At 43.9% G+C, this 123,137-nt stretch overlaps 2 protein-coding genes across 2 annotated transcripts; one reads left to right on the top strand and one right to left on the bottom strand.

The window, feature by feature from the left end:
* Window positions 1-2,832: 2,832 nt before the first annotated feature.
* Window positions 2,833-35,759, bottom strand: RSAD2 (radical S-adenosyl methionine domain containing 2). The gene is made up of 6 exons (XM_033937551.1): window positions 35,426-35,759; window positions 24,750-24,911; window positions 20,087-20,316; window positions 16,964-17,113; window positions 12,169-12,201; window positions 2,833-6,788 (listed from the first exon to the last, which is right to left on the bottom strand). Exons 1-6 carry the CDS (start codon window positions 35,757-35,759, stop codon window positions 6,624-6,626), a joined length of 1,074 nt encoding a protein of 357 aa, XP_033793442.1. The 3' UTR covers window positions 2,833-6,623.
* Window positions 35,760-46,432: 10,673 nt separating this feature from the next.
* On the top strand, window positions 46,433-61,685 carry CMPK2 (cytidine/uridine monophosphate kinase 2). The gene is made up of 5 exons (XM_033939312.1): window positions 46,433-47,118; window positions 51,567-51,681; window positions 54,194-54,395; window positions 56,781-57,014; window positions 60,859-61,685. Exons 1-5 carry the CDS (start codon window positions 46,525-46,527, stop codon window positions 60,977-60,979), a joined length of 1,266 nt encoding a protein of 421 aa, XP_033795203.1. The 5' UTR covers window positions 46,433-46,524; the 3' UTR covers window positions 60,980-61,685.
* The last annotated feature ends 61,452 nt before the right edge of the window (window positions 61,686-123,137 follow it).

Here is a 123,137-nt window from a genome sequence, read left to right as displayed (position 1 = left end):
ACAGGTGGTTTACTATCTGAGTGTGTGTGGTGCAATGGCTAGAGCTACAGCCTTAGCCCCCTGATGTTGTTGGTTCAAATCCCCCACAGCTCCTTGTGACACTGGGCAATTGGAACAGAAGAGGAATATGATAAAGGAGCCAAATGAAAATACCACATAGAATATAAGTGGTATATAAATAATTAAAAGATAAATAAATATAATAGTGGTGCCAGTCTTTTACTGCATACAGTTTTAATGTAAAAAAACCAGCATAAAATTGCCATTCTAATGATGTCATAATGCTAACACACAATAATGTTATAGACGTTATGAGGATGTCTATGTAACGCCTAAAAGGCAATTCTGTAAAGGACAACTAACAATCTATATGCGCTTAGATTCGCTCAGTGCTGCTGAGCGCGATTCTCTATAGTGTGTCTATGCATTATAGAATCACGCTCAGCATTCTACTGCTGGACATCTAAATACCGTATTTTCACGCATATAACGCGCACTTGCACCCCGAAGGACCGCTCACACCCCCACAGCCTCCCCCCCCCCAATCATGGAGAAGCTCCTACCGTTGTGCTGCTGCTTCCTCTGCTGGCGGTCCCGGCCCTTCTGTAAGCCCTGCATCTGCTGCTTCCTCTTCCGGCGGTCCCGCCCTTTCTCTGACGTCAGAAGGGCCGGGACCGCCGGAAGAGGAAGCAGCAGATGCAGTGCTCACAGAAGGGCCGGGACTGCCGGAAGAGGAAGCAGCAGACGCAGGGCTCACAGAAGGGCTGGGACCGCCGGCAGAGGAAGCAGCAGGACAATAGTAGGAGCTTCTCCATGATGAGGGGGGGTGGGGAGGCTGTGGGGGTGCGAGCGGTCCTTCGGGGTGCGAGTGCGAGCGGTCCTTCGGGGTGGGGGTGCGAGCGGTCCTGCGGAGGGGGGTGAATCGGACGTCGGGGGGGCATCAGGCTTTCAGGGTGGGGACAGGACTTCAAGGGGGAGAGGAGAGTCGGAGCGGGCGAAAGGAGAGTCGGGGTGGCCAGAGGAGAGTCAGGGTGGGCAAAAGGAGAGTCAGGGTGGGCGAAAGGAGAGTCGGGGCGGCATGCGCGGTATATAAAAATTTCTTTACATAAATTTGTGTTCCCCGCGCGCTATACCCGTGTGCGCGTTTTACACGGGTGCGCAGTATATGAGTGAAAATACGGTAATGCCTAAATATACAGAATCTGGCCCATACAGTATATCCTCATTAGTTTTATTTTGCATAATAGAAGAGTTTTCATATATTAATATTGTTAGGTTCTATTTTCTTGACTTTGTGGCACTATTTTTGAATAACATCCATCTTGCAGCTTCTCTTCTAGTTTTGATTGTGCCATTATTCTCTTCTTATCATAGTCTCTTTTTTTTAAAGTTAAATGTTGTTTTACTTACTCCAGAGATTATGTAAAATCTAATCTGAGGAAAGGGATATTACCTGTGGTGTGTCTCAAGGTTTAGTTCTTGGGCCTGTTCTTTTTAACATTTTTACAAGTGATAAGGATGAAGGGCTGACTGGTAATATTTCCCTCTTTGCAGATGATACCAAAATTTACAAGAGTAGACACCACTGATAGTGTGTGAAACATGACGAAGGACCTAACAAAGCTTGAAGAATGCTCTGAAATTTGACAGGCAAGATTTAATGCTAAAAAATGCAAGGTCATGTATTTGGATTGCAGAAACCTGAGGGAATGGTACAGTTTAAGGGGTGAAGAACTTTTGTGCATGAAAGAGGAGCGAGATCGTATGTGATGATCTTAAGGTGATCAAACAGGTTGAAAAGGCTACAGTGAAAGCTAGAAGGATGCTTTGGTACGTGTGGAGAGGAATGGCAAGTGGGAAAAGGAGGTATTGATGCCCCTGTATAAAACTCTGGTGAAACCTCATTTAGAATAATGTGTACAATTCTGGAGACCGTATTTTCAAAAAGATATAAACAGGATGGGGTCGGTTCAAGGGAAGGCAACTAAAATGGTTGATGGTCTATGTCATAAAGCATACGGGGACAGACTTAAAGATCTCAATATGTATACTTTGGAGTAAAGGAGGAGAGGGGAGATACGATAAAGATGTTTAAATACCTATGTGGCATAAATACACATGAGGTGAGTATCTTTCAGTTAAAAGGAAAATCCAGAGTGAGAGGGCATGGAATGGGGTTAAGAGATGATAGGCTCAGGAATTATCTAAGGAAATACTTTTGTACTGAAAGGGTGATAGAGGCGTGGAATAGTCTCCCAGTAGAGGTGGTGGAGATAAAGAATGTCTGAATTCAAGAAAACGTGGAGCAGGCACGATGGATCTCTTAGGGAGAGGAGGGGATAGTGGATGCTTATGGATGGGCAGACTGGATGGGTCATTTGGCTTTCATCTGCAGTCATGTAAATATATACACCCCCCCCCGTCCATATTCACGGGTTTAGGATTTGTGAATTTGGTTATTTATGAGTCTCTACTACCCCACCTCCCAGACCTATTCACACCTTACTTTTAAAGCCTGGTGGTCTAGCGGGGATAAAGTGATCTTTCTACACTCCTGTCCTGTGTAGATCCACTATCAAAAATAGTTGCTGCGTCAGTCTTGTGAGTTCCCAAAGTCTTGTGGGACCCTGCATCTACAATAGTTAATTACCATGGAATTGTGGATAATATATATCAGCAGTATAAAGACAATACATACAACACACCCAGAGCTTGATTTTAAGTAATATACAAAAATATTTATTGAAAATCTATACAAAAGATAAACTTACAACAAAAGCATTTTAGCAAGTAACATCATCTGAACAATACAACACAGAATATAGAATTTTTGAATCGGCATGATGCAGACATATACAACTCTTCTCATTGGTTGCAGCAAAATGCGGTATTTTATAAGAAAACTGTACACAACATAAATACTACCTCTGGTACATTCCTCAGGAATTTTAACTCAGCCACAAATCACTGTTGTGCTGTCAACAAAAATTAGCTCCTTTTAATTTGCATGCAGTCATGTTTTTATACAACTAGTACCAACTACGTAATATGGTGATACCGTTTCATTAAAAAACAGCAAAATCTGTGAGATTTAAATTTAATATAAATACGAAGGTGAATCAAAAATTGAAAGGCAATTGTTAAATTACGTGATAACCAGAATAGAGCTAGGGCAATACAACATATGTATTGTATATTGCCTGTTGAATATTTCATCCACGTACAATGCAGCTCTCGGCCTTTAGTCGTGTGGCAGCCATGAAGTCAGACACATGGACCCTTCATTGCAAAATTGCATCATTGAAGAACAATGTGCAGTAGTGTGCTTTCTTTGGGTAGAAGGAGTGAAACCTGTGGAAATTCACCATCTGATATTGACAGTATGGATATAAACCTTTCATTGATTCATTGTGCTATGAGTGGGTAAAAAGGTTTAAAGCATAAAGAACAGGTGTAACCGACGAAGGTCGTTCTGGTCACCCATCAACATCGTGCACAAGAGCACATTGGCAGCAGCACTGACAAAAGCTTAGGTCTGAACGTCTTTCCCATTCTCCTTACAGCCCAGATCTGGTGCCTAGCGATTATCACATCCATGGTCCACTGAAAAAGATGCTGTGAGGTCGCAGATTCACCTCTGATGAAAAGGAAGTAGTGCTTACCTGGCTTCAAGAGCAGCTGAAAAACTTTTTTTCTGCAGGAATGCAGAAGCTGGTTGAACAATACAACAAATGTGTCATCTTGCATGGGGACTATGTGGAAAAGTGACATGTTCAATTTGCTCACAATTCTATTAAAGTCGTTAAATGTATTTTGTCTTTACTTTTTGATTTACCCTCGTATAAATCATAATTTTAGTCCAAAAGCTCAAAACATTCATTCAACTGACAAATACTTTTGGGAAGGCAAATTTTAACATACATATGCATATTTGTTTCGGGTGAATACTATCTATTAATTCACATTCAAATGGCTGTTCATGCCAGATTATATATACTGCTCTCTAGAAAGTAGATTTCCTTTTGTTTTTGATGAATCATTTCATTGAAACATTTAAAATATGGGGTATGATCAACTTCATGAAACCTGGCACTGTATTACTTTGAGCTAAACAACATTTATGCAAAACAAGATAAAGACTGGCTTTTACCTCTCTTCCTGTATATATTATTGCACAACTCACATGTTCCTATTGATTTATTCAGTGCAATTCTTTTATCAAACTTCTAAGACTGTAGCTGTATAATCCCTTTATTCTCTACAAGAGACCCATGTGTCTAAAAGAGGTTTGAATAGTGCACCATTTGACTGGTAGTATTCCAGGAAGGCTGGTGGTTATTCAGTAGGCGATCCATTGAGCACGTTTTTGCAAGTACTGTATATGAATGCAAATGTTTGTAAAATTGGACGTGGCTTTGCGATAAAATTTTTGCTGATTTCCTGAAGAAATCAGTGACAAGGAGTTTTCTTTCCATCTGTCATTCATAAGCTAAGTTCCTTGTTTTGATAATTGTGAATATATTTATTGAAATGTTTGAATATTATATCTATTTAAGGTGGAGGTAGTTGACCAATGATTATGATAAACCCCGTGGAATGGATTGACTCTATAATGAGTTGGAGATATGAATACTGAGGGCTTTCCACTCTCCACATATATAAAAAAATATAAAGAAACAATTAAAAAAAAATGTTTTTAGGATATTGAATTAGTCAACATATTCTTATCACAAACATTTGTGAATGCAAAATTTTGATTATTGTCTTGGTTGACCGTTTTGTGGAGTATTTTGTCTATATTTTTTGTCATTCTGATTGAATAGTGCACAGCCAGATGCAAGTGCAAATCTTAATTGATGCCAATTAATGTCAGTAATTGATTGTTAGCATCCAATTATTGCTCAATAATGGCTCATTATCCAATTAAACTGCATGCACATCTTGGATCGGCACGCACATTTGGGCACCATATATAGAATCTAAGGGTTAGTGTGTGCAAATGGCAAAACTAACACGGAATGCTTTAGCACATCCCTCATAAGGCCATTTTTGCTGATTTAGGTGCAAGTTACCACCTAACGCGGTTTAGCAAAAGGGCTTCAAAAGGATGTGCAGCCGGAAGGCATCCGGAAGAGCGCGGATGTCGACGCAATGACATCGCGTGCATGCATGACGTCATCACATCGACGTCCGAGCATGTGCGGGGGTCTTCCAGCCGTGACCCTATAGCTGTCACTTCGCCGGCGGGGGTCCTGGAGGAGGGGAGGTGCGGAAAGAGGAGAGATGCCGGTGAGGAGGAAAGTCGTCGGTGCCAGCTGACTGCTTACAGGACGTACCTCTTGCCAAGAGGGGCATGTCTCGTAAGCAATCAGCCGGCACCTCTCCTCCATGCTGGCATCTCGCAGCACACCTGGAATTGCCGCAGCACACAGTTTGCGATACACTGCTTTAAGTTATTTTCATTGAAGAAAATCATCTAGCCCTAGTTTCATTGCATAAGTGGGCCCTAATCTGGTAGTAAACCATTCAACACATTCCCTATTTGGGTTTTCTTAATATTACTGGTCTTTTATAATCTCCTCTACTTTTGTTTATTTGATCCTACTAGACTTTAGCAGCTTAGCAATACGTTATGACCTACACTGTAAACACAAAAGAGGATCAAAGAGCTCAAATCCCTCTTAATCTCCTTAGCAAACTGAAATTGAGAAGTGGAATGAGTCTTTATTCTGAGCCTTACCTGACATACCATTGATTCATGTTATCATATTGTTCTTTACTGTCTTAAATCTTTTCAGTATTTATTTTTTTAAATGTACGATTCTGCTTAAAACCTAAGCGGACTAAGAACATACACATATTTGCTTCTTTATTTCTCTCGTGTTATATCCCACCAAATCCAAAAACATATTTGTCCAAAGAATTTTACAAGCATTCACAAGAGAAAAACTGAATGCATATTCTATAAACAGCGGTTTAATTTGGCGCCAGTATGTGCCCTACCAGTACCTAAGTTAAATCCAAAACACCATTTAAAAGCGGACTTAAATGAAAATTCAAGGTGCCTACCAGTGTCTAAAAACCCGGCACCGGAATTGCACCCCTGGAGGCGCTTTAGGGTGCCTATCACCACTCTAAGCCTCTAGGTTGTATATGTTATATGCTTAACAGGACCTGGTTATGTTTTCGTTCTTCCTTCATTTTGGGCTCCTTTTACAAAGGTGTGTTAGCGGTTTTAGTGCGCGCTAGCCGCTATCACCTCCTTTTCGGCAGGCGGTAGTTTTCCAGATAGCGCGCGCTAATCGTGTGTGTGCGCTAAAAATGCTAGCGCACCTTCGTAAAAGGAGCCCTTTGACTGACACAAATCCATTTCTCTTAGAGTGGAACAGCAAGCGAGCTACACCCATGCAGGATGTTATTGCCTGAATGGCATGATTACGAAAGCTTGCTTTGAAGCATTCCATGTGGTTTCTGAGAAAACGTCACATTAATGGGATAAACAGAATGTGATATAAGTAGAATACTGAACCTCTTTTATAACGAATACTAATACTGTGAATATTTCTCTGCCTTCTGGAAACTGCTCCCATCATCAGACTTTGCAACAAATGCAGGGGACCTGGTCACCAGTCAAGTTTCAGGTCTGCTTTGCTCCACACATACTTCCCTCCTCGCTGGAGAAACATTTTTTCATCAAATCCACTGAACGTGATGGCATTTTCAACGCCAACATCCAGAATAGACTTAGAAGGATCTTTCCGTCCATTCCTACAGTTTAGAAAGCGCATCTGCAAATTTAATAGACAAGAGCAACAGATACTGTAATAATGTGTCTGTTTTTAAGATGTATAGGACTTTATTAAATTAAACACTGAGCTGATGTCTAAAAGATAACAGTGCCAATTCACTAACTCAAAGGATTTTACACGGGTTGCTGGCTTCTTTCCCCTGCAAGTTTGCAACAGATACAAATAAGCTTCAGGTAAAACTTGAACATGAAGGTTTGCTATAGGGTAACAGAAACCAATAGTTCCAGGAACCCCCGCGAATCTTGAAAAACCGCGAATATGGTTTTTCTTGGGGGAGACTGGAGAGGGCAGCAGGAGAGGCAGGAGAGAGCAGCCGGAGTGCCAGCAAGTGCAGGAAATCACTCGCTGTATGCTCTGACCGCCTCTTCCTGCACTAAGTCAGGCCTTAACCAATCAGGAGCTGCGTGTCAAAGCAGCTCCTGATTGGATAAGGTCCGACTTAATGCATGAAGAGGCGGTCGGAGCATACAGCGAGTGATTTCCTGCACTCGCCGGCGCTCTGGCTGCTCTCTCATAGAAACATAGAAATAGACAGCAGATAAGGGCCCACGGCTCATCTAGTCTGCCCACCTTAATGTCCCTCCCCTACCTTTGCCCTGTGAATAGATCCCATGTGCCAATCCCATTTGGCCTTAAAATCAGGCACGCTGCTGGCCTCAATCACCTGTAGTGGAAGACTATTCCAGCGATCAACCACTCTTTCAGTGAAAAAGAATTTCCTGGTGTCACCTCGTAGTTTCCCGCCCCTGATTTTCAATGGATGCCCTCTTGTTTTCGTGGGACCCTTGAAAAAGAAGATATCTTCCTCCGCCTCGATGCGGCCTGTAAGATACTTGAACGTCTCGATCATGTCCCCCCTCTCTCTGCGCTCCTCGAGCGAGTATAGCTGTAATTTGTCAAGCCGTTTTTCGTATGGTAGATCCTTGAGTCCCGAGACCATCCGGGTGGCCATTCTTTGCACCGACTCCAGTCTCAGCACATCCTTGCGATAATGCGGCCTCCAGAATTGCACACAGTATTCCAGGTGGGGCCTCACCATGGATCTATACAATGGCATAATGACTTCCGCCTTACGACTGACGAAACCCCTTCGTATGCAGCCCATGATTTGTCTTGCCTTGGACGAAGCCTGCTCCACTTGATTGGCAGACTTCATGTCCTCACTGATGATTACCCCCAAGTCTCGTTCTGCTACCGTTTTTGCTAGGATCTCGCCATTAAGGGTATAAGACTTGCATGGATTCTGGCTGCCCAGGTGCATAACTTTGCATTTTTTGGCATTGAAGTTGAGTTGCCATGTCCTAGACCATCGCTCCAGTAGGAGTAGGTCGTGCATCATGTTGTCGGGCACTGAATCTTCGTCTGTTGTGCATTTGTCCACTACATTACTAAGTTTGGCGTCATCGGCGAATAATGTTATTTTACCTCGAAGCCCTTCTGCCAAGTCTCTTATAAAGATGTTGAATAGGATTGGGCCCAAGACTGAGCCCTGTGGTACTCCACTAATCACCTCCGTCATTTCGGAGGGGGTGCCGTTCACTACCACCCTTTGGAGCCTACCTCCAAGCCAGCTCCCAACCCATTTTGTCAATGTGTTACCTAATCCTATAGAACTCATCTTGCTCAGTAACCTGCGGTGTGGTACGCTATCGAATGCTTTGCTAAAGTCCAGGTACACGATGTCCAGGGACTCCCCAATATCCAGCTTCCCCGTTACCCAGTCAAAGAATCTGATCAGGTTGGATTGGCAGGATCTCCCCTTAGTAAATCCATGTTGTCGGGGATCCCGTAGATTCTCCTCATCCAGGATCTTATCTAATTGGTGTTTGATTAGAGTTTCCATTAGTTTCCACTATCGATGTTAGACTCACTGGTCTGTAGTTTGCTGTCTCCATCTTTGAGCCTTTCTTGTGGAGTGGAATGACGTTAGCCGTCCTCCAGTCCAACGGGACGCTGCCTGTACTAAGGGAGAGGTTGAAGAGCGCGGACAGTGGCTCCGCCAAGACATCACTCAGCTCCCTAAGCACCCTGGGGTGCAGGTTGTCCGGCCCCATTGCTTTGTTAACCTTGAGCTTTGACAGCTCACCGTAGACACTGCTGGGCGTAAACTCAAAGTTACTAAACGGGTCAACTGAGCCAACACTTGTCTGTAGCTGAGGGCCGAGCCCTGGCGCTTCTCGGGTGAAGACTGAGCAGAAGTATTCATTTAATAGTTGGGCTTTTTCCGAATCCTTTTCCACATAGTCTCCATCTGGTTTCCTAAGACGTACAATCCCGCCTGAGTTTTTTCTTCTATCACTGATATACCTGAAGAAGGATTTATCTCCCTTCTGGATGTTCTTTGCTAGAGACTCCTCCATGAGGAATTTAGCCTCCCTGACTGCTGTTTTGACGGCTTTTGATTTGGCCAGGTAGTCTGCTCTAGAGTCCTGCTTCCCTGATTGTTTGTAAGAGATGAATGCTTTTTTCTTCTCCTTGATCAGGTCTGAGATCTCCGCAGTAAACCACTGTGGCTTATTGTTCCTTCGCCGTTTACTTACTGATTTTACATAGCGGTTTGTTGCTTCTTGTATGGTTGCTTTCAAAGTCGACCACATGTCTTCCACGTTATCGGTTTCTTCTTGGCTTTGTAGCGCCTGGTGAACGAAGTCTCCCATTTCTTTGAAATTTGTGTCCTTGAATTTGAGGACTTTGGTTAGTGTAGTAGATTTAGTGAAACCTTTCCTGATATTGAACCATACCATGTTGTGGTCACTGGAGGCCAATGTGTTGCCCACCGAGACCTCTGTGACACTTTCTCCATTGGTAAGTATCAGGTCCAGTATTGCCTGATCCCTTGTCGGTTCCAACACCAGTTGCCTGAGGCTTGCTCCTTTCATAGAGTTTAATAGCCTCCTGCTGCTGCCGGAAGCAGAGGTAAGTGTAACCCAATCCACATCAGGCATGTTGAAGTCACCTAGCAATACTGTGTCCCCACGCAAGGTGATATTTTCTATATCTTCGATTATTTCCATATCCAGGTCATCCTGTTGTCTTGGGGGTCTGTAAATTACGCCAAGATACAAGCATTTGTCCTTCCCTCTGGCCAAATTAACCCAAAGGGATTCCCCAGTATACTGGACATCTGAGATTCTCGTGACCTTAATGTCATTTTTAGTATATAATGCTACACCCCCTCCCTTCCTACCCTCTTTGTCCCGGCGAAGCAAGTTGTAACCCGGTATGACCATGTCCCACCCGTGGGAGTCTGTGAGCCAGGTTTCGGATATCGCCACCACATCCAGGTCGGCATTCCTTATTTCTGTTTCCAATTCCAATGCCTCTACAGCTATCCTCTCCTTGTCAGCAGTTCGCAGTCGGAAAATAACGCGAATGACCTGGACTGCGAACCGCCAACCGTGAATGACCGGGGGAACACTGTATTTGTCTTTTTTTTTCTTTCTGAAAAACTGGTATACCAGTTTATGCTCGGTTCTGATTTACCGAGCTACTTTTCATGACAGATATCACAACAGTACAGTTACTCAAAAGAATAGTAAGTTTCTTTTTTGCTTGGTAGTTTGTTTACCATCAACTCGGAAAAAAAAACATTTTCATGGTTGCTCCACAAATATGGAGCTCTCTTCCATCAGAAATTAGAGAGCTCTTTTACTAAACTGCAGTAAGCAGTAACTCTTGCTTAATGCAGGTTAAAATCTACAACCCATGCTCAGGAGTCCTACAATAGTTTTGCTAAAAAATAGAAAATATGCTCTAGTACAGGGGGCTTGTTTGAGACACAAGCCACAAATGCCACTGAGGGGTGCACAGTACTAGCAGTGAGCCCAAAGTCAGAGGCAAAGGACCGAGGTTCCACAACACAACAGGAGTGTCCAAAAAAACCCCCCACAAAGCAGAACCAGGACTTGGAGCCAGGAGATAAAATATACAATACTTTATTGAAAAATATAACAAAGCGCAGACTGGAACCTTGACCCTAAATGGGCCGTGCTTCGGCAAAGATTGCCTTCCTCAGGGGGGTCCTGTGTCTGTGTCAACACGGCAGTAAGTTCCTTGGGAAATTGAAATGATGGTCCAAATGCGAAGCTGAGGCTAATCCTTGTGGAAAAACCCGCTAGATTGTTTGGGGCAGACGGTAGGCGGCATGTCTTGCGCTAACTGGTTAGAATAGCTGCATCACTTCATGCCACCCAATTAGCACATGGGAGCCCTTAGGGCCAGATTTTATAAACAGTGCCTACATTGTAGGCTTTTGGCGCAGTTGTCAACCACTAAATACTATCTATAGAATCACGCCTAGTGGTGCCTAAGCAGACTTAGTTCATATATTGGAGCTCGTGCATTGTACCATCATTACTGAAGTTAATATTCATATTTCCATCAAAGCTGCTCATGTAAACTGCTCTGAATTGACTCCATAGTCATTAGTTAGTGGTACAGAAGCTTTAAATAAACAATAGGTGCTGCTCTATTAGGCCAGCTTTCCACTCACCCAATTTGGTGGTACCTATGTTAGACACCTAACAATGCCTAAGTCAGCCATGCCTATTCTCCACCCACAACCATGCTTACTGTTTAAGATAGGCATCATTAGGCTCCCTTAGGTGTGGGAGGGTGCCTCCACTTAGGCATCCTAAGAGTTTGGTGCCAAATTCTTAAATTGTCTGTTTAATTTTTTTTTTTTAATTAACTGAAAACCATCATGGTCAATTACCATACTGATTAAGCCAACTAAAAAATAAAAGTTAGGCTCGGATCCTGAAGTTAGATGTCATTTATAAAATCTGGCCCTCATTGCCTAGCAAATATGTGCTGGTAAGGGCTCCCACTCTAAGGGTCATATGCTAATTGGGAAATTAGCACATTGCCATTAATACAAATATATTCACCGGGACTTATCAATACATAAAATAACTTCAATAAATATCAATACCACCATAAATAGAACAAGCTATTACCACAAAGTTAAACTATTTAATTATAAATATAATTATATAAAAATATTAATATAATATAATATAATATATAATTATATTATATTTTCATTATTATCAAACAATACAGTGCATCATCTTAATAACCCCAAATGAACCCCTAAACGAACGAGGCAGGAGGGTTGCCCAATCCCTCCTGCCTAAAGGCCTCCTACCTGCCCCCGATGATTGCTGGCAGGAGGGTGCCCAATCCCTCCTGCTGGTAGGCCCCCACCCCGACGATCGCAGCAGGAGTGTGCTCAACCCCTCCTGCCCGATGACCACCCACCCTTTCCTGAAGATCGCCGGCAGGAGGGTGCCCAAACCCTCCTGCCGGACCCCCCCTCAACGAACCCCTTCATATTCTTTATTCAGTAATGACTTACATATTCATCCAGTATGAGGTAAGAATCCCGCATCTGTAGAAGATCAGAAAGAATAATGCATAAGTATTAAAGAACCTAAGTACAAGCTATTCAGTTTTATTTGATGTTTAAGTTTCTCTGTCAACTCAAGATATGGGTCTATTTGTTAAGCACACAACAAATATTAAACCACTCCAGTAAACATTTGTGACCCGAAAAAGGAATAGAATCCAAAACACTTCAGAGCCCTGATGAAATGAGTTTCTCATGAAACGCTGGCCAACATCGGAAGACTTCCCGCTTTCATTTTGACCTGCATAAAGACCGAGTGAAGGAAGTAGAGAGACCTAAAACAAGCGGCATCCGATCAAAGATAAAGATAAGAAACTTTTAGCTTGCTTTATATATATATATATATATATATATATATATACTGTTGAATGTGCCAGTGCTTTAAAATTTAAAAGAAAAGATACCTACGAGTAAATTCAAAAAGAGAGAAGATTAAAAGTGAAAAGATAAATAGAAGAAAAAAAAGAAGAGAGCGGTAGTATGGCCAATGATAGAAGTTTGAGGGGGAGGGGAGCTACTGAGGCTCCTTGGCCCCCACCCATAGCTTCGGTGCAATGTTCAGCCCGTGGCTTCTGAGGCTTTTCCTCTATTCTAAAGATTAGCCTGGAAGAAGTGGGTAGATACTTAAAGGCAGAAAAACTGTGAAACATAAGAATTTGAATGCATTAGTCTCTTTAGTCTCTGAGAACTGCTTGTCTAAATATTTAATCCCCTTACTCCTGTTCTATCTTTTTATTGCAATGCTTGATCAATATGTAATAAGCAACAGATTATCCACGATCTAATTATCGATAATGATATGGGTCTGCCATTCATTATGGAAACATGGATACCTGAAGTAGATACTCTTACCCAGCAAGAACTGCTTCCCTCGGGATTTAAAGGGCTCTTTACTTCAAGCGGGGAAGCGGGGAGGTAGCTTAGCTATTATTTTTTGTTCTTTTTTTAGATGTTAATCTAATAGAGAAAGAGAATAGTTCTACTTTAGAATATATGATTTTATCTATAAAGGATGAATTGCAATCTCATACTTTAGGGGCTCCTTTTACAAAGGTGTGCTAGTGTTTTTAGCGTACGCACCAGATTAACGTGCGCTAGCTGAAAAACTACCACCTTCTCAAGAGGAGGCAGTAACTGCTAGCGTGCGCGGAATTTTAGCGAGCGCTATTCCATGCGTTAAGGCCCTAACGCACCTTTGTAAAAGGAGCCCTAGGTGTAGTATTATTTTATCGGCCTCCTGGAGCTTGTAATAAGTCTGCAGTTCTTCTTTTAGATACTATATTAAAAGCTTCACTGAAATTTCCTAGATTATTATTAGTAGGCGATCTTAATCTTCAACTCGAGGTAGATAATAATAATGATGTGATTAATTTTAAATCTTTTTAAAATTCTTTAAATTTTTCACCAGTTACCACTCATATTCATATGCTTTAGATATTATTTGTTATACAGACTCTGACTATTTAGGATCATCAATTTTGGAAATTGAATGGTTTAAGCAGCCATGAACAGATCACTTCTTGGGATGTTTTAGAACTCCTATCTTTATGTCTAAGATTCGTAATGAGCCATTAAAAGAAACAATTACAATAAGAAGTAAGATTAACCCTGATAGCTTTTGGCTACTAGTGCTGCCCGATTCAGGACAAAAAAATTTGATTTGATTCGATTTGATTTAGCCTATTTGATTGATTTTTCGATTTGATTCGATTTTCCTGCCCAATTGGGTGGTTTTTTTCCAAACATCCTGGTGGGTTTATTTTATAGCCTCTTCACCCCTTTTGCCCTCTCCTACCCACACTGGTCCTGTGGTGTAAACAAAATAAACAAACAAAAAATAATTTTCCTCTCTCTGTTAAATCCTAGCTCACGTTCGCGGTCCAACACCAGCTCTGGAAGAATACACATTTCAAATCTAACATATTGTAATCACAAAACAGAAAATAAAATTATTTTTCCTACCTTTTCTTGTCTGGTTATTTTTCAAATCATGTTGGTCCCATGTTGGTCTGGTTGTCTTTTGATCAGGCTCTCCTTTCTTCTTTCTCTGTGCTAACCATCCATCTTCCATCTCTGTGCTCCCCTTCTGTTTCCCTTTCCTCCCCCAGAGGTCTGGCATCTTTCTTTTTTTTTATCTCCATCCCCCCGCAGCTGCAGCGATGGACCCCACCATCCCCAGATCCACCATCTCTCCTTTTCTCAACTACCCTTTCATCAAGCATCTCTCTTCTGTGTCCCGGTCCCTATTCTCCTCTCCAATACTGTCCCCGTTCCTATGCTCCCTCCATGTCCAGCATCTTATCTTTTCCCCATATCCAGCTTCTTCTTTCTCTCTTCCTTACCTCTTGTATCCCCTTCCCCAGGTACAGGCTTTCTCCTACTATCTCTCCTGCCATCCTGCACCCCACCTACTTTAGAGCAGTATTTGTCCCTCTTGTACCCTTCCCCTTGTGGTCTTGCATTTCTTCTCCCTCTCTCCTTCAGTCCAGCACCTCTCCTTTGCTTTCCTCCCCCTCTTTTTTGTTTGGTCTCTCTCTTCCCCTCACCCTGGCATCTCTCTTCCCCTCTCTTACTCCTTCCTACTCCTTCCTCTGCACAGGCCTGCCTCCCCACCACGAAGGAACTCTTCCTCCTCTTCCCTCTGCACAAGCCTGCCCCCTGCCGTGAAGGCACTCTTCGGCCTGCTCCCTGCCATGAAGATCTGCCACCCCCCCACAAAGGTCTGCCCCCCTGCCATGAGGCACTCTTTTCTCCTGCTCCCCGCCGCGAAGACTTGCCCCTCCCCCCCCCGCAATGGCCTGCCTTCCTGCCGTGAAGGCATTCTTCGGCCTGCTCCCCGCTGCAAACGCCTGCTTCTCCCGCAAGCCTGTATCCTCCCCCAGCTTCCCCGCTCTTACTTTTAGGTTAACACGGCAGCTTGCAGGCTCGTTGGTGTTATAGCCATCCCTGCAGCTGCCCGTCGTCCTCAGCGGCACATTCTCTCTGCCGCATACCTGTCCCTGACGTCAGAGCAGAGGCAGGACATAGCAGAGAGAACGTGCCGCTGAGGACGACGGGCAGCTGCAGGGATCTCTATAACACCAATGAGCCTGCAAGCTGCCTTAAGGAGGTAAGAGCGGGGAAGCTGGGGGAGGCCTTTCTGACTGACTCTTCCCCCTCAAGCAGGAGCGGCAGTGGATGGCCAGTGATCTCTCCCTTCTAATGGTGTGACCAAAATAAGACAGTCATAACGTCATCATTTGGGCTTCGAGTGACATAGCCGGTTGGATCTCTTCCAGAATCGATTTGTTAGTTCTTCTGGCAGTCCACGGCATGCCTCAAATCCTTCTCCAGCACCAAAACTCAAATGAGTCAATCTTCTTTCTGTCTTGTTTCTGTAGTGTCCAGTTTTCACATCTGTAACTGACCACTGAGAAAATGAGTGTGTGGAAAAGTCTGTTCTTCATTTGGAGTGTAACCTCCTTGCCTTTGAATACTTTAATGAGAGCCTTCATTGAAGAGCAACCAAGTGTTATTCTTTGGAGTATTTCCTCCCTGCTAGTCACTTCTTTGTTTACAAAAGAGCCCAGGAGATTGAAATCCTTTACAATTTCTCTTCTATTGCCTTCAAGCTCAAAATCTTCATCATTTTCTGTATTCATGATCTTTGTCTTGTTTAGGTCTTCTAATCCCATGTTATGACTTTCAGCTTTGACTTTCTCACTAGACACAGCAGCCCCGATTCTATAAAGGGCGCCTAAGTCATGCCTAAAGTTAGACGTGCTTTAGGCGTCCAATATAAGTAGTTAATGAGCCAATTAAGGGTCTTAGCAAGTGATAATTGGTACTTAGGTGTCCAAAGGATGTAGCCACCACTTTGTAGATATAGCCACAATTTCATGGATGCCCATGTTTAAAACTCATCTTATTTATCTACCCTTATGTTCCTCCCCCCCACCGTGAGCTCTGATCAGCTGGTAAATCCCTCCTATCTGTGCCATTCTCCTCCTCTGCCAACTCCAGACTCCGGTCCTTCTATCTTGCTGTGCCGTATGCTTGGAAAAAAACTGCCCAAATTCCTATGGTGGGCTCTGTCCCTGGCAGTCTTCAAGTCCAAGTTAAAAACCCACCTCTTTGAGATTGATTTCAACTCTTAACTCCTCTCACCTTGGGTACTACATCCCCAACCCTATATGTCATGTCTGTCTGTCCATATTAGATTGTAAGCTCTTCTGAACAGGGACTGTCTATTAAATGTCATAAGTACAGCTCTGCGTATGCCTTTCAGCGCTATAGAAGTGATAAATAGGAGTAGTAAATTCAATTAAAATTAAGGATGTTTAAATGAATGACATAGGAAGAAAAAGATGAACAATAATGAAGGTTGCAGCCCAAGATAGTACTATCAGAATACTTTCAGCACTACTGTCCAAAGGGGACTAATTTATAGATGACAATAGGTAACCTGAGAGAGTTACATTTTCATATTTTCTTAAACATTTGACTGCATGATAAGAAAAAGAAAGACAGAGTAATGCAGTTATATTTGAAGAAATGGCAGAAATACAAATATGCAGACAGTTTATATAAGTATTAGGGCTCCTTTTACGAAGGTGCGCTAGGGCTTTAACGCTCGTGCTGCATTGCATTGAGCTGGCATTTGTTCTAGAAGCATAGCATGCAGTAATTTCCTGCGTGCACTAAAAACGCTAGCGCACCTTCGTAAAAGGAGCCCTTGGTGTTGATGTTCTTATTTATACAGTACCTTCTGATTAGACTCAGGTACCAAACATGAAATCCTTTTGTGGCGTTCAAGGAACAGGTTGAACTCTTCATCACTAATAATAAACCTTTCGGCTTGTCTCAGAGCTTCTTCTCCTGAATTCTCACCTTTGATGATTAGGCACTGGAATACCTAAAAAAATATGAGTGAACAATTTCAAGTGGGATAGCAAAATAGATTCTAACTTGCACCCCTCGCACATGCAGCAATGAAACTATTTAATTTGTTCTTCTGCTTAAAGCACATAATATATTTAAGAACATAACAATTGCCGCTTCTGGGTCAGACCAGTGGTCCATCGTGCCTAGCAGTCCACTCCTGCGGCGGCCCTTAGGTCAAAGACCAGTGCCCTAACTGAGACTAGCCTTACCTGTGTACATTCTGGTTCAGCAGTAACTTATCCAACTTTGTCTTGAATCCGTGGAGGGTGTTTTCCCCTATAACAACCTACAGAAGAGTGTTCCAACTTTCTACCACTCTCTGGGTGAAGAAGAACTTCCTTACGTTTGTTCGGAATCTAGCCCCTTTTAACTTTAGAGAGAGCCCTCTCGTTCTCTCTAGAGAGAGTGAACAACCTGTTTTTATTTACTAAGTCTATTCCTTTCATTATCTTGAATGTTTCGATCATGTCCCCTTTCAGTCTCCTCTTTTCAAGAGAGAAGAGGCCCAGTTTCTCTAATCTCTCACTGTACGTCAACTCCTCCAGCTCCTTAACCATTTTAGTCACTCTTCTCTGGACCCTTTCGGGTAGTACTGTGTCCTTCTTCATGTATGGCGACCAGTGCTGGATGTAGTATTCCAGGTGGGGGCGTACCATGACCTGGTACAGCGGCATGGTAACCTTCTCCGATCTGTTTCTACCATTCAAACTTGAATGCTTAACTTGAACTGAAAATACTTATAAAAGCCTGCTGAATATTTATTCCACTGTATCCTTCAAGACAATGCATGGAAAGTCATTATACAGTGGTGCCTCGCATAACGGACACCTCGCACAGCGAACGCTGCGCACAACGAACTTTATGTCTTGATTCGTACAACGAACTTCGTTTCACACAACGAAGTCGCCCGAGCTGCATCCTTAACTGCCCTCTCTCCGCCTGGCTCCCTCTTGCCCCCCCCGACTCCCCGACACGATCGGGGCAAGAGGGAGCTCAAGCCCTCTTGCCCCCCCGACTCCCCGACACGATCGGGGCAAGAGGGAGCCCAAGCCCTCTTGCCCCCCCGACTCCCCGACACGATCGGGGCAAGAGGGAGCCCAAGCCCTCTTGCCCCCCCGACTCCCCGACACGATCGGGGCAAGAGGGAGCTCAAGCCCTCTTGCCCCCCCGACTCCCCGACACGATCGGGGCAAGAGGGAGCCCAAGCCCTCTTGCCCCGCCGATTCCCCAACTCCCCGACAATATCGGGCTAGGAGGGAGCCCAAGTCCTCCTGGCCACGGCGACCCCCTAACCCCACCCTGCACTACATTACGGGCAGGAGGGATCCCAGGCCCTCCTGCCCTCGACGCAAACCCCCCCTCCCCCCAACGACCGCCCCCCCCAAGAACCTCCGACCGCCCCCCAGCCGACCCGCGACCCCCCTGGCCGACCCCCACGACACCCCCAACCCCCTTCCCCGTACCTTTCTGTAGTTGGCCGGACAGACGGGAGCCAAACCCGCCTGTCCGGCAGGCAGCCAACGACGGAATGAGGCCGGATTGGCCCATCCGTCCCAAAGCTCCGCCTACTGGTGGGGCCTAAGGCGCCTGGGCCAATCAGAATAGGCCCGGGAGCCTTAGGTCCCTCCTGGGGGCGGGGCCTGAGGCACATGGGCCCAACCCGACCATGTGCCTCAGGCCCTGCCCCCAGGAGGGACCTAAGGCTCCCGGGCCTATTCTGATTGGCCCAGGCGCCTTAGGCCCCACCAGTAGGCGGAGCTTTGGGACGGATGGGCCAATCCGGCCTCATTCCGTCGTTGGCTGCCTGCCGGACAGGCGGGTTTGGCTCCCGTCTGTCCGGCCAACTACAGAAAGGTACGGGGAAGGGGGTTGGGGGTGTCGTGGGGGTCGGCCAGGGGGGTCGCGGGTCGGCTGGGGGGGCGGTCGGAGGTTCTTGGGGGGGACGGTCGTTGGGGGGAGGGGGGGTTTGCGTCGAGGGCAGGAGGGCCTGGGATCCCTCCTGCCCGTAATGTAGTGCAGGGTGGGGTTAGGGGGTCGCCGTGGCCAGGAGGACTTGGGCTCCCTCCTGGCCCGATATTGTCGGGGAGTTGGGGAATCGGCGGGGCAAGAGGGCTTGGGCTCCCTCTTGCCCCGATCGTGTCGGGGAGTCGGGGGGGCAAGAGGGCTTGGGCTCCCTCTTGCCCCGATCGTGTCGGGGAGTCGGGGGGCAAGAGGGCTTGGGCTCCCTCTTGCCCCGATCGTGTCGGGGAGTCGGGGGGGCAAGAGGGCTTGGGCTCCCTCTTGCCCCGATCGTGTCGGGGAGTCGGGGGGCAAGAGGGCTTGGGCTCCCTCTTGCCCCGATCGTGTCGGGGAGTCGGGGGGGCAAGAGGGCTTGAGCTCCCTCTTGCCCCGATCGTGTCGGGGTGCCAGGGACCACACGGAGTCACCCACCGTACCACCCGATTCGGGTAAGCGCAGGTATCGGTGGGTGGCTTATTTGCGGGGGGGGTGCCTTATTTTACATTTTTTTCTAAAAAGGGGGGGCTGTCTTATTTGATGGCCCTGCCTTATCATCGGGGAAACACGGTAGAAAAAAAAAAAAATGAACAGTTAAGTCCCAGTTTTTGCCGCTGAGACTCTGCCCTCTCTCACTGTAAAATTAGACTCTACTTAGTCTGTCTTTAAATTTAAAAAATGTGTGTTGTTTTAAAAAACAATTATGTTTTTAGATGTATCTAAATAAAAATAATAACCAAAAATTTATCTTTTTTTATGTCATCTTAGCATATTTTATGCTGCAGAACGAATTATTTTTTTTTACATGTATTCTTATGGGAAAACGCGTTTCACATAACGAACGTTTCGCATAACAAACTTGCTCCTGGAACCAATTAAGTTCGTTGTGTGAGGCACCACTGTATAATTTTCAGAAAACAAAAGTGAATCAAACTGATTTTTTACCTACCTTCCAACGGACAGGATTGATTGCCTTTATCTGCTCATTCATATTTTCACCAACATTAAACCTGTTAATTACAGAATTTAATTTGAATGCTACACCATAATCTCTGCACCACTTCCTCAGTCTTTGTAGACTTTCAATGTGACTCTTCTTTCCTTGCCCTCGACCAATTAGAACATTGACATTCTCGTCGAAGCTGTCACAGGAAACAGCAAGAATATCCAGATGCTTCCCTATAAGAGAAAAGCACATAAAATTCTGTTTACCTTAGCTTCCATATTCACACATTTAAATAACCATTACCATCTCGGAATAGATAGGTGGTAATTCCATTAATTTCATGAATTTTTTCTTAACACATCTATTTTCATGAACTTTAAAATTTGATCTTTTTCAGTTTTGCTTGGAGTGCAGCTGAACCAGCTTTTTAACACTGGTTCTTTAATGAAATTTGATCCGAGTGAGCAGGTCACAAGTTGGTGATGACGTGGCTGGATCTCAGTGCATTATTTTAAAAGACGCTGGGGCGCCATTTTATGCCTTACCCCGCAGACTCTAAGCGTTGCTAACACTTAAGGCATGGCAAGTTTGTGAATGTTAGCAAAAAAGATAGTTAACAAATAAAGATTTTTGTTTTCTCAAGTCTGTGTGCTTTCCTCAACAGAGCCCTGAAGAAATGATCAGCAGATCATGAAACGTTGGCCATCGTCAGCTTTTATTGATTCAGTGAGGAAGCTGTAGCCACGTTAAGGCAAAGATAAGTGCTGCTTGTTTTTGTTTTTGAACTATCTTACATAGTATAACTAAGGGGTTGTTTCGCCAATGCTGGAGGGGAGTTAAAGAGCAATTTAAGCTCCCCTTCATAGCTCCAGAGCAACGTTTGCCCTGCAGCTTCTGAGGCGTTTTTCCCCTGTTTAGCTATACAGTACTCCCCCAATATTCACGGGGGTTCCATTCCAGGAACCCCCGTGAATCTTGAAAAACCACGAATACAGTTCTTAGCAGGGGAGACAGGAGAGGGCAGCCAGAGAGGCAGGAGAGAGCAGCCGGAGCACCGGTGAGTGAAGGAAATCACTCGCGGTATGCTTCGACTGCCTCTTCCTGCACTAAAGTCAGGCCTCACCAATCAGGAGCTGCATGTCCGGCTGCCCTCTCCTGCCTCTCCGGCTGCCCTCTCCTGCCCGGTCATTCACGGTAGGAAAATACCGCGAATGACTGGGACCGCGAATTGCTGACTGCGAATGACCGGGGGAGCACTGTACTTCTTTGGAATTGAAGTCCAGTATTGATAAGGAGTTAAGCCATTGAGCATTTCTGCTACCAGCATAGGTTTTAACTGGAGACACATAATTTGATTTATTTGATATTAACTTCACCATTTGGAACATTTGTGAAGGATTTCATAATAAACTTTGACATCAAGAACCTTGTATCCAGTTTTGCTTTCTTTTGATCTAACTTTGGGTGCCATTTACTGAATCCAGCCCTTACTGCATAATTGGCATATAGGGCTTGATATTCAAAAGGGTTCAACCCCGTTTTCCTAAAGTTAGGTGCAAATTATATGTAGAAATTATAGTAGTACTTATTTATTTATTTATTAAAAAATTTATATACCACATACAGTATTCTATAACATACTGTATATGCATATAAACAAGGGCGTGTTCACAGGGGGAGGAGCATGGGTGGGGCCAACATCTGTATGTTCAACTTTCAGAATATAGATATTCTTTGAAGCTTGTTGGGAACTCTTCATGCATACTATCAGCCATAGTAAAATGTACTGGACATGAGACACTAGGGGGCTCATAATTGAAAGAGAAAAACATCCCAAAACCGGCCTAAGTCGGCACTTGAATGATCATAAATGAAAGACGTCCAAGTGCCGATAATTAAAAGGGGTTTTGGACATGTTTACAAACGACTTAGGCCTTCCCAGTGCCGCTGAACGACCAGAGCTAAACAGGGAGTTTCAGAAGGAGTGTCAAGGGCGGGATTTGGGCGGGACATGGGCCGTGCTAGACTTAGTCGTACTGAATGTATAACCAAAAGTTTTACAACACAGCCTAGATGGAATTTGGACGTTGTGACTTAGGCCATTTAAAACATGGTCTGTCACAAAAACCTATATAAAGTGACCAGCTAAGCACTGCAAACACATAGTACAGACCCCCACACACTACCCCAGTGATCACTGACCCCCCCCATAAAAATCGTAATCACAACTTTAAATATCTGCCTCCAGAACATCAGCATCTGGCAGCCTGTCATAGGAAAGCCTAGTAGAGCTGCACAGAGGCGGCTTAAGTCATCTTGGGGGTGGGTTAGGGACCCATGGAGAGGAGGACCCAGGCCCATAAGCCACTGTAATCACTGCATTCATGGTGAAATATGTGCACTCCCCAAAATAACCAAACACCCTTTTGTACTGCCATATAAGTGGTTCCTGCAGCCATAAGGGCTATTGGGGTTGTAGACAGGTGGGTATAGTACAGGGGTGACCACACTTTTTGGGTTTGTGAGCTACTTTTAAAATGACCAAGTCAAAATGATCTACCAACAATAAAATTTTTTTAAAAAACACTGAAAAGCAGAGAAAATGTTAATTATCATTCATATTCCGGGGTTTTTTTCAAAGAGGTCAAGGCAGATGACTCTATGCAATGTCACCTCAGTAACAACCATACAAAAATAGACAAATATGCCCCCTCCCTTTTTACTAAACCGTGATAGCAGTTTTTAGCTCAGGGAGCTGCGCTGAATGCCCTGCCCTGCTCTCGCCACTCACAGGCTCCCTGCACTAAAAACTGCAATTGCGGTTTAGTAAAAGGGAGCCATAGTGCAAAATATAGACAGCAGATATAAATTCTCAAAACGGACACATTTTGATCACTAAATTGACAATAAAATAATTTTTCCTACCTTTTTTTGTCTGGTGATTTCATGAGTCTCTGGTTGCACTTTCTTCTTCTGACTGTGCTTCCAATATTTCTTCCCTTCTTTCAGCCTCCTGTATACTTCCTCTCCTCCAGACTTCATTCTCTCCCCAAACTTTTTCTTTCTTTCTCTCTCCCCCTTCTTTCTTTCTGTCTCCCTTTCTTTATTTCTCTCTCTCCATGCCCCCTTTCTTTCTGTTTCCCTTCTTTCTTTGTCTCCCTGCCCCCCTTCTTTCTGTCTCCCTGCCTGCCCCCTTTCTTTCTTTCTCCCTACCCTTCATCAAGCCACTAGGTTTGCCGCCGCCATCGGGGAACAGGCCAAGCCTCCGCTGCCCCAAGCTCTCCCTGCAGAAGCATCATGCTGACCAGCATTCCACTCCCTGACGTCAATTCTGACTGGCTGGCCTAGAACTTCCTCTCCGACATCAGAATTGACGCTGAGGAGAGGAATGCTGGTCGGTTCGATGCTTATGCAGGGAGAGCTTGGGGCGGCGGAGGGGGACGTCAAGGAGAGGAAGGCTGATCGGCCCGGTAGATTGGGACGGCAACACGAGTCTATCACGGATCCTGGGATGGGCCCCGTGATCGACTCGCGTTGCCTTCCTAATCTACCGGTCGATTGCAATCGACGTATTGGGCACCCCTGGTATAGTACGTTTTGGGGGGCTCACCATGACCTATAAGAGCTGTAGAGAGATGTTTATGGGGCACCCTTTTTGTGAAGTTCACAGCAGTGCCCTGTAAGGTACCCCACTATTCAGGTGCCATATCTGGGTATCCAGTCCATCACTTTGCTGACCCCTTCCACATCCAACAGGGCTTATTCTTGGCGTTTTTGACTTGGACAAATATTTGGATGAAAATGTGGTATAAAGATGGACAATTTAGCAGCTTGGATGATCAGACAGCTGGTCGTATAGTTAGACAATTTTTGAAAAAAAATATATTCTGGGCGTATTTTTCAAAAATGTGTCCTAAGCTGTGTCTGACTTTGGATGACTTGCGACTTAGGTAAAAACAGACTTAGACGTTTCTTTCGATTATGCCCCTCTAGTTGTATGGCCTTATAGTCAACATCATTTTATGTATATCATTTGTGATATAAGCAACTAGTTGATTTCATGTTATAGTTAACTGCTGTATATTTGTATATTTTTATTGATTATTTGTATATTTTGATTATTTATCATAAATTAATAAAATATTTTGGGGAAAAAAAGAATATAGTCATTTAGGCATGCATCTGTTGAATTTGGCATGCAAATTTATACCAGACAGAGACTTAGAATAAGTGGGTGTGCCTAACTGTAGATGTGCATTATATAAGAACACTTTGCAAACAGTTGCAAGGCAGCACACTCATGTCTTAAGGGGGTGGATGATGACATGATTGAACCCGTACTTGCCACAAGGTGGCACCAAATACAACTCTCTGAGATGTGCCACCTAGGCGAAGTTAAACAATGTGAGAAAACCAAGGAGTAAAATGTAAAAACATTACAATAAATGGTGTCTTATGCTCATCATGACTCTCTCTAGCTGGGGCCCCCTTTTATCAAGTCTCAATAGGATTTTTTTTTTTTTTTTAAATCACCAGCTGCTGCGGCGAAAGCTCCGACGCTCATAGGAATTCTATAAGCATCGGCGCTTTTACCGCGGTGGCTGGTGATAAAAAAAATCCTAACGCGGCTTGATAAAAGGGGACCTATATTAGATGCCAGTCTCACCATATAGTTGGAACCACTTTTCAGTGATTCTGCTCCCATTGCTCACAATGCTGACGCTTGGCAGCGCTAGCTCCTCTTTGCAGAACTGAACTAATTTTCCAACAAATTCTCCCCTCATATGCAGAAAGGGTTCTCCTCCAGAAAAATTGATTTTTTCCATGCCTGCAGGAAAGTAAAGCACTGTTAAGCTTATGAAGTGATAAACCTCGAAGACTATAGTTGAAACCCCCCCCCCCCCATTTCCTTTGCCCACCATACCTTTGCCCACCATACCTATGCCCACCATACCTTTGCCCACCTTTATGGACAAATGTGCTGTTAAACTCAGGAGGGTCACTGTTCAAGGGATCTAACTAGCTAGCAAACAAACTGGCACTTAAGGGCAAATTCTATAAGAAGCGCCCCAAAAGTTAGGCACCGATATAGGCACTGTTCAGCGCAATTCAAGTAAAATGGGGTGCTGTTTAGTGAATCACGCTGAGCGGCACCTATTTTGGAGGCGCCCATTAAATAGGCCAGATCTAGGCACAACTAAAAGTTAGGCGCCCATGCGAGCCCTTAAGCACGCTTAAGAGCAGTGATTCTGTAAGAAGGTGCCTAACACGTATCCACGCCCACACCTAACATAGCGCCTATTTTTTTGAAAGCCACCTAAATTTATAGAGGCGCCTTGTTACAGAATCGCACTTTCTTGCTAGGTGCCTATGTTTCAATCAGTGCCGATTAAAAAGCCTAATTGAGCTTGTTATTCAATTTAAATAGGCACCTATCTAGTTGGGCACCTGTGAAACAGGCGTCTAACTTTAGGCGCTGGTTACAGAACTTGGGCCTTAACCTTTTTTGTACATTCAGGGCTCCTTTTACTAAGGTGTGTTAGGGCCTTAACGCGCGGAATTGCGCGCACTAGACCTTAACGCCAACATTGAGCTGGCATTATTCTAGAAGCGTACTGCGCGGTTTAACGCATGGTAATTTTGTGCATGTATTAAAACCCTAGCGCACCTTAGTAAAAGGAGCCCTCAGTGTCACTGTGGCCTGGATTCTATAAAGGTGTCTAAATCGGCGCCTAGAAAAATGGCACAAGCCACATGTCAATTATGCTTAGGCCGCCCAACACAATATGGGGTAATTTACAACAAAAGGTATCACCAAGGAAAATGTGATACTATGGGATCCTTTTATCAAGGCGCGCTACGGGGGTTAGTGCGTCGGACATTTCATCACGCGCTAACCCCCGCAGCAGCCTAAAACCTAACGCCTCGTCAATGGAGGCGTTAGGTACTAGCGCGGCAGGTGGTTTAATGCGCGGTATTCCGCGCGTTAAACCGCTACCACGCCTTTGTAAAAGGACCCCTATGTATGTTCAACAATTGCATTCCCTGGTGTTCAACATATTGCATTTAAGGTAATGATTTTTAGTGATGCTCAGAAAAAAAGTTATGAGCACCATTGAAAATCGTTACTTTGTATGTGATATGTTGAAGAACAAACAAAAACGAGGAAACCCGAATTTCCATAGGAGAAGAAAAACAAGTCCAAACACACAAAACTGTGGAAACACAATGTTCTCGGACCTTTGGATATAATTTATTCAAAAAATTTTGTTAAAAGCAGTAATGATGATGCAGACTAAATCCACATATATCTTAAAAGGACCCGACACGGGCCGTGTTTCGGCTAAACACGCCTTCCTCGGAGATCCAAGATATACTAAAACTGACTTTGGCAATTGTGGAAAAAAGCCTTGGACTCCAAAGACAATTTGTATTTGCAAAAGGTAAAACCAAATAGAATGCTGGCCACAAGTCTGCAGTAGAGAGTTGCGCGGGGACAGAAATCCCACCCGTCCCCGCCAAAATCCCACCCGTCCCCATCCGTCCCCGTGAGGAATCCCTCCGTCCCCACCCGTCCCCGTGAGGAATCACCTCCGTCCCCACCCGTCCCCGCGAGGAATCCCCTCCGTCCCCACCCGTCCCCGCGAGGAATCCCCTCCGTCCCCACCCATCCCCGCGAGGAATCCCCTCCGTCACCATCCTTCCCTATAAACTTCAGAAATAGTTATTTTATTTAATTATGCTACTGAATTAAAGGCTCTGGTAGAGACCCATTTACAAATAAGCAAAGAGACTTTATTAATTTGGAAATATTAATTGGGAAGAATACATACTTTGTAAATGGGTTTTTACCAGAACCTCTAATGTAAATATAAAATATAAATACTCAGCTGATGAGAACCCACAAACTGTCAGCTGAGGACTTCCTTTGCAGTTGGCCTGGGGTCCCTTTTGCCAAGCTTGGCAGGCAGCAGTAGCGTCCCTGAGTCACAGATGCTGGCACCTCAGTGGCTCATGGATGCTGCCAGCGACTGCTGCGCTTGGTGGAGGGGAGTTCTGACCATCTCTAGAGGAGGTCCACTGCTGGCGGTGCTTGGGGATCCCCACCAGTCACAGCAAGGGCCAACAAGTACTTCAACACTGTAGAAATAAAACCAGAAATGCATTTCCTTTTCTTTTGAACACAAAACAAAGATATCTGCCATATACATTTCCCAAGGCAGATGACTCTATGCAATGTCACCTCAGTAACAAAATACAAAAATAGACAAATACACCCCCTCCCTTTTTACTAAACCACAATAGTAGGTTTTAGCACAGGGAGTTACGCTGAATGCCTCGCGCTGCTCTCAATGCTCATAGGCTCCCTGCACTAAAAAACGATATTGCGGTTTAGTAAAAGGGAGCCATAGTGCAAAATATAGACAGCAGATATAAATTCTCAAAACAGACACATTTGATCACTAAATTGAAAATAAAATCATTTTTCCTATCTTTGCTGTTTGGTGATTTCATGAGTCTCTGGTTGCACTTTCTTCTTCTGACTGTGCATCCAATCTTTCTTCCTTTCTTTCAGCCTCCTGTATGTTTCATTCTCTCCCCCAACTTTTCTTTCTGTCTCCCTGTTCCCCCTTCTTTCTGTCTCTCTGTCTGCCCCCTTTCTTTTTTTCTCCGTGCCCTCCCCCAAGCCACTCGGTTTGCTGCCACCGCCATCGGGGAATAGTCCCCAAGCCACCGCTGTCCCAAGCTTTCCCTGCAGAAGCGTCGCGCTGACCAGCATTCCGCTCCCTGACGTCAATTCTGACGTAGGAGAGGAAGTTCCGGGCCAACAAGGCATTTCTCCTCATTTCATCCAGCCTGAGCCCCATCTCTCCTTGATCCAGCATTTCCCTTCTGTGTCTGTCAGAATTACCATTCCACCTATTTTCCAGCATCACCCTTCTTTGTGTCCATCTTACCTATATCCCTATCTCACCACTTTTTCAGAATCTTCATTTGTCTCTGTCCTTGTCTTTACCCCATATTCACCATTTGCCCTTTCAATGTCTTTATCTCCCCCCCACACACACACACACTTTTTCAGCATTACTTCTATGTCTCTATTTCACCTCCTCTTCATGTCCCCTCTGTATCTCTATCCTTATTCAGTAGGTCCTGCTTACCCTTTCTCTTCTTTGTGTCACTATCTCCATTTTCAGCTTTCCCCCCCTTTTCCTTTGTTACTGCACCCTGTAGCCAGAATCTTTCCACCCTCCCTCCACTCCGGCCCAGCATGAAATATTTCCTTTTGTTTCCCTCCCCTCTCTCTTTCTCTCTCTCTTCTCCTCCCTCACCCACGAGTCCTGCATCTGGCCCTCTCCCTTCTACCTGCACCTGGCAACACCCCCCTGCTCCGCGGCTCTCTTCAGCAACTCATCAGCAGCGGTGATCAAGACAAGCTGCCGACATCGAGGCCTTCCCTCTACGAGTCTCGCCTTTGTGGAAAAAGGAAGTTGAAACAAGCGGGACTCGCAGAGAGTAGGCCCTGACGTCAGAAGCTTGTGTCGATCACTGCTGCTGAGTTGCCGAAGAGAGCCGCGGAGCAGGGGATGTGGCCGGAAGCAGGTAGAAGGGAGAGGGAGATAGGAAGGCTGTAGAAGCTCCGGAGCATGACACCGACCCCGGCCAGGATGATTTCTTTTTCAGGCTGCCGCTGCCGCTGCCACCCCCCACCCGAAATGACAAAAACAGCCTAATGCCCGCGTCGGGAAATAGCCATGCTGAGCAGTGAGCTCAGCATGTACACAGATGAAAGCCGGACCAATCAGCAAGCAAGACTTTCATCTGTGTACGTGCTGAGCTCCCTGCTCAGCATGGCTATTTCCCGCCGCGACGCCAGACTTGTAAGCTGCATGCCTGCATCGCCAGAATTTAGGTAGGCTGTTTTCATCCCCGTGGGAGTCCCATGGGCCAGGGGGCGTCCCCGTGGGAGTCCCGTGGGTCAGGGGGGCATCCCCGTGGGAGTCCCGTGGGCCAAGGGGGGAACCCGCGGGACCCGCGGGATCCCCGTTCCCGTGCAGACCTCTAGTCTGCAGTGCTGTGAACAGCAGTGATTGCAATTGTTGAAAATACATAATCATGCTTAGGCGCCATTTACAGAATTGTGCTGGAAATGTAGGCCGGTATTTTAAAGGCCTATATTTCAGGTAGCTTAGGGCTCCTTTTACAAAGGTGTGCTAGCGTTTTTAGTGCACGCACTGGATTAGCGCGTGCTAGCCGAAAAACTACCGCCTGCCCAAGAGGAGGCGGTAGCGGCTAGCACGCGTGACATTTTAGCGTGCGCTATTCCGCGCGTTAAGGCCCTAACGCACCTTAGTGTTTGGAGAATCGTGCTTAACAGCACTTAAGCCACACACCATCCATAAAAACACCCAATTAGGCGTTAGGCACTTGCGATCGGCACTTACCTTTTATAAAATTGGGTGGGTGCCTATCGCACAATTAATTTTTTTTTTTTTCAATTATTGAAGCTATTAAGGGGATTTTGTCAATTGAACCCCCCTTTTACTAAACCGCAATAGAGGTTTCTACTACAGCCTGGAGTGCTAAATGCTCTGATGCTGCTCCAACACTCATAGAATACCATACCTACATATAGAAAGAATGTGCATAAATTATAGCATTTTATAATTCATGCATATGCTTGCTTGCACCACCCCACTATCCCACATGCACATCCATAGTGAAAGTAAGCGCCATATATATGACACATGCAAGTTTAATTTGACGGCAGCTACAGCAGTTGGGCAGTGTAGCCCATGCTGGACAGACTTCTATGGCCTATGTCCTCGTATGAAGCAAGACATATCATAAGAATTGCCGCTGCTGGGTCAGACCAGTGGTCCATCATGCCTAGCAGTCCGCTCACGCGGCAGCCCTCTGGTCAAAGACCAGCGCCCTGAGACTAGCATTGAGCTGGCGTTAGTTCTAGCCACAAAGCGTGCAGTGTGGTGCGCGGTAATTTCCTGCATGCGCTAAAAACGCTAGCGCACCTTAGTGAAAGGAGCCCTAAGGCGCGCTAAATCTAAGGTGGCCATAGAATATAATGGGTGCCTTGGCATTTAGCGCGCATTAACCTTAGTAAAAGGAGCCCTTAGTGTGCCGAAGCTAAAAAAAAGTTTGAGAGATACTGGTGTTAAGCCAACAAATATTTATCTCTAACTCGGTTTCATTTTCAGTGGGAAGAAAAGACTCCAGGGCTGAGTCCCTTATAAAACATCAAATACGGTTAGTGGTGAAAGTAGTGAAGGACAGCTCCTTTGAGCATCTTGCCATTTCAGCTAAGTGCTGTAGTTTTTCCCTTATGATTGCTGCCATACTTATATATTTTGATGGGTTTTTTTTCATTGGAATGTTAATGAGAAAAAGTGTGGAGGTTTTTCTGACTGGTGACAGCTAACAGCTTGGCAGCGGTCCACGTATTTGATGTTTACTAAGGGGCTCGGCCCTGAAGTCTTTTCTTCTCACTAAAAATTAAACTGAGCGAGGGATAAATATCTTTTTGGATCACACTCATTTTTGTTGTTGCGCATGCACATGATGTCGCACAGTTTTATAAAAGGATTTTTTTTTTTTTTTTGCATATAAAACAGGCTGTTAGTGGCAAAATTTGTGTATTAATTTCCTGTCCCTAACATACGTACTCAGAACCATCAGGAGCACTGGACTGGCCCCAATACAGTCTTTTTCAATATTATTTTAATGTTCTCTTCTTGCCACAAATATACATAAAGGAGATTACAATTATATATATGAGAGAACGGCTCTCTTTTACTGAGGTGCGCTAAGCATTTAGCACGCGCTAAATCAATGCATGCGCTAACCGCTAACGCGTCCTTAGGATAACATGCAGGCGTTAGCATTTACCGCGCGCTGAAAAGCATAACGCACCTTAGTAAAAGAGGGGATAAATCAATATGTTAGAACACGCTGTTAAAATAGCTGTCTTAAAAGACTGGAAACAGGAAAATACAATAGCACGCTATTTTGAAAACTATAGAGCTGTCATTATGAAGTATGAAAATCACTAGAAGCCAATTGACTGTGCACCTGAAGAAGGATAAGCAACTTGAAACATCTGATGAGGAATGATCTCAGCAAGTCAGTACAGGAAAAAGAAATTATTCCATTAGACCTGGAGAACTTATTTATTTATTTAATTTGTTTTCTATCCCATTTATTTTATTTTATTTATTTATTTTATTATTTAGATTCAGCATGTCCTACAGTTCTATGCAGATTACAAATTATTCAGGAACTCAAGTATTTTTTCCTATCTGTCCTGGCGGGCTCACAATCTGTCTAATGTACTTGGAGCACTGAGGGATTAAGTGACTTGCCCAGGGTTACAAGGAGCAGTGTGGGATTTAGACCTACAAAGAGCTCAGAATGGGTTACAGGTTAACATGCATAGTATACACTTCTCCCTCCCTATTCGCAGTGGATATGTTCCATCAATAGGCACGAATATGAAAAAGACACAAATAACTTTTGTATATGTTATTTGCAGTTTTTGCAAAGTAACATAGTTTTTTTCTATTGTTGTGTTGGGGGACAATCAATATGGAACTCACGTGTGTCTGGGTGGCAAGGGGCATTGTCCAATACCAACAGAACATTAAATTCAATTCCTTTATTGGCCAGGTATTTTCTTACTTCTGGCACAAAACAATGATTAAACCATTCTAGGAGCAGTGCTCTGGTTGTCCAAGCCTTCTTGTTGCTCATCCAGTAAACAGGCAGCTGGAACTTATCTATTCCCTTCAAGGCTCGGGGGTTTGCGGCTTTATAAATCAGGGTTGGCTTTATCATATGGCCTACTGCATTTGCACAAAGGAGCATGGTTAATCTATCCCTTGCAGCCTTGAAACCCGGTGCTCGCTTATCCTCTTTGCTAATGAAAGTCCTCTGAGGCATTTTCTTCCAAAAGAGAGCAGTTTCATCGGCATTGAATGCCTGCTCAGGTTCATATCCCTTCTCTTCAATAATTGCCTTAAAGGTAGAAGGGAACTTTCTAGCTGCCTCTTGGTTGGCGGATGCTGCTTATCCTGTCACTCTCACATTTCGCAGGCCTTACCTGTGACGGAATTTATCAAACCACCCTTTACTGGCCAGAAAGTCGGTGGATTGCGAACTTTCACCTTCTCCCTTCTTCAAGTTTTCATATAAAGACTTAGGGCTCCTTTTACAAAGCCGCGCTAGCGGTTTTATTGCACGCACCGGATTACGCGCGCTAGCCAGAAATCTACCACCTGCTCAAAAGGAGGTGTTAGCGGCTAGCGCATGCAGCAATTTATCACGCACTATTTCATGCGTTAAAGCCTAGCGCGGCTTTGTAAAAGGAGCTCTTAGCCTTTGCTCTTATCATCACAGAATCTACCGGGATTCTCTTTTTGTAGCAATCCTGCACCCACAGAAATGTTGCAGCTTCTGTATGAGAGATTGGCATCTCGCACAACATGTAATGCCTTCGCAGCTGTTGGTGCCGCTGCCGCAACAGCTTCACGGATTTGGGTTTTTTAAAAAAAAATTATTTAATGGTTGACTCATTTATGCCATAATGTCAAGCAACAGTAAAGGATGGCTTTAGTCTCTGAAGCATATCCAGTAATTCTACCTTTTCTTGTAAGGTTTTCACTTTTTTTTTTCACTTTTGGGAGCACTATTGGTACCACTTGAACTCTTGCGCTTTGTAGCCATGGTCGGAGACCTGATCTGATCTTGAAGGAGAAGCAAGCAGCAATTTCAGGGCAGGCAAGCAATTAGCGATTTCTGGGCAGCCAACCAGCAATTTCAGGGCAGCCAACCAGCGATTTCAGGGCAGCCAACTAGTGATTTTATGCATGCTGGGAAGAAGCCTTTCTCTCTAGGGATGCTGGGAAGCAGCGTTTTTCTCAGCGCACATTGGGAAACATAGAAGCAGTGAATTTGTGTGAGAAAGCATGGCAGCAGCGATATTCAAAGTTACAGTAATGGTAAGTGATAAATTTTTTTATCTGTACTGTCAAGAGAAGTAAAAGGAAAAAAAAAATGTAGTGATGACATTTTGGGGGGGAGGGGCCGAGTCAGTGGCCAAAAAAATCGTGAATAAGCGAAACCGCAGGTATGGAAACCGTGAATACGGAGGGAGAAGTGTACAGTTAACAGGTTACAATTTGCCATAGTTTTTTTTAATCCTAATTCGACACATACTAGCTCTGCATTTTCAATTTACCTCCAATTCGGAAGTTCCCCTTGGAATCTATCCAGCTATATCTCCTCTGTTATTAAAAAAAAAAAAAAAAGTGTATCTTTACTGGAAAATGTCCAGTCAAATCTTTTGTAAATCCGCCTTGAACTGCAAGGTATAGGCGGAATAATGTAATGTAATGTAATACTTGGTGCCCCTATAAATCTGATGAGCTTTGCAGGTGGCATAGAATGTGACTGCTAGGATCATTTGGGAGATTTTTCGTTTTGACCATATAACACCAACTCTGAAGCGATTACACTGGCTACCTATCTAGCAGAGGATCATTTTTAAAACATTATTGGTGTTTAAATATCTCTCTGACTGTTATAATTGCTGCTGATTTAAAGTTATATCAACCACCCTGGTCAGCTAACCAGGCCAAGCTTGATGTTCCTTCAACTCACGGGATTGGAGCAGTACTGATCATCCACCTTTTTTTATTGCTGGCCCTAACCTTTGGAATATCTTGTTCTAATTAAGGACATTGCAAGATCTAGAACAATTTAAGAAGGGTTTAAAGACCCTATTGTTCCAGCAGGCATACAGAACTACATAATTACTGTCTTTGCAGAAGCTGGGTTTTTTATTATTATTTATTATTGCTGTCATTAGAATGTTAGTTTTAATTATTAACATAGAAGATGACGGCAGATAAGGGCCATAGCCCATCATGTCTACCCACTCTACTGACCCACCCTCAAGTCTATTATCTTAGGGATCCTACTCCTGGTGACAGGTTCCCTTGGCTTAACCCTCTAAGGGATCCCACATGGGCATTTGATAGGTAGACTATAAGGACCCATTTTACAAAGCCACAGTATAGTCTCAGTGTATTTACCATGGCAGCATTGCTACCATGGCTTTGTAAAAGGGGCCCTAAATGTTTTAAATAAAATAAATTAAGTCTTGCATTAGCAGGGTCATTAATACAAAAGTCATCATTTATTACTGATTAGTGTGTACTATCCATTAGAAAACAATCCTCATGATGTAGTAACAGTAGTAAGGCTTAATGCCCTCAGTTTCTTGCAAACTTTGCGAGCTGCGGCACACTAAACTGGCAGCCGCGGCTTATCACGTCAACATCTGCGCCCAATTCGCCCACCAAAATGAAAAATTAAGCCGATCCCAGCTTTCCCAATTCTGAGTAACCATTTGCATGGCAATCCCGGTCATAATAATGAAAAGTCGGCTTTTATATCGGTACAGTGGGGGTTTAGTATGCAATAATATTCCACAGATTACTACATCATAGGTTATAGAATCGATCATTCCAGTACGTTATTAATGTCTCCATATTGATTATACCGTATATACTCGAATATAAACCAGGATTTTTGGGCCAAAAAATTGGCCCAAAAATGGGGGTCCTGGTTTATATTTGGGTCTGCCCCCTCCCAGAATTTTTTAAGGCTGCCGCCACTGTCAGGCTCTGCCCCTCTCCTCCTCCATGCCCTATCTTCATACCTCTGCCGATCTGGTGGAGGTACAGTGGGTCCTCTGCTGATCGCTGGTGGAGGTGCAGCGGGCAAGAACAAGCTTTCCAAACTCCTGCCCCACTGTTAACCAGCTACGCGATCCAATTTCGCCATCTGAGCTGCATGAGCAGCAAGAATTTGCGAAAGCCAGTAAGGAAGCCACTCAGTGCCGAGCAGGTATACTGAGAACATAAGAGCATAAGATTTGCCCCTGCTGGGTCAGACCCAGCAGTCTGCTCATGTGGCAGCCCTCTGGTCAAAGATCAGCACCCTGAGACTAGCCCTACCAGCAAACGCTCTTGTTCACCAGGAACTTGTCTAACTTTGTCTTCAATCCCTGGAGGGTGTTTTCCCCTATGACAGACTCCTGAAGATGCAAACAAACAAACAAAAAAATCAAAGAACCCCCCCCAAAAAAAAAAAAAAGTGAAAGGTTGATACAGTATAAACATAGAATAAATTCAACTCCTTGAATAACAGTCACATAACGACCAATTCTCAGTATCTAGAAAGGCATGGAATGTGTGTCTAAGTACTTTGAAAATGAACCCCCAAACCACATTTTTTTTTTGGGATGGATGTGAAATAGCTCACCCGCTTCCTTCAGCAATGAAAGCCCTCTTTTGGCTTCTTCAAGAGGTAAGACAAAGGACGTTTTAGCAGTGTGGAAACAGAAGCCACACTTGTAGTTGCACTGTCTTGTAAAGTGATAGTTCACGCTAGTGGGGATGACAGCTGCCTCTCGTTCTGGGTTTGCATTGGCTGTCCTCCTCCGAGCCCAGGTGCTTCTCGCTCCCACCACTGTATTCTTTTTACCCCAGATGTTGTGCCAGCACCAAAAGGGCAGCAGCTTCAGGATGAACAAGAAGAAGTTTAGCTTCTTGCTCAGAAGCTTAAGTGGCTCCCAGAAAAATGCTGCACGCTGCATTTTTTTTTTTTTTATATTCAAGCGATGCCAGCCAAGGCTCTTCTGCTGCTCCAGAGTGCTCTCCGTGGAGATTCTGTTGAGGAAAGTTTTATCTCCTTCCTTAAATAGAGAGGTGGAGGGTGTGTGTGTGTGTGTGTGTGCGCAAAGATTCCACCTATGCCCATTCTCAGAGAATGGGCAACAAGTTTCGCATTCTGTTTGCAGGAAGTGAAACTTAAACAGCAGCTACATCATTAGTTATCCAAGAGGCATGTTAGAAACTGAAAGGATTGTTTATTTTCAACACTTGTATTCAGCAATCCATTTCTCTCTCCTCCCAAGTTCCCTGCCAAATTCCCTGGAGAGTCTAAAGGATTTCCCTCTTCTTGCTGCCAAGTCTCAGGTTTCGGGTTTTCTGTCCTTCATCTCTCCCCATGATTTCTCACTGACTTAAGAGCCGATGGTGGTGACCCCTGACTAACACCCATGAAATTACAGTACTTTAAAACACGTGGGCCCTTTTTTACAAAGACACGCTAAGCATTTTACTGCGGATTTAGCATGCGCTAAATCAACACGTGCGCTAACCGCTAACACGTCCATAAGATAACATACATGTGTTAGCGTTTAGCGGGTGTTAATATTTAGCGCGCGCTAAAAATCTTAGTGCACCTTTGTAAAAGAGGGGGTTAGATACTGCCCATATTTCTACAGATCAGAGTGGTTAACAATAAGATAAACCAGTTTGGATGGGTGTTACCATATGTCCGAGTTTCCCCAAGCATGTCCTCTTTTCAGCAGTCCGTTGGGGCATCCGGGCAGCTTTTACTAGGGGCAGCTTTTTATCTGGGTTCATTGTGGGGGGGGGGAGGGGCAGCGGGCATCAGCGTCATAGCAAATCAGTCAAGACTCAAGCGCACAGAAGATGCACAGCCCACACCAGGTCACACTGGTCACCTGATCTCAGTGGCATAGTAAGGGGGGCGGTCCACCCCCTGGGCACTATATTGGTGGGGGTGCCGACACCTCTCCACCTCTCTGCCCCCCGCCTCTTCCCACTCCTCCCCTCACCACATGCATGCCCCCCTTCCCCCGTACCTTCAGCATGCTCCTCGCAACTGCATTGTCTCTCCCGCTAATGTCACTTCCGGGTACCACGCATAGGAGGGAGAGCCGACAGAGTCAGGAGAAGCATGTTGATGTTCTTGCTGCTCGCGGCAGTGAACCACTAGAGGTATGAGGGAAAGGAAGGGGGCGTTCACGAGGCAGGAAGGATTGGGGAAGGAACGGGGGGGGGGGCAGAGTTGAGGGCAGGGGAGGGGTGCCACCTTCACTATGCCACTGCCTGATCTACTGGCACGTGCTGTGTGGCAAAACTGGTTGGATGACGGGCCCTCCTCCAACAAGTATGACCTCATGCACGGTGCATTGCCAGCAGCTGCCAAGGAGAGGAAAGGCCAGCGGGACCCACCAGGAGGAGAGGTCATAGAGAAGGCAAGAAAAACAGATGAGGCCAGTCAGCTGGGACTGGGAGGAAGAAGAGAGAAGTCCTCCACATTCCACCTGACAGACCCCCAGTTCCTAGCCATGATTGTAGCGGCCAGCAGTGTTTGGAGAGGAGGGGGCTTCATAGTGTTGCTGCCACTCTCCAAGGTACAACAAAAGAGAGTATTTCGCTGAAATAATCATATGGACAGGCTATCTACCTGCCTCCTAATACTTCCATATATTTCTCAGCTCTTAATTCTATTTCTGGGGAGATCAGAGAAAGAATTCCACACTCAAGTGTAGCTAGAAAGTCAGCGCTTTGAGAAGCGTTTCTGCATCCGCCAAAATAATGGGACGTCAGAAAGGCTTCCCAAATACAGGTGACTAGCCATTTTATTGACATCATTAATTCATTCATTATTAAACATATGTAGGTGGTATAGCTTCCAATCACAATCCATTTACAAATTGAAGTCACATGGTTTCTGAATTTTACTTCGCTAGTAATTTCCTTAACTCATCACATGCTCTTCGTCACCTCTGTCAGTAGTAGAAGGAAGTGGACAACATGCTGAGGTCACATTGACTCTTCAGACGTGTTCTCTTCTATTGCAAATATGTTTTTATAAACAGATGTGTAAATCATCTAAACAACTACTGGAAGAAAAATATGTTTAAATAAAAAAATGTGTTAGAGGCATTCTTCCTCCCCTAATCCCACTATCCTGGAATTCTTTGAGACCTGACACTACCAGATCCGCCCATATACTCAAACTATCTTTCCCCTCGTTAAAAAGTGTCATATATGCAGGTAAATTAGGGACATCCCTTTTCTTCAAATTCACAGAGCTTTGGAATAACCTCCCTGCCCCTCAGCGGAACCTAGGCTCATTCCAATTATTCCGAAAGCATCTGAAAACCTGGCTTTTCTCCAAAACGTAAAGCTATCTAATTTCTTATTATGTCCTTTCCTCATTTATTGAATTACCTGTAAACCAGTGGTCTCAAACCCTTTGCGGGGCCACATTTTGGATTTGTAGGTACTTGGAGGGCCGCAGAAAAAAATAGTTACCGTAATGTCTTATTAAAGAAATGACAATTTTGCATGAGGTTAAACTCTTTATAGTTTATAAAACTTTCCTTTAACAGTTTTACCTTATGCAAAATTGTCATTTCTTTAATAAGACATTAACTATTTTTTCTGCGGCCCTCCAAGTACTCTACTTTTTTCTGCAGCACTCACATTTAAAGTTTAATATCTTTTCTTTCTCAAAACTGGCACATTTCTATTACTAAATTGAAAATAAAATAATTTTCCTACCTTTGTTCATGGTAATTTCATCAGTCTCTGGTTGCACTTTATTCTTCTGACTGTGCATCCAATATTTCTTCTCTTCTTTCAGCCTCCTGTATGCTTCCTCTCCTCCAGACCTCATTCCCTCCCCCAACTTTTTCTTTCATTTTCTATGTCTTGTCTTTCTCTGATTCCTTGTCCCTTTTTTGCTTTGTTTCTGGCTCCTTGTCCCCCCCCCCCTTTTTTCTTTTTTCCTTCTGGCTCCCTGTCCCCTCCCCTTCTTTCTTTCTTCCTTCCTGCCCTCCCCCATGCCACCACCGCCGCCGGGGAATAGGCTGCTGCTGCTGCCGCCATCGGGAACAGGCCGAGATCTCCACGGGGCCTACCAACTCTCGCCGCCCGACTACAATTCTAACGTCGGAAAGGACGTTCCGGGCAGCCAGGCAGCGATTGGCTAGCCAGAACGTCCTCTCGACGTCAGAATTGAGGTTGGGCGGCGAGAGAAGCAGGGAGCTTAAAGAGCATGGTGCTGGCGGTGAGAAGGGAAGGGAAGCAGTTGGGCACCCCTGCTCTAGAGGAGCCGCAAGCCGCACTAGGAAGAACAGTGGAGGGTGACCAGCTGTGCGGACCGCCCCCCCCCCTTGGTACGCCACTGGAGCAGCAGCATGTCTGGCCGGCTCATTCCATTCAAAGCCGCGGGTGGCAGCTCCTTGCGAGATCCGCGCCTGCGTCTGAAGCCTCTCTGATGTTGTGATGTCAGAGAGGCTTCCGATGCAGGAGCGAATAGCGCCAACCCACGGCTTTGAACGGAACGAACCGGCCAGATCTGCTGCTGCTCCAAAAGGAAGGAATTATCCAGTCCAGACCGCGGACCACAAATAAAACTTGGAGAGCCACATGTGGCCCGTGGGCCGCGTGTTTGAGACCGCTGCTGTAAACCGTGTTGAGCTCTATCTTTATGGAGATGATGCGGTATACAAACTTAAGGTTTAGTTTAGTGTGACTTTTAGCACAGCATGTTCTTGCACTCATATGGATGGTAGGCCCAGCTGAGGTAGTAAGTGCTGAGACAGATCTTCTGTGCTGATGGAGGGATTCTTGGAGTGCATTCAGAAGAGCCCTTCCCCTGCCTCAGTACAGCCCTGAATTAATAAGAGGACCAGTATTCCTGTGTTTCTGCTTACTGTTTCCAAATCAAAGGTTCATTCACTTCATGATTTCTCCTGTACTTCACCCCAGGAGTTGCTAAAAGGTACTGGAGAGTCAGTCAAAGGTTATTAAATAGGACATTCAAGGATGTCCTCTTGGCTTCAGACTGAAAGAGGGGATACATACTGGATGGAAGTGGGAAGAGAGAGAGAACGACATGCTGGATGGAAAGGGTAGAGGATAAAGATAGTGAAAGACAGGGAATAAGAGGAAGGGGAATGTGAGGAGTGGTGTGAGAAAAAAGAGATAGAAAACCGTAGGTAGACAGTATAAGAACATAAGAAGTGCCCAGCAGTCTGCTTGCGCGGCGGCCCAACAGGTCCAGGACCTGTGTAGTAGTCCTCTATCTATACCCCTCTTTCCTTCAGAAAATTGTCCAATCCCTTCTTGAACCCCAATACCATACTCTGTCCTATCACGCCCTCTGGAAGCGCATTCCAGGTGTCCACCACCTGTTGGGTGAAGAAAAACTTCCTAGCATTGGTTTCAAATCTGTCCCCTTTCAACTTTTCCGAATGCCCTCTCGTTCTTGTAGTTTTCAAAAGTTTGAAGAATCTGTCCCTCTCCACTTTCTCTATGCCCTTCATGATCTTGTAGGTCTCTATCATATCCCCTCCAATTCTCCTCTTCTCCAGGGAAAAGAGCCCCAGTTTCTCCAGTCTCTCAGTGTATGAAAGGTTTTCCATACCTTTTATCAAACGTGTCGCTCTCCTCTGAACCCTCTCGAGTATCGCCATATCCTTCTTAAGGTACGGCGACCAATATTGGATGCAATACTCCAGATGCGGATGCACCATCGCCCGATACAATGGCAAGATAACTTCTTTCGTTCTGGTTGTAATACCCTTCTTGATTATACCTAGCATTCTAACATAGTAACATAGTAGATGACGGCAGATAAAGACCCGAATGGTCCATCCAGTCTGCCCAACCTGATTCAATTTAAATTTTTTTTTTTTTTCTTCTTAGCTATTTCTGGGCGAGAATCCAAAGCTTTACCCGGTACTGTGCTTGGGTTCCAACTGCCGAAATCTCTGTTAAGACTTACTCCAGCCCATCTACACCCTCCCAGCCATTGAAGCCCTCCCCTGCCCATCCTCCTCCAAACGGCCATGCACAGACACAGACCGTACAAGTCTGCCCAGTAACTGGCCTAGTTCAATCTTTAATATTATTTTCTGATTCTAAATCTTCTGTGTTCATCCCACGCTTCTTTGAACTCAGTCACAGTTTTACTCTCCACCACCTCTCTCGGGAGCGCATTCCAGGCATCCACCACCCCTCCGTAAAATAGAATTTCCTAACATTGCCCCTGAATCTACCACCCCTTAACCTCAAATTATGTCCTCTGGTTTTACCATTTTCCTTTCTCTGGAAAAGATTTTGTTCTACGTTAATACCCTTTAAGTATTTGAACGTCTGAATCATATCTCCCCTGTCTCTCCTTTCCTCTAGGGTATACATATTCAGGGCTTCCAGTCTCTCCTCATACGTCTTCTGGCGCAAGCCTCCTATCATTTTCGTCGCCCTCCTCTGCACCGCCTCAAGTCTTCTTACATCTTTCGCCAGATACGGTCTCCAAAACTGAACACAATACTCCAAGTGGGGGCCTCACCATTGACCTGTACAGGGGCATCAACACCTTCTTCCTTCTACTGACTACGCCTCTCTTTATACAGCCCAGAATCCTTCTGGCAGCAGCCACTGCCTTTTCACACTGTTTTTTCGCCTTTAGATCTTCGGACACTATCACCCCAAGGTCCCTCTCCCCGTCCGTGCATATCAGCTTCTCTCCTCCCAGCATATACGGTTCCTTCCTATTATTAATCCCCAAATGCATTACTCTGCATTTCTTTGCATTGAATTTTAGTTGCCAGGCATTAGACCATTCCTCTAACTTTTGCAGATCCTTTTTCATATTTTCCACTCCCTCTTCGGTGTCTACTCTGTTACAAATCTTGGTATCATCTGCAAAAAGGCACACTTTTCTTTCTACCCCTTCAGCAATGTCACTTACATACATATTAAACAGGATTGGCCCCAGCACCGAACCCTGAGGGACTCCACTAGTCACCTTTCCTTCCTTCGAGCGACTTCCATTAACCACCACCCTCTGGCGTCTGTCCGACAGCCAGTTTCTGACCCAGTTCACCACTTTGGGTCCTAACTTCAGCCCTTCAAGTTTGTTCAACAGCCTCCTATGAGGAACTGTATCAAAGGCTTTGCTGAAATCCAAGTAAATTACATCTAGCATATGTCCTCGATCCAGCTCTCTGGTCACCCAATCAAAAAATTCAATCAGGTTTGTTTGGCACGATTTACCTTTTGTAAAGCCATGTTGCCTCGGATCCTGTAACCCATTAGATTCAAGGAAATACACTATCCTTTCTTTCAGCAACACTTCCATTATTTTTCCAACTGAAGTGAGGCTCACCGGCCTGTAGTTTCCTGCTTCATCCCTGTGACCACTTTTATGAATAGGGACCACATCCGCTCTCCTCCAATCCCCAGGAATCACTCCCGTCTCCAGAGATTTGTTGAACAAGTCTTTAATAGGACTCGCCAGAACCTCTCTGAGCTCCCTTAGTATCCTGGGATGGATCCCGTCTGGTCCCATCGCTTTGTCCACCTTCAGTTTTTCAAGTTGCTCATAAACACCCTCCTCCGTGAACGGCGCAGAATCTACTCCATTTTCTCGTGTAACTTTGCCAGACAATCTCGGTCCTTCTCCAGGATTTTCTTCTGTGAACACAGAACAGAAGTATTTATTTAGCACATTTGCTTTCTCCTCATCACTCTCCACATATTTGTTCCCAGCATCTTTTAACCTAGCAATTCCATTTTTTATCTTCCTCCTTTCACTAATATATCAGAAAAAATTTTTATCTCCCTTTTTTACATTTTTAGCAATTTGTTCTTCCGCCTGTGCCTTCGCCAAACGTATCTCTCTCTTGGCTTCTTTCAGTTTCACCCTGTAGTCCTTTCTGCTCTCCTCTTCTTGGGTTTTTTTTATATTTCATGAATGCCAACTCTTTCACCTTTATTTTCTCAGCCACTAGGTTGGAGAACCATATCGGCTTCCTTTTTCTCTTGTTTTTATTGATTTTCTTCACATAAAGGTCCGTAGCCATTTTTATCGCTCCTTTCAGCTTAGACCACTGTCTTTCCACTTCTCTTATGTCCTCCCATCCTAACAGCTCTTTCTTCAGGTACTTTCCCATTGCATTAAAGTCCGTACATTTGAAATCTAGGACTTTAAGTATCGTGCGGCCGCTCTCCACTTTAGCCGCTATATCAAACCAAACCGTTTGATGATCGCTACTACCCAGGTGAGCACCCACTCGAACATTAGAGATACTCTCTCCATTTGTGAGGACCAGATCCAATATCGCTTTTTCCCTTGTGGGTTCCGTCACCATTTGTCTGAGCAGAGCCTCTTGAAAGGCATCCACAATCTCCCTACTTCTTTCCGATTCCGCAGATGGAACATTCCAGTCCGCATCCGGCAGGTTGAAATCTCCCAACAGCAGAACCTCCTCTTTCCTTCCAAACTTTTGGATATCCACAATCAGATCCTTATCAATTTGCTGCGATTGAGTCGGAGGTCTGTAGACTACACCCACGTAGATAGAAGTTCCATCTTCTCTTTTCAGAGAAATCCATATCGCTTCTTCCTCTCCCCAGGTCCCTTGCATTTCGGTCGCTTGGATATTGATCTTTACATAGAGAGCTACTCCTTCACCTTTATGACCATCTCTGTCCTTCCTAAAAAGATTATATCCTGGTATGTTTGCATCCCATCCATGTGATTCACTGAACCATGTCTCTGTGATAGCAACAATATCTAGATCTGCCTCTAATATCAGGGCTTGCAGATCATGAACTTTGTTGCTTAGACTGCGAGCATTTGTGGTCATCGCTTTCCAGCTCTTTTTCAGCGATAATCTCCTTTTTTGTATGGATTTTTGTGTTGTTTCACTTTCCGTTGCAATACTAAGAAATGAGTTGCTGATATTGCTTATGTTGCAGCCTTTACTACTATCACATCTTTTCTTTTGCCGGGGGTGGTCTCTATAATTGTCCTTCGTACATACACCACCCCCACCTTCTAGTTTAAATGCCTAGAAAAATATTGTCTAAATTTCTCTGCAAGGTTTCTTTTTCCTGCTGTAGTAATATGTAGCCCATCAGTGCAATATAGCTTCTTGTCCTTCCATGTATTTCCCCATCCTCCTATGTACCTGAAGCCTTCTTGATGACACCAGGCTCTGAGCCATCTATTAAAGTCCTCTGTGTTTTTCACTCTTTGCTCTCCTTTTCCTATTCATCAATGACCTGGAAAGGGAGGTAAAGTGTGAGGTTATAAAATTCGCAGACGATACCAAACTGTGCGGCAGAGTTAGGACCAGGGAGGAGTGTGAGGACCTGCAAAGGGACCTGGACAAGCTGGAAGACTGGGCAAACAAATGGCAAATGCGCTTCAACGTGGACAAATGCAAGGTCATGCATATAGGGAAAAAGAACCCGCTGTTCAGCTATAAATTGGGGGGGTATTGTTGGGAGACAGCAGACTCGAGAGAGACTTGGGTGTGCTGGTGGATGCATCACTGAAGCCATCTGCACAGTGCGCGGCAGCCTCGAAAAAAGCCAACAGGATGCTGGGCATCATAAAGAAGGGCATAACAACCAGAACACAGAAAGTCATCATGCCACTGTATCGAGCGATGGTGCGCCCACATCTGGAATACTGCGTTCAGTATTGGTCGCCGCACCTCAAGAAGGACATGGCGGTACTTGAAAGAGTCCAAAGGAGAGCAACGAGAATGGTAAGAGGGCTGGAACACTGCTGGATAGGCTGGGGCTCTTCTCTCTGGAGAAAAGGAGGCTCAGGGGAGATATGATAGAAACCTTCAAGATCATGAGGGGCATAGAGAGGGTGGATAGGGACAGATTCTTCAGACTGAAGGGGACAGCTAATACGAGGGGGCATTCTGAGAAACTGAAGGGAGATAGGTTCAAAACAAACGCAAGGAAGTTTTTTTTCACCCAGAGGGTCGTGGACACTTGGAATGCATTACCGGAGGAAGTGATCAGGCAGAGTACGGTCCAGGGATTCAAACAGGGATTGGACGGATTCCTGAGGGATAAAGGGATCATGGGATACTGAAGGAGGAGCTGGGATGTAACACAAGTATAGAAAGTTAACCAGGTAATGAGTAAAAACCAACCAGGTCGTGCATGTGAAAGACCGGAGGGCTAGGGCTTCGATAGGAAGGCAGGACTTAAATGGGAAGCCAAGGTGGCAAGGGAGCCCCTTCTGATGATTCTGACAGGTCGTGACCTGTTTGGGCCGCCGCGGGAGCGGACTGCTGGGCGGGATGGACCAGTGGTCTGACCCGGCGGAGGCACTGCTTATGTTCTTATATGCAGGCAGTATTTCAGAAAAAGCTAAAGTCTTTACAAAAGGTTTCACGCCCTCACCAAGCTCCCAAAAAGCTTTCTGTGCTGCAAGTGTGGAGTTGTTGGCCAGGTCATTTGTTCTATTCGCTCTCTTAACGGCTGCCGCGCACTGTGCCGTCGGCTTCATTGTTTTGTCCACAATTACCCCCAAATCCCTTTCCTGGGTACTCTCACTCAATAACATCCCTCCCATTGTATAGCTGTACCTCGGGTTTCTGCTTCCTACATGCAATACTTTACATTTCTCTACATTGAACTTCATCTGCCATCTCGACGCCCACTCCCCTAGTTTGTTCAGGTCCCTTTGTAATTCTTCGCAGTCCTCTTTAGTCCGAGCACCACTAAATAGTTTGGTGTCGTCTGCAAATTTTATTCTTTTGCACTTCGTCCCTATGACGGGAGCTCAAGGCAGCCATTTCCTATGAGCGATCTGCACGGACGGAGCAGGAGCGTGGGAAGATCGCTCCTGCCCCGAAAACCCGCTAGACCACCAGGTAATGCTTAAGGGGGGGCTTACAGGGCTTAAAATAGCCGGGGGAAGCGGGGGTTAGGGGCAGAACCGGCCCGAATATTATTCACGGTTTTTTAATATTCGCGGGCAGGCTCTTCAAACATTAGAAGACAACAATTTTTATGGTTCTGGTAAACATAGCCTTGGCATGTGGGAAAATCCCACCTAAAGGCTTGCTAAGGCCACTTTTTACCGCAGTTTAGTAAAAGGACCTTATAATAATAATAACAACACTTTATATACCGCAGGACCGTGAAGTTCTATGCGGTTTACAATGTTTAAAAGATGTTACAAATGAATTAGAATTAACAAGGTTAGAGGCTGGTTATTAACAGCGCTAGAGATCAGTTATTGTGGAGTAGAATTGTACAAGTTAGTTGCCTAATTACTGACTTGAAGGGAAACAATTTACTTTGGATGCAAAAAATAGCTGCCTATTACTGCAGCACTGTGCACGGTTTTATTCTCTGACAATGCACACTCTTTCTTATAGTACTGTACTGGGAAGTTACAATTTTGCATTAGGTTTCAGTTTAGAAGCTCTGTGCAAGCTTACTCTATGATCCTCTCGAATTGTAAACTCTTCTGGGGGCAGGAGAATAGAAACTCATCTTGAGCTATAACTGAAATCCAAACTATCTTCCGTATAGTATGAGAAGCAGCACTGAAGAAGGTTGTACTCGGTGCAAACGGAAAACGTTTTGTTTCGTTTGGAACGATCGGTTTCGCTTTCGCTTTCGCTTTCGCTTTCTGACTTCACGCGCAACACACCGTGCTCTTTCGGATTCTGTTTCTGCCCTGGACCGCAAAAGTTTCGATTTCCCATGCAGAGCCAGCTGGCGAGAGCCTGCGTGCCGATGGCCGCCTCCTACGGCCGCCTTCTAGCAACTGACTCGCTCCTAGCGGTGGAAGCGGCCGACGGGGATCCGCTTTACCTGTCCTGCAGCCCGGCCTCCTCCGACGCTCTCTCCCGGCGGCCCCCGCCTCTCCTGCTCCCCCTGCTGGCTGCGGGCGGCAGCGCGCACTCGCTGACCGTCTCCTGCCCGGAGCGGGTGCCTGCTGCCCGGCTTCGTGCGGCGCTGAGGCGGGCGCTGGATGCCGAGGAGGGACGGCCGCTGCCGCTGCTCTCCCTGCCGTCACGGGAGAGAGGCTTCCTGCTGCTGCAGCCGCGTCGCTCCCCCGCCGCTCAGGAGCGCAGACTGCGCCCCCTGCTGGCCCCGCATCTGCAGCACCTGCGGGTCTGCGCCTATGAGCTGGGCAGCGGCAGTCGGGTCTGGCAATGCCCGTGGGGGGAGGGCAGAGCCCGCTGGCTGGTGGAGAAGGCGGTGGCAGCGCCCGAGATCCACCCGTCGGTGCCCTCGCTAAAGGGGGAGGCTGTCTTCGGGTGCTGGAAGGAAGCCCAAGGGGTACTGCAGGAGGTAAGGACTAGAGATCTGCACGGGAACAGGGATCGCGGGGGTCCCTTGGGAATCCCCTCTAACCCACGGGACTCCCACGGGGACCCCCCTCTGGCCCACGGGACTCCCACGGGGACCCCCTCTAGCCAACGGGACTCCCACGGGGATGGAAGGCTTTGGAAGCAGGGTTCGTCCATATAATATAATGGACAGGTCAGCCTTAGTAAAAGAGGGGGTTTATAAGTTAATTACCTGAACAGAAAACAAAAAAAGGGTTCCACCAAAGAGATTCCACAAGGAAAACAGCAGCGCAAAACACAAAAGAAACTGTGGAATTGATGATCCTGTCAGAAGTAATTGCTGCTTTTTATGGGGACGGGCGGGGATGGAGGTAATTCCTTGTGGGGATGGGTGGGGACAGAGAGGATCCTGACGGGGACGGTGGGGACGGAGAGGATCCTGGCGGGGACGGGTGGGGATGGGTGGGATTTCTGTCCCCGCGCAACTCTCTAGTAAGGACGAGCCGACCTTCAAGAGAGGCATTTACACTGGGCTATTATAGGCCAAATCGTAGGCTAGATTTTTGCAGAAAATATTTATTTATTGAGATAAAATAGACTTTAAAAGGCAACTGAAGAAATTAACAAAAATACACAGAAATGATTATATCTAATTTGCTTCAGTTATTATAATGGCGATGTCATGGTGAGAAGTGAACTTGGTACTACCCTTCAATCATCATTGTCCAGTGTTTTTTCAAAAGAAAGAAAAACTAAGATGAAAGTGTTATCACACGTTTGTATCACCTTATGGTGCAGCCCCACCCCAAATACAGCAGGTAAAGGCCAAATGGCCCGTCCAGTCTGCCCATCCACCTCATCCATTATCTCCTCTTGTTCCTAAGAGATCCCACATGCCTGTCTCTCAATTTCTTGAATTCAGATAGTCTTTGTCTCCACCACCTCTACCGACAGACCATTATATTCATCTACCGTACTACTCTTTCTATAAAAAAGTATTTCCTTAGATTACTCCTGAGCCTATCACCTCAACTTCATCCTATGCCCTCTCCTTCCGGATTATTCCTTCGTTTGAAAAAGACTCATCTTTACATTAACGCCACAGAAATATGTAAATATCTCTGTTATATCCTCTCTGTCCTGCCTTTCTTCCAGAGTATACATATTGAAGTCTCTAAGTCTGTCCCCATACGCTTTATGACAAAGACCACTAACCAATTTTGTTGCAGCCGTCTGGACCGACTCCATCCTATTTACATCTTTTTAAAGGTGTGGTCTCCAGAACTGCACACAATATTCCAAATGGGGCCTCATCAGAGACCTATACAACAGCACTATCACCTACCTTTTCCTACGGGCTATTCCTCTCCATAGAAACATAGAATATGACGGCAGAAAAGGGCTATAGCCCATCAAGTCTGCCCACTCTAATGACCCACCCCCCTGACTTTACTCCCTTAGAGATCCCACGTGAATGGCCCATTTTCTTTTAAAATCTGACACGCTGCTGGCCTCAATCACCTGCAGAGGTAGACTGTTCCAATGATCGACCACCCTTTCTGTGAAGAAGTATTTCCTGGAATCACCACGAAATTTCCCTCCCCTGATTTTCAGCGGATGCCCTCTGGTGGTCGAAGGACCTATAGGACAGAAGATATCATCTTCCACCTCGATACGGCCCGTAACATATTTGAACGTCTCAATCATGTCCCCCCTCTCCTTATGCACCCAAGCATCTTCCTGGCTTTGACTGTCACTTTTTTCTACCTGTTTTACACCCTGAGAACATCAGACATGATCAGGCCCAAGTCCTGCTCTTCTTTCATACACAGAAGTACTTCGACTCCTATACTATACTGTCTCCTGGATCTTTGCACCCAAGTGCATTACCCTGCATTTTTTTAGCATTAAATCTTAGTTGCCATTCTTCAAGCTTCACTAGATCCTGCCTCATATTATCCATACTCTCTGGGGTGTTTACCCTATTACAGAGCTTGGAATCATCTGCAAAAAGACAAACTTTTCCAGACAGTCCTTCTACAATATTACTTGCAAAGATGTTAAAATGAGCCGGCTCAAGAACAGATCCCTGCAGAACTCCACTAAGAACAACATCCTTTTCCTCCGAGCGAACTCCATTTACCGCTACCATTTGTCTCCTTTCACTTAACTAGCTTTTAATTTGGTCTGTCACTTTAGGGCCCATACCAAAGGTACTCAGTTTATTTATCAACCATCCTTATGGCACTGTTTCAAAGGCTTTGCTCAATTACACCATATCTAGTGCCTGTCCCATATCCAACTTTTTGGCCACCCAGTCAAAGAAATCAATCAGATTCATGCTGCCTTAGGTCCTGCGGTCCATTTGATTCTAGAAATCTCACTATCCTCCACTTAAGAAGCATTTCCATAAGTTTACTCACTACCGAGGTCAGACTGACCGGCCTGCAATTCTCAACCTCGTCCTTACTTATGCTCTTGTGCAGTCCTCTGGGACCACTGCAGACTTTAAAGAAGCATTGAAAAGAACCATGTGCATAATCGACATGTGCATAATCGACATGTGCATAATCGACATTCTACCCTCCAAACTTAATTTCATCCCATTTACATAGCTTAAAAATGGGTGCCAGAAAAGATGGGAACTAAGTGTGATTCAATAAAGGGGTCATGTTCTTTAAAGAATTGTGCATAGTGCTCTTTCCGTTGCCCAAACTTTGGGTGCCAGATTTATGCTTGCTAAAACCTGGTGCAAATGCTGGCACCCTAGTTAAGTATGCTGATGCATTACTTAGAAACAACGTTTATAACTTTTTAGAACTCCGTTGACATGCCTATGCCCCTCCCATGACCACGCCCCTTATGAGTAGCACACTATGGGATTTAAGCATCTGGCTTTATAGAATAACTTGCAGCCAGATATGCATGCAGATCCTAATTGGTGCCAATCAGTGGTGTGCAGTCAGAGCCTTCAGGGGATTCACCCAACCCCCTGAGGGAACAGCTCTGAATTTGATTGGTTGAGCAGGCAGCAGGCACAAGCTGCTAAACCAATCAAATTCACATCAGTACTGTCAGGGCCTTCAGGAGGTTGGGTGAATCCCCAGCCCTAGAGCCCTGCTTTTTTTGTTTGTTTTGTTTACTTTTTACTTGAACAGGTGGCGTGCTCAACAAATCAAACTTCATCAAGCCAAAAGTAAACATCAGCATTGGTTATTAGCATCCAGTTATTGTTCGTTAATGGCTTTTTGCCAATTATGTTGGCACCCATTTGAGAAGTATGCCCAAATTTGGTTGCCTCATATACGGTTTGTGAGATATTGTAAGTGTGTATATTTACACTTGCTCTTGAACAGGTGTAATGTTGGTACTTTCAATCTAGGCATGATTTCTGCATGATTAGTGCAGAATTTTATGAAGAGACATGGGTACCTATGTGCCTTTAAATAATAGGCACTTTCTTGCCCTATCCTATGTGCCCTGCTATAAAATTATCCACTTAAGGTCTGACATGAGTGAAATTTCTTATGTTGCCTCATGGGACAGTTCTGCTAGCCCAAGCTTAAAGCCAACATGACATGTATATTTTGGAGTGCCTTAGTGAAGGTCAAACTAATTGACCGGTAGAGTCCTCCTGAAGTGATTCTTTTCTATAAGTTACATTATAGTAATCTTGAGAAAAATATTCACCGTTTTTAATTTTGGTCTGCAAACATCTGGATAAAGCAAACACTAGTTTCAAGTTTTATTAAAATTTTAATGTATTGAAATATTAATTCAAAGCGATTTACAATTAAAAACAGGGTCTTAATTATTAACTACAACCGACACGAACATAACGTACAGATACATAACGGAAGTAGTGAGAACTACAATAAGTATAAAGAACACATGAAAGAAAAGTACAAAAGGAGGGTAAAAATTTTTAGAAATATTGATAAAAATTGAAAGGAGAATTAAGAACTTTTTTTTTTTTAGTTCAATTTCTCGGATCCTAATACAGAGGCCATGTGAGTTTACGCAGAAAATGGGATCAAAAGGTCTCAAAAGCATCATTGTAGAACCAGCATTTTAACAGTCCTTTAAATTTACTTACCCCCTGTTTTACGAAGCTGCATGGCAACAGCCTCAAAGCCCCTTCGGGGCCGTTACCGCAGCGCAGCCACTAGCGCGGCTTCATAAAACAGGCCCTTAGTGATTTTTCTTCCTTAATAAATGATGGTAAGGAGTTCCATATTCTGGGCGCTGTAACCGCAAAGATTGTATCTTGTCTTGTGTTTATTATACTAAGCGATGGAATTACTAGTGATTCATATTGGGAGTTACCACACTCAAGCCAATGATAACAGGTGTTTGCATTAAGAAGTGTACTCGGTATAACATATGCATAATATATATGATATCGATTGATGGATTCATTTTTCTTTTCTTTTTTTTAACTTTTGACAGTGTATTCCATTTATTCCTGAAGCCAGAGGAGTGCTTGAATTGTGGGACAAGTGCCCAAAATATCCCCAGAAAGGAAACGTTCCTGTCATTGTAGTTGAGGGTCTGGATGCCACAGGTAGGTATATTTTTTTCTGGCAGTTACTAATCTTTTGCATTGTTCTCAGTTTGGCATGTGTACCTTCTAAGTCCTTCTGCATAAAGTTTATTTCTTTGTTCAGATCTGTTCTATGTAGTGTATAACACGTAAACATTACATTACACAGACAATAAACAGTCCAACCAACCCATCCCAAAGACTTACAACACCCCCTCAAGTTTTAAGCAAATCATTTTTCTCCCTCATAGCTCCAGAGAGGACTTTCCACAGTATTGAAGCCTGAACTGAAAAGGCACTACCTCGACAGAATGCCATCCTCTTAACAACAATTAGATCATTCAGGCACTGTACTCCATAGTTCTTTTATCTCTAACCATTGGATCTCAGCGATGTGCCTCTGCCACAATCAAAACTTCATTGCCGCTAAGAGGGGAAACATCAAATCTTCACCGATCCATCAACTTTTTTTTCCCAGATATTTATTTTCTCTGCTCTATTTAAAATTTATAGGTTTTATTTAATTTTTCTTAAATAGTTAAAGTGCAAAATTTAGCTTTAAATTTCAGTCGGTAAATTTTGAAAACACCCATCTGCAGTCGTTCTCTTTTTTAAAATTTAGGCCTCCTTTTATGAAACTGCAATAACAGTTTCTAGCGTGGGGAGCCGTGCTGAATGGCCCGCGCAGCTCCCGACGCTCATAGAGTTCCTATGAGCGTCGGGAGCAGCGCAGGCCATTCAGCGCAGCTCTCTGCACTAGAAACTGCTATCGCAGTTTCATAAAAGAGGGGGATAATTTCTGTCAGAGCTGAGCTGAAAATCCAAGTTCGCAAAGATAAGAAGATCCAAACAATAACAAAGCCTAGATTCTTTGTTGCTCAAATTAGGATAACTACTGCATAAAAAATAAAAAGCTAAAATTACTTTCTGTTAGTTTTCAAGGACCAATCACATCAAAGAATAATGCTTGTTTGGGCGGTTGCAATCTTATACACATAGACATTCATAATATTAATATATTCTAGTCATCTATTCTATTCTTATGAAGGGGATTTTTAAAAATGAAGTAAAATTCTGGAATCTCTTTGGGGCATACCATTGTGCTATGACACACAGTTTGAAAGACACTGCTGTAGACTATGTAGTAGAGTAAAAAGTCTTATTTTCAGCATTCTTTCTTGCTTCTCTGTACTAGTTCATTAAAATCAGAAGACAGCAGCACTGGTCTTTACCTGAGCAAGCACATCTGAGTTGAACATTGTATGATATTAGAGAATGACACGGTGTCTGTTACCCGCGGCTAGTCGCGGGTAGCCTCGGATAACCCACTGAAAGGGTGGGGGGGAGGAAGTGCTCACTGCGGGTACGGGGACCCGTCATCCACCACCCCTTGGAGTAGTGAATGGCCTTGTCCCCGCAGTTAAGGGAGGAACAAGTGCGGTCACCTCCCTCCTTCCTACTTACCAGCTAAATCTATCTCCCCCCCTCCCTCCCCCTTACCTTCGTGACACGTTAGTTTCCAGAGTAACTTTCTCAAGTTGCTGGATCCTGCCTGCAGTTGCATGCGTCAGAGGAGAAGCTTCTGCCCACAGACACACATGACTGCAGGCAGGCTCCGGAGGCTTGAGCAAGTTACTTTGGAAACTTAAAATGTGCCACGAAGGTAAGGGGGAGGGAAGGAGATTATTGGACCGCACAAGGGGTGCTATTGGTCGGTGAGGTGGTAAGAGGGAAGGGTGGTTGTGGAAAGGAATAGATGCTGAAGGGGGGTGGAGAGGAACAGACGCTGAAAGGAAATGGGGAACAGAAAGTGGGGAGAAGACGCTGATGGGAAATGGGGAAGACAGAGTTGGGAGAAGACGCTGAAGGGAAATGGGGAACAGAGAGTGAGGAGAAGACACTGGAAGGGAAGAAGACATAGATGCCAGACTGGGGGGAATGGAGGGAAGAAGATGGGTGCCAGACCAATTGGGGTGTGTGTGAAGGGAGAGACACAGTAACAGAGCAAATGGAAGACGCAAAGAGAAGACAGACAGTGGATGGAAGGAATTGAATGAGAAGATGAGAAAAGTAGAAACCAGACAACAAAGGTAGAAAAAAAATTTCTATTTATTTCCTTTTTCCTTTTTTTGCTTTAGGATAAGTAGTATATTAGTTGTGTTGATAAAAATGTATAAACAAAGTCCTGCCAGCTGAACATCCCTTTCTCTAGTTCAGCAGCCAGAACTTTGATTTATAAGGAAGGAATAAGCTAAATATTGCAGTACTGAGGCTTGTATGGATGCACAGAGATAGTAATCACGGGGATGGGACAGGGACAGTGATCGCGGGGACGGGGACAAATTGTTTCCCCGTGTCACTCTTTATATGATATTTCCTCTTCAGTATTTGCGTTGAATTATATTAATTGCTCAATTTGCCAATAAAAAGTACTTAAAAAATTAGAAGACAACAAGTAAAATATTTATGTTCTACAAAAAAATTTGTATTTCTTTTTTTTTATTGCTCTACTTTTTTCTTATTCAAAATGCAGGGAAAACCACTCTGACTCAGTCACTTAAGGAGTCCCTGAGAGCCGTATTGCTGAAATCACCTCCAGCTTGCATTAGCCAGTGGAGGAAAATCTTTGATAACGAACCAACGCTCATCAGGAGGGCATTTTATGCTTTGGGCAACTACATTGTTGCTTCTGAAATAGCGGCTGAATCTACAAAGTCTCCAGTGGTTGTAGACAGGTCTGTAAAAAAAAAAACCCAAAACAGAAAGCAATAATGAAAAACAAAAATGAATTGCCATGAAGTTGACCAGCAATCTGAAATATAAAAGAAATATTTGTTAAATTCTTTCCAGTGCAACAGACCCTTGGAAAGAAATTATAAGTAAGGGGGAAAAATATCGCATGGAAAATGTCTTACCTTGGGAAAAAATAGGCTTGTGAGTGGGGTTAAGCTAAGGGAAACAAAAGTAATGCTTTGTACAGGAAGTTACTGGTTTCCCTTAAAACATTCCCTTATAAAGTTACCTTAAATCCTGCGGTACAGAGCAGAAAGAGTATGACCCAGTCAAGGCAGAGCAGGGAGACTGTGCTTCAGGCAGCCGGACTTGGGAATCAAATTGTGTCAGACTTGTTTCCAAGATTTTTAACTAAAACAGAATGCTGCAGGTTAATTGATTGGACTCAAAGGAGCTCATTTTCAAAGCAGATAGATGGCCCAAAAGGTCCATCTACTAAACATGTCTAAATCACCATTTTTGAAAGGGCAGAATGTAGACATTTTCCACCAAGTTCATCCAAATATCAAGGGGTCATTTGGAGGCATGTTTTGGGCAGGACTAGGGTAGGTTCAAAATCAGGATATCTTTCAGTGATAATGGAACAGGAAGACATATCCAAATCAGAAAAAGAAGGACGTTTATATTGAGACCTGTTTTAGTCATGTCCAAATAACAAAAAGGTGCTTTGATTAGCCAGCTGACCACTGGAGAGATCAAAGCTTGACCCCTCCATAATCTTTCAGATGATGCTGTCTCCCACCCATCCCCTTAAGAAGTGAAACTGAAAGGGGATACCAGAAGCTATGACAGCATCAGGTATTATGGGTATACCCAACAGAACAGCAAGCAGCTCCCAGGAGTAGCAGTAGACTGTGAACAAGGGGATCCAGGTTCAAATCCCACTCTACCTAGTATATTTGTGGTGGAAATTGTGAACTCTCCAAATACAACTATCTACTCAAATTCTTAAAACCAGCCATTATATATTTAATACAAACAAATATTATCTGAATCAATTCAATTTTAATCTTATCTCTCACAGTTCATTTCATTACAGTACTTTTACAACTTACCAATACTTAATTTATTAATAAATATCTGAATAATTTAGTCAGTGAACCCAATCCCCATCACTCACACTCACTTCCCAACTTTCACACACATACTACAGTCATTGTGATTACTTTTATCCAAAACTGGATCTTGGTTAGTTCATGAGTTCATTAGCCCATGATCATGTAGTCAGAGAGGCTTCAAACTGAGAGTTGCATAACAGTCTAGCTCAGTGGTTCCCAAACCTGTCCTGGAGGACTCCCAGGCCAGTCGGGTTTTCAAGATAGCCCTAATGACAGAGATTTGCATATAATGGAGATGCCAGGAATGTAGATCTGCTCCATGCATATTCATTAGGGCTATCTTGAAAATCCGATTGGCCTGGGGGTCCTCCAGGACAGGTTTGGGAACCATTGGTCTAGCACATGAAAATCACAGTTTCTTAAACACAATCGGCAGGCCTCTCTGTCCTCATGATGGTCCTGTTCTTCAATTCATAAAGCATTCAGCTTAACCTACATATTGGAGACACCTGCAGGCTTGAAGGCTATTGTAGTGATATACAATTAAAGTATGGTAAATTTTATTCTGTTCCGGGAGGGCTCACAATACAAAATAAAGGAGTTATGATGGTACTGTTTAAAGTCCACTGCACTGACCACTAGACTGCCCCTATGATCTTTCTGCCAGGTACTTGTGCCCTGCAATGGCCACTGTTGGAAACAGGATACTAGCTATTCCTATGTTTGGCTATTCTTATGTTGTACTCTTAATCTGCAGGGAAGTGTGTGTATCCAAAATTATGCCAGACAGATGTTTTTTTTGTATTTATAAGTTGCACGTGTCAGTTTGGTAAATGGCTCTTCTTTTTAGATGTTTTCTGTGCAAAAACATTCATCTGGGATCTATTTTTGAAATGGAAACCCAGACACTTTTCCAGTTCAAAAATAACTCTCTCTCTCTCTCTCTCTCTCTCTCTCTCTATATATATATATATATATATATATATATATTTTTTTTTTTTTTTTAAATATATATATATATATATATATAATGAGCAAAACGTCTCAATTTTGATATGGACAACTTATGAGAAATGCCCCTCAGTCTGTTAAAATTACAGGCTTGTTATAAATCTTTTGAAAATAATTTTTAATTTGCAATAAAGCTATACTTTCTGAACCTTTGAGAAATGAAGAAAATTTATTCATGAAGTCTTGTCTTTGATCCTTTGTTATAAAGATATCCATTCATATATTCTTCACTATACTAATTTACTGTTTCTGTGGTAGATATTGGCACAGTACAGCTGCCTACGCTATTGCCACAGAAATCAGCGGTGGACTGCATAACCTCCCTGTGCGTAACCATGAAGTGTATCAGTGGCCTGAAGATCTTCTCAAGCCTGACCTTGTAGTGTTATTGACCCTCAGCCAGGAAGAAAGGGTCCGCCGACTACAAAGTCGAGGAATAGAGAAGACAAAAGAGGAAGCCGAGCTGGAAATGAATGTTCCATTTCGTGAAAAGTATGTTAAAAATATTAACATACTCTATATCAGGAGTAGGGAACTCCGGTCTTCGAGAGCTGTATTCCAGTCGGGTTTTCAGGATTTCTCCAATGAATATGCATTGAAAGCAGTGCATGCAAATAGATCTCATGTATATTCATTGAGGAAATCCTGAAAAACCGACTGGAGGACTCTCGAGGACTGGAGTTCCCTACCCCTGCTCTATATTGTCACAGGTACCTCTAGGGCAGGGATCTCAAAGTCCCTCCTTGAGGGCCGCAATCCAGTCGGGTTTTCAGGATTTCCCCAATGAATATGCATGAGATCTATGTGCATACACTGCTTTTAATGCATATTCATTGGGGAAATCCTGAAAACCCGACTGGATTGTGGCCCTCAAGGAGGGACTTTGATCCCTGCTCTAGGGTAATGGTTCCTGGGGACCATTTGACAGGATTTTTCTCCCTATGTGCTGCTCCTGGGTCACATGGGATTTCTAGGAGACTTATGAGTTATACTTTTAAAATATCTAACGCCAAGAGTCTTTATGTAGTTTGATAAGACCATACTTTATTGCCATCATGGTTCAAAACAGAAATATTCAGCTTTCTTACAGCAATAAGAAACAGTTCATAAAAGTAAAACTCAAAAGGTATCAGAATGCTCCCAAAGAATGGTCCTTCAAAAAACAAAAACAGAGGTAAAACAAAGCACAAAAAAGAGTCTTTAAGTTTCAACAGTTCATACAGTGTCCTGCTCAACTGGTGCTATGATGTTATAAGTATACCTTTGCTGGCCTGTTAGGTATATCATACTGAGCACTTCATTATTATTATACATTTTTATTTTTGTGAGATTTTTTCTTTGGGGTTGGTGATGTGCAAATAAAGCCATTTGGAATCACTAACTTATACAGATCTTGATGAGATAAGCCCCTAAGTAGAAGGTAAAGGATGAACAAATATCCATAAAAAGCAAAAGGGCCGGCAAGTCTGTAAAATTCAAAATTGTGGTCAAAACAGCAGATCAGCCAAAGTGAAGTACAGTGGAACCTTGGTTTACGAGCATAATTTGTTCCAGAAGCATGCTCGTAAACCAAATTGCTCGTATATCAAAGCAAGTTTCCTCATAGGAAGTAAGGGAAACTGCTTTGATTGGTTCCAACTCCTCCCCCCCCCCCCCCCCGAGGCTACCGGCGCTGCTCCATTCTCCCTTCTTGAGGAATCCGACGCTGTTCCAAACCCCTCCCCGCGATCCAGCTTCCCCCCTGCGAACCGGCATCCTCCCCCCACTCGCGTTGCCCCCCCTCCACCGCGATCCTACTTCCCTCCCCCCCGAGCACGTCAATGACACTTCCTTTACCCGACTTGGCCCCAGTGCCGGTGCTTGACGATCCTCCCTCTTCTGGCGCGGTCTGGGCTGGGCGGTGCGTTGGAGATCCTCCCTCTTCTGGTCTGGGCTGGGCTGGACTGGCTTTGAGCAATTGTGCATGCTCAAAGCCTTCTGGTCTCACTCTCTCCGAGATTGAGAGCGAGACCAGAAGGCTTTGAGCATGCACAAATGCTCAAAGCCAGTCCAGCCCAGCCCAGACCAGAAGAGGGAGGATCTTCGGGCAGCAGCACTGGTGCCAAGACGGGGTAAAGTTAGTGTCATTGACGTGCTCGGGGAGAAAAGTAGGATCGCGGTGGAGGGGGGCAACGCGAACGGGGGGATGCCGGATCGCGGGGGGGGGGCGGGGGGCGCTCGTACAGCGAGGCAAGCTCGGTTTACGAGGCACCAAGTTTGCAAATGTTTTGCACATCTTGCAAAACACTCGCAACGTCCAAAAAGCATCCTAAATTGGCACTTGGACGTCCCAATAGCCAGAACATCCAAGTACCAATAATCAAAGCAGCCTTTCTGGATGTCTAGCAAGGTATCCTTGCCTCTGTGCAGCCAGAGCTCAAAATGGGTGAAGTGAAGGTATGTTATTGAGTAGGCTTTGGGCATGCAGAAGGACAAGTTAAACTTGGATGTCTTGCAGCGATAAATAATCAAATGTTTTGCAAGATGGCCAGGATGGATCTTAGTCGTTCGAAGCTAGATCTGTTTTAGAAGCATATAAGTTCCACAAAGGAGCCCAAACTGACCAGATGACCACTGCATGCATCAAGGTGAGTCACCCCCACACTCCCCTGTTGCTCACTGACCCCCTTCTATCTCATAGAAATGAGAACAAAAAGATACATACCTAGCTCTAGAACAGCAGCATCTGGTAGAGCATTAGGTGTGTAGAGTTACCTGGTGAGTGGGCTAGTGAACCATTGAGAGGAGGACCAGGCCTATGAGGCATTCCAACCACATCTATGGTATTAAGTATGAGCTCATCAAAACCCACCCATATCCTAATCTACTGCCATAAAAGTGCCACCTGCCACCCTAAGGGCTATTGGGATGATACACAAGTGGGTATAGTAGGTTTTGGGAGGGGGCGCACCATAAATTATAAGGGGGTTATGGTGAGATATACATCTGGCACACTTTCAGTGAAGTTTACAGCAGTGTCCTCTAAGGTGCTCCACTGCTCTGTTGGGACGTTTTTTGTGGCCAGTCCATTACTATGTTGGCCCTTCCCATAACCAAATGGTCTGGATTAGGATTGGATGTTGTTGTATTCAAAAATGACCAAAACAGACATTCTAACGGCCAAGACATCCAAATAGGTTTTGAAAATGGATGTTTCCCCACCCAATATTTGGACATCTTGTGGGATACGTCCAAAGACGGACTTAAACGCACTATCGAAAATGCACCTCAATGCATGTACAGAAATCCAACCTAAGCCATGGGTAAAACAGCTGGTTGAAACATAGAAACTGACGGCAGAAAAGGGCCACGGCCCATCTAGTCTGCCCACACTAATGACCCACCCCTATCTTCCTCTATGAAGAGAACCCACGTGCCAATCCCATTTTGTCTTAAAATTTGGCACGTTGCTGGCCTCAATTACCTGTAGCGGAAGATTGTTCCAGCGATCAACCACCCTTTCGGTGAAGAAATATTTTCTGGTATCTCCATGAAATTTCCCACCCCTGAGTTTCCACGGATGCCCTCTTGTTGCCGTGGGACCCTTGAGAAAGAAGATATCTTCCTCCACTTTGATACGGCCCGTGACATATTTGAATGTCTCTATCATGTCTCCCCTCTCTCTGCGTTCCTCGAGTGAGTATAGCTGCAGTTTATCCAGCCGTTCCTCATACGGGAGATCCCCGAGTCCCGAGACCATCCGGGTGGCCATACGCTGAACCGACTCAACTCTCAGCACATCTTGGTGATAATGTGGCCTCCAGAATTGTACATAGTATTCCAGATGTGGTCTCACCATGGATCTGTACAACGGCATTATGACCTCGGGCTTACGGCTGTCAAAACTTCTACGAATACAGCCGATGATTTGTCTATCCTTTGACGAAGCTTTCTTCACTTGGTTGGCCGTCTTCTGTATGTGCATTTTGTCTCTTCTATTAGAAATTGATTTTGGTTATATCACTTCGGCTGATCCATTGTTTTGAACAATATTCATATTCTTGCTGTACACTGCCTTGAATGAATTTCTTTGAAATAAATAAATAATGAAGGACTGAAAGAAAATTTTAAAGTTACTAGTCCTGAAAGGGTAATGCTTGGACCACCCTCACATGACAAATAAGAAAGATAGGTCTCTTATAGTATGTGAGAACTGGATTCCATTTTCAAACTAGTTATTTTTGCTTTGTATAGTATTCTTATTAAAGACTGCATTAATGTGTTTGGTGTCGGTATATTGTAACTGATTATGCTGCACTGTTGACAGTTGTGTTGTTTATTTCTTTTATTTTTTAAGAGTTGAAGAGTTATACAAAAGAATGGAGAACCCTAGATGTGTAGCAGTTGATGCCAGCCCTCCAAGAGAAGCAGTTATTGAGAATGTGTTACATTTAATTAAGGATCACTGTTTAATCTAATGGTATGTAATCAGATCGTATCTAAGCAGATCCATGTACATAAACATATGAAGTAAAAAGAGTGTTTGTAGGAACAAGACTTGGCACTCCTTTGAAGTATCATGATGTCAAAATACATGGAAAAAATATCACACAGAAAAAAACATGTAGGCAGCAGCCTTGGTTAACATTTGTGCCTGAACCCCTAGGCGTCGGAACAGGGGAAGTAACAGGGGCCCTGGCCTCCCCAAAAATTGCCGGCTACAAATACTTCTTCCGAGGCTGCAGTAGTATATCTAGGCAGACCCAGGAGCAGCATCTTGCTGCTGGCCAGCATACCTGCTGGTCGTCTCTCTCTGCTGCATCCCTTCCCTGATATCTGTTCTTTCCCAACACCACCCCACCCATCTGCCGCCGCGTGTCTACCTCAAACTTCTTCTAAAAACACCACTGCCCTGACATTGGCCCAGGCATCTTTTCTCCACTGCGACCAGCCCTAGCGGAAGCAGGAAGTTGTCAGAGAGGGCGGGCCGCAGCGGTGAGAAGACGCCTGGGCCGACGTCAGATCAGTGGTGTTTTTAGAAGAAATTTGAGGTAGATTGTACATTAATGTACCTGGGGCAGTGGAGGATTAAGCAATTTGCCCAGGGTCACAAGGAGCAGCACAGGGTTTGAACCCACAACCTCAGGATGCGGAGGCTGTAGTTCTAACCATTGCCACACTCTCCTCTTAAAATGTAGTATAAAGCAGTGTTTTTCAACCTTTTTACACCCGTGGACCGGCAGAAATAAAATAATTATTTTGTGGACCGGCAAACTACTAAGACTGAAATAAAAAAACACATTTTTGCCCCGTCTCCGCAAGCTCGGTCCCCACAAACCATCTGATCCCATCTGCACAAGCCTCAGTTATGATTTTATATTGAACGTATTTTATTAAAGTATAAAAAGAAACAATATTCTGTACAATTGTCATTTTATAAATATAAATATTCAGAGCAAGGACCAACAAAACCCCTGTCTCCCCTCCCCTTCACATATATCCCCTCTACTATCAAGAAAACTGAACAAGCCAAATTATTACAGAATGCTACACGGAAATATCATGCTAACAGAATACTGCAGTCACACATGATAGGAATAGTGTTAGGCTTTGCAGTCCCCAGTTATGTCTCTAGCAGGATATATATTTCAAATCTGATATATTGTAATGACAAAATAGAAATAAAATGATTTTTTTCTACCTTTTGTGGTCTCTGCTTTCATCTTCTTTCCACTCTTCCTTCCAGCATCTGCCCATTCCATCCACTGTCTGGCCTCTCCCCCTTCCATATGTATCTGACTTCTTTCTATGCCCCTCTCCCCTTACCATCTAGCCTGTGCCTCCTCTCTCCTTTTTACATCATTCATTCCAGCTTCACTGCTTTATTCATTTTTATCTCTCCTACACCAGATCTAGCATCTTTGTCCCTCTCTCATTTCTCTGCTGACCCCCCTTTCCAGCATCAATCTCTCTCTACTTTCTCATTCCTGTCTCTCCCCTTTCCCTCCTCTAATCTCCCTGCCAGCTGTTTCCTTCCTTTTCACCTTCTCCCTTCCCTCCTCCTCCCTATCCAACAGTAGCTCTTTTCCCATCTCTTTCCCTCTTCCCCTCCCAGCAGCATCTCTCTTTCTACCTCTCTCCAGGTGCAGTAGCAGCTCTCCCTTTGTCCATCAGCTTCCCAGCCTCCAACAGTGGCTTCCTCTCCTTCCAGCAGCTCTCAGTACTTGCCTGCAGCAGTGATTTCCTTAGGCAGCCTTGGGTCCGTTATCGCCTCTGAGGAAAGGGGAAGTTGCCAAAGTGAATCACTGCCCTGGTAAGTACAGAGCTGATAGGAGAGGAGACAGCCACTGTTGAAGGCTCCCCATGATCTTACTCCTGCTGTGCCCTGCACATTCGCAACCCCCCCCCCCCAAGCCAGCAAAAACAGCTTTGCACCGCAGGCCCTGCCGCCCTAGACGAGCCGGAGGCCCCTACCCGCCGCATCCTGCACGTGGGCAGACTCTCAGCACAAATGCTGCTGATGGCCCCAATTGACACGCTGACCTCCCCGCGCACGCTGACCATCTCCTCTCTGCCTGCACTTATGTTCAAATCTATTTTATTAAGCAACAGTAAATGCAACAGCAATAACAACCCACGGCCCTCTTCGGCGACTCAGCAGGTACAGCGATCAAGACAGGCTGCCAACATCGGGACCTTCCCTCTCTGAGTCCCGCCTATTTTGTTTCAACTTCCTGTTTCCGCATAGGCGAGACTCACAGAGGGAATGGCTGACGTCGGCAGCCTGTCTTGATTGCCCGAGGCTGGGAGGAACAGAAGATTTCTGCGAACATCACCGGGGCAGGAAATTTAACGGCGTCCATCTCGCCGGTCCTGTGCGGACCGGCAGGAATTTTCTGCGGACCAGCGGTTGAAGAACTGTGGTATAAAGGAAAGTAGGTGCCTATTTTCCATTATAGAATAGGCTCCTTGTAGGTGTCCCGTTATATGTACAGGGAGATTTCTCACTAGTAAAATTGGACGGCAAGCGTTTGAAAATGATTGTTGACTGAGCTCTGGCCTGTTCTTTTCTTAAATTAAAAATAAAGTAAAAAATCAAGAAATCTTTGGCCAATAAATTATTGAACCATGTTAAGAACTAACACACCCTTAACACAGGAAAAGAAACTAATGTTAAAAGTATTTTTCATTAGCTATTTTCTTAAAATATTTTTTGCTGGGAACGTGTCATGGTGGAGAATTTGGGTGTAGAAGCAATAATCAACTACGTGTTTACTTTAGTGTGCGTTAGCTAGCTGGTTAACATAGGAGCACTTAACACCTTCTAAATAGGAGGCAGTAGGGGGAAATTCTGTAACTGTTGTCTAAAAAGATAGACGCCTATAATGTAGGTGCCTATTGCTTATAAATCACACTTAAGCACCTATTACAGAATTGTGTCTAATTTAAAGGCCTGCATTATAGGCACCTAAGTCCTTTAGAGAATCACGCCTAGCGGCATTTACGGTAAGTTTTTCTCTGCCCTACACACACCTACTTTGGAGTTAAGCGCTGCTAGGCACTATGCAATAGGCACCTATCTTTTGTAGAATTGTGCCTAAGATTGGCACCTATCACCCAATTAAATTTTTTTTTTTAATTATGAGCTTGTTAAAGCTTGTTAAAGCTCACAATTGAAGCCAATTTACTAATTAGCGCTGGCTTTGATCAAGCCGCAGTAGAGAATTTTACTGTGGGCCGGCGAGGCAAATGCTCTAACATTCATTCAATTCCTGTGAGCGTCAGAGCATTTACCTCGCCAGCTTGCAGTAAAACCCTCAACTTCTGCTATATAAAAGGAGCCCTAAGTTAAGTGCCTGACTTAGGTGCCTATTTATTTAGGCGCCTATCTTTTGAATATGCCTCTAGGAGCCCCTGCTTTAAGTTTTTTTTTTTCAGGTAATATGCCAATGTGAAAATTATCACTTGACCTGAAAAAAAGAATAATTGATAATTGCCTACAGAATGAGCTTAGCATGCAGGAAAGTCCTATGCTAAAATGAGATAAGTCCATATTCTAATGCAGCTTAATAAAAGAGCCCCACAGGAGTAGGGTTGCCAGATTTTCCAATCGGAAAATCTGGATCCCTAGACCAGCCCTCAGGCCCACCCAGTTCTGCCCTAATCTTGCCCCCAGTCCTGCCCTAGCCCTGCCCCCCCCCCCCCCCGCTGCCTGCTGCAGTCTTGTCGCTGCTTGATCTTGCCTGACGCAATTTCAGGAGACTTTTCAAAACCCGGACAAAATGCCGGGTTTTGAAAAGCTGTCCGGACCTCCGGACATGTCCTCAATCGAGGAATCTGGACGTCTGGTAACCCTACACAGGATGAGCTACCTTTTTATTTGTCCACAAGAATTACATGTGATGGAGTGGCATTTGGACTGTTATAATGTTGCCCTTTTTTAATTTTTTACCTAGAATCACCTTAAAAATTCTGTTAGTTCAAGATGCTACTACCCAGACGCTTACAAGTAGAAAAGGGCTATGACCCTATTGGTGGCACTTCATTGGCTTCCATTTGAATGATGGATGGTCTTTAAACTTTTCCTATCGTAATACATTTTATGTTTCGCTGGTTCCAATCGTAATTATTTTAGCAAAGTTTTGTATTATTCACCGTTATCATTTACGGCTATTGTAAACATAATGTAAATAAGTCATAAGTCTGTAAATTCAAACATTTTGTGTTCCTGGCTCTTTATTAGTATGGGACATACGATGGCAATGGCATTTTTGGAATGTCCCGTCATCCAGGACGCACGATATGAAAAGGTTAAGGCCTTGTGTTCTACTTTTTGGGCCTTCCTTGCAAACTCTCTTAGGCAAAACAGCCACACACCTCAAAAATCTATAAGACTTTTTGTATAAAAAGTAATGCTCCCATTATTACACTTAAAAAATTATGGTCCACAGAAACGAATACACAACTTACTAGTCACCAATGGTCTGAATTATGCTCCTTTTCCAATATACCTCTTGTATCTGCAATCATCTTTCTATTTCTTAAGTCACAAAGCCCTTTGGACACCTGCTAGACAAAATAGAATAGATGATTCTCTTTTTAATTGTTACTGGTCACGTTAAAAAGACTTTGGTACTCTCCAACATGTAATAAGGCTTTACTGGCAGGAGGTCTGGATGCAAATATCACAAATTTTACCTATCAAATCCTCCATCTGCTATGCAACTATAATATTTCATTCTATTTGTCTTCCAGGCCAAATTACTAATATCAAATGCAATTAAAATGACCATTACTGAATGGAAAAACAACAGTAAAGTTAACAGTATGTTATGGAATTCTGTCTAATTTATAAATATGAATATGCTTTTGCAGAATATGTATCAGTTTAAGTGAATATGGAATCTTATATCCTTTTGAAAGATTTTATTATTTGTGAACATGATTTAGAACATGGGTGGGCAACTCCGGTCCTCGAGGGCCCGGAATCCAGTTGGGTTTTCAGGATTTCCCCAATGAATATGCATGAGTTCTATTAGCATGCACTGCTTTCAATGCATATTCATTGGGGAAATCCTGAAAACCTGAATGGATTACGGCCCTCGAGGACCGGTTGCCCACCCCTGATTTAGAACCTCTTATAATTATCAATATATCATTTCACTTGGTTGTCTTGTTTTATTATTTTTTCTGTTGTGATAACATGATATATCATTAAACAAATGTTTATATTTCTATAACGTTTATATAAACATTTTCAATAAAAACTATCCCCTCCTTTTACTAAACCGTGATAGCGGTTATTAGCGCAGGGAACCGCGCTGAATGCTCCATGCTGCTCCCGATGCTCATAGGAACTCTATGAGTGTCAGGAGCAGCAAGGAGCGTTCAGCACGGCTCCCTGTCCTAATAATATTGCGGTTTAGTAAAAGGAGGGGGTATTAGAACTAAAAAAAACCCAACTTTTACCAGTTAGGGCTATGAGGTCTAATCAAATGTTTGATATTTGTATACTTTCATTAAAAGTATATTATGGTGTTCCTTTCCTTTTTATGTATTTGATTTTAATTGTTATCCACTGAGAACTGTTGTAAACTTTGGCAGGATATCAAATTTTAATAAACATAAATATCTAGAGCAGGGGTGCCCACACTTTTTGGGCTTGCAAGCTACTTTTTAAATGACCAAGTCAAAATGATCTACCAACAATAAAATTTACAATAAAAAACACAAAGCACACTGTACGCATAGAAAATGTTAATTATCATTCCTATTCCAGGGTTTTTCAAAGAGGTCAAAGCAGATGACTCTATGCACTATCACCTCAGTAACAACCATACAAAAATAGACAAATATACCCCCCTCCCTTTTTACTAAACCACAATAGCAGTTTTTAGCGCAGGGAGCTGCGCTGAACTCGATGCTCATAGGCTCCCTGCACTAAAAACTCTATTGCGCTTTAGTAAAAGGGGATCTTAGTGTAAAATATAGACAGCAGATATAATTTCAGACACATTTTGATCACTAAATTTAAAATAAAATCATTTTTCCTACCTTGTCTGGTGATTTCATGAGTCTCTGATTGCACTTTCTTCTTCTGACTGTGCATACAATCTTTCTTCCCTTCTTTTAGCCTGTATGCTTCCTCTCCTCCAGACCTCATTCCTTCCCCCAACTTTTCCTTCCTCTTCCCTGCCCTTTCTTTCTCTCTGCCTCCCTTTCTTTTTTTTCTGTTTCTCTTCTTTCCTTCTGTCTCTCTGCCTGCCCTTTTTCTTTCTTTCTCCCTGCCCTCCCCCAAGCCACTGCCACTGCCATCGGGGACCAGGACCCAAACGCCACCAATAACAGGCCCCAAGCTCTTCCTGCTTCGGCCAACCAGCATTCCTCTCCCCGACGTCAATTCTGCCGTCGGGAAGAGGAAGGCTGATCAGCCCAAGATCGTGATCAACCTATTGGGGAAATGCTGCCGGGTCCTGCCTTCGCGGAAACTGAAAGTAGGCAGGACCCGGCAGCAAAAAGAGGAAATGCTTGGTCATTTACTTGTCTCCCGCCTTAGCCCGTAGCGAATGCTTGCTTCAGGGCTCTCAACATGTGCGTGCCGGCTTCCCTTCTCCCCTCCCCCCGGACATAACTTCCGGTTTCAGAGGGAAGAGAAGAGAAGCCGGCACGCACACTTTAGAGCCCGGAGCATAAGTTTGCTACGGGCTGAAATCTCCAAGCCGGTTTTTTGGTTTTTTTTTTTATGTTCAGCAGCGGCAGATGACAGCTGGGCGGACCGCCCAGCTAAAAGGCCCTAGGGAGAACATTGGAAAGGAAGGCTGATCGGCCCGTAGATCAGGACGGCAACATGAGTCTATCACGGAGTCCGGGATGGGCTCCGCGATCGACTCACGTTGCCTTCCTGAGCTACTGGTCGATCGCGATCGACGTGTTGGGCACCCCTGATCTAGAGGGTAAAAACTTCAAATGGATCATTTCTGAAGCAACCCTTGGTTTGTGGCCTAAACATTTAGGAGCCAATGCTCAGACTGTGAGAGGCAGACTGGCTAACTTCCGCAGTTGGCGCTGACCACTGATATGAAATGCTGGGCTGTAGCATCAAATAGGCTGTTTTTTTTTTTTTTTTTGCGTCACACAGGCACAAAAAAAAATAGCCTCTAAAATGACTCCCTTAGAGCTCAGTAAAGTACTTTTCTGTACAGTAATTGCACAGGAACATGTTGAAAATGTCCCCAACAAAGTACAGGGTTTGCACTTACCGTGCCATGAGTACATAATTCTACCACACTTTAGTAAACAGGCCCTAAAGACTTTTTTCTTCCAGTTTGGTTCTATGAAAACATGGCTTAATGAATCAGGGCTGAAGTTGCTAACTGTGCAATGAATCACCTGTGAAGTGGCTTGCAGGTTAAATAAATAAATAATAGACAACTGCAATGGTACATCAATTTCAGGAACTTGCTTTGTCAGACACTAGGAAGGCAATATCTTAGCATGAGTCTTTCTGCAATTGACTTGAGTCCTAATTCACTTTTCTGTACAGGCTGCTGAATGTATAAAAAAAAAATGTGATTTTCTGACAGTAGAGCAGGGGTAGGCAATTCCGATCCTCGAGAGCCGGAGCCAGGTCAGGTTTTCAGGATATTTGCTTGCACTGCCTCCTTGAGATGCAAATCTATCTCATGCATATTTATTGTAGATATCCTGAAAACCTGACCTGTCTCCGGCTCTCGAGGACCGGAATTGCCTACCCCTGCAGTAGAGTGTATACATTACATTACATTACATTACATTAGTGATTTCTATTCCGCTTGTACCTTGCGGTTCAAAGCGGATTACATAAGAAGAAGCTGGACATTTCCAGGAGGGTACATGACATTTAGGGTAAGACATAGTAACAGAATGAGTATAGTCTTAGTAACATTGGATGAAAGCAGTTATATTACATTACATATCAAATCTTTTCCAGGCGTTGGTAGGTAATATGATTCGGTAGGATGAATTGGTTTTGATTTTGAATTTAATTATTATTTTTTTTTTTTTGTTATAATTTTTTTTTTTTTTTGGTCGGTTGAGGGTATGGTGCCAGGGAGTGGGTAAAACATACGAGTTGCCAGTGGAAAAAATAAGTAAATAAAGCATTCTAAAGCTTTAAAATGTTCATAGTGTTATCAAACAATTTTTCCCCAGGCTGCCACAAACTGTAAAATAAATGTGATATGTCAGTTTTACCTTGGTGTTACGGAACAAACTATTATAGAAGTAAGAGCCTGAAGGGCCTCATTTGCTAAACAGACAATGCTCATAGCTGAACTATAAATCATCGCCGCTCACATTTGACGTTTCAACTGTGCAACTTTTTCCCCTTGACTGCCTATATTCTTCAGTGAGGTCTGAACATGGAAGAATGATTGTTCGGCCTACACTTCTAAAGCAGAAACATAGAAACATGATTGCAGATAAAGGCCAAAGAGTCCATCCAGTCTGCCCATCCGCAGCATCTACTATCTCCTCTTCTCCCTTGGAGATCCCACGGGCTTGTCCCACGCTTTCTTGAATTCACACCACCTCTACTGGGAGTGTTTTGCATTTTGTTCATGGCATTGTCAGATTATGAACATTTGTCTCAACTCTTTTGCTAAATGAAAGTAGTAGTAATATCAACCCCACGTGACATTTGTTGTTTTGGTTTTGTACACGACATAGGCCAGGATTCACTAACCTGGCCCGATCTGGGCAAGTCCGACCAATTCAGGAAACAAATTCAGGAACGCCCCCCATCTGCCTGCATGGCTCGCACATGCGTGATTGGTGTGCATGCGCAGACCCATCCCAGCTGCAACTTTTTATTTTTAACTTTAAACTTTTGCAGCCCATGGGTTTAACCCGCTTCGGCTTAAACCCACAGGCTTACACAGGCAGTCGGGGCAGACGTGTTCGGGGCGGTGCATCGTGCTGATTTCAAAGTCCATATGTGCAAGCTTCAGAGCCTGTAAAATTAGCAACAGTTCTTTGAATTTCACCCATTTCTTGACACAGATTAGAACTTCCCAGACTGGGATGGGTTTTGTGTGTATTGTGTCTGAAAAGGAGGAATCCTGTTATTTAAAACTTTTTTTAACTTAAAACTTTAGTTTTTATCCCTGCGAACCCGTGGTTTTAACCCGCTTTAAACCTGCAGGTTAAAACCACGGGCTCGCTGGGCAGGGAAGGTCAGGAGAACGGCGATGCGGCAGGAGAGATTCGGGGAAGATTGAGGCAGAGCAGGGTGGCATGAGGGCGAACAGCAGAGATAAGAAGCAGGGCAGTATTCGGGGTGAGCAGGCAGGAGAGATTGCAGGGCAGAGAGCAGGGCTTCCAGTCGGAAAGACGTTTTCGACTGGTCCCCAGCAGTCGCCTCTTCAGGTGATCGGCCAGCCCAGTCGGATTGGAAATTTGGTGTCTTGAATCGCGGTGCTGTCCAATTTGCATGCATTTCACCTCATTTGCATGCACAGATTCGAAGCGGATCGCAGGAGAGGTAAGTGAATCAGGCCAGATGGAAATTTGATAGTAAAGGGGTCGCAAACCGATCGGTACATGATCGGTTTGCTTTGTGAATCTAGCCCATAGAATGCGCCTACCAAGTGGTGCATGTAACTTCTAATTAGTGCAATTAGTTATGAGGTGTTAATTGCCAATTAACACCACCGTTTGGTCTTGTGAAACAAGTTGTGCATGCAAATCGGCTGTGTATAGAGAGAATTTGGACCTGAACGTGCACTAAGCTTTTGTGAAAGGGTCTCATAAACATTTGCATGAATACATACATTTCAAATTGTGCATGTTCAGTGTTTTGCTCTCTGACTGAAACAAATACGGACCTGCAAAAGATCGCCTTCACTCGGCACTGTGAGGTGGAAAGTGAACATTGTACTGGGCCTCTTCTATCAAACTGCGCTAGCAGTAATTAGCGCAGAGAGCTGTGCTGAATGGCCCGCACTGCTCTTGATGCTCATAGAGTTCCTATGAGCATCGAGAGCAGTGTGGGCCATTCAGTGTAGCTCCCTGCGCTAAAAACTGCTAGCGCAGTTTGATAGAAGAGGCCGATAGTCTTTGGTTGAAGAAGAGAGATGATTAGAGAATACTTGACATTGTATCACTGACTGAGTTCTTCGTCTTCCCCATTTTCCTCTGCTTATTTTCTTACAGTCACTTTTTTTCTTGTGTGAAAGTTCTTGATTTCAGTATGGTTCATCTTTTGTCTATATCAGGGGGCCTGAAACTTTAAACAGGGGGCCAGTTCACAGTCCCTCAGACTGTTGGAGGCCAGACTATAGTTTGGAAAAACAAAACAAAACATGAATGAATTCCCGCGCACACCGCACATATCTTATTTGTAGTACCAAAAAAACCCCAAAAACCATGAAAGAACAATAGAAATATTTAAAATGAAGAACAATTTTAACCAACATAAATCTACCATTCTTTCAATGGGAAGTGTGGGCCTGCTTTTGACTGAGAGATAGCGATATCCGGTTCCATCTTTGTCAATGGTAGTAGCCAGGCCAGCAGACTAGTAGTAGCCTGGCACTGAGGCAGATCGGTTGTAGCCTGGCCCAGGGCAGGGCCCCCTACTCTCTCTCAGTTACTAGCTGCCTACACAACAGCAGGCCAACAATGCCACCAGTCAGGCCCTGAGCTCAGGCCAGCAGGCCAAAATCGGTCAGTTGCCCATACTCTGGGCCTGACAAGAACCCCACAGTACCAGACGAAGAGAGAAGCTATTGGAGCACCAGAATGAGGTTTGGAATTCACAGAAAGAGCCAAAACAGCATACTGAAGTTTGGAACGTTCAGTAAAGTATACCAAGCCCCTGCAATAAAGTAGCCCAAATATCTGGCAACTCACAAATGCCAAAAGTTTCTTGCCAGCCGTACCGAACTTCCAAGAAACCCTCCCAGCAGCTGCAGGGCTATGGACACCAGTGTATGCACTCAGCAGATGGGTCACACGGCATGGAAGCGTGATGTCAGTTGCTGTGTGTCTGGCCTTCCAGCTCACATGAGGGGGTTACTGGCGGTGCGCAGCGAGGAGCAGTGAGAACTGCAGAGTGCTATAGTGAGAAAGCCACAATGGAGCTGGTCAGCAATGGTTAGGAACATGAGCAGTAAACGAGCGGGAGCCGGGTAAATGACCTTGGAGGGCCATCTCCGGCCTGCAGGCTGTAGTTTGAGGACCCCTGGTCTATATTATTAGCTTGTGACCAAGTAGTCTTTATGCTGGTAAAAGAATGAGCAAGTTCCAACATATTCAACAACATGATACAGCAAAAAATCTGAAACTATTGTATTAAGAATATAGGAATTTTCTTATGAACAGCTGCTAGACAGTGAGTATCAGCTATGAAAGAGCTCCAAGAACTGCAACTGAGAGAACAGTGCCACTCAGTGGTCTTAAAGTAGATAGCAGGATCTTATATTTCAACATTCAAGTACAGTGGTGCCTCACACAACGAACTTAATTGGTTCCAGGAGCAAGTTTGTTATGTGAAACGTTTGTTATGTGAAACGCGTTTTCCCATAGGAATACATGTAAAAAAAAATAATTCGTTCTGCAGCATAAAATATGCTAAGATGACATAAAAAAGATAAATTTTTGGTTATTATTTTTATTTAGATACATCTAAAAACATAATTGTTTTTTAAAACAACACACATTTTTTAAATTTAAAGACAGACTAAGTAGAGTCTAATTTTACAGTGAGAGGGCAGAGTCTCAGCGGCAAAAACTGGGACTTAACTGTTCATTTTTTTTTTTTTCTACCGTGTTTCCCCGATGATAAGGCAGGGCCATCAAATAAGACAGCCCCCCCTTTTTAGAAAAAAATGTAAAATAAGGCACCCCCCCGCAAATAAGCCACCCACCGATACCTGCGCTTACCCGAATCGGGTGGTACGGTGGGTGACTCCGTGTAGTCCCTGGCACCCCCGACACGATCGGGGCAAGAGGGAGCTCAAGCCCTCTTGCCCCCCCGACTCCCCGACACGATCGGGGCAAGAGGGAGCTCAAGCCCTCTTGCCCCCCCGACTCCCCGACACGATCGGGGCAAGAGGGAGCTCAAGCCCTCTTGCCCCCCCCCGACTCCCCGACACGATCGGGGCAAGAGGGAGCTCAAGCCCTCTTGCCCCCCGACTCCCCGACACGATCGGGGCAAGAGGGAGCTCAAGCCCTCTTGCCCCCCCGACTCCCCGACACGATCGGGGCAAAAGGGAGCCCAAGCCCTCTTGCCCCGCCGATTCCCCAACTCCCCGACAATATCGGGCCAGGAGGGAGCCCAAGTCCTCCTGGCCACGGCGACCCCCTAACCCCACCCTGCACTACATTACGGGCAGGAGGGATCCCAGGCCCTCCTGCCCTCGACGCAAACCCCCCCTCCCCCCAACGACCGCCCCCCCCCAAGAACCTCCGACCGACCCCCAGCCGACCCGCGACCCCCCTGGCCGACCCCCACGACACCCCCAACCCCCTTCCCCGTACCTTTCTGTAGTTGGCCGGACAGACGGGAGCCAAACCCGCCTGTCCGGCAGGCAGCCATCGACGGAATGAGGCCGGATTGGCCCATCCGTCCCAAAGCTCCGCCTACTGGTGGGGCCTAAGGCGCCTGGGCCAATCAGAATAGGCCCGGGAGCCTTAGGTCCCTCCTGGGGGCAGGGCCTGAGGCACATGGTCGGGTTGGGCCCATGTGCCTCAGGCCCCGCCCCCAGGAGGGACCTAAGGCTCCCGGGCCTATTCTGATTGGCCCAGGCGCCTTAGGCCCCACCAGTAGGCGGAGCTTTGGGACGGATGGGCCAATCCGGCCTCATTCCGTCGATGGCTGCCTGCCGGACAGGCGGGTTTGGCTCCCGTCTGTCCGGCCAACTACAGAAAGGTACGGGGAAGGGGGTTGGGGGTGTCGTGGGGGTCGGCCAGGGGGGTCGCGGGTCGGCTGGGGGTCGGTCGGAGGTTCTTGGGGGGGGGCGGTCGTTGGGGGGAGGAGGGGTTTGCGTCGAGGGCAGGAGGGCCTGGGATCCCTCCTGCCTGTAATGTAGTGCAGGGTGGGGTTAGGGGGTCGCCGTGGCCAGGAGGACTTGGGCTCCCTCCTGGCCCGATATTGTCGGGGAGTTGGGGAATCGGCGGGGCAAGAGGGCTTGGGCTCCCTTTTGCCCCGATCGTGTCGGGGAATCGGCGGGGCAAGAGGGCTTGGGCTCCCTTTTGCCCCGATCGTGTCGGGGAATCGGCGGGGCAAGAGGGCTTGGGCTCCCTTTTGCCCCGATCGTGTCGGGGAGTCGGGGGGGCAAGAGGGCTTGAGCTCCCTCTTGCCCCGATCGTGTCGGGGAGTCGGGGGGGCAAGAGGGCTTGAGCTCCCTCTTGCCCCGATCGTGTCGGGGAGTCGGGGGGGGCAAGAGGGAACCAGGCGGAGAGAGGGCAGTTAAGCGCAGTGCCTGCGCGGAAGGATGCAGCTCGGGCGACTTCGTTGTGTGAAACGAAGTTCGTTGTACGGATCAAGACATAAAGTTCGTTGTGCGCAGCGTTCGCTGTGCGAGGCGTCCGTTATGCGAGGCACCACTGTATTAGAATGCTGGATTTATGTTAAAGGTTTTTAAAGGTTTTATGAGAGCATCTGCTCTCATGTCTTGTCACACAGCATTGCAAGTCTATTAATCCTTATGTCTATACTGCCTGAGAGATTCACATTGCAAATGCTGTATATATATTTCATGCTGGAGTTGATTTTTCAGTCTTTGTGAGTGCAGTGCACCGACCTCGCAATAACAAATGTTTCAAGTTTATTAAATTTTGATTTTACGCAATATCCAATATTTCAATGCGTATTACATAATTGTAAAAGCCAGGGATGACAAATACAAACACAAATAAGACTATTATACAGACTAATCATTATGTTCTATTAATACAAACTGAAACATAAACGTTGTGGGAATGCTTTACAGAAATTAGAACAGGAAAGCTTAGGAAGATAAGATGGATGGCGCAGATTGCAAGCACATCCTGGAGTGCTACCTGTATAGAATAGCATCTTAGGGATCTTTTACAAAGCTGCCGTACTGATGCTGTCGAGGTAAATGCGCTGAAACCCATAGGAACTTAATGGGATTCAGTGCATCTACCATGGCTGTGTAAGAGGAGCCCTAAATGCACTTTACCCCCATTTTAGTGCTTAACTTTTGCTGCTAAAATAGAAATTATGTGACAAATTGGCATCTAATTTGCAGCAGATTACATAGAATTATTTTATGTATTTATATACCACTTATATCCTAAGTGGTTTACATTCAGGTACTTTAACATATTTCCCTATCTGTCCCAGTGGGCTCAAACTCTATCTAGTGTACCTGGGGTAATGAGGGAATTAAATGACTTGCCCAGCGTTACAAGGAGCAGCGAGGGATTTGAACCCACAACCTCAGGGTGCTAAGACTCTAGCCATACACTCCCATTAGGGGGATATAGTATACCTGTAGGAACTCAGACACACTCCAGAGGACAAAAGAAGCCTTAGAGCTGTCTTCTTGTCCCAGACTCTTATCTCTGGCACACCCAGTACCAAAGAAATACATTCATACTTCTCTTTATTCTCATCCTCATCCCGGTTAACTAATATTTTCACATATACTGATAGGAAGAAAAGTTTTAGAAAATAGAGAAGAGCACTAATCATATAGCACATAAAACTATCTCAGGATAATTTAAACAAAGACAGAGTTGGAGATCTTTAATCCTGGCCCAGAGACTTTTTTTTCTGAGATACAACAAAGTTCCCACCAGATGTTGCCATTCCAACACACAAACGCACTTGTTTTAGAGAGGACAAGACCTCTCCTTACTGAAACTAGGTGGTGTGTATTGTGACAGGGAAGCTCCTGTCACGGTCCGAAAAGCAGTCAGACCAGCCAAGAGCAAGGTCCTTAAACCTGCAGGCACCAGGGTAAAGCAGAAACAGCCTGCTGACAACCACAATCTGGCTCAAGTAGCAAGAAAGGAAAGTGGTCAGATTGGGGCTCAGTCTAAAACTCAGGCAGGGAGGGCATTGAAAGCTGGAAACATCCCCTATCACTCCTTTCCCCGAGTCAGGGAGAAACCTGAAACCCACTTGAGAAGGGGTGGAGTCAGCCTCCGTAGTGTGCAGGTTGAAAAGCCTCAAATAAGAAATCAGCTAGAGAAGGAGGAGGACACAGCGGGCTCTGATTACGGGAACCAAACAACCGACAGGGTTCCTAGCTTCCACAGGCTGCCTAATCCCCTGCATGGATGTCTTGCCCGAGGCCAGCTCACAAGGAGGGGCAGTGTAAACCCCAGAAGGTATGGGGACTGGCCCAGTAATACTCAGGGAGAATGGCTGGGAGTTTACCCTGAAGTAAATGTTACAGGAGAGCCAGCCAGCCTGCAGAGAGGGGGATGGGAGGAAAAGCCTGGAGTGGATGGGGGAGTGGAAAGCCAGGGTTCCCAAGAGTGTGAGTGGGAAATGTACAGTGACCCTGGGGGTAGTGTGTTTGATGAGGACATGGACCTGGAAGAGTATAATGTGTGAGGGTCCTGTATTGTCCTGTGAAAAGAGTTTCTGCTCCGTTTAAACTTGAGCTGAAGCAGGGCTGGGGCAGCCCTACCTAATTGATTGAAATTGCTACAGTAAATAGCCCAGCATTCTGATTCCAGGGGAGCAGGAGTTAAAACAGATAAGGTCATATCGGGTGGGCTTGAAGACCTTTAAACTTAAGGGAGGCTTGACCCGCACAGCCTAGCAGTTGGTTGTGAAGGCACCCTGGGGAGAGAACAGTGCTAAAGCAGGAAAAGCAACGTTAATTCAATTTGTGCTGTGTAGGAGAAAATAGGAGAAAGGTGAGAGAGCTGACATGGACTGTGCTCTGCCTTATGGAAGGAACTGAGGGCAGGGGAAACTGCTAAACCCAGAGGGGGATGTGGGGACAATAAAGGTCCTGAACCCAGGGTGAGATTTTGATTTTGCATTTTTGATTAATTTTGTACGGAGGACTGAACCAGTTCCGGGATTAAGCCCAATGTAACGCCCCTGAACTGAGCTGTATGGGAATACGAGCTGGGGCTGAGAGAAACTCCATGGCACCAAGTTTGATTGTTTTTCTCTTTTCATTTGGGGACACTAATAAACCTGATGCTGTTTTGCAGAAATCCGGTATCTGGGTTTTTCCTTCACTAGACCATATAAAAGGCGTTCAAAATTATTGCCTGCGATCCGGGCCAGGCTTTCCTATACCCTTGGGGTACTGGCCCGGTCACAGTATTCACAATGTATTGATGCGCTGCGGTAAAGGTGCACGGTGCTTCATACTACCAGGTTAGCATAAGAGCATTTACTGCCTGCAAAAAGCCAGGTGGTAAGGGTGTTTCAAATGTACTGTTACCTTAGCACGTGTGGGTGGAAACTAGTGCCCAATTCAGGAAAAAATATTTCGATTCGATTTGATTCAGCCTATTGAATCGATTTTTTTTTATTCGATTAGATTTTCCTGCTCAATTGGGTGTTTTTATAAAACATCCTGGTGGGTTTATTTTATAGCATCTTCACCCCCTTTGCCCTCTCCTACCCACACTGGCGCTGTGGTGTAAACAAAATGAACAAAAAGACTTTTCCTCTCTCTGTTAAATCCTAGCTCAAGTTTGCAGTCTAACACCAGCTCTGGCAGGATACACATTTCAAATCCGACATACTGTAATCACAAAACAGAAAATAAAATTATTTTTTCTACCTTTTGTTGTCTGGTCAATATTCAAATCTTGTTGGTCCCAAGCTCTGATTGTCTTCTGATAACTTGCTTGCCAGGGTCTCCTTCTTTCTTCTTTCTGCATGCTAACCATCAATCTGCCATCTCTGCCCTCCCCTTCCGTGTCCCTTCCCTCCCCAGGAGGTCTGGCATCTTTCCTTTTTTTTGCCTCCCTCCACAGATCCACCTTTTCTTTACCCTTTCATCCAGCATTTTTCCCTCCTTCCCCACCACCCCAGGATCCACCATCTCTCCCTTTCTTTTCCCAACTACCCTCCTATCCAGTATCTCTATCCCTCCTCCACACCATCCCTTGTGTCCAACTTCTCTCCCTTTCTGTTCCTTCCCTCCCTAAATCCCATTGTCCATCATCTCTCTCCCTCTCCTCTATTTTCAGACCCATTATTTCTTCCCCCCCAAAGTCCGGCATATGCACGTCACTTTGAACCCCCCCCTTCCCTCCCTCCCTCCGTGTACTTCTACACCAGGATCCACCTCCCCTGAAGTCCATCCCCCCTGAAGGCCTGCTCCTCCCCCTGAAGGCCTGTCCCCACCCTTGAAGCCCTGTCCTCCCATTGAAGGCCTGTCTTCCCCCCTTTGAAGGCCTGCCCCCCTTGAAGGCCTGTCTCCCCCCTTAAAGGCCTGCATACCACCTCTGAAGGCCTGCCTGCCTGTCCCCTCTAAATGCCTGTCCCATCCCCCACCCCGAAGGACTGCTCACCCCCCCAGAAGGCCTGCATGTTCCCCCTGGCCTCCCACTGGTGTCCAGCTTCCCCCCTGGCCTCCCCGCACCGTTTACCATTGAGGAGCAGCCTGCAGACAAGATTGCAGTGCTAGTGATCTTTGCACTGCTTCGGAGCTGTTTCCTCTGCCGCGGTCCCGCCCCTTCTCTGATGTCAGAGGCAGGATTGTGGCAGAGGAAACAGCTCAGAAGCAGTGCAAAGATCTCTAGCGCTGCGATCTTGTCTGCAGGCTGCTCCTCAACGGTAAACGGTGTGGGGAAGCCAGGGGGGGAAGTGGGAGGCCGGGGGGGGGGGAGGGAGGGGAAGCCGAATGCCAGGGGGGTAAATGGACGCCGGGGGGAAGCCAGACAGTAGCACTTCCTGACTGACCCTCCCTCCTCGCCCTCTAAAGCAGGTGTGTCAGCGGCCGGCCAGCAGGAGCAATATCTCTCCCTATTAAAAAAAAATCATGCCTCCCCCTCAATGAAGGCCCCCTACTTCCTCCTGTCTCAGTCAATCGGACCCTCCAACTTTAAATTACAGAGCAGCAGGAGGGATGCCCACTCCCTCCTGCCACCAGGTGGCCTCCATGGATCTGCCCCCCCCCCCGATGCCACCCCATGCCAGAACCCCCTCCCCCATCCCACTTACTTTAAAAAAATTGGCAGTAGGGATGCCCAGTCCCTCCTGCCAGCAGGCCTGCCTCTTCAAAATGGTGGGCCTTCCTCTTCCCTGTGCATCCTGGGATGAATGTGAAAGGACCTAAGGCACTGATTGGCTCAAATGCCTAAGGTTCTTCCCAGGGGAGGAGCCTTAGATATCTGAGCTAATCATAGCCTTAGGCTCCTCCCAGTATATCCCAGGATATACTGGAAGGGCAGGGGGCAAGGCCCTGATTGGCTCAGACACTTAAGGCTCCTCCCAGGGGGCATCTGAGCCAATCAGGGCCTTCAGTGCATCCTGGGATACACTGGGAGGAGCATAAGGGAGTGGGGACAGATAGAGAGAAAAGGTACAGAGTGCATCTCTCCCAACCCCTCTATTACCACATCCAACATTTATCTCTATCTCATCCCATGGACCCTGTGTAGCACTTTTGCCCCTGCCCACTGGCTGCATAACCAAAATTTCTCTATCACCTCTCTCCGGCACCATGTTGCCTCTTTTCCTCCACCACAATGTCCAACATCTCTCCCTCTTGCATCCCTTTTCATCTGTCCTACCCTTCTCTTTCCACCACATCATCTAATATTTCTCCCTCCCTCCTCTCCACCACCATGTCCAGCCCCTCAATCTGTGCAGCATCTGTTTCCCCATCCTCCAGACCTAGCTCCAGCCCATGCAGAATCTGTTTGTCCCACCCAGTTGTAGACTAAGCCCACGTAGCATCTTTTTTCCCTCCCTTCTCACCTTTTCAGCCTGTGCAGCATCTGTTCCCTCTCCAGCTCTAGCTCCAGTCCATGAAGCATCTGTTTCCCTCCCTTCCTACCTTTCCAGTCTGTGCAGCATCTGCCTCCCCACCCCCCAGTCCTTGAGTCACACCCAGTCAGATAGGTTTTTAGGCATGCATGAAATAAATTGCATACAATGGATGTAGTACATGCAGTTTTACCTCAAGTATTTTCATTGTAGATATCCTGAAATGAGTGCACTGTTCCTTCTAGTTGAAGTCCTCCAATTCCATTGCTGCCAGTAGGGGGAGGTGCTTCAATATTGTGTTTTCAATCACTAGGGAGAGGCATGTTCCCTGGAGTCCTGCAGAGCTTGCCCGTCCCTCACTATTGAAAATATGATAGTGAAACATTACCTGTAACTTAGAGGGAGCCATAGGCAGCAGAAACAGTACTCCTCAACTTAGAGGGAACGATAGGCAGCAGAACACTGTTTGGTTTGGGGGAATGTAGGAGCTCCACCCTAGCCCTAGTGGAATCCTGCAGCATGGCCTTTCACCAGCTCCCGACTCCACCCCCTATCTCCTTCCGGTATTATACTTTAAATATTCGGGGCAGCCGGGGCAGGCCTGTTTGTTGACGCTGCATGGCAGCTGCCCCGAAGATTTAAAGTACACTGTTGGGAAATGGGTGGGAGGGCGGGCATCAACTAGCGACTGCCAATTTGGGGGGAGGCCATAGCCTCTGTGGCCTCCTCCGTTCCGACGCCTATGGAGGCAACAGTGGTTTGGTGTGACTCAAGGACTTGATTGAGAACCTGTGCACTAAAAGGATGAACCCAGTGAGGAAGAAATGGCTCTGAGGGAAGGAAAATATAATGTAACAAAAATTGTTCATTTTGTAGAATAACATGATAATGTTGTCCACAAGGAAGGTGGTAATAATTAAAACTCCATATTTCTGAGAATAAAACACTGTTTAACCCATGGCGATGCTTGGTTGTATCATTGTTGGAGTTGGGTCCTGGGTAATGTGCATACACCAATGCAATGCAAGTCCTAAATATTTTCTTAATCAAATATATAACAGACGGTGCTGTGTCTGCAAAATATCTGTGACACACTGCAATCTGCTCTCATCTGTGGCATAAATGATAAGATTTATATGAAGAAACACTTATATGCATTCAGCCTGATAAACTGTAATGCCACAAGAGGGAGTAAAAGTGCTAATAATCACATTCTTCTAATCTAACCTGTGAGATCATTTCTGCAAGACAATTACTTACAGGTTCTGGCATTTAAATAAGGTTAAAATGTGTTGTAATAAAATTTCTGACATAGTGTGATTATAAAATCTTACATCAGCCTCTTACTTTTAAGCTGTGGAGTTATTTTATGATTAATTGGGATTAGGTTAATCTAAGAAGATTTATATAATGTATTTTTTCAGGTGCGATTTGCAATAAAGGGATACGGGGAAGAGACTTGTATACCACCTTTTTGTAGTAATACAACCACATTCAAAGTGGTTTACATACAGGTACTCAAGCATTAAGTAACAGTGTGGGCTCTAGAGGTCATGCCCAATATGTGGCGAAGGCCAAAAAAGTAAACAGGATGCTAGGAATTATTTAAAAAGGGATGGTTAACAAAATGAAGAATGTTATAATGCCTCTGTATTGCTCTATGGTGCTCATCTGGAATATTGCATTCAATTCTGGTCTCCTTATCTCAAGAAAGATATAATGGCACTAGAAAAGGTTCAAAGAAGAGTGACCAAGATAATAAAGGGGATGAACTCCTCTTGTATGAGGAAAGACTACAAAGGTTAGGGCTCTTCAGCTTGGAAAAGAGACGGCTAAGGGGAGATATGATTGACATCTACAAAATCCTAAGTGGATTGATTTTTCACTCTGTCAAAAATTACAAAGACTAGGGGACACTTGATGAAGTTACAGGGAAATACTTTTAAAACCAATAGGAGGAAAACATTTTTCACTCAGAGAATAATTAAGCTCTGGCATGCTTTGTCAGAAGATGTGGTAAGAGCGGATAACGTAGCTGGTTTTAAAAAAGGTTTGGACAATTTCCTAGAGGAAAAGTCCAAGTCTATTATTGAGAAAGACATGGGGGAAGTCACTGCTTGCCCTGGATCGGTAGCATGGAATGTTGCTACTCCTTGGGTTTTCGCCAGGTTCTAGGGATCTTGATTTGCCACCGTGAGAACGGGCTTGATGGCCCATTGGTCTGATCCACCATGAGAATGGGCTTGATGAACCATTGGTCTGATCCAGTAAGGCTATTTTATGTTCCATCTGTCTTTTTTATAATCTGTCTTTATGCAGTGGACGATTTATGCAGGTGTGGTCTTGTGTCTTTACTAAAGTGACAGAAATTAAATGGAGGAGGAACCCAGGCTTATGTGCCAGTACAGGAAAGGTGGGGTGCTGCTATGGTGAAGACCCAAGCAATGGTGCAGGCAAGGTATCCCAAACCTAGTTAGCTTAAAGGAGAAAGCCTGAACAACAATTCAGAGGGCAGACTAGAGGTGGTATTCCCCAACCCTAGGGTTACAATATGGCTCCAGTAAAAGGAGGACTGCTTGAGACATCCAGGTTTTACTTCCATTTAAAGCAATGGAAATAAGGAGGACAAATTGAGACATCTGGGTTTTACTCATATGTCTCAATCCATCCTCTCTTTTGTGGATCCATATGGTAACCCTACCCAACCTCCACCAGCAGAGAGCAAGGACCATCACTATGAGAGGGAAGGCAAGAAAAATAGAAATAGAGAAAAAGGAGTGCGAAAAGAGGGAGGGGAGCAGGAATAAGATAGTGAAAGGAAGTAGAGAAAGAGAGAATAGTGTACAGGGAAAGTTAAGTGGCGCATGTCCTGTTCAAAGAAACACACTTCCTTACATAGGCAGCGGAACGTTTCTTCATTTGGAGGGGCCCAGGTGCTCCCGAGTCTCCCACCCACCTCCTCCCGGCATTGTGCAGCTTCCACAAGCAGGCCTTCCTCTGGAAGTAGAATAAAGGGTTCCGGGGCAGGCGGTTGTGCGGTAGACTCCCAATGGAATTTAAACAAGTCACCCGGGAAAAGGGCAGGAGGGGAGGGCAAAAACGGAAGAAGAACAAAATAAAAAACAATTGAGAATCTTTGGGAAGGCCATGGCCCCTGTGGCCTTCCCCGTTCCAACATCTATGCTTCCTTACACATACACGCTCCATAAATTACATGCATATTTTGGCCCCTTCTCACATAAAAATCCCTCACCCACACACATGCACTCCACATAACCCAGGCACTGACACATTGGCTCACCACATACTACCCCCATCCCCCACACACACTTTTGATACCTTACCAAGCTATTCTCAACCACATACCTCCCTGTCCACCTTCAAACAGAGATGGGTCTGAATCTACCTGTGTAAGGAGAAATATGTCATGGTATCACATTAAGTGGACATTTTCTCATGTGTCATTTTATTTGCTTTGAATATTTTGATGTGATATTCATACATGTGGAGGGTTTATTTTGTGTTTAGTAATACACAGAAATAAAGTTTAAAAATAAAAACAATAAAGTAAATAAAATGATTTTTTTTTTAATTGGACTGGTTTAATGCGGTTCTTCACTTGCTTTTAGGAGTTAACTCCCTTCTAGTTACACATCACACTGCTTTATTAAAAGAGCCTTTTTGTGGTAATGTGGTAATTTTTGCACTTATCACATGTTTACTATAAGAAATTAATATGCAGTAAATAGAACACCTTTGCGGTACACTGTATGCATTTACCACACAGGTCAGAGAGTTACCACACCACATTATTCAGTACTGTATTACCAATGGTGGCAGATAGCGTGATTCTTTTAAAATGGTTGGCGCTGTCCTCCAAAATGGCACCTCTTCTTCCTAGTGGTAGTATCATGAGACTACCACTAGGGACAGAATAAGAAACTCAAACCAAGAAGGCTGGTTCGATTCAGAACTACTGCTATTAAAAAAGGAGCTCAGAAAAACAGAAAGACTATGGCAAAAATCAGGAACCCAAGAACATAGACTGGCCTGGAGACAAAAATTAAAAAATTACAAAAACCTTACCAACGAAAAAAGAAAAAACTTTTACTCCCACAAAATTGGCAACATTAAAACCAACAGTAGTAACCTCTTTAAATTGGTTAACGACCTATACAACATCGAAACCATCACAAACATCTATGAAGAACCCACTATAACTGCCAACGCCCTCGCAGACTTCTTCAACACCAAAACTCAAAAACTAAGATCAACTTTACCCACCAAGATGAATCCCCTCGAACTATTCCCCATTCTCCCAGACCCCGATACATCTAACCCAAACCCAGGATCCATAACAGACCTTAGCTGGAAACAATTCTCAACAATAGACTGGCAAACTTTTAACACCTACTACAATAAATACACCCACTCCTTCTGCAAATTGGACACATGCCCACCATACATCATGAAAACTGCCCCATGCCACTTTAAAGCAAACATGATGACATGGGTCAACCACCTACTATCCACAGGAAACTTCCCACCAGAGCAAGGACATATTCTGATTACCCCAATTATAAAAAACGCAAAAGAATCGCCAAATTCCCCATCTAATTACAGACCGATCGCAAACATCCCCCTTTTCACCAAAATAGCAGAAGGGGTGGTAAAGACTGAACTCTCCACATACCTAGAAAAATTCAACATCCTCAGCGACAATCAATCAGGCTTTCGCGCAGACCACAGCACCGAAACCATAATAGCCTCCCTCCTCGACTATCTTCACACGCTCTTCAGTCTAGGCTCAAGTGCCTTGATCATACAGCTAGACCTAAGCAGTGCCTTTGACCTGGTCGACCACACAATACTCCTCAAATGCCTGGCACACATTGGCATATCCGATCAGGTCCTCAACTGGTTCCAGGGGTTCCTAAAAAATAGATCCTACAAGGTACTCAAGGACAACACTATCTCATATAGCTGGGACAACACCTGTGGCGTCCCGCAGGGCTCCCTCCTATCCCCCACTCTGTTCAACATCTACCTGGCCTCCCTAGGCAACCTCCTTCACACCCTCAAACTCAAATTTTTCATCTATGCAGACGACATCACAATAGCCATCCCCCTTACCAATTTCACACCAGAACTACTTGACTACATTACAAATATTTTCAACCAGATTGAACGTTGGATGCTATCGTTCAGGCTGAAACTAAACCCTGACAAAACAAAAATTTTTTCTAGCCACCCCCAAGGAAAAAATCAAAAACACCACAATTCATCTAAAAGGAATGACTTTCCCCCTAGAACACACCTTAAAAATACTGGGAGTCATCCTAGACAAAAACCTATACTTAGAAAACAACACAGACCTCATTGTCAGGAAATGTTTCATGGTACTCTGGAAACTCCGTACCATAAAAAAATTCTTCAATGACACCTCCTTCCGCCTACTAGTACAATCTTCCATTCTCAGCATTTTGGACTACTGCAACATTATCTATCTGAGCGCCACAAAGAAAACCACCAGGAGACTAAAAACGATCCAAAACACCGCCATCCGCCTCATCTATGGCCTGAAGAAATGGGAACACATCACCCCATACTACCACCAACTTCACTGGCTGCAATTCGAATCCAGAGTTCTTTTCAAATTCGCATGCATATGCTACAAATCGATAAATGGTCTTTCGCCAAGATACATCACTCTCCACTTAAATCTTCACTGCACCAACAAGAAATCCCGCAGAATTCAGCTGTTCGCCTTCCCTTCGCTAAAGCTTTGCCAACTCAAAAGATTCCTAGATAAAACCCTCGCCTTCCAAGCAGCCAAGATGAACCCATGGCTAGCCCAAATGATACTCGAGGCCCCCACCTACCTCGACTTCAGAAAATCACTCAAAACCTACCTTTTCAGCAAACAAGACCCTTAACCGACCCTTCAGATAATCTCAAGGCCCCTTACCCGACTTCTCCTTCACGATAGCTCCTATCTCCCCCTGCTTCTCCTACCCACTTCCTTCTTCATCCACCAAGTCTGGCCAAATCCGTTGTAAATCCGATAAATTTGTTGTAATTCTTCCCTCTTCATCTACGAAGTTGGCTAAATTTGTTGTAAATTTTCCTTTTTCATCTGCCAAGTTTGGCGATATTTGTTGTAAATCCGATAAATTTGTTGTAAATCTACATGTCTATGCGGATCCTAAGCTAATTTAATGTAAACCGCCTAGAACTCGCTGGGTATGGCGGTATATAAGAATAAAATTATTATTATTATTATTATTATTATTATTCTATATAAACTGAGCTACTGTCACTCTACTACCTGGTAAACTACACTTTAGCTGCTTAAGGCAGCTTTGTAAAAGGGCCCTAAGTTAATAATTCAGTTTAGTAATTTCTACATATGTAAAGCACTAAAATAAATTATACTGCAGTTTCTGCATTTTAGAAGATTGCAAAAATAAAATAATAATTTTAACCCCCCCCCCCCCACACAAAAACACTAACCCTGGGTTTCACTAAGCAGCATAAGAGCATTTTACTGTAAGCCGATGAGGTAAGTGCTCTGACACTCATAGGAATTCAATGAGCGTCAGAGCATTTACCTCACCGGCCTACAGTAAAATGCTCTTACGCTGCTTAGTAAAAGGAACCCTAAGGGCTGTAGAAATGATCTGCTAATTGATTTTGTGATTAGTTGTACAGTATGTGCTAGTGAGGTACTTTCAGTTGAAATGACATGAGAAATTTCCAAGAACAATTCCCATGTCATTTCTTGTTATTTTTAGTTTAAGCAGAGGGAAAAATCCTGAAATCTCATTTTTTTTTCTGTTGTCAACAGTGTATATTATTTCTCCTGCCGCGGGTTGTGGCAGTTCGGGTAGAGGAGTGATTGCATCGCGGCAGGGGAGATGGCCAATCTCTCCTGCCATGATACATCACCCCCCCCCCCCCCGACAATATCGGGGCAAGAGGGAGCCCAAGCCCTCTTGCCCCGCAGCAGCCGTGGCACCCCCGATGATATCAGGGCAAGAGGGAGCCCAAGCCCTCCTGGCCCCTGCGACCCCCCCCCCCGACTCGATCTGGCCAGGTGGGAGCCCAAGCCCTCCTGGCCCTGGCGACCCCCCCCCCGACTCAATCTGGCCAGGAGGGAGCCCAATCCCTCCTGGCCCCAGCGACCCCCCACCCCCCACTACAATACGGGCAGGAGGGATCCCAGGCCCTCCTGCCCTCGACACATCCCCCCAAAGACCACCCCCCCCGAACACCCAATCGGCCCCCCCTTTTCCGTACCTTCAACGTTGGCCGGACGGACGGGTGCCAAGCCCGCCCGTCCGGCAGGCCAGCCAGCTCCGGAATGGGGCCGGATTGGCCCAAGCCTCTGAAACCCCGCCCACAGGTGGGCCTAAGGCGCCTGGGCCAATCAGAATAGGCCCCGGAGCCTTAGGCCCCTCCTGTGGGCGGGGCCTTAGGCACATGGGCCCAACAGGACGTTTGTTTTGGTTATGGACACTTTCCCTGCTTCTGCTTTCAACGTTTAAGGCCTTAGCCCAAAAAGGGACTTAGACAGTTTTTTTGATTATGCCATTCCACGGGGCTCATAATAATAATTAAAAAAATGTCCAAAAAGGGTCCTAAATCGGCACTTGGACAATCAAAAAGCCAGATAATCAAAGCTGGTTTTAGATGTATCTAAAACCAGCTTAGGCCTTTCCCCTGCCTCTAAATGCCTAGAGTGAAAAGAGGCATTTTTAGAGGAGGGGAAAGGGTGTGAGGTGGGCCAACCTAGACTTAATCGTACAAGTATAACCAAAAAGTTGAACAGGTTGCCTAGTTGGAACTTATACGTTATGACTTAGATCAAGTCAAAACAGGTATAAGTTCCGAAAAGGAGCTGCTGAGTTGATCGCGGCTGCTGTGATCAGCTCAATAGCCATGGCAACCTGCCTACCCCCCACTGTAACGATCGCAGCAGGAGAGATGCCTCATCCCTGAACTGCCACAAACCTAATAGGAAACAGCATAAAGAAGGTATAAAATTAGATACAAAGAGGGGCATAATCAAAAGATACTTCTAAGTCCGTTTTGGACCTAAGTCACTAGTCACCCAAAGTCGGACATGGGAAAAAGTCCATTTTCAAAAAATACGTCCAACATTTTTTTTTTTAATCGTCTAACTATACGTCCAGCCGTCTAATTATCCAGACCACTAAGTCACCCATCTTTATACCCCATTTTCATCCAAAAATGAGTCAAAATGTTACAGTAATATGCTAGGCCTATTTCTTTCTTTTTTTTTCTCTTTTCTTCTAGGTTGTTAATCTATTTTTTTTTCTTTCACCTCCTTCATTGTATCTTGGGGTCTAAGTATGGTGAATATGCTTTTTCTTAATGAGAATTGCCATTTCCTATGTTTCTGAAACAAGTGGATACTTGTCAATTGTATTATAAAAAAAAGAAAACGCTGTTTAAGTTTTCCCAGTATTCTAGAGACTGGTGTATGAGATTTTTTCAGAGATGCATTTTTATAAACTCCGTGACTGGTAAAAGGGGTGTGGCTATGCTTCCTCTAAGCTGAGCATGTGAGCAATCGCTCATACATTCTAGGAATGTTGCTCACAGATTTTACATGGTTGCCCACAATAATACTCGCGGATCTGGAAAAAATTTTTTAGAACTTGTCGCTCGCATGAAAAAAAATTTGCACTCACCTGGCTAATCCTTAGAGGGAACATTGCAAGGTTGCCCTGTATGAGTACTGGTACCCTTTTTATTACAAAAAAAAATCACTGCTTAGCACTAAGCAACCTTTAAAGAATTGATAGTTAGGGCTCCTTTTACGAAGCCACGGTAGCGATTTAACGTGTGTAATAGCGCATGCTAAACCACCGGACGTGCTAACCGCTACCGCCTCCTCTTGAGCAGGCGGTAGTTTTATGGCTAGCGCGGGGGGTAGCGCGTGATTAAAAGTCATGCTCGCTAGAGCCGCTAACGCGGCTTCGTAAAAGGAGCCCTTAGTGTGGATCTTAAGGGGCCTAACTTTATGGGCTGGATTTAGTAAATGATGCCCAAAGTGGAGTAAAATACTTTTCTATGCCGTATATGTAGGAGACATATTGGCTTCACCCTTAGCAACAGGCATCCTCTGTACTTATTGCATGCTAACTTTGCTACTAAAGTGAGGTAAATATAAAAACTTATTGCATTTTAATAAATGGACCCATGTCTCAAGGGCTTGCAATCTAAGGCCCCCTTTTATCAAGCCGTTTTAGGGGTTTTTATCACCAGCCACTGCGGTAAAATCTCCAACACTCATAGGAGTTCTATGAGCATCATAGCTTTTACCACAGCGGCCAGCAATAAAAGACCCTAACGCAGCTTGATAAAAGGGGGCACATGAGTGGGGATTCTGTTTTGTTTCTGTTTTTTAGACCTCCGCTCCCCACTGCTACTTTTCTACTTGTATTACCTTTACAGGTTCACAGTCTGTAAAACAATGTTGTTTTTTAATTGGGGGGGGGGGAGGGGGGAGTTGTTAGCCTGTCCAAACACTGAACTGCTGATGTGACTACCCCTCTACTTTTGTGATAAAATCTCTTCATGAATACCACACAGACAATTTTTTCCTTGCAGTTCAACTTATTATGGGGAACACAAAATATTCTAGGCACAAAATACATGCTTAATAAAAGTCCTATGCCATAAACAGATAAAGAGATAACTGGCATGTACTGCCTAATTTGTATTTAATGATTTATTATCAAAAATATTGAGTCCCTTCTTGTCCACTAGAAGCTAGATATTGCATTGTGGTGCTTATTTCTGGAAGTCAGCTCACTAGGGGGCCAATTAAAGCTTTCACAGTGAAATTGTTTTATCGGCTGTGGAGCAGTATGCCCGCCTTGACTAGGGATATTTCAGGAGGATATAATATTGCAGAATCTGCAAGATATAAAGTCATTTCCATTTAAATAAATGTCAGTGCTAATAGAATTATGGTAAGATTTAAAGCACCCTGTTCTTCCATTATTCAATATATATCCTTTCAACATGGTATAATGTCCCGAGTGAATGGACTACAAAATCAACCTCCAAATCCCTTCTGAATTGTATATCCATTCAGCCTATGGCGAATTGAGCTCACAGAACCAATCTACTGAGCTGTCTGGTACATTCACGTTTGCCAAGTTGTTGTATAGGCACAGTTATAAGAGCTTTCATGTCGTCTGCTTGCCAAGAGGAAATGACAGATGCTCCAGTGACACCTGCCTATCCTAAACATCAGAACAATTTTGTAGTGAATTTCTGAATATTTGCTATTTCCAACCAGAAACTAGCAAGTTACTGTGATCACAGTAGTATTGTTAACCAGCAATAAGTTTGAAAATCAATACAATTGATTTATGCATAGAATGTGCTACTGTGAGCAGTACTTAGCCAGAGAAGGTGATGCTCGCTTTCCTAGTGATGCCTCCTGCATATTTTGAAGGTGGCCAGAGTAATGTAAGGAACAGATAATTGCTGGGCCAAAAATCTCCAGCACCTACAACGCATACAAAAAATGGCAATTAGACACTTGAAAAACCTCCATGCACGTGACTCCGTCTCAGAACACTATCATCAGCTCACTGCCTACCTATAACCAAGCATTGTATCTTCAAAGGCCAATAATAACATACAAATCCCTACACAACATGACACCCAGCTACATATCAACCAAACTTCCTCCATACGTCCCTAACAGACCACTCCCAGGAGGAAACATGTCTGCAAACACCTCCTGGTCGCGCCCTCCAACTCCAGAGCGCTAGATGCCATTCCTACTCCCACTTCCTACCAAGTTATTGGAATTAACTGGCTCCTCACATCAGATCCCTCAAAGGGCTTCTGAACTTCAGGAAAGCAATAAAAACATACCTCTTCCATCTTCAGTTGACAACCAGAGTAGATGTAGTTCAGCGTACATTATAATATATATGGTTTGAAGGGAGCAACTAGATTTATGGTTTACAAAGGCTCCTGAGACAGGCCGTAGAGGCCGAAACACGTGCATGTCGAGCCATCACACTACACTGTGATTTGTCTAATAAAATTGCACACCAACTGTTTTGAACCTCCTCTGTGGTTTGTTGACCAAATCACTCAACATGTTGATTCTTGTCACTTTCTCCATACTTTTCAATTAGGATTTCACAAAAATCACTATACTGAGACAATAATAGCTTCACTTTTGAATGATTGTTACTCTGCTATTGACCATGGCAAAGTAACCTTACTCATTTCACTTGATTTTACAGCAGCTTTTGATCTCATTAGCTATTCACTTTTGATTTCACAATTAAGATCTCTTGGTATCTTTGGATCTGTCTTGCAGTGGTTTTCATCTTTTCTGAAAAACCATCTTTCTTTGTTTCTTCAGTCTCATCTCGGTGTCCAGTTTCTTGTGGAGTCCCCCAGGACTCAGTACTGTCTCCTTTATTATTTAATATTTTCTCAAGCCCTTTGGCTCTTCATATTTAGGAATCACTCACTAAATGTTATATTTACGCCAATGATATTCTTGTGGTCTTCACTTTTGATCCAATTACCCCTGATTTCTCCATCTTGCAATCCAGTTTAGATAAAATTGGTAATTGGCTTTATACCAATCATCTCCATCCGAATTCTTCAAAAACACTTGCTCCTTGGGTAACTGGCACCCACTATACTCTGAATACTTTTCCTTCACTCCGATCCATGCCAATCAAATTAGTCTCCACTTTGAAGTACTTAGGGGTCCACATTGACAGTGCGCTCACTTTCTTTAATCAGATTTCAGCTGTTATGAAATCATGTTTTTATTCATTATATTTGATTCGCTCCCTTCATCCATATCGTGATCATTCTTCTTGTGCCAGTTTGCTATATGCATTAGTTACACCTAAATTAGATTATTGTAATGTAGTTTACACAAGGCTTCCAGCAATTGCTCTCAAGATGTAGACTATCCAGAACACAGCTATTAGGATAATCACACACGCAAAGCATTTTTATCATGTGACCCCTTATTTAAAGGAAAACCATTGGTTCCATATTAAATATAGAATAAAATTTAAATTGATGATACTTGCATGCAAAACATTACATTCAGGTCTTCCTGCTTATCTGGCATCCTTTCTGGTTCCTTATATAGCTTCTTGTTGTTTGTGGTCATCTTCTTTACATCAAATAGCTACTCCTTCTGTGCATATGAAGGGATTTGCCGCAACACTTCATTCTGCTTTCTTTGCTGTAGTCCCTTATCTCTGAAGTTCTCCAATTAGTCTTCATTCTGAACTTTCCTATATGAAGTTCTGTGTGCTACTTATATTTTATCTCTTTGCCCAGGCTTTTAACTCTGATAGATAATTCTGTTGTGTGGTGTATCTGCGTAAGGATTTTTTAAATAGAATGTATGTACTGTTATGTACGGATGTTATTCTTGACCTTTTTTCTTTCTTCTTTGATTTTATTGTAAACTACCTTGATGTATTTCGAGAGGGTGGTATATAAGAATCTTAATAAACATAAACATTGAGGGGGGGCATACTTATCTACGCTCTCATCACATCTCACTTAGATTACTGCAACATACATCACTCTGGTCTCCTACTCATCCACCTCTCATCCCTTCAATCCATTCAAAATGCTGCTGCATGACTTCTATTCCATGAGAACCGCCTTGCTTACATTACCCCCCCTTCTCAAGTCAATTCATTCTCCCCATCCATTTCTGAATACAGTTCAAACTTCTCTTACTGACTTACAAGTGCATTCACTCTGTAGCCCCTGAATCTCTCTCCTTACTGCATTAAACATAGAAACATGATGGCAGATAAAGTCCAAATGGCCCATATAGTCTTCCCATCCACAGTAACCATTATCTCTTCCTCTTTCTAAGACATCCCATGTGCCTATCACACACTTTCTTGAATTTAGACAGTCTCCGTCTCCACAACCTCTTCTGAGAGACTGTTCCATGTATCTATCACCATTTCTATATTTAAAAAAAAAGATTACTCCTGAGCCTATCACCTCTAAACTTTATCCTATGCCCTCTCATTCCAGAGCTTCCTTTCAAATGAAAGAGACTCAACTAATGTGCATTTACGCCATGTAGATATTTAAACATCTCTATCATATCTCCCCTCTCCTGCCTTTCCTCCAAAGTATACATATTGAGATCTTTAAGTCTATCATACACCTTTTATCATGCACCATTTTAGTAGCCTTCCTTTAGACTGACTCAGTCCTTTTTATGTCTTTTTGAAGGTGCGGTCTCCAGAATTGCACACAATATTCTAAATGAGGTCCCACCAGAATCTTATACAGAGGCATCAATACCTCATTTTCCCTACTGGAAATATAGAGAGCAGAGACCTTAAAAGGCAATAGAATATAATTTGCTGAGCAAAAATATAGGATGTACATTTTAGTAGATAATGTCCGACAGGACCTGTTGGGAATAAATAGCAACGTAAAATTACGATAAGATGAAGATAACAGAATATATATATATATAACAGTGCTGTAAGTTCTGGTGGAATAGGGAGGGGAGAGCGGGTCAATTGTTTAGGTATTTCTGGAACAGGTATGTTTTTAGGCGTTTCCTAAATTCCCCGTAAGTAGTGGGCGAAAGCAGTTGGCATGATCTTCCTTTGCAGAAGCCATGTTGGCTCCTTTGCAGAAGCCATGTTGGCTCACTTTCATTAGCCCATTTATTTCTATATGCTCACAGATACTGTCTTTTATCATTGCTTCTACCATCTTCCCTGATACTGAAGTCAAGCTCACCGGTCTTTAGTTTCCTGGATCTCCAAGCAAGTGTCAAAAAATTTATCTATCATTCATCAGTGCTCTACGGAAGTCCTTTTCGGAGGTGTCAACCTGCTTCCTCGGGAGCAAAACCCTGAAATAATTAGGCCGGGTAAGCGTGAGGAACATAAGATCTTGGGGATCAGGCTGAAGCGCCATTTTCAACGAGATTCAGCCTGATCTCCATGATCTTGTGTTCCTCATGCTTACCCGGCCTGATTATTTCAGGGTTTTGCTCCCAAGGAAGGAGGTTGACACCTCCGAAACAGACTTCAATAGAGCAATGATGAATGACGGATTAATTTTTTGACACATGCTTGGAGATAAGCAACCCCCTTTTTTTGGTTGATTGTGGGGTTTACTTCTTTTCATTCAATGAAATAATTACCATCATGGGGAGACAATTGGTTGGACAGTTGAACCTTCAATTTGACTATGAACTCATTGTAGTCAGAATATACTGGGAAGTATTTCAATTTATACACGATTGATTTTAGAGTGTGATTTTCACCATATATAATTTATTACACTGAGCACTCCAGGTCCAGGGATTTTGGGTTAACATACCTCACAACTTTTGAGAACAGGCTTGTCCTGTCTGGCAAGTTGTTTATACTGAGAACCTGGCTCACACAGTATAAAAATATTTGCTTTGTTTTGAATATATAGGTTATTGCTGTGGTTGAAGGGTGATAATTCCCAGTATACTCTCAAATACAAGGAAGAATCCTTGCCTAAACCACGCTTTAACCATTAAGTCATTCCTCCACTGCTGTTTTCTTAAAATACGCTTTTATAGTTTCACTTGATCAGAGTTAGCATTTTTAGGTTAAGCAATAACAGAGCTGTCATTAAATTTCCAAATACAATTATTGTAATATTAGGCTTTAGCATGGAAAACAAAAAAAGGATGGCTGATAAAAGGGGACATATTGGGAACACTATCATGATAAATTGTTTTCTTCTTCTAGCAAAGTAAACAGGAATGATGCATGTATGATGTTGTGGCAGATTTGTCGCCTTGCATTTTTATATTCTTGATGCTGAAGTCAGAAATCAAATAAATGTTCATAAATTTATAAGGTAAAGCCTGTCAATACTTTTCTGAAAAAATATGCCTTTGAACTAAATACTCAAAGATTCTGAATGCTCTTAGTCACATCTTTTCTTGTACATGTCAAGTCTTTGATTTCCATTGATTTTGTTAACATTTTCAATTATAACTCTTCCTTGAATAAGACTCTCAAGTTAGTCAATCTAGATAGATTGTGCTTTCTATGCCAATACCTTCTGGAAGGAATGTGTTCTACTAAGCAATAATATTTAGGGTAACTCCAGGGCGATGCAGTAGCTGCTTTAATTGCTTTCTAGAAAGTTTGGTTGTGTTTTCAAAAGGAAAAGAAACTTACATGTCCCAATATGCTTTCCTTAGGCATATTTTGTCTGGGAATAATGCCTGTTGTTGAGGGTCTGTCTTTCTGTCCATATTTTGGTCTTTTTTCAGCATCTCTGGTGATTTTATTTTTTTGCTGAATCTCTCTCTCTCTCTCTTTCTGTATACATATGTAAAGTGGTTCCTGCTATTCTAAATTGCTTCACTATTTGAATAGAGGCTGAATATCACTGTCACTACTGTCTTAGTTTTGCCCTTACACTATAATACTGCTGTAATTTTCATTCCGAAAGTTGGGCATAAACGGCGAGAGGGAGAATTAGAAGGCCTTGAGCATGCACAGCTCATGTTAAAGGCCCGGCAGAGGCAGGAAGATCTTCTAGTGGCACTGGCACATCCTGTGGGCTGCGTGCTGGTGCCAGACCGGGGGAGGGGGGGTAAGTTCAAGTTGTTCGGGCGGGGGGTGCCAGTTCGCGTGGGAGGGGTGCCGGTTCAAGCGAGGGGGGAAGGCCTTTGCGAGAGGGGGGAGCGATGCTGGTTATTGGGGGGGGTGCTCGCAAATCAAGTCAACACTCGGTTTGCGAGACAGGTTTTGCGAGAATGTTTTGCTTGTCTTGCAAAACACTCGCAAACCAAGGTTTGACTGTATTTAATTTTCTATACCGCTCTCCCAGAGGAGCTCAGAACAGTTTACATGAATTTATTCAGGTACTCAAGCATTCTTCCTTGTCTGCCCTGGTTGGTTCACAGTCTATCTGAGGCAATGGGGGAATAGGTGACTTGCCCAGGGTCACAAGGAGCAGAGTGAGCCTACACTCACAAATTCAGGGTGCTGAGGTTACAGCTCCAACCATGACAATGTATTCTCAGACATAGCACGGTAAAAGATAGCATGGCAAACATCGACAAAGATAGGAAAACATAGCTAACAAGGCATGGCAAAACATAATGGTGAGACATAGCGTGGCAAGTATAGTTTGGCAAAACAGCATGGCAAACATAATATTATAAAATATGGTTAATATATAGGCAATATACGGTATATAAATATATAGGTAATACTGTATATGGTATATAAATTTTTAAATAAATAAATAATATGACATGACTTGGCTAAAATAGTAAGGCAAGCATGTGTGATGAAACATAGCCCCCCTCCCTTCACCCGCACCTCTAGTTATTCACCACCACGAGCAACTACTGCAACATATTTCTTGCGACTGTGTCAGCTCTTCTGCTGACATCACTTCCAGGTGCCACGCATAGGAAGTGAGAGAGGGAGAGCTGTGAGGGTCATGAGGAGCACATTGAAGTTGTTATTCGCGGTGGTAAACAACTAGAGGTACGGGGCCATGTTGGCCAATATCCATGCTGGCCAATAAAGAACAACTTCTGATTTGTCTATATGGTACTAGTATGATCTTGTATAACCAATCAGAGGGGTTACTTCTAGAATGCAATACAATACAATTTGGTTCTTATATTCCATGTAATGCCTACCCAGTAGTACATAGATTACAACTTCAAGAAGCTAGAGCAACCAGGAAAAATATACAAATTGACTCAGCAATCTTAATTCATTATCCAGTCATAATCTTCTAGCAATATCCCTTACATGGATACTCCTCAAAAAGAACAGATTTTGTCATCTTTTGAAAAATTAGGTAGCTATCTGTCTCATTTCTAACGACAGAGAATTCCAAGCAACAATCAATTGATTTGGAACAAAAGAAGTGAACAATTTTTTTTATATCTAACCCCATTAACAGGTGGCTAACTCAGTTTCATATAATTCCTAAAGCTGTAATTAACAGCTCTAAAGTAAAAAGAAAAACAATTAATTATTGTGGAACCCAGCCATGACAGATCTTAAACAATAATACATATGGTTTAAATTTAATCTGGGCTTCGACTAGCAGCCAATGCAATTAAATCAATAATGGAGTTACATGATCATGTTTCTTAGCTGAAAGAATAAGCTTGACCAGAGTATTTTGGATGACCTGCAGTTTTCTCAACAGAGATTTAAGACAGCCTGCATACACTGAACTACATTAATCTAACTTTGAGAGTATTAATGCTTGAACAATTAAAACTAGTTTAGTGGTATCAAAATATTTTTAATTTATCTCACTTTATTAATATAAAAAATGTAGTCTTAACTACACTATTAATCTATAGCTCCATAGACACATGACTGTTCAATTGTATTCATAATATATTTGCTGACGATTCAGATTGATATGGATTATTGGCTATATAAAACTTATGATCAGTCCAAGGGTGAACCCTATGAGCCAAAAAAAAAAAATTAGTTTTCTCTCTGTTAATCTTCAATCAGAGGGGCACTGAACACATTCATGAAGAACCAATAAGGTTGAGGAACTATATTTAAAAAGGGCATAAGAAAAACAAGAAGGCTCCATCCTGAAAGAGATTTGCAAACAATAGAGGTAACAGGCATGCTAATATATCTCATGCATATTCATTAGATATATTCTGAAAACTCAACTAACTGGTGATCCTCCAGGACAGATTTCTGAACCACTACTCTAGAGCAGGATTAGGCAATTCCGGTCCTCGAGAGCCATAGGCAGGTCAGGTTTTCAGGATATTCACAATGGATATATATGTGATGGATTTGCATGAACTGCGTCTTTGAGATACAAATCTATCTCATGCATATTTATTGTGGATATCCTGAAAACCTGACCTGCCTGTAGCTCTCGAAGACTGGAATTGCCTCCTCCTGCTCTACAGCATGCAAGTCTAACTGAAAATAACAGTTAATCCATTAATTTGGCAAGATCAGTAAAAAATTGGAGGCTTTGGAGTCCATCTATCTGGCCACCTTCCAAGGTGAGAGCTTGGTTTCATGAGTATAACTTTGAAGACTTGATTCGAGGATGACTTGGATGGAGGGTGGATGCACTTGCCACCTAATTAACAGGAAAAGACCAAAATTTCTGGGAGAATTCTGGCTATTCCTTCTGAGGCTTTGATTTTTTTCCTCTGATAGAATGGGTGAAAATGATAGGAACAAGACAGTGGTATCCAGGTTTATGGTCATAGAACTTCAGTCCTGTTGTCACTAGTATTAATCTGGACCTGCCTGTCTGTGACTTGGAGCAGCTTTATATCTGGACATGTCTTGCTAGCATATGAATTCTAGTAAGGCTTGGTGCAGAATTGGCTGAAACTACAAACTTGTATTATTCTTGGCTGACTAGATTAGACCTGAACTGTTCATCTCTTAGTTGGTGTACTCTGGGATTAATCCTCAGATTCTATATATAGAACTGAAAGTTAAGTGCTGGAATTTGCACCCAGATTCGAGATCCACACACAACTTAATAAGAAAATGGGCACTAATTAGCCACCTAATTAGTGCTTGATTGAAGTTGCACATGGATCTCCCCTGCACAGTATTCTATAATGTGGTGCCAAAGATTTCCTGCGCATAAAAGGGGATGTGGCCATGGGAGGGGTAAGAATTCCTGCTGCAGTAAGAATTGCCTCTCCTCCACTTTCTTATGTCAGTGTAAGACCAAAGGACAAAAAAATCTTCAACTCCTCTCTTTCCATGATTTCCTAGCTGATGGTGCTCTATCTCTGCTGTGTATTCTCAGTTCTGCATTTTGGATTGGTTGTGCAGTGTCCCACTTGTTTTTAAAGAACAGGTATTTTCATTAAATCACCTGCTTGTTATAATTGGACTTTACTGTAGTGGTAGTCATTGGGGTTGTTAAATGATTTAACGTCTCTCGTCCTACAGATAGGATTTTTTTTTTTTGTTCACTGTGTGGACATTTGCAGTTTTTAGCTCAAAGTTACACAACCTGATTATATAAGAAAATGAAGCCATAAGATAAAATTGCTCTGGTGCCTGTTTGACAATAAGAGATATGTTTGAGCACTTGTGCTTCGAATTAACAACTCCTTGGGTAGAAATATGAGATTTTCAGGATAAATGCTAGCTATTAGTCTGAAGCAGCAACAGCAATATACATCCTTACTGCTTTGTTCTCCCACATGAATAAAACAGAAAACATCTGCTCATGTGTAATAATGGTTTTTCAGCACACTGAAATGAGCCAGACTAAGCATACAAGAGATTGCAGACAACGATCTCAAGCTCAGCTCCACTCTGTAAGAAAAATTGGGCATAAGAAGGATAGGTGATGCCATAATACAAAACTAGGACAAAACAAAGAAGGAGATTTGATTATGAAAAGGCTCTTGGATGACATGAGTCCCATTTGGAGTATTGCATTCGATTTCAGAGGCCTTATCTCACTAAGGACATCACAAAACTTGTATGGGTTCAGAGGAAGGCAATAAAAATGATATGGGGCTTGTGCCAAAAGAGGTATTTGTTTGTTTGTTTCCAGTGCAATAGGTGAGACATTCTAGAACATAGGGTTCCAGTACTCCCCCAATATTCACGGGGGTTCCATTCTAGGAACCCCCGCGAATATCGAAAAACCATGAATACAGTTTGTTGCCTGGGGAGGCAGAAGAGGACAGCTAGAGAAGCAGGAGAGGGCAGCTGGAGCTCTGGCGAGTGAAGGAAATCACTCGCAGTATGCTCCGACCGCCTCTTCCTGCACTAAAGTCAAGCTTCACCAATCAGGAGCTGCTTTGACATGAAGCTCCTGATTGGTGAAGCCCGACTTTAGCACAGGAAGTCCCGTTCAGAGAATACCGCGAATGACTGGGACGGCGAACCGCAAATGACCAGGGGAACACTGTATTTCCCTTTATTCACATGGGCTACAGAAGAGATCCATTTAAGGTTTTCCACTCTGCCTCTAGTGCACTTCACAGGCTAGCTTAGCTCCTCCCATCAGTCAGTACTCAAGCATAGAAAGGCACTACCATCTGTGAAGTAGAGGCACCTGCAACCACAGGCTAAACAAGTGTTCCACTCAAAACAAATCAGCAGTACAATCGAATTACATACAAACAGCTAAAAAAAATTCCCCCTTATTTATTTACTTGTTAACTGCTACTGTTATGCTGGTGATTCTAAGAAATCAGGTCCATATTCTATAAACAGTACCTTAACCAGCACCCTACCAGCACCTAAGTTAAGAGGGAAATGCCATTTAAAAGGACTTTTAAAAAGATATTTCCACGCGCTTACCAGTGCCTAAAAATATGGCACCAGAATCGTGCCTCCAGAGGAAGCACCTAATGCCACTGTAGGTGTGGCTATTGCTGGAAGTGGCATTAGGCGCAATTCATGTCAAAGGTAGGCGCTGGAAATGCAGGCCTACTTTTCTGGCACCTACCTTTGCTGGAGGCACGATTTTCTAAATGGTGCTGTCATGTGATTGACAAGTGATTGACAGTGCTTTTAAGGTGGCCGTCGACAATGGCACTGTTTAGAGAATCCGGGCCTCAGTGCCTCACCATTCTTCTCCATTTAAAATTGGGTTGACAGGGATTTCATCATACAGAAATAGACGGCAGATAAGGGCCACGGCCCATCTAGTCTGCCCACCCTAATGACCCTCCCCTTCCTTTGCCTAGCGAATAGATCCCACTGGTCGATCCCATTTGGCCTTAAAATCAGGCACGCTGCTGGCCTCAATCACCTGCAGTGGAAGACTATTCCAACGATCAACCACCCTTTCAGTGAAAAAGAATTTCCTGGTGTCACCTCGTAGTTTCCCGCCTCTGATTTTCCACGGATGCCCTCTTGTTGCCGTGGGTCCCTTGAAAAAGAAGATATCTTCCTCCGCTTCGATGCGGCCCGTGAGATACTTGAACATCTCAATCATGTCCCCCCTCTCTCTGCGCTCCTCGAGCGAGTATTGCTGCAGTTTGTCTAACCGTTCTTCGTACGGGAGATCTTTGAGTCCTGAGACCATCTGGGTGGCCATTCTCTGAACTGACTCCAGTCTCAGCACATCTTTGCGATAATGTGGCCTCCAGAATTGCACATAGTATTCCAGGTGGGGCCTCACCATGGATCTCTTTCAGAAATGTTATTACTAAAATTTGCCTTCAAGATGTTACATCCCAAGGCTCCTTAAAATATCACAGATTTCCAGTTCCAGCTGACTTCTAATAACAGTAGGGAATAAGTAGCTTGTATCTTGACCTTTGCCAGGCTCAAGTATGCTGGATAAGGCCTTCATAATTACCCATTATTTTTTATATGATTGCTTAGTGCCTACACTGGAGATTTCACGAGCTTTCTGTTGTAGGGGTAATCCAATGATGTGTAACATCTCTAAGCCGTTGGGTAGAACTTGTCCTCAAAAGATGTATTTTTACTATCTAGGGTTCACAGAACCATTTCATTTAATTATTCATGACATTTAGTTTCTTTATCCTTTTCAAGTCTAACCATTATTATTTTACGCAGTATAAAAAATGAATTACTTCTATCATCCTTCCACATTTTGCACCAAAAAGAAAGCTTCCGTGATCGGCCATCAAAGCTCAAATATACCAATTACATCTTTGCCATTTTGTAAAGTTGTCATTTGAGTTTTAGTTTTGTTAGCTTTGTTTAAGCACTGCAGTTTTGTTAACCTATAGTAGAATGAAGGCACAGCGATAGTGTACATGCTATTTACTTTCAAGTTGGCTTCCGTTGCTAGGTCAAAAAAATATTGGGGAGAATAAGTTGTGTTACAGAAATGCTTAGCATTATAAAATGCAGCATTTTACCCAAGTTTACAATGCTCAAAAAATATTTTTACATGTTTTTCAATGTCATCAAAACGCTCGGGCTTGGATTCTGTAACCGGCGCCGTGCTCATCAGCCGCCTTAAAAGTGGTTATTGATCGCGTGCCAATCATGTGACATACTGGGTACAGAATCACATCTCTGGCAAAGGTAGACGCCGAAAATGTAGGCCATTTTCCTGGCCTACATTTACGGTGCCTACATATGATGTGAATCGCGCCTATGGAGGTGTTTTAGGCCTCTGAATGCCACATTCAGCTTTAGCCAAACCCACAGTGGCATTCAGCGGCCTAAAGCACTTCCGTAGGTGCGATTCCAGTGCCAATAGTTTAGGTGACAGTTGGCAACTTAAAACTCAGTTAAAAAATGCTATTTGAATGGCATTTTTAATCAAGTTTGGGCGCCTAAAAAAAAATCAGCACCGGTTCAAGAATCCAGGCCTCAGAAGCTGTCATTTGAAGAGCTATCTGCATTCGGCAGCAGTACTGATTGCATTAGATCTTTTAAAAACTCCAACGGTTGTACATATAGCTTTGGTCATTGTATTCTCAAAATGGCCACAGTTATACATTTATAACATAGTCATAGCTCTGAGTGGATCGAGGATGAGCAAAATAGTTGCATATTTTGTAGTATATTTTAGTTACTGAACATGTTGGCCCTCATTTTACAATCCCTATTTGGATTTAATACATGGCACTTAAACGTTGTTTAAGTCCCTTTTTTACAAAGCCTTGGATATTAGACATAGGTGCATGCCAATGGCATTGGGGCATGGCCTGGGCACATTTTCGCAGGACAAGGGTGTGGCACATTCATAGACATTCAGGAGGAAATTCTATAAGAGGCATGCATCTAAACAAATAGGCGTCCTTCCAAATACATTTCAACCCAGAAAAGTTCAACCAGGTAACTACTGAGCTTGTTTGTTTTGCTTGTTACTTACTATTGTTGAGCTCAATAAATATATTTGAATATAAATAGGCGTCTAACTTAATTAGTAATTTGGCTTCAACAAGGAGCTTTAACAAGTTCATAATTGAAAAAAGAAAACTCCTAAAATTTAATTGGGAGCTATTCTCCTAACACCAAAGCAGGTGTGTTTAGGGGTGGTGAAAGACTTAGGTGCTGATAGACATGATTCTCTAATGGACTTAGGTGCCTATAATGTAGGACTTTAATACCTTGCCGCTAAGTGTAATGGGCGCCAAAGTGTGATTGACATGCAACAGGTGCCTATGTTTTTTTAGTGCCCATTACAGAATTTGGCCCTCGGTCCCCCTTTCTGAAAGAGACTAAACATTTATGTCCTAAAAGATCCATGTCAGGAGTTACACCTGTTTTTAAGCACATTTAAAATTCAGTGACCAGCTGCACTGAAATGGAGGGATTGGGGGAGTTCCTCCCCCCCCCCATCTTTACAAACTGGCAAGGTTAACAGGTCACTATGACAGCATTAGGAGCTAGAAAAGATTCAAAGACGAGCAACCAAGATGATAAAGGGGATGGAACTCCTCTCGTATGAGGAAAGACTAAAAAGGTTAGGGTTCTTCAACTTGGAAAAGAGACGGCTGAGGGGAAATATGATTGAAGTCTATAAAATCCTGAGTGGAGTAGGTCGCCGGCTGAGTGGAGTAGGTCACCGGCTCTGCTTTGTAGCTCTGTTTGTGCCGCTCTAATGGCTCCTCCTCCCAGCTTCCATCTCGTCTGAGCGTGTGCTCAAACTAAATGCGGCGTTCTTTACTAGTACAGTTGTTTAGCTACGGGTTCCTGAAGAAGGGGCGCTTCGAGTCCCTGAAACCAAGCCTGGTCGAGCCATTTCATCGTGGTCTACCAAAATTGGTGTAGCTTCTATCGACCCTATGCTAAACCGTTTGAAGATATAAGCTATGTGCTTTATATATATTTTTTATTTTTTTTATGCTGAGGGGGTACGGTCATCACAGAGTGCCACACTGTTTCAGTGAATTAATCCCATATTTTTGCTTTAAAAAAGTTTATTCTTAAATGTTTATAATCACTGTTTGATTTATATGCACACTAATCTAATCTAGGGCTCCTGTTACTAAACTGCACTAGTGGTTTTAGCGTGCACTACATGCTAACGCCTCCATAGAGCTGGCGTTTGTATTTTCCGCATAGCGCGGGGGTTAGTGCGCGCTAATCTTCAGCGCGTGCTAAAAATGCTAGCGCAGCCTAGTAAAAGAAGCCCCTATTCTTCAGTTTATATACCGGATCATTTCCCGAAGGAACTCGATTCGGTTTACAGTTCATTAAAAAATAAGGTAACAAACTAATAGGCCAAATAGAGAAAGTGCTATTAGTTAAGATTAGATAGATATTTAAATAGTTAAAAGATCAAATATACTTAGTTGATGTTCGTCGACTGGTGATCTTAGATAACTATTGCGGAAACAACCAAGTTTTTAGATCTTTCCAAAATTGATGTAGCTGATCTAACAGTCTTAAAGAATCTGGTAGTTTATTCCAAATTTCCACTAGTTTAAATGCCATAGATTTACTGAGCTTCCAGGCACATTTAAGTCCTCTAGAGCAGTGGTTCCCAACCCTGTTCTGGAGGACCACCAGACCAATCGGGTTTTCAGGCTAGCCCTAATGAATATGCATAGAGCAGATTTGCATGCCTGGCACCTCCATTATATGCAGATCTCTCTCATGCATATTCATTGGGGCTATTCTGAAAACCTGATTGGCCTGGTGGTCCTCCAGGACAGGGTTGGGAACCACTGCTCTAGAGGATGGAAACGATAGTTTATAAATTGTTCTAATCCTATGATGGTGTGAGGCTGGAAGTGAGTTTGAATCTCCTTCTCAATCAACCTTTGTTGTTAAGCGCTGGAGTGGCGACATTGTTGCAGCTCCTTAAGCTTACTCCCTCACACTGACGGCACGTTATATTTGTCATTAATATTTAATTTTGGTTTCATTCACAGCCATTAGATGAGTGAAGTGTGTTACAGGTGGCATTCTGTTTTGGTCAATTGACTATAGCTGCTCGTATGAGCGTCTTTTCAAATATCTTTTGCAGCATTCAGAGATATTTTGGTTTAAGATTATTTACCTGGCGTTGAAAAGGGAGAGAAGAATCCAAAACAACATCCAGTACTTAGGAGACCGCATTTACACCAGCCTTTGAGCTGGCATAAGTGCTCACACCTAAAGTTAGGCATGAAAATGTGGATTTACACCATTGGCCAAGACTCAGCAAGGAACTTGGCTAACTTTCCCATACAAAGAAACTCAGGGCTCCTTTTACAAAGGTGTGCTAAGCATTTTAGCGCATGCTAAATATTAGTGCGCGCTAAATGCTAACGCAGGCATGTTAGTCTATGGACGTGTTAGTGGTTAGCGCGCATGTATATTTAGTGCATGCTAAAACACATAATGCACCTTAGTAAAACAGGGGGGTTGATCTCCATCAACACTTCTCTGTCTCCTACTTAACAAAGACCTTGACTTTCTTTCCCACTACAAAAAAATTCAAACTGTTTTGTCACCTCTTCATCTCCAACTACCACTGAAATGTTTTCAGGTTTCCCTTCTATATACTGATGTAGCCAACATTTGCTTATTTCTGATCTGAGGAAGAAGGAGTTAACTTAGAAAGCTAATCATAAACTACATTTACCGGTAGTCCAATAAAAAAGGTATTATTTTTTTCCCTTTGGTTTTTGTTTTATTTCTACATATTAGCAATATTCTATAAAGGCAGTTCTATGCGGGACTGAGAACTGCTGCTTAGTGCCAAAATATTTGCCTAACTATACCTGACCTTTCTTGAATTTATCCTTGTGCAGTTAACACAGATATTAGCACAAGTGTCCAATTGTTGTATTAACCACTAGTGTGGGCATGTACTAACAGCATTTTCTAATTCCCTTGTTGACCACTTAACGCACTTTATTAAAAGGCCCTCTTGGTCTCAGCGCTGCAAAGTATTACAGATATCGTTTGAAAAAAAAAAAAAAAAAAAAGAAAGAAAGAATATATGTGCCTTAAAAGAAAACAATTATATAGAGGGTGGAGTTTTCGTTGTCAATTTGTTTTCTTAAATCTGATTTTAGCAACTACCAGTATGATTCCATTGTTCCGTCCAAAATAATAACTTCATACAGTACTGTATAGAAAGACAGGCATATAGGCCCTGATTATCTAAATGATGCCTAAAGTTAGGAGCCTAGATTGGCATGCCTAACAGATCTAGGTGCTTAACTTAATTATTTAAAAAGCCTAATCAGTGCAGATGATTGGCGATTAGCACCTAATTGGCTTAAATTAAACTTAATTGGGTAGTAGGCACCTAACTCGGCAGGTGCCTATAACTTTCAGGTTGGTACCAAGTTCAAGGTGCCTACCAGAAAGTGGGCATGGTTAGGGACAGATTGTGGCGGATCATGAGCATGTTATGCATGTAGGTGCTGGTATTTAAGCCAAGAATACCCTGACATAAATAGGGAGCGTCTAAGGTTAGGGCCCCTACTGGTGCCTAAATCTTGTTTAGATGCTGCTAGACGTGATTCTATAAATGGCACCTAACTAGGGTTACCATATGGCTCCAGAAAAAAGAGGATGGATTGGGATATCTGGGTTTCACTTCCATTGAAAGCAATGGAAGTAAAACCCGGATGTCTCCATCCATCCTCCTTTTTCTGGAGCCCTATGGTAACCCTACACCTAACTTAAGATTCACAGTCGATAAGCATGGCATTTATAGAACATAAGAACATAAGAATTGCCGCTGCTGGGTCAGACCAGTGGTCTATCGTGCCCAGCAGTCCGCTCACGCGGCAGCCCCCAGGTCAAAGACCAGTACCCTAACTGAGACTAGCCCTACCAGTGCACTTCTTGTTCAGCAGGAACCTGTCCAACCCTGTCTTGAATCCCTGGAGGGTGCTCTCCCCTACAACAGACTCTGGAAGAGCGTTCCAGTTTTCTACCACTCTCTGGGTGAAAAAGAACTTCCTTACGTTCGTACGGAATTTATCCCCTTTCAACTTTAGAGAGTGCCCTCTCGTTCTCTCTGCCTTGGAGAGGGTGAACAACCTGTCCTTATCTACTAAGTCTATCTCCTTCAGTACCTTGAATGTTTCGATCATGTCCCCTCTCAATCTCCTCTGTTCGAGGGAGAAGAGGCCCAGTTTCTCCAATCTTTCTTTGTACGGCAGCTCCTCCAACCCCTTAACCATCTTGGTTGCTCTTCTCTGGACCTTCTCGAGTAGTACCATGTCCTTCTTCATGTATGGCGACCAGTGCTGTATGCAGTACTCCAGGTGAGGACGCACCATGGCCCAGTACAGCGGTATGATAACCTTCTCCGATCTGTTCGTGATCCCCTCCTTTATCATTCCTAGCATTCTGTTTGTCAGGACCATAATTTATAGGTTTGCTAGGGGTCATTACCAGGTCACCTGCATCACTAGTGTCATAAATGAGAATTCACTCGTACTTTGTATTATATTAAACTCTCTAAAAAGAAAAGGATTTTAAAAAAAGTACTATTCTTAAATGAAATGTGATAAAGCCTCTTAAGTTTAGAAAAAAAAAATGTGCCTTTTTATATGCATTGCTTTCAGACACACTGGTTAACTGAACCTTTTTAGTCTGAAGTATGTGCACACAGAGAGCAAACAATGCAGCGACAGATCTGTGTGACAGAATTTCAGTGAGGTCAGTAAGGACCATTCTTTTGCCCGAGACCAATCTTATCAGCTAAGCTAAGAATAACTAGTTAAGGGCACAGGAAAATTCTATAGCCTTTGAGTCAGGACTAGAAAATAATAATTCCATTCATCTTTCTATGACTGATCTTTTTTCAAAGTCTTGCTTAACAGTCTCATTCTTCAAACTAAGGTAATGCATAGCACTATCAAAATATCAACTGTCTTTTCTCACAAGTTGATGCCTGATCCTTCCCATTTTTTATAACCTATTATGTGTGTGGCACAGTGGTTAGAGCTACAGCCTCAGAACCCTAAGGTTATGAGCTCAAATTAGAGAATGACACGGGGACAGATTTGTCCCTGTCCCCGCAGGAACTCAATTTCCCTGTTGCCGTCCCTGTCCCATTCCTGAAAGTTCTGCCTTAATTTTTTAATATACCACTTATATCCTAAGTGGTTTACATTCAGGTACTTTATCTTATTTCCTTATCTGTCCCAGTGGGCTCAAACTCTATCTAGTGTACCTGGGGCAATGAGGAGATTAAGTGACTTGCCCAGGGTCACAAGGAGCAGTGAGGGATTTGAACCCACAACCTCAGGGTGCTGAGGTTGTTGCACCACACACTCCCACTTAATTGCTTAATTAAAACCTATCTCTTTGATAAATTTCTCTGACTCCCTCCCTGCCTTGTATCCCTAACTTGTATCTCTGATATGCCTCCGGATATACCTGACTACTCTCAACTTGCTAAGCTAATCTGAATGTCTTGTGTACAGTCTCTTCCTCTGTAAACCGCTCTGAACTGTTGTGGTACTGCGGTATACAAAAATAAAGTTATTATTATTATTATCAATAATAATAAAACGCTAGAGCGCGCATGCGCTCATGAAAATTCGTGAGGTGTGGCGCCGTGAGGTGTGCTTCTGTGGCAACATTCTAAGCTCACGGTGCATGCGGGGGCTGAAGGCGCACGACTGTGCTCTCTCCCTGTCCTCGGCGCGTCACCGCCCGCCCTCACTCGCCGCTGCCTCTCACTTGCTGCCTGCCCGCGTCCTCGCCGTGTCACCTCACTCGCCGCCGCTGATCCTCCTCTTCAGAGCAGCCTGCGATCATGGCCTGGCTTTAAAGAACTTCACAGGCCACTCTCCAACCTCAGTAGCACGCTCCCTCTGATGCACGGGATTGCATCAGAGGGAACGTGCTACCGAGTTGGAGAGTGGCCTGCTAGGTTCGCTAAAGCCGGCCACAAAGATCGCAGGCTGCTTTGAAGAGCAGCAGGCCAGAAGACACCGGGATGGAGGGGAGGGTAAAAAGGGGATCAATACCGGGAGCCAGGGGGAGAGGGAAAGGGGGCTGCTTTGGGGGAAGGGGTGTGCTGGGGGGAGACAGAAGAGGCCATGGAGAGGGAGAGGGAAAGGGGGCTGCTTTGGGGGGGAGGTGTGCTGGGGCCAGCTTTGCTCTGGGAGGAGACAGAAGGGGCCATGGAGAGATAGGGAGAGGGAAAGGGGGCTACTTTGGTGGGAGGTGTGCTGGGGACAGACAGCTTTGCTCTGGGGGGAAGACAGAAGGGGCCATGGAGAGACAGGGAGAGGGAAAGGGGGCTGCTTTGGGGGGGAGGGGTGTGCTGGGGGGAGACAGAAGGGGCCATGGAGAGATAGGGAGAGGTGTGCTGGGGACAGACAGCTTTGCTCGGGTGGGGGGAAGACAGAAGAGGGCCATGGAGAGACAGTTAGGGAGAGGGAAAGGGGGCTGCTTTGGGGGGGAGGTATGTCCTGGGGGCAGACAGCTGTGCTCGGGGGGGAGGGGGGGAGAGAGACAGAAGGATACAGACAGCGGCCAAGGAGAGAGAGATAAAGCAACACAGACAGACAGACAGACACATCTATTCTAGCACCCGTTAATGTAACGGGCTTAAAGACTAGTTAATAATAATTGCTTAATTGCACAAGTTTCGAACACTTATGATTTTAAAGTGTTTGTTGCTGTCACTGTCCCCGCCCCATTCTTGTAGGCTCTGCCTTAATTGCACAAGCTTTGAACACATGATTTTAAAGTGTTTGAGGCTTGTGCAGATGAGGACAAAGCTTAGGCATTGGTGGAATGAGGCATTATGACATCACAATCTGAGCTCTAGAATGTTGCTACTTATGATTTTAAAGTGTTTGAGGCTTGTGCAGATGAGGACGGAGCTTACATGAACAGGACAGAGACAGGAAAAGAACTCACAAGAACGGGATAGGAAAATGAGTTCCAGCAGTGACGGGGAAAAATTTGTCCCCGTGTCATTCTCTAGTGCTTGAGTACCTGAAATGTAAACCACTTAGGCTATAAGTGGTATATACAGTAGATAGTAAAAATAAATAAAATATCTTGAAGGAGAAGCAAAGCAGTAGATCCTCTCTGCATTTCTGGAGAGACACTTAAGCAGTCCGGTTGTCAGGATAGGCATAGACTAGCATATATTGGTGAATTAATGTATATCTGGAAATCTGTCTCATGCATATTAACTGTGGCTATCCTGAAAACTTGGCTGGCAAGGAACCAGAACGGGTTTTGGAAAAACTAAAATGGATGATAGCAAGACTAACTGTAACGAACAGCACAAACAGATGCAGTCATGAAAAATTCAAAGCCACAATAAGAGATTTTCTATCAGTTTTATCTCCTCCAGCTTGTATACATATACTCAGTAAGGTTCCTTCAGGAGAGAAAACAATATGATTTGGAAGGAACTAATATGATCTCTCCTCGGTAATGCACTTGTGGTTCCCTTTGAGGTTTGGTATCATATATAGTTCAGATGAAATTGATGAAGCCTTCTGTAGCCCCAGCTCAGTATTTACACGATCACATAAAAAACATCTGTCTTTCTCCATGCTAACACTAGCTCATTATTTTTAGCCATGAAGAAAAACATATGTAATGAATATTTTAACTGCACAATCAGGCATTTCCCCCCCAGTCTAAAACCATTAGTCTTATTTATGTCTCCAGCAGCAAAGTAGAATATGGTATATGTAGTGAGAATCGCTAGAATCATTTTCCATTATCTGATCAGTGACTTACAACATTGCTTCTTTCTTTTTGTTGAGAGTAAAAAGCTCTATAACATCAAGCAGAATGGGAGCCTCTAGTGAACCAAGGACAGGATGGTGGGGGCTCTCTGCCCCAAGTTCAGGAAGTTGGGGGGGGGGGAGATGCATGGAGCGGTCACAATGTCCCATTCCACATGTGCAATAGCGCCATGCGCCCTCTCCCACAGCTTGGAGGATGGGATGCTTTGTTCCGGGTGGCTACCAAGCCAGGTACACCACTGATGGGAGCTATTGTGTCACTCTTTGATAACACTAACTTTCAAACTATTATTAGTTGTGAGCAATGTTAAATCTCATTTATAAAGAATTTATATTAGGCTAAATATTTAAAATACTGAGCAAATCTATGGCCTGGCTGCCCTGGTTAGGCCCATTCTTCCTATTGGTAGCTGAGTGGGGCCAGATCTGGCTAGTACCTGGATGGGAGACTACCAGGGAATCCAAAATGTAAGGGAGGCATCTTTTCAACCAATGATGCATATCAAAGCACTGCAAATAATACAAAATTCTGCTGTATAATTACTTATGGAAGTAGCCCGATTTAAGCATATCTCTCCCATTTTACAGAGATTGCATTGGTTGCCCATAGCGTTTTGCATTAAATTCAAGGTATTGAAACTCATACCTCAGGGGTGTTTATGATTCTCTACCATATAATTTGGAAAAATGTTTAATGCTATATATTTAATGTGACCATACTTCCCATTTTGAACGGGACCATCCCGTTTTTAGATCGCCTGTCCCGTTGTCCCCACGCACAGCTTCGGGATGCTGAAATGTCCCATTTTCAGAAAGAGCATTCCAAAACTGTGCGTAGGGACAACGGGACAGGCGATCTAAAGGCAACACTTCTCCCTGCTTCGCCGACGCAGCAACAGATTATGTGCGTGCAGCAGCGACTGCACGTGCCTTCCCCCGACGTCAATTCTGCCAATCGCTGCCTGGCTGGCCCAGAACTTCCTCTCCGACATCAGAATTGACTTCAGGGGGGGAGGGGGGAGGCTTGTGCAGTCGCTGCTGCACACACCTGGCCTGTTGCTGCATCGGCGGTGGCTTGGAGAAATCGGTGTCGGCGGCTTGGGGGGGGGGGCAGGGAGAGAGCAAGAAAAAAAGAAAAAAAGGGGGAGGGGGAGAGAGAGAAAGAAAGTAATGGGGCAGGGAGACAGAAAGAAAGTTGCAGACCTTCCGATTTTGGGGCAGACCTGTGGTGGAAGTAATGGTGTGACCATGGCAAAGACTAAGAACCATACTCATAATCAATCCCGCAAATGGCACAGAAATGGCATCAGGAAACCAAGATCCCAGAGATACGAGTCTTTCAAGGGGGTTCATCTCAAATTTCTGAGGAATATGAATTTTGCCAAGAAACACAACAAGAAGGGGTTGAAGAAAATGCAATCAAACATGGCTAAGCAGGCTAAATCGTAGATCAACAGTACTAGGACTGGCTTATGCTAGACTTACATTCACCTGTCTTCTGTGTCCAACTAAGCCATTTTGTATAAATAAAATGTGAAGTCATTGAGTCCAAACAAACAAAAAAAAAGAAAGGGGGGCAGGGAGAGAGACAGAAAGAAAGAAAGAGAAAGAAAGTCAGAAGGTAGTGCAACCAGAGACTCATGAAATCACAAGACAACAAAGGTAAGAAAAATGATTTTATTTTCAATTTAGTGATCAAAATGTGTCAGTTTTGAGAATTTATATCTGCTGTCTATATTTTGCACTATATTTAACGGGGTCCGGGAAGAGAATCTGGGGGAGGGGGAGGGGGGTCCTGTCCCATTTTGAGGAAAAAATAAACGGTCACGTTATGTATATTCCACTGAAGAAGCTGAGATCTAAGAACCATCTATTGCTGGACACAGAAAGAGAATAATATCCGATATGTTTGAACGAAGAGTTCTTGCTTCTCGTTAGCTGGTTGTGGAATGCATTATCGGGAACATTACTTCTTTGTAGAAACCTCTTGCAAATCAGGAAGTTGCTTAAAACCTACCTATTTTTTTTCAAGCTTTTTAAAAAGTGAATACATAACAGTGGTTTGAATTAGGATTGAACAGGTAAATGGTTTAATAAAGTGAAGAATAATGGTGCTCAAGAAAAGTTTGAATGCATTCATATTGTGACTATGCAAATAGAGTTTTGTAACTGTATTTTCCTCTACTTATTGTATGTCTTTTTATTTTGTAATTTTATTCTTTATGGAAACTTTTTATTTTGCAATTTTACTGTGTATGGAAACTCGTAAGCCGCCTTGGATAGAGGCGGATTAAAACTGTTTTAAATATATAAATAAATAAAATAAAGAATGATCAAGTCTTTATTCAAAAAGAAAGCAGTCCCAACAGTTTCAGCAAGTGATAAACACCTTTCTCAGGGGACACTTGGCTGGTGGACGCCAAGCCCAAAATACGCTAATAAAGACAATCTGCGGCGCTTTGAGCAGTGCAAAATGAAACTGAGAGCACCAGGTGCCATAGGCCAAAGAGCCCTATGCTGGGCAGCAGCAACACAGTATAGCCACACACTGCACAGGAGAAGGCAACGACAAACCACCCCTGTACTCTGCCATGAAACATCACAGGGTGGATTCCTCACCGTGCAAGTTGCCAGGGGGTCAGTGGCCACAAAATATATTAGTTCCCTATCTGTGGATTTTCAATAACATTGTGCAGATAATTCTGCTGAAAATCACCCTAAATGCCCTGACAATATCCCCCATAATCTATATATCACACTGAATTTTGGGTGCCCACCCAAGGTGCATGCTTCAACTAAATTGGTATTAAATTTGTTTATTAAAATACTTAATTACAATATTATAATTAATATAATTTGTCTTATTGTAGTAATTTGGTAAGGGGGGAGAAAATGATTGTTCTAAGTATAAATTGTATGTTTAATAATGCGTTTTATGAAATATTTATGTTCAGATAATTGTATTGCATTGTCAAAGTTTAAAAATCAATAAAGATTTATATATAAAAAAAATTGGTGTTAGCCAATTATTGCAGTTAATTGGCTAGCAGTTGTGCATGCATCTTGCTGTACAGTATTCTATAAAGATCTGCACGTAACTTCTATAGTGTGTTACCCGAAAAGGGGGTGTGGCCAGGGGCATGTTGGAGGCATTCCCAAAAGTTGTATGTGGAAATATAGAATTAAGTCAATCCATGCATATGTTAGGCACCAGCTTTTACACCTGTTCTAGCAGGCGTAAGTCCCGCACTCAACAGTTAGGTGCGGATCTGCACCTAAGTACAAATTTAAAAAGCACGTGTGCTCAGTGGTGTAGCGAAGGTGAGAAGCACCAGAGGTGGTAGCGCCCCTCTCCACCCTCTTCTTCACCAACCCACAAATCATTCCCCAACCTCCCTTCCACTCCGCTGCACGCGTGCACACATTCCCTACCCCGTACCTCTTTTAACTTCCTCGGTGTGAGCAGCATCACCAACTTGCTGCCGACTTCGGCTCTCCCTCTGATGTCACTTCCTAAGCGCGGGACCAGAAAGTGATATCAGAGGGAGAGCCAACGCTGGCGTAGGCAGTGGGTTGGAGTTGCTGCTCGTACTGGGGAATAGATTGGGGTATGGTGAGGGGGAGTGAAGGCGTGCATGTGGCGGGGAGGGGGAGGAGTGGGTAGGTAGAAAGGAGGAGGGGTGCCAGTGCCCTTATTAAGACTGCGCCCAGGGAAGACCGCCTTCCCTTCTATGCCACTTATAGAATCACCAATTCTTTATCACCAATTTTTTGGGGTATGGAATTTTGAGTGCCATTCTCTCCAATCTATATAGTGCTGGGGTGGAGTTAGGCAGATTGAGGGCCTTTTGCCTAATGACACAGATAGTGGTGATATTTAGCTGCTATCTATATAGTTAAGTGGTTTAATTTAGCTCATGATAAAGGTTTCCTAAATTAAACCCCTGAATCATATGAATAATGGCTGATTATCACTATTGGCATAGAGTTTTCTGCAGTTAATGGTATACATTCAGTGCCACTAACTATATATATCTCAATAAAGTACATGCTATTTTTGACACTGTGGTCAGAATTTTTTTTAGAAAAACTTGCTGACTATTCAGGCAATTTGTGCCAATTGTGTTTATAGGAAAAAAAAATATTGTTTGATTTAGAATCCTATTGTCTTATTTGTTCAGTGGGCTTATTTTCTGAGTTGTCTGTACCAAAACTTCATGCCAACCTGATTTCATTAACAGGCTATTAATCCCCCATACCCCCCATCGTACTTTACGTTCATCTAATCAAAACTTGCTATCCATCCCCACTTTAAGATACATTAACACTATGCGAACTAGCATTTTTTTCTGTCATGGCCCCTACCATTTGGAATTCAGCACTAAATTATATAAGAGAAATTACATCCCTTGATAAATTTAAAAGTAATTTGAAAGCTTTTCTTTTTAAAGACGCATATGGTGTATAATAGTCCTTTTAAGGACAGTATTGGAATTTTATTCCTTGCCATTTTTTAACCTTTTAGCTTATTTTTGCATAATTCTAGACCTTTTATACTTTGTTCCTCTTCCTACTGTTTTGATCCTTCTTCCCCCTCTCTTTCTCTTCATACAAATTGTATTTCTCCCCCTCTCCATCTTGTATCGGTAAGTTTATGTTCATCAGTGAGTTTGATTGTTTGTAATTTGTTTTTAATGTATGTTTTTACTGCACTCTGTTTTTATATTATGTAAAACCACTTTGAATTTTTAATAAGGCGGTAAATCAAATTTTTAATAAACCTGAAACCTATTTTAAATCTTACATTTTCAGGGTTAGAACCACAGAAATACCTTAATATTGGATTTCTGTGCCTAATAGCTCTAGAAACATGAGAGCGGAATATTTGTCCACCAGGTTAATTGGGCTGAACACATTTGCTAGAACCTAATCAGCCCTAGGCATGTTTAGAGATAAGTGCAAAGACAACTTCTGCTGACCCTGTCCTGGAATGTGGACTTTCTATCCACAATTCATTGAGTCAAGTGTCAAGTGATAATGAATATCCATCAGAGTGCTGAATAATACTCCACAATAACTAGAATTCAACTGCAGGCCACCTTCGAAGTTTACATTATACCACAGTAAACATTGAGATCATATACATGATATTATGTGCCTGAATTTAGAGTAAGGAAAGTCCCAAATAATGGCAAATCATTAGGGCTGTAGTTACACTGCCAATAGGGAATGTCTTTTCTCAAATATGTTGAATTGGTCCAATAAATAGGTTTCATCTTACATTTCTTGTTTTGTTTGAAAACCAAACCTTTATTTTTACATTTTGAAATCCAGAAACCACCGTACTCAAAAGCTCTGGCTTCAGATGCAAAATCCACATTTTAATGCAAAACCGGTTGCTCAATGAAGTTGCAAGTTAGGGCTCATTTTGTTCCAAAGTGAGCAGACCCACCATCGATTATAATTATCAGTCATTTGCGCACCAGTTTGATTAGTGTGATTGCCTTCTTTGAATGTAGATTGTGTGCACTTATAAACGAAAATGCTCAAATGAGCAACTGCAGCTTGGCCATTATTTCTTTGTGCTCACTTTTGAAAATAGAGACCTTGGGATCTGAGTTACACTGAGTAGATGAAAAGTGTTAACAAATCAAGATTGTTCACAGCAATTCCACTTTTCCATTGATATAATGCATAGAACGATGATAATTTGAGTTTCAGCCTAGTTTGCTGTCTTAGATTAGGTGGCTGAAGTGGTGGTGTATGTATAGAAATATAAATTGTTTTTGATACAGTTGTGAGGGAACATGAGCATTGGAGGCTTAGACCTTTATACACATAGCCAGGCAGCAGTTCAGGGTCAAATATATTTAAGTCCCATCTCAATATTCATGTAGTTAAAGAGTGCAGCTCTGTGTTAGCCATCTGAAGGGGTCCAGTTTCCTGCAAGCCCAAAAAGAAATACGAGTACAGTCAATGAGAAACAAACATTTGGATGGCTGATTTGACGCCGAACTAGGATCAGTGAAACGGGAATTACGAAAACTTGAAAGACAATGGCTGAAATCAGGTGATATTAAAAAGAGAGCCAATTGGAGAATAAAATTAAAAGAATACAAAAAACATAACTACCAAACGCACTAACTTTTACGCACTAAAAATCGGCTCCCCAAACCCCGACATCAAAAAATCTTTTCAAAATAATCAACAACCTCTACGACATTCATACCTTAACCCGTCCTACCTTAGACTTCCCACCACCGGCCAATACCCTGGCCGAATTTTTCAACAGCAAAATCTCCAATCTGAGATCCACTCTACCGGTCGTCACAACCAACCATCTGAACTACCCAGTTGCTCTGCTCAAAGACGAATTTAGGGCTAATCTGTTCTGGAACAATGTTACCATCCCTACCTGGTAACAATTCTGCAAGTTTTACTCAAAATACGCTAATTCCCACTGCAAACTAGACTGTTGCCCACCTTCAAAGCCAAGTTACACACTTGGCTTTCTTCCCTTTTACAGTCAGGCACTTTTCCTGAGGACCTAGGCCAGATCCTAATCACTCTGATTGTAAAAAATCCCAAAGTTTCCATCAACTTGACATCAAATTACAGACCCATTGTGAACATTCCCTTCTTTACAAAGTTGATGGAAGGTCTGGTCAACCAGGATCTAGTAACCTATCTGGATAAATTCAGCATTCTAAATGATAACCAGTCAGGTTTTCGTTCTGGATACAGCACTGAAACCATTATTGCTTCTCTGCTAGATTCCCTCCATAGCCTGTTCAGCCAGGGCATAAGTGCACTAGTCCTGCAATTTGACTTAAGTAGTGCCTTCAACTTAGTTGATCATGCCATCCTTCTGGACTGTTTGGAGTCAATTGGTCTTTCCGGCAATGTGTTAAAATGGTTCCAGGGTTTTCTAAGTAAACGATCATACCAAGTTTACAGTGACAACACTCATTCCTTCAGCTGGGTAAACGCATGTGGAGTCCTGCAGGGCTCCCCCCTGTCCCCCACACTGTTCAACATCTACTTGGCCACTCTAGGGAATCTATTACAAAGTTTAAAAATTAAAATTCTACATTTATGCTGACGACATCACCATAGCTTTCCCCTAAATAACTTAATTCCCGAGACAAAAAAAATCACCTGGCATCTATCTTAAAACAAATCAAACTATGGATGGCCGATTTCAAATTGAAACTCAATTCAGAAAAAAACAAATTATTTCTGGCGAGTCCGAACGACAAAATCAAAGGTTCATCAATTTCCTTGAATGGTCAAATCTTTCCTATCACAAATTCCATAAAAATTCTGGGAGTGACACTAGACCGCAACCTTATCCTTGATGCACACACTGACTTACTGGTCAGAAAAGGCTTCTCCACATTATGGAAACTAAGAACCATCAGAAAGTACTTCGATACAACCTCATTCCGCTTACTGGTGCAATCCTCCATTCTAAGCTTACTCGACTATTGTAACATCATTTACCTGGGGTCTTTCAAAAAAAATCATTCAAAGACTCCATATCATCCAAAATTCAGCAATCCGACTGATCTTTGGTCTAAAAAAATGGGAACACATAACTCCCTACTACCAAAAACTCCACTGGCTGCCCTTGGAAGCAAGAGCGCAGTTCAAGTTTGCCTGTCTCTGTTACAAATCCATTCTTGGCTTGGCCCCCATATACTTGGTTCCCCATTTTATCTTAGATTGTTCATGCAGACCCACACGCAGAGTTCATCTGTTTAACCATCCAACACTAAAGGCCTGCCGCTACAAAAGATACCTAACAGAACACTTGCCTTCCAAGCAGGTCAACTAAATAATTGGCTGGGCAATATCATCTTGCGTTCCTCATCCTACCTCAATTTCAGAAAATTATTAAAAACAAACTTGTATAACCGATTTGTATCCTAAGACCTCTTGCCCGACCTCTTATTTCCCAAGATCTCTTATGCCTTCCTCTGTATCCTACTCACCTATATATATTGTAACTATATATTGTACCCGTATCCTGCTTATCTATATAAATTGTATCTATATTTGCTGATTGTACCTATTCGTTGATTGTCCAGCCCTTCTTTGTTGTAAACCGCCTCGAACTTTTACGGCTTTGGCGGTATATAAGAATAAAATTATTATTATTATTATAATAAAACCTCGGTTTACGAGTGTTTTGCAAGACGAGCAAAATATTCTCGCAAACCGAGCATTGACTTGATTTGCGAGTCCCCCTGCCTGCTAACTGGCATCGGCCCCCCTGCCTGCAAACGCTGCCCCCCCGTGAACTGGCATCGCCCCCCCTCATAAACGCTCACCACCCCCCTTGCGCAAACTGGCTGGCATTCCCCGCCCGCTCAAACTGAAAGCTTACCCCCCAATGTGGCACTGGCACGCAGCACCAACCCACAGGAGGTGCCGGTGTCCAAAGATAGTGCCTCTCCGACTGGGCCTTGAGCATCTGCACATGCTCAAGGCCTTCTGACTCTCGCCTCTCTCCGAGAGCCAGAAGGTCTTGAGCATGCGCAGATGCTCAAGGCCCAGTCGGAGGAGAGGCACGATCTTCGGGCACCGGCACAGGCACCTCCTTTGGGTTGGTGCTGCGTGCCGGTGCCACATTGGGGGGGGGTAAGATTTCAGTTTGGGCGGGTGGGGGATGCCAGTTCACGCGGTGGGGGCGGGTGTTCACGAGGGGGGGTGATGCCGGTTCGCGGGGGGGGGGCAGCGTTTGCAGATGGGGGGCCATGCCAGTTCATGGGGGGGGAGATGCGGAAGTGCATCAGTGGCCTTCGGGGTGTGGGGGGGGGATCTTTTGGGGATGTGGTGGGTTGGGGTGGAGTAGCGCCGGTGGATGGGGGGAGGATGGGAGGTGGAACGAATCAAGCGAGTTTCCCTTACTTTCTATGGGAAACTCGCTTTGATATATGAGTAAATTGGTTTACGAGCATGCTTCTGGAATGAATTATGCTCGTAAACCAAAGTTCCACTGTACTTAGTACAAGGTACAAATTTAACTACCTACTTTGTAGGATTCCAGCTGCAAATCTCTCCTTAAGTTCTTGTACTCCTGGGGATGCTCCTTCTCTTCTCTCTGGGCCTCTTTGTCTTTATCTCACCCTGAACTTTTATTTCCTCTGACTAAACCACCCCCTTCTGGCTGGGATTTCCAAGTCAAGGCTGTCTCACCTATCAAATACTCCTTCTTAACTTCAAAACAAAAAAACTCCAATCAACCAGCTTTCATTGACAAACATCTGATCCCATATGCATCCTCCAGGGCACTCAGATCTAATAACTAAACCTACTTACCATTCCATTGATACGTGAACTTTTCTATGACACTACTCACAAATCCATTTTTTTTTCAGTCACTGCACCATCTCTGTGAAATGCCCTCCCATTGGATCTCCGACTAGAAAACTCTCTAGAAAAATTTAAAACTAAACTCAAGACTTTTTTTTTTTCAAAGACGCTTATACTCTCTAATCCCAGCTCTCTCTGATAATTCACTTACACTCTCTGAAGTAATTTGATAATCAAAATGCTTCTTTTGAAGCGAGCCATACTCTAATGTATTTCCCTTCTCTACTTACCTCCCTTTTATTTTATTTTTTCATCTCGATGTATTTACAAACTTACCTTCCCTCATATCCCCCTCATCTCATGTAAGTCAGTGTGATTATGCTCCTGTACTTTTTAACTTCTGATATGATATTTCTTTTATTTTGACATTTTATTTTAAATCTCATTTTATTGTAAACTGTTTAGATACCCGACGGATAAACGGTATATTGAAAATAAAGAAAACTTGAAACTCTCAAGACAGCTCTGGGAGAGAATTGCTTGAAAGAGATTGGTATCTTCCCATATATTCCATCACAAGGTGACAAAACAGAAAGGGGGCATTGTTATAGCCCAGTACAATAAATATATGGAGAACTATGTTGAGTTAAACTTGAAGAAACTCTGTTTGCACCTCTGAACTGTCAGGGAGAGGATGGATTATTTTTGATGGTTTTGTTTAGTGATAGCTATGTCTTTTCATGTTTCACTATTACCTCTTATCTATTATTCTTCACTATTATCATGTATCACTATTGACTCTATAACAAAACAATTTGAAATAAAACAGAGCATATACATGGATATAAATGTTGCTTAATGGAGTTTTTTTTCACAAAGCTCCCACACGTTTTGATGCAAGTCAAAAGAGTCAGTCTGTTTTTTTTTCCACAATATTATTCTTATTTATTTAGGTATAATTTTGAATTTTTTAATGTGTTTCCTATATGTGGTAGTGTGTCTAAGTGATACTTCATCAGCAGTATATTTGTTTTTTTTTATTTAGTGTCTGGACATTGAGACCTCTATGTTCATAAAGATGTGGTGTAATCACCTTATTGTTTGCCATCTTTAAGTCATCTGTGTACTTCAGTGAATCAATTGTATAGATGTGGTTTTCTGGACTTTAATGTGCATTTTAGTATCTTCACAGCTAAAAGAGCATAATGGGTGTATGTGATTGGTGTGGGTATGGTGTGTGTGCTAGAGATGGTGAGAGTTGAAGATTGAATGAGCATGCTAGACAGATGAATGCTGAAAGAAAGACTAAGAGGAGTGTGGTAGGTGGAGAGTTCCTAGGGTGGAGAAATGGTGAAGAGGGGCCTAAAGTGCATGGGGGAGGGGAGAGAGTAAAGGGTGGGAGTAACAGGTGGGTGAGTGAAGAAAGGTACAAGAGTCAGGGAGTAAAGAGGATGGATGGATGAAGGAGACAGCGCTAATGGAGGGAATAGGACAGAGAACAAGGATAAGGAGAAATCATTAGGAAGGAAGGGACCAGATACACCGAACAACAGGGAGAAGTAGGCAGAACCCAGCAGGTGGAAAAGAAGTACATATGTGATGTATATTTCTCAGCAGAAGAAAAAACTTCCCAGTCTGGTGGATCTGCAATCATTACAGCATTCTGTACAGGTACAAGTCTGCAAAGATACTGTTAGCATCAAAGGAAATGATAGCAGAGATATGCATCCATTTGAAATGACATAGGAGATGTTGTTAGGATATAATGGCACAAAAATCTGAACAAAATGAACATACATTGAAACAGTGGCATAGCGAGGGTAGGAGGTACCCAGGGAGGTGGCATTCCCCTGTGCCCTCCTCTTGTCCACCCCGCTCCTTCCACACCACATCCATGACTTCCCTTCTCACCCCCTCTTAATATCTTTGCCAGCACGAGCAGCATCTCCAGCCTGCTGCTCGCACTGGCTTTCCCTCTGACATCACTTCCTGGCCCCATGACCTGGAAGTGATTTCAGACGGAGCCAGGCCAGCATGAGCAGCAGGCAAGAGTAGTTGCTCACAATGGCGAAGATTTTAAAGAGGTATGGTGCCCCCACCAAGTCAGTGCCCTGGGTGGTCTGTCCCCCTCCCCCTTACTATGCCACTGCATTGAAATGATATGGGAAAGGGCATATATACCATTAGAAGACAGAGGAGAACTTTGCAAAGAACATCATCAGTCTGGTCAGAGGATAATTTGCAGCTCACATTGAAATCCACAGCATGAAATGCTCTAAGGGGCTTATTCTATAAATGGTGCCTAAATTGGCTGGCGCCTAGAAAAATGGTGTCGGCTATGAGTTAATCACGCTTAGGCACCATTTAGAGAATTGCGCCTTCAGGAAAGGTAGGCACTGGAAATGTAGGCCAGGGTTTCAAGGCCTACATTTCTGACAGCTACCTTTGGAATGAATTGCACCTAAATACGTGTTTTACGGTACCTAACGCCACTTCCAGCATTAGCCACATCCGGCATTAGGCATCATAAAGTGCCTCCATAGGCGTGATTCCAGTGCTGGTTTTTTTAGGTGCTTTGAAATTTACCTTAAAAGCTCTTTAAAACATTGTTCTGGACTTAACTTAGGTGCCGGTAGACCTTAATATCCCTGGCATCCTCTGCCAGTCCCTTACTAGAATTGTTGGGGGGGGGGGGTAATTTCTCAATAACAGCCACTATTAGATTCTGGACTTCCAGTGGTCCAGAAACCTTAACTTTATAGGTTCTTTCAGGTTTTAATCTCCGGTGGATGCATACTACTTCACTGTATCTTTCTTTCTTCCCTATTTTATGGTGTCGGACCAGGGACCCTGACATCATAGAATATCCAGTTTCCATATCCACCAGGGCCATTTTCTCCTTCTACCCACACCTTACTATTAAAAGGGAGGGTGTTGTTTACTTCAGCTTTGGGGTTTCCTTGTCCTATCCCAGAAAATAAACAGTCCATTAGAGGGCATTCCCACTGGATATGTCCCATCTCCCCACATCATAAACACTGTATAGAACCTTTTGTCTCCATAGAGCTGTGGAAATGGGTTCTATCCTCCCTCCATCTTCCTCTCAAGATTGGTCTCAACCCCTCTGTATGTTCATGGAATCTTCCTCAATTTTCCTCTGGATTTTTCCTGAAATCTTGGGGCTTGACCAAATGCCAGTCTTGTT

Source organism: Geotrypetes seraphini, chromosome 3 (assembly GCF_902459505.1).
Source record: "Geotrypetes seraphini chromosome 3, aGeoSer1.1, whole genome shotgun sequence".
NCBI classification, from domain to species: domain Eukaryota; kingdom Metazoa; phylum Chordata; class Amphibia; order Gymnophiona; family Dermophiidae; genus Geotrypetes; species Geotrypetes seraphini.
This window is presented reverse-complemented; position numbering and strand designations above follow the sequence as displayed.

Coding starts and splice junctions, on each gene's coding strand:
- RSAD2 (XM_033937551.1), bottom strand. CDS start 35,759: ATGCAGCGTGCAGCATTTTTCTGGGAGCCACTTAAGCTTCTGAGCAAG. Junction 17,114..20,086: donor TCAATCCTGTCCGTTGGAAG/GTAGGTAAAAAA, acceptor ATATTTTTTTAG/GTATTCCAGTGCCTAATCAT. Junction 6,789..12,168: donor ACCTCATACTGGATGAATAT/GTAAGTCATTAC, acceptor TTAAATTTGCAG/ATGCGCTTTCTAAACTGTAG.
- CMPK2 (XM_033939312.1), top strand. CDS start 46,525: ATGCAGAGCCAGCTGGCGAGAGCCTGCGTGCCGATGGCCGCCTCCTAC. Junction 54,396..56,780: donor TCTCCAGTGGTTGTAGACAG/GTCTGTAAAAAA, acceptor TTTCTGTGGTAG/ATATTGGCACAGTACAGCTG. Junction 57,015..60,858: donor AATGTTCCATTTCGTGAAAA/GTATGTTAAAAA, acceptor TTATTTTTTAAG/AGTTGAAGAGTTATACAAAA.